Raw genomic sequence first — 138,154 nt, forward strand, 5'->3', positions numbered from 1 at the left:
GGTCTTCTTGTCACCGTTCCATCCTCTAACGTATGCCTGGCACACAGGTGCTGGGATTCTGCAAATTCAATAGTGAGGGATAGGGGAACAGGAGAAAGGAAACGAGTAGGAGACGGTTTGATCATTTCGAAAGAGAAAAGGTATTAGTACTGCACCGTTTTGGCAAGAGAGAAAAAAAAGAAAGTACTTCTCCAACTCTCAAGCCAGGTCAGTAGGGATGGGGCAGTGGGATGTTGGGCTGGAAGTTCAGAACAGTACCCCGAGGAAGGTCATTTGTTCCAGCCCCTTGACTGTAGGGGGTGCAGTCAGAACCATACAGACCCAAAAGGTCTTTGTCACCGAGGCCAGCCTGTGACAAGCACAGATGCCACAGCTGAGAGCACTCTGGAGCTGAACTAGGCATCCACCTGTAGCCTCGTAAACGTGCTCAACTGCTCTACATGGTGTCCCCTGTACAGTCATACTTGGGCCTCGTATCGTCAAGAACATATTGTCACTGGAGGACCACTGTTCTGTCCCCTTGACAGTTCTGCTTAAGCAGCTTCCATATCCAACAAAAACCAAGCAATGCAAGGTTCTTTTTAGTGGGGTCTGCAAGTCACCTGCATCAGAATTGGTGTGTTCAAAACACAGATTCCTACGTCTCACCAAGACATGCTTGCTGGATCCAAATCTCTGGGGAAATTGCCTCACACACATTAAAGTTCAAGAACCTTTGCCTGTCCAACGCAAAGCCCAGCATCCAAGAAGGGTTTGATTAGTGCGATCTTTTTTAGGAGAGTGGTCCAGCTGAGGACCACGGAAGTTTCAGTAGGGTGACGGTGAACAGTGACTTGTTCATAAACATGTTTGCACACACAAACTTTTCTCAGGGTGGGAGTCTAAAGTTTTCATTAGAGGCTCTAAAAAGGAACCACAATAGAGGAAGGGTGATCCCCTCCACTGTCACCCAGCTGCTTCTCTGCTGAAAGCATCTTTATCTTGGGGTCAACCAGAACCCTCAGGGATTTTTCCTCCATTCCTGTCCCTTGATTCAGCCTGATTTTTTTTTTTTTTTTTTTTTGCGGTACGCGGGCCTCTCACTGTTGTGGCCTCTCCCGTTGCGGAGCACAGGCTCCGGACGCGCAGGTTCAGTGGCCATGTCTCACGGGCCCAGCTGCTCCGCGGCATGTGGGATCTTCCTGGACCGGGGCACGAACCCGTGTCCCCTGCATCAGCAGGCGGACTCTCAACCACTGCGCCACCAGGGAAGCCCTCAGCCTGATTTTTATCTGGTTTTGCAAAGATAAATCCTCCAATTGTTCTAAGCATTTATTTGACTTTCTGGATGTTACAGCTCTTCCTGAAAGGAGGCAGTTTGAGAATGAATCTTTACCTGTGGATTAAGGGGCTCTGGCTTGCTGGGCTAAGATGGCTAGAGTCCTCTCTGCAGGGTATGAGGTTACTGAAAGATGGTGCCCACGATCAACACACTCTGGTCGAAAACAACTGCTTAACAGATTAAGTACTCCACTTCATTAGGAGCTGTCGAGATATCAAAAGGCTGAGCGCTTTGCCTTTTTAAAAGTGAAGAGAAGCATAAGCTCCAGTGCCCACAGACGGCTACAGGATTGCTGAAGGGAGTTGAGAATAATGGAGAGGCAGAGCGGGCAGCTCTCAGGCCTCCCTTTCCCCTCGTTTCAATGCAAACAGCTTCCCTTTACCTCTCATTTACTAGGGTTCCAATAAGAATTCTAAAAAGACTACAGTAACCCTGGGGGGTGGGTATTTTTCTTGGAGTGTGGCTCTTAAAGACTAGCACAGGAGCCGAGCATTTCCACCAGTCACACACTCACCATCTCCTCTCTCCACCGCCCTCCCCCAAGTATGGAGAAGGCAGAAGAGTGTAGAGGAATGTATATAGGTGCGTATAGGTGATTAAACCAAATCAAACTACACTGCCCTATCTGGTTTGAATGACCTTGGGCACCGCTTTTGACTTCAGATTCCTTTCCTACAAAACGTTCTCTTCACGGGATCAGCGTGAAGATCATTCCCAAAAATGTAGGAAAATACTTCAAACTGGGCATTCAAACATCAGTCAGCCACCCCAACCACCCCTCTCCCCACAACCAACATCCGTGGGCTGAGCCGGAGGCCAACTCCAAGTGGGTGTCAGAGCACCTCCCCTTGTGAGGCTTCCTACCCCCAGAGACTGTTACTCAGAATCTTCTCCAATCCCACAGCTGGATCTAGTCCCAGAAGCCACCTCCTCTACTGCCCCGGAGATCATGCCTTTCCGAGACCTGCGTTTGCCTTCAGGGATGCATAGTGAGAAAATCAGATGGCCTTGAAGGAGACGGCTCACATCAGGCCAGAGAGAAGGGGACAGGGGTGGAGAGAACAACCTGAAGATTTTCCTAAATGTTCCTGCCACCAGCAGAAACAGCTTCAGGCTTTTCTATGGGGCTGTGGGGACCTCTAGTGGCAAGAGAACCATGATGCCCCCATCTACTACCACAGTGAAGTCCCTGCTCCCTGAAAGCCATGCCCATGGACTTCAGGTCCTCCTCTTTAGTTTCCGTTTACTGAGCTCCACTACTTGCCAGGCCCTGTTCTAAGCACTGGGAATGCAGCCATGAAAAGTGAGACCCAAGAACCTGGGGCTCACAGCTCCCGAATTCCACCACCCCACACGGCCGGGCCAGACAAAAGCACATAAATGTCCAACTCAGTCTTTATTGACCATTTCACCTTGGGGACAACAGGTGTGTGTGGTGGGGGGGCACCTTTATGCACGTCAAGGACCCTAGAGCACCCCCCTCAGAAGAGAGAATAAATCCAGTTACAGAACTTACATGGCAGTTGAGAGGGGTGGAAAAGGGGCACAGTATGTACAGAGACTTAAGGGGATGGTAGAGAAAGTTCTTCAGCAAGAGGGCACGGTGGTGCTGAAGGAGGACATGAGGCAGGGTCAGCCACTGATCTGGACCCCCTCAGCCTCAGCCAGAGGGTAGATCTCAATGGCCTCCACCAGGGGCAGAGCCTCCACTGTAGTCTCCATCACAGCCAGGCCGACGGCAGCCTCTGCCTCTGCCAGCTGCTGCCGCACAGCTGCCTGATGCTGCTGCTGGTGGGTCTTGCGGTGCTTCCATAGGTTGGAGAAGGAGCGGTAGCTCTTGCCACAATCGGGGCAGGAGTAGGGCCGCTCGCCCGTGTGAATGCGGCGATGTTCTGCCAGGCGCATGGAGATGGCAAAGGCTTTACCACACACTTCACAGGCGAACGGCCGCTCACCTGTGTGCAGGCGGCGGTGGTCCTTCAGGTGGGTACTCTGACGGAAGGCCTTGCCACAGTCTGGACACGGGTACGGCCGCTCGCCTGTGTGGATGCGCCGGTGTACCTGCAGTGACGTTTCCGTGCTGAACAGCTTCTTGCACTCGCTGCACTCCAGGCCACGGCGTCGGGCAGGGGCTGCAGGGGCCGCAGGGGCCATGCCTCCAAGGGTCGTTGGGGAGGCCACTGGTGTGCGAGCAGCCCGTGGGGCCCGAGGGGCCGGAGGCTCCTTAGCCAGCACCTCCCCAGGCCCAGCAGCTGCGTGGGCTGCCTCGTGGGCCTGCAGCCGAGCAGCCGAGCCCACTTTCTTGCCGCAGGTGCCACACTCAAAGCGCCGTGGGGCCTGGGCAGCGGCAGCTGCACAGCGGTGCTCATGCAGCCGCAGCGAGGAAGGGAAGGCAGCACCACAGGACGAGCAGCGGTGGGGCTGGCGCCCGGCATGGGCCACGAGCTGGTGAACCTCCAGCAGCCGGCGCAGCAAGAAGGAGCGGGGGCACTCGCGACACTTGTAGGGGTACTCGCCCGTGTGGTGGTAGCGGTGCATGAGCAGGCGGTAGGGGCGGTGAAAACGCACTCCGCACTCCTGGCAGCGGTAGGGGAAGTGCTGGGCATGCACCAGGCGGTGCTGCCTCAGGGTGGAGCTCTGTGTGAAAGCCTTGCCGCAGTCCCCACACCGGTAGGGCCGCTCCCCTGTGTGCGTGAGCCGGTGGCGGGCCAGGTTGGCGGGCGAGTTGAAGGGCTTGGAGCAGTCCGGGCAGGGGAAGGGCCGTTCACCTGTGTGTGTGCGCAGGTGGTTACGCACATGAGACTTCTTCTTGAACATCTTGCCGCAGATGCTACACTTATGGCGCCGTTCCAGCCGGTGCACAAAACGCTGGTGCCGTGTCAGTTGTAATGCCTTGCCAAATTCGCGGCTGCACAGGAGGCAGCGGTAGGTGCCTGGAGCAGCGGGCCCTGCTGGGCTCTCCTCAGCAGCGGGTGGCTCCGGGGCCTCTGGCTCTCCAGTCTCTGCTGGGGCTGGCTCAGGGAAGCCAATGACAGGCTCCTCGGGTGGGACTGGTGTTGTGGGCAGAGGGACACCCCCAACCCCATGGGTACGCCGGTGATAAAGGAACTTGGTGAGGTTGACAAAGGTCTTTCCACACGGACACGAATGCAGAGGATTTGGGGTGTGCGCTCGACGGTGGGCCAGGAGGAGGGCCTCTGTGCCGAAGGCCAGGCCACAGTCCACACACAGGAAATGAGACTCGCTGCTATGGTCTCCGAGGTGCTGGTCCAGACTGGAAGGGCTGGGGAAGACACGACTGCACAGGGGGCACTTAAAGACACCCTCCCGGTGACTCCGCAGGTGCTGCTGCAGCTGGTGAGGTGAGAGAAAGAGCTGGTCACAGGCTGAGCAGAAGAGCTCCTGGGTGGCTGCCCCGCCTGGCTCTCCACTGTTGTTCCTCCGTGCCCTGCGCCCCCGGCGATCGCGTCCAATGGCTTCACCGTTGCGCAGCTCATAACTGTGGTCAGAGGATGGCAGGGGGTCAGGCTGAGACACAGGCACCTCTGCAGGTGATGGGGTCAGAGTCTCCTGCTGCAAGGCAGGCTCCTCAGACTCTGGGGTGGGAGCCGGGAAGTGGGTGGCCTGATGCTCCAGGAAGTCACCTGGCAGCTGGAAGAGCTGCGAGCACTCAGAACACTTGTAGAGGAGCAGCTCCACCTCAGTCACCACCTCGGTGGTGGCAGCGGCAGAGGGGACAGCTGCCCCTTCCCCACCTTCTTCCGCCTTGCGGTATGAGTGCTCCACAGCCACGCGGGCCTGGCCCACGGGAGACCCCAAGACAACTGGGGATCCCAGGACAACTGGAGCCGGAGGCTTGGTGGGAGTGGCCCTGAGGTGCGTCTGCCGGTGGTTCAGCCAGAGCTCCTGGCTGGCGAAGAGAGCCTTGCAATCCACACACTCGTAGTGGATGGTACTGGCGCTCAGGGGGGGTGCCTTGGGTGGTGGCTCAGCTGGTGCTGCCTCCTGGGGCGCCATCATCTTCAGGTGCAGCTCCTGGTGTTCCAGGAGCTGGCTGGGTGACATCAGCAGCTGCCCACACTCCAGGCACTGGTACTGGCTCTCCTGCACTAGGGTCTGATAGAGGCCCGTGCCAGAAGCTGCCTCTGTGGCCACAGTGACTCCAGGGTCGGCCACTCCCACCAGCTCAAAGTGCTGCTGGGGCACGTGGGAGTTCTGATGCATGAGCACCTCCTCCAGGGATCCATACAGCTGGTTGCACTCAGAGCAGACATAGCGGTGCTCAATGTATAGGACTGTTTCCTCTGACTCCTCAGTCATGACGGCGGCAAGACCCTGGGCTGGGAGAAGTGGGGACAAACTGTATCTAAGCCACGGCTTCCTCAGTCCTTCCCAGGGAAAGTTCTTTCCCTTTATCAGCCCCCTACCAAAATCCTAGATCAATTTCCCCATCTAACTTCTTGCTGCCGTATTTCCACTCCCTAACAATCCTTCCTCTCCTGAACACACAAGAGCACCAAGCACAAAACCTTCCCCGCAGTCCGCTCCCAGTGAATCTGCCCAAATCTCACCTCGGCATCAACTAGCATTAAACTCCACCTGCCAGATCCTTGCCACCTGTCCAATCTCTCATTCTCCGGCTTCACAGCTGGCCCAAAGCCCCAACCCATCACACAGGACCCTCTCCAGATTTCCTTCCACTGACTCTTCTTACCAACACACTACCCCATCCCTACCCCCAGCTGCCGGGGAGAGTCCTCACACGGGCCCAAACCACCCACTGTTCACAGCTTCACTCCTCCTCTGCTTCCACCCCCAGGTTCTCTCTCTCTTTTTACACCCCCGACCACTCAAACTGCCCCAGGGCCCTGCCACTTTCGGCACCCTCTCACGGTGCCACCCTCCTCCTTTGTACACAACCCGTCACCCGCTAACTTTCTCCCTTTGGTGCCCAGGTTCCTCACATCAATAAACTTTTCTCACATTGGCCGGACCCATCTCCACACGCAGACCTTTTCCAAACCTTAACCACTTCCCCGTGATCCCCAGATCCCCCTCTTCTAATTATTTAACTCCCGCTACACATCAAGGCACTCTCCCACAACCCTAAGGGCCTATCCAGGAGGCCCAGACCCACCTTCACAAAAGCCTAATCCTGTCTTCACATTTAGACCCTTCCCTCCACCCTAACTCATGTTTCCAGGGCACCCAGACACCCTTCACATTAATCACCTACCTCTTCTGTGCACTGAGACCTCATCTACAATTCTCTCTGGGGTGCCCAGACCCCCTCTTCACACTGATTTCAACCCTCCTTCTTTATAGACAACAACCCTAGACCATTCAGGGATTCCCAGAACCTCTCTTCACATATTCTTCTTTGCAAAAAAGACCCCTCCCACCCTAATCCATTCTTGGGATACCCAGACCCCTCTTCTTTACAAAAAGACCTAACCCCACCCTAATCCATTCCAGGGACAGACTCGCCCCACCTCACATGATTAGCCTAAACTTTTCTTCTTTGCAAAAAGACCCCCTTCCTCCCCACCCCAACCCATTCTAGGGATGCCCAGACACCATTCTTCGTATCAACCTAAGCCCCTCTTATTTGCAGAAAGACCCAACCCCACCCTAACCCATTCCAGGGATGCTCAGACCCCCTCTTCATATCAAAATTCCTCTTTTCCACAAAAAGATTCCACACATACTCTATTCCAAGGATATACAGACTACACTTTATAATGGCTTAAACTCCTTTCCCACATACCCGTCCCACTGTCCAAATCTCCTTAAGAATACCCTGAAATCCCCTCTTAGGCAAAACCCCTCCCACCACCACCCTAACCCTGATACATAGCCAGACCCCTCTTCCTCACACCCAGGGCCCTCTGACCAGCCTACTACCCTGCGGCTACCCAGACCTCCCCCGCTTAACACACAGATCTCTCTCACCACCCTAACCCCCTCCAGGGATCCCCAATTCCTACTCTTCACCTTGACCTAATTCCTAGTACTTTTCAGAAAGACCATTTCTCCTCAAGTTATTCTAGGGATACCCAGACGCCAGTTCCACATAACATAACCCTTCTTTGCACAGAGACCCCTCTCAAGCCATTCCAAGGGTACCCAACGCGCCCCGCCCCCACTGTGGTTTAACTCTTCACATTAATGTAACCCCATTCTTCACACCGGGACCTCTCCCTCCCCCTCAGCTCTAAATCTCCCCTCTAGGCCCATCCATTTCCTGATATCTTTTCAAACCAAGACCCCTCTCACTGGCCTAACTCTCCAGGAATAACTAGACTTTCCCTTTATGTTAACTTAACCACCTCTGTTCTCACGGCCTAAACCCCTCCCTGGGCACCCTACTGCCCTCTAACCGTCCACCCTCCTTCGGTCCTGGACTGTCCCAGAGCCCAGCCCTTTGCCGCGTACTACCAGGAGCCTTGGAGACCCTCCCGGGGGCAGCTCTAACGCCTCTCTTACCACCCAGGTCCCTGCCAGCCCCCAGCCCAAGCCCCCTCCCTCCTCACTCGCCCTTCCCAGGACTCTGGCCCCTTTCCCACCCGCCACCCAGACCCGGCCCCGGCCCGGCCCCCGCCCAGCTTCCCGCGCGCCCCGCGGGCCTTTGGTGCCGCTCCGCCCTCACCTCTCGGCGCGCGCCCCCCTCCGGCCCTCAGTGCGCAGGCGAGGTGACGAGTGGAGGCCGCGGGGGGAGGGTGGGGAGCCCGGCCGGCCCTTCACACGCCCGCCCGCACTTACCCGCCTCAGCCGTCTCGCACCCCCCGGGCCCCGGCCCGGGCCGCAGCTCCCCTCGCGCGGCCACCCTAGCTCTGCGCCCTCTCTAGCTCCCGTCGTCTCCTCTCGCCTGCTCCGCAGCCTCGTTCTTGCCCCCAATCACCCTCAAGAACGCCCCTCCCACCTTCCTCGTCGGCCGCCGCGCCGATGGCGAATGAACCCAATCATCGCCTGTCTGGCCCCTGCCGTTCTGCCAATCGACGCTCACGTCTCCGAGCCCTGGGCCAATAGTATGTGACGTTGGGATCCCCCGCAGCGCCCAACCAATCCTCCAGCGATGTTCTCTCACGGCTGGCCCCCGGGTTGATAGTGCCCGCCCCCTTACGCCCCCTGAAGGATGTTCCTCCTCCACCTCCTCAGCGATTCCGTTTGAAGGCTCTAGAGGGGAGGACAGCGCGGTGACGTCAGACGGTGCAGCGCTGCTTCGGGCGCCATGTTGGGGGTGCCGGTCGGGAGGCGCTTCGGGGTCGAGGGGTAAAGTGGGGGAAATTGAGGCACCCGACACTCGGAGGGCGAAGGCGGGGGACTCGAGGCGCAGGAATCCCAGAGGAAAGAAAGGAAAGAGTGAAGCACAGTCAGCGCGAAGGGGAGACGGGAAACTCTAGCAACAATTGCAGGGAGAGAAAAAGGGGAAATCAAGGCTCCAGACTCACTTCATTAGAAAGAAAGGAGTAGGGACTTCCCTGGTGGCGCAGTGGTTAAGAATCTGCCGGCCAATGCAGGGGACACAGGTTCGAGCCCTGGACGGGGAAGGTCCCACATTGTCGCCGAGCAACTAAACCCATGCGCCACAACTACCGAGCCTGCGCTCTAGAGCCCGTGAGCCACAACTGCTGAAGCCCGTGAGCCACAACTGCTGAAGCTCGGGCGCCTAGAGCCTGTGCTCTACCACAAGGGAAGCCACTGCAATGAGAAGCCCGCGCACCACAACGAAGAGTAGCCCCCGCTCTCCGCAACTAGAGAAAGCCCGGGGGCAGCAACAACAACAAAACCAACACAGCCAAAAATTAATTAATTAATTAATTAAAAGAGGAATAAAGGCAGCAAGAAGGAAGGGAAGAAAAACCGAGGGCCTCTTGAGGGAGGGGGAGAAGAAATGTCGGAGGAAAAGCAAGGAGAGAAGGAATCTGAGGGAACAAGGAAAACCTGAAGGATAAGGGAGGAAATGGGAAATGGAGGAGAAAACATAAAATCAGGGACGGGGCAGTTTCATTTGTTTTGTTTTGTTTTCTATTCGTGATTATTTAATAACCGGCTATGATATGCCAGGTCAAAGTTAATCTTCTTTGTAGGGATAGAGAAGGAACAAGAAAAGTCTGTGCCCTCGTGGAGTTTACATTTTAGTGAGGGTAGAAAATATCAGGTACAAAAATAAATGTAGGCAGCCAGTAATAGTGTTGTAAAGAAAATACAGCAGGTGGGCAGAGGGTGTGGAATGGACTTGGGTGGCAGGGAGGGCCTCTCTCTGAGGTCACTGAGGAATGACAGGAAGGAGCTAGCCAGTAAACGACTGGGTATTCAGATGGATCATCATTTTTCCCCAGGCTCCCCTCAACCTAGGCCCTGGTCCAAGAGAATCTCAAAGGAAACCAAGTCCAGGACAGTGTCTCTCCCGCCTTTATTATCAAGGCTTTCAGAGCCAGGACAGACAGGACAGAGGAAGTTGCAATGGGGATCTCGAGGGCCCCTTCTCTCCCTGCCGTGGTACCCACAGGCTTCCTCTAGCCAAGGGCAGAGGTCTGAATCCCTGCCTGTTGGGAAACCTAGTCCCTGCCCCACCCCCCTTACTCAGGTGTCACTAAGGTCTCAGGCCAATCCCGACCCCAGGGCTGAGCCAGTGGGTGTGACAGTGCCCAGTCCTCAGACAGCTCAGGCAGTTTCATTTGAAGAAACAGGAAATGTAGGGGGTAGATGACCTGAAGGACAACCAGGGTGAGAACCTGAAGAAAGTGACCCTGTAATGTCTGGACTATATTCTCCTTTCTTCTAGGGTGCCCTCCTTCCAGGCTGATGCCCCCAAAGCTCAGGGAAGCTGGAGTACCTATGTGTTCAAGGACCTCTGGCCATTCCTACTCAACGCCCCCTTCTGGCCCTCAGAGCCTTGGGAGCAAGTTGCCCCAGCACTGTTATGTTTCCAGTGCTACTTCCCAAGGACAGGAGCTGCAAGAGATTCACTTGTTCTACTTCCCCCCCCCCCATTTCTCAGATGAGTAAACTGAGTCTAGAGGAATTGGTCATTTACTTTCCTAAGGCCAAAAAGCTCCTAGGGGACCCCAAACACTGAGTCAGACCTATGTCTGACTCTTCAGCCACTCTTCTTGCTATGTCCTTCCATTGGATTCTAACTGGGTGTCCTAACTTTCTACTAGATTAAACTCTAACTTCAGACCCATGTAATTAAACCAGGCTGCCTGGATTGGAATCCTGGCCCTGCCACTTCTTAGCTGTAGCCTTGGGCGAGTCAACTCCTCTGTGCCTCAGTTTCCTCACTTGCAGAATAATAGCCCCTGTCTTGTGTGGTTGTGAAGCACAGAGTAAAAGCTATGTAAGAGTTAAATGCTGGAGGGGGTGTGGAGAAAAGGGAACCCTCCTACACTGTTGGTGGGAATGTAAATTGGTGTAGCCACTATGGAAAACAGTATGGAGGTTCCTCAAAAAACTAAAAATAGAGTTGCTTTATGATCCAGCAATCCCACTCCTGGGCATATATCCAGACAAAATTATAATTTAGAAATATACACGCACCCCTATGTTCATAGCAGCACTATGTACAGTAGCCAAGACATGGGAGCAACCTAAATGTCCATCGACAGATGAATGGATAAAGAAGATGTGGTATATATATATATAATGGAATAGTACTCAGCCATAAAGAATGAATGAATGCCATTTGCAGCAACACGGATGGACCTTGAGATTATCGTACTACGTGAAGTAAGTCAGAAAGAGAAAGGCAAATACCATATGATATCACTTATATGTGGAATCTAAAATATGACACAAATGAAGATACCTACGAAACAAACAGACTCACTGATATAGACAACAGACCTGTGGTTGCCAAGGAGGTAAGGTGGGGGAGGGAAGGATCGAGAGTTTGGGATTAGCAGATGAAAACTATTATATGTATGATGGATTAAACAACAAAGTGCTACTATATAGCACAGGGAACTATATTCAATATCCTGTGATAAACCATAATGAAAAAGAATATATATGTATAACTGAATCACTTTGCTGTACAGCAGAAATTAACACGTTGTAAATCAACTATACTTCAGTAAGATTTTTTTAATTCAAAAAATTGTTTTTAATCTATGTAAGAGTTATTTTTATTAGGCTCTCAAGGAGCCTAGTAATGATAGCTAATGTGTCTTGAGTGTGTTATGACTTGCTAAGTATTATGCTCAGTGCTTTCCATGCATCATCCAGTTTAATCCTCTCAATAACCCTGGGAGGGAGGAACAATTGCTCTCACTTTGCAAAGAAACTGAGGCTCAGAGAAATTAAATAACTTGTCCATCATTAGGAAGAGACAGAGCCAGGACTGTAACCCAGGAGTTGACTCCAAGGTTTATACTCTTGGCTCCCAGGCTCTACTGCCTGGCAGACGGGACGTCTAGAGTGGCATGCTAAATGGATGAATGCAAGAAGTAAAGAAGTTGGTGGTAACCAGTGAGCTCTAAAGCTAGTCATCTGGATTTGCCCTCAGGATGAAATCGCCAGGGGCAGGAACCAGAAAACCTGGAAGCTAGACTCAGCCTTTGACAGGCTCCATGCCCTGGGGCAGAGTCTCACTCCTGCCCACTTGAAAATGCAAGGGTCAGGGCTTCCCTGGTGGCGCAGTGGTTGAGAGTCCGCCTGCTGATGCTGGGGATGCGGGTTCATGCCCCGGTCAGGGAGGATCCCACATGCCGCGGAGCGGCTGGGCCCGTGAGCCATGGCCACTGAGCCTGCGCGTCCGGAGCCTGTGCTCCGCAACGGGAGAGGCCACAATAGTGAGAGGCCCGCGTACCGCAAAAGAAAAAAAAAAAAAAAGGAAAGAAAATGGAAGGGTCAGGCTTGATTTATCAGGCCCCTTTCTGTTGCGACCTTCTGCTTGTATTTCCCAATTTATCTGGATTGACTAGGTCCCTTCACTGCAGATGATACAGGAGTAAGCTGAGGCCTGCGTCAGTTTTTCTGGAGGTGGTGGCACAGGACTAGGACTTCTGGGACAGGTTCAATCTAGGATAGGCATTCTACGCTGGGGTCCCTGCATAAGCAAAGGCCTAGAGGCCAGGGCCAGTCTGCGCTTTCAGAGCGAGCTGGAGCTGAGGGTGGGTGTTGGGGGCCCCTTAAATAGGGCGAGGAGGTGTATGTAAAGTCGGTGGGCCTTCAGGGTCAGATGTATGTGTCAGAAGCATGTGGGGGATGCAGGGGGCCTCCCATGCCAGGCCGATGTGAGAGTTGCCACGTGCAGAGTGTATGCGCGCGAGGCATGTGGTCACGTGTGCTGGGGGCTGCACGTGAGTGTCTCAGTGTCTCCTCCCCATCACGAGCATTGGGGGTGGTGGTGAGTCATGGACTCAGCCTTCAGCGCCAACTGTCATGTTCCTTCCCCCCAAATTTCACCCCCCACCCAGCCGTGCACCACCCACCCCCACTCCAAGATCTGTATCTCTGCTTCTCTCTTCCATCCCCCTGCCCTGCTCAGCTCTCTCCAAGAGGGAGGGAGTCTTCCACTTCTGCTGGCTCTGCCCTCCAGCTCCCTGCCCTTTCCCACTGCCTCTGTGCTTGGGTGAATCTTCTCCCCACCCACTCAGGTCCCCAGGATTTCTTTCTGCATGATGGAGAATTCCCATACTCACCACCCATCCCTTCACCTCCATGGGGGCTATTTCTATTTCTGGGGGCTTCTCCCTTTTCTCCATGGGCCGGCTGCTCCTGCCTCAGTGGGCCTTTTGTGTCCACCTTCTGCCTCTGTGGGTTTTCTGGTGTCTGTGGGCCTCCCTCCATTTCCATGACCCTCTCCCGCTTTTCTTGGCCCTCCTCCTTGTCTCTGTGATATGCGTCCTTGTTCCAATTTCTGTGGTCCTCTCCTCCTGTCCACGGTCTTCTCCTGTCACCATGGACCACTCCCCATGCCTGAGGAGTGCTTTCTGTTCCTGTGGGCCTCTCTCCATCTTTCTGGGGGCTCTCTGAGTCCATGAGCGGCCCCCTGTCCCCATCTTCATGGGGGGCTCTCTGAGTCCACGAGCTGCCCTTGTCTCCGAGGTCCTTAGCTTGTCTCTGTGGTCTGCTCCCTGATCTAGATGGCCCTTTCTTTGCTCTGGGCTTTTCCCTGTCCTTGTCCTTGTGGGGTTTGCGGACATTGGTCCACCTCCGTGGCTCTTGATGGCTGTCTTGCTGTTTCTCTGCATTTTTCTTCATCTCTGTAGCCCTCTCCCCCAGCTCCATGGCCTTCTCCCCAGGTCTCCCTGCCTCTCAGCTGTGTCTCTGTAGACTCCTGTGCCCAAGGGCTGCCTGGGCAGGGCGGTGGCATGGTGTGGTGGAGGAGGTGGCCGGGGGTGGGCCCTCTGTCCAATGCAGCGCCTTCCCCTCATCAGCATTCTCCTCACCGGGGGCCCCCCAGTTCGGACCAATACGGGCTCCCCCTCTCCCGACTCCTGTCCCTCCATCTCTCTCTCTCTCTCTCTCTGCCTGCCTGCCTCCCTTCCTCCTGCCCGCCCTCCTCCCCATCTCTCCCTCCCTCCTTCCCTCCCTCCCTCATCTCTCTCCCCCCGCCGCCCCCCTGCGCTCCAGGACCCAGCGCGGGCGGCAGGCGGGCAGGCAGGCAGGCGGCGGCCTCGGAGGGGAGAAGGAGAAGTGGTGGTGGTGGTGGTGGTGGCGGCAGCGGCGTTGGTGGCAGCCAGCAGCAGGAAGGCAGGCCCAGCTGGGGACCCGGAGCCGGGGGCTGCTCCTCACAGGGAACCAGGGGTCCATGGCCAGGCCCTCCTGCTGAGGCCCTGCGCTGGGTGCCCCCGGGACACCCCCTCCTCCTTCTCCCTCTTCCACCTGCTTCTCTCCATCCTCCCCTCCCTCTTCCCTATCTCTCCACCTCTCCGGCCCTCTCATCACTCTTTGGGTCTCCCAGCACCCCGTCCTCCCCAGCCCCTCCACTCCTCCGCCTCTCCCTGCCCCCAGCATGCTTTCCCGCGGGGGCTGAGGGCTTGAGGTCCCCAGGCCCTAGCCTCTTCCAGGGCAGGGCCGGGGCTCCAGGGGGGAGGGGGGAAGGGGTGGCCCCCTCCCCCCCACCAAGTCCTCCCCTCCCCCACTTCTCCCGATGGCCGGCTTCCTTGTCTCCACCCAGTCCTCGCCCCCCGTGGCCCCCCCAGGCCGGCCTGGCTAGGGGAGGGGGCGGGGGCCCTTGCCTGGGCCGGCTTCCCCCTCCCCCGGCTCTGCCTGTGCCCCCTCCCTTGCGTTTTCACCTTCCTCCCTCCTTCCCCTCCATTTGCTCCTTCCCCCTCTCCTCTCTCCCCTTCCCTCCTCCATTTTCTCCTTTCCCCTTCTTCCCCTCCCCGGCGGCCCTCTCCTCTTCCACCTGTCCTTCCTCCCTGCGCCCCGGGAGCACCCCCATTTTGGGTTAGTTGGGGGCCACTGCCGGAGGTGGGGGAGGGGGCCCTGTGGACTGCCCTCTCCCCCCGCCCCAGCCACACACCGCCCAGCGTCAGAGCATCTCCTCCTTGTCGTTCCTCGGGCCTCGAGGGAGCCCAGCCCTCCGTCCCACCAGGATCCGTGAGTGTCTGCAGGATGGGGGTTGGGCTGGGGCCGGGCCTGGTCCTGGAAGGCTGGACTCACTGCGGCCTGGTGGGCCCCCCCCCCGCATTCCCCTGCTCCCCGGAACGGCAGATACCCTCCCCCACCAGGGGCCTGCCCTGCGCCCTCCATCTCCCAGCCTTCTTTCCCCTTGGCCTTTCCTCACCCCTTCTCCTGGGTACACAGCTCATCTTGCCTCCCAGCCCCCAGCGGCTGGGCTCCTGAGGGGCTGGCTGGCTCTTACTTGCGGTCTCACTCCCTCTCCGGGACTCCTGGCTGGTCTCCGCCCCTGCTTGCTCCAGCCTCGGCCCCGCGGTGACCGGCTCGCACTCTGTTTCGGTCTCTCTTCTTTCCTCTGAGGCTCATCCTCTCTGCCTGCCATGCGTCCCATCCCAGCCGGTCTCTACCTCCTGGAAATGTCCTTCCGTTTTGGAATCTCCATTTCATGTGTCTCTTGGGCCTCGCTCTGGCTCTGTCCAACTTGTTTCTCCTTACTGCTAGCCCAGCCCTTTCTTGGTGTGTCTCTGCTGATCTCTGTCTCCGTCTCCCTCTCCTCCCTCTGTCTCTCAAAACTCCCCCGTCTCTCCTCTCTCTCTTTTGGGAGGATCCCATGCCTGGTCTGGCCCTCTCTCCGCTGCCCTCTGTCCCCTGTTTGCTTTGCCTGTGCCTCTGCCCCCCTGTCTGTCTCTCTAACTCGGGGCTCGGAGGCTGTCTTCCTTCTCTTACTTTTCTGCTTTCTTCCCCCGGATCCACTCCTCATCCTGTCTCCTCCATCCCTCACTCCTTAGCAACTGCCCCCCTCCATGGTCCACTTTGTCTTTTCTATGGTGATCTCCCCCCAAGCCCCATTCTCTCTTCCCACTTCTCCATTCCCCTGCCAGGCCTTTGGTTCCCATTCCTTCCCTCCCTTTAGGGCTTGCAGGCTCTGGGAATGACCGCCCCTTCCAAGGTGCTCTGAGTGATGCACCTCTGTGTGGACTTGCCCCCCTTATGTGGGTGCTTGTCCTGTCTCCTCCAGGTCACTCACTCTTCCTCCCTCAGTTTCCCTCCCTGACTCTCACTTCTCGCCTCTCCTTGTTTGGGAGTCTGTCTCTCTATCTTGTGTCTGTCCCACTTGCCCCTTCCTCTTCTCTAGAGAAACTGTGTGGCTCACATACCTTTTCTCTCTGTCTCTTTCCGACTAGCCCCCCTTCTTTTCAGAGTTTTGCAATTTCTCTTCTCCCCACGGTTCCTGTACCTGTTAGTTGTTTTGCCTCACCTCATTTGTCCTCTCCCCTTTGCGATATCTCTCACTTGCCCACTTGTCTCTCTTCCTGCCCTGGCAGGGCCCTTTCCGCCCACTCAGCTGCTGTGTTTCCATCTTTATCTGGCTTTGCCTAAGTACCTGGGCCTGTGAGACTCGGGCCTGATTCCCTGCCCTTCCTCTCCCACGCTCTCTGTCTTTTCTCTGTCCCCTTTGGTATCTCACTTGTAGGTGATGTGTGTGTGTCCTTCTCTCTCATTTAGCCCCAGTTACTTACTTTTGGTCTGTCTGTTTTTCTGTCTGTGCCTTCCTGTGCCTCTGTGTCCATCTGCTGCCCCCAGCCCTGTCCCTGGACTGTCTCTTTCAGCTTCCACCCGTGTCTGCCACCTGTGGGTCCCTGCCCTTCTGGCCCCTGTCTCATTCTCGGTCTTTCTATCTATCCTCTAGTCTCTGCTCCCTGATTTGCCCCCAGAAGCCCCTGGTGTCTCAGGATGACCCCCTCACTCCCGCCTCTCTCCTAGCCCCGCCCTCCACATCCCTCCCCCTGTGAATTCTCCTTCCAGCTTCTCCCTGCTTCTCTTGCTCCTCCACCCTTGACAGGCCTTCACTTTAGATGCCGATTACAGTCCACAGGCCCCAGGCTGTCCAGCAGGCCCTCCCATCCCCAGCCTGTCTTTCCCAGAGGTCCCGAGAGAGAGGGATCTGCTCGAGGTCACCTGGGAGTCGGTGGCAGAGCAGGGACTGGGGGGGGGGTGGGTCTCTTGTGGCCCTGGCCTAGGTTTTCTGGCTTCAAGGGACGATCTGAATTTTGCATTGTGCCTCTGTCTCCATTAGCAATTTTCATTCTACCATCTCACCCGCTTGAGCCCTCCTTCTGTGGGCATGAGTGGGGTGCGGGGAGCACCCCAGGCTCACCTCACAGCACTCTAGACCTCTCAGTAACCCCCTCCCATGGAAACCCAAGTGTCCCTTCCCTTGGGGGCATGGCCCTTGGCCAGGGGGCACGATGCATCTGGCCAAATTCATCCCTGCCCAGTGGTCACCCTGCAGAAGCCCAGGGCACCTGGAGCCGTTGTGGGGAGCAGAGACTCATTGTCTGCCCCCTGGTGCAGGGTGCGGGGGCACAGTTTGGCACCCGCTTCTGCAGACAGTGCACCCCTTGCTCTACTCAGTCTTCCCATCCAGGTCTCCGGTGGCATCTCGAGTGGGTTTGTGTCCTCTCTCCATTCTGTCTTCCTGTTCTATTCTGTGTCCCTCCTGTGTCTTGATTTCCCTCTCTTCTGCCTGCCTGCTCTCCTCCTCTCCCTGCCCTGCCCTTTCTCTCTCCATCTCTGTGTCTCACTGTCTTCCTGTCTCTTCCCTCTTTCTCTTTCCTAGTCCTGTCCTCATCTTCCTGTAACTCTCCTGTTTCTCTCCATTGCTATCCCCGTTCTCTTGTCTTCATATCATCTTTCTGTTCCCTTATATTTTGGCCTATTTTTCCTTTCTCCTTTCCTGAGTCTCTTGGTATCCCTCCTACCTCCGGCCTCTCTTCCTCTTTCTGTCTCTCTGCTTCCCCCCTTCCCTCTCTTTACCCTTCTTTTTTCCTTTTTTGTTTTTTAGTCCCTTAGGTGCCTCGAGTCTGACCATCTGACTCCATCTGTGTGTCTCCATGTGTCTTTCTCTTCCCAAGTTTCCTAACTCCTGGATACTCTCCCCTCCAGACCCTGGATGTCCAGGCCTCTCTCCCTGTGGGATTGTGGGAACCAGGGACGTCAGGAAGGTGGCAAGTGGGGCCTGGGATGGGGTTGCCTAGCAACCACTGCATCCTCTCCAGCCGGTTTCTGTTGCCTAGTAACAGCTGCCTGCCCAGAGACAGGGGCGGAACTGGGTGGGGGGGTGGCACTTCCTGGTCTCCTCCTGGGGTGGGGATGGTTCCTAGAATTCACTCTTACCTGAGATCCTTTTCATGCCTGCCTCCCATTTTGGTGGCTCTAGCAGTGTTTCTCCCACTCAGTGCCTGCGTGCTGTGGGCTTCTCCCTGCTAGTGCTCCTCTGATTCTCAGCTCCCTCTACAGTGATGCCTTCAGTCTCGTCAGCTCTAATGAGTGCAGGGCCCTTCAGAGCTCAGCAACAGTGTCCCAGGCTCTGTGGTCCCCACCCCATCCAGCAGTCCCCAAAGGGACTCAGAGGCCCCCATATCAGCAATCTCCCCGTGGGCTGGGGGTCTCCCTGCAGGTGGCGAGTGGGGGCCGCGGCAGCTGCGTCCCCATGAGGAGGGGAGGAAGATGCCGGCTGAGCTGCTACTGCTGCTGATTGTTGCCTTCGCCAGCCCCAGCTGCCAGGTGCTCTCATCACTGCGCATGGGTGAGGCCCTACAGCGCCCCCGCTGGCCCCTGCCTCCTCACAGACCCTCCCAGAGCCCTCCCTGGGGCTCTTTTCTGGGCCTGCCAGCCCCTCAGGACCCAGGGATCTGGGCCTCGGCCCGGCAGCCCCCGGCTCCTTCCTCCCCCGGACCTAGGTGTCTGGATCCCGGCTCTCTCCAACCTCAGATCCGGGAGTCTGGAGCCCTGATCCCATCTCCAGCCTCCCTCAGAGCCAAGGAATCCAGGAGCCCAGCCCTTCCTCCCTCAGGACCCAGGAGTATGGTCCCCCAACTCCTGTGTCCCCTCAGCTGCCATCCTGGACGACCAGACAGTGTGTGGCCGCGGTGAACGTCTGGCCCTGGCCCTGGCCCGGGAGCAGATCAACGGGATCATCGAGGTCCCAGCCAAGGCCCGCGTGGAAGTAGACATCTTTGAGCTGCAGCGGGACAGCCAGTACGAGACCACGGACACCAGTGAGCAGGGCCACAGGGGCCGTGGGGTGAGGCCGGGCAGGCTGGTGGCCCTCCATCTGCTCCTCGGCCCTGGCCGCCTCAGCTTGCCATGTTCTCTTCTAGTTCCATCTGCCCTTTCCTTCCTGTCTGCACTGCCCTCTCCTTCCCAGAGATGGTGCTGCTGGGCCTGGGGCGGTGGGGAGAGCATCAGCCCCCGTGCTGCCCTGGAGGAGCTGAGGGCCTCGTTTGAAAGAGAAGCTTCACAGCTGGCTGGGGACACTTAGCCCCCAGAGCTAAGTAATGAGGGGCCCAGGCAGCGAGGCCAGGGTGCCTCAGGGGGCAGGGACAGCGAAGGTGTTCTGGAGAAGATGAAACTGAAGCTGAGCTCTGCAAGATGGGCAGGATATAGAGGGAGAGGTGTTGCTCAAGGTATGCCCCGTGGAACACAACCAGCCCTATAGTAGGGGTGCATGAGTCTGTTGAATACTCACAGACTGAGCAAACGTCCCTTGAACAGACGTGCTGGGGACATAGGCCTTTGGGAGATGCTGCCTTCAAAGGTATTTTAGACAGATTTCTTTCCTGCAGGCCTTTATCAGAGCCTTTGTTAGGTTCATGTGTGTTTCAGATCACTGAGAGGGAGAATGGGGTCCAATGTTTCCTGGACTTTTTTGACTGGTATAGCACAGAACACAATGAGAGACCGGGCTGGAGGGTATGGAGGGAGATGGTATTCCAGGCATGTGCCTGTAGTCTGGAGCTGGGGCGGAGGGGAGGGCTGAGTATTTGGAGCCCAGGAACTTGATGTGGGGTTGCACCTACCCTGAACACCTGGACTCAGGACGTGTTTGGGGGGATTGTGAGAGACTTCTGGACTGGAGTGTGACTCCTCAGTGGGCGGTGAGGCTGGGCAGATTGACAGGCCAGCTCGAGGAGGTCTCCAGGTCAGGTTGAAAGATGCTACCTTCACCTACAGGCAGTGGGGAGTCATTGATGGGTTTGGAACAGGGAGCTGGTGGAAGTGGAATCTGGAAGCTAGATTTGAGTAGCTGGCAAGGAGACTGGTGCGTGCCTGAGTTGACAGCCCTAAAGTAGGACGGGGAGGAGGGGTCGAAGAGAAGCGGACAGATAGGAGAAAATTTGGGGACAAAAAAGAGACAGGATTTGGTGACTAATTGGCCATTAGGAGGAAGATTGAAGGCAAGGAGCATTTCCAGGTATTTGGAGTGTGTAACTGGTGGGACCCTCACCAGCATGGAAGACACAGAAGGAATAAGTTTGGAGGAAGATGAGACGTTTAGTTACGGTGCTCTTAGTTGGATGGCTGCCTTAAGGAAAAAAGAGGACTTATCAGCTCATGTCACTAAAAGGCCTAAAGATTAATTTCAGGCTTGGTTGAATCCAGGTACCCAAATGATATCCCAGGATTGTTTCAGGCAAGGCTTAATACAGGCACTCAAATGATGTTCCGGGAACCTCTTGTGTCTTCATCTCTGGGTCCTACTTTCCTCTAAATTGGCTTCATTTTCAGGAATGCCCTCCGCAGCTGGTGGCAAGATGGCCTCAGCTGCTCAAAACTTCGCATCTCACCAGTTTAGCAAACCCAGTGATAATTTTAGCAGAAGACCTGGGGAAGGCGCTCAGTGGCCTAGTTTGAGCCTGTCCCCATCTCTGAACCGATCCCTGTGGCCAGCACAGTGTGGTTCTTTGATCCTGGGTCAGGTATCAATCAATTCTGGGAACCATGTGATTCCCTCAGGAAAAGTTAGGGTTCTGCCACGGGGAGGATGGGCACTGGACAGGTAAAAACCAAGGCTTCCGTCCACCTCCCAGTCTTAAGATGCACACATGTTTAAGGAGAAAGAAAATGAAAGAAAGAGGAGCAAGGAAATGCAACAGAGGAATGGTGTTTGGGGTGTAGAGTGTAGAGGGGACCTTGGCTCTGGGTTCAGGGTAGAGGGGGTGTTGGATGCACCTTAGGTTGTGCGTGGTTAAAAAGCTTAAGAGAGACAAAGGCTGAGAAACCAGGCACTGGATTTGCAGCCAGAAGGAGGTCCTTGGTGTATCCTCTTCATTTCTTCCTTTGTCTCCCTCTTGGTCTGAGCCAGCCCTCTGTTGCCATGTCTCCCTGTCTCCCTCTGTCTCGTGCCCCCTCCTTTTGTCTCCTGCGGTGGGCTGGGTCAGGGACTGGGCTTCTGGGTCCCCCGGTGGTGGAGGAGGATCAGGCAGCTCCATGTGGTGTCGGGTTGTCTCCTGGGCCAAAGCAGTTCCCTGAGGGCGGGGACAGAGAGGAGGAAGAGGGTGCCTGAATCTGCGGTCTCTTCTCACAGTGTGTCAGATTCTGCCCAAGGGGGTCGTGTCTGTCCTGGGGCCCTCGTCCAGCCCTGCGTCGGCCTCCACCGTGAGCCATATCTGTGGGGAGAAGGAGGTGAGGCGGGAGCGCGGGGTTGGGGGAGGGCGATCCCTGGAGGCGAGGGCTGGGGAGGGGGGAGCAAGGTGGAAGCAAAGGTCCTTCTCTGTTCAGATCCCCCACGTCAAGGTGGGTCCCGAGGAGATGCCCCGCCTTCAGTACCTTCGCTTCGCGTCTGTCAGCCTGTACCCCAGTAACGAGGACGTCAGCCTGGCGGTCTCCCGGATCCTCAAGTCCTTCAACTACCCCTCGGCCAGCCTCATCTGCGCCAAGGCCGAGTGTGAGGGAGGAGAACTGTTTTTTATTTTATTTTATTTTTCTGGACGCGCTGCCCGGCCTGTGGGATCCTAGTTTCCCCGACCGGGGATTGAACCCAGGCCCTTGGCGGTGAGAGTGCAGAGTCCTAACCACCGGACCGCCAGGGAAGTCCCACGAGGGAGGAGAACTGGATGCCTTGTTTTCTATTTCCCCAAACTCCCCTTCCCAAGACATCTAGTCTCTCACAGTCATGAATGCCCCCTGATTTTAAGGCTCAGGGGATCCAGACACAGACTCTCCTAGTCTCCACCATCCCTTCCCCTTCAGGAACCCAGACCTCTGGTTCCACAGACCACCCCCTCCCCACCCACTCCCGCCCCCAAAGAGACTCTTTAGTCCGCAGATAGTGACTGGGCACGTGCTCGGAGCAGGACCCCTGCTAGGTTCCGGTGGTTTAGCTGTGAACAACGCTAGGCGTGGTCCCCGGCTTCCCGGAGCTCCGGGGCCACTGGGGGACGCCGTGGTTGAGCAGTTGTGATGCGGAGTGTTGCGAGCTCTCAGGACATAAGCGGGGGTGATCCAGCCCTAGTCTGGGAGGTTCAGAGCCTGCCTCCCAGAGAAAGGGACCTCTAAGCTGGGCCTGAAGGGTAGGGAGGAGGTGAGGTGGGAGAGGAGAGGAGGAGCATGTACCAAGCAGAGGGCCGGGCAGGGCCGGGCAGGGCAGAGGCGAGGCCCCGGGAGGCTCAGAGATGCTCCCAGCGTGGGAGCAATGAAGCAGGACCCGGGAACGGGGCATGATCACTGAGGGCCTTATGTTTTTCCCTGAAGACGATGGGGGCAATGGAAAGTACCCACACCGGGCAGGGACGAGTGTGTTGCAGGAAGAGCTCCTTGGGCTCTTTGGCTGCAACACAGAGGGCAGACTTGGAGAGTCCATGACGTGAGAAGTGGCATGGAGAGCGGCTAGAGGCGGGGAGGGATGGTCCTGGTTAGGGCTCAGGTGGTGGCACGGGGACGGAGGGGCCAGGATGGATTTGAGGAGAGTTGTGAGGGAAGGGAGAGGGTGGGGTCATGGATGGTGACCAGGTCCTGCCCGAGGAGGAAGGGACAGTCAGTTCAGGGGCACACGCTGGGTTTGAGGTGTCTTTGAGACATTCAAGTGGAGACGTCTGGGAGGCTGACGGGCTTGTGGGTCCTGCTGGAGAGGGAGAGGGCCATGCTCAGTCACCTCCAGGAGGGATTCCTCTTTCAAAAGGTATTCACTGCACACCTGCCGTGGTCCAGACTTTTTTTTTTTTTAATTTTTACTTATTTATTTTATTTATTTATTTTTGGCTGTGTTGGGTCTTTGTTGCTGTGCACAGGCTTTCTCTAGTTGCGGTGAGCGGGGGCCACTCGTGGTGCGCAGGCTTCTCACTGCAGTGGCTTCTCTTGTTGCGGAGCACGGGCTCTAGGCGCGCGGGCTTCAGTAGTTGTGGCGCATGGGCTTAGTTGCTCTGAGACATGTGAGATCTTCCCGGACCAGGGCTTGAACCCCTGTCCCCTGCATTGGCAGGTGGATTCTTAACCACTGAGCCACCAGGGAAGTCCCCAGACATTGTTCTTGGTATTAGGGATGTGGCAGTGCATGAGCCAGGCCCTTGTCAAACCTAATGAGAAGAGCCAGGCAGTGGACATAGAGAAGACGTGGTCTGGTCAGGAGCAGTGAGTCCTGTGGACAAATAGAGGAGGATGACGGGAATTGGGAGAGCTGGAGTAAGGGGGTGCAATTTGAAATAGAATGATTGGCGTGGGCCTCACTGAGTAAAGATCTGGAGCCTGGGGATCTGGAGAGGAGCGTTCCAGGCAGAGGGAACAGCCAGTGCAGAGGCCGTGGGGCCTGTGTGTGTGTGTCTGTGTGACAACAAGGAGGCCGGCGTGGCCGGAGCCAAGCGAGTGGGAGAGGAGGAGATGAGGTCAGGGACACAATGAAGCGAGTCGGCAGATGGAGTTGGGCCTTGGAGGCTGTGAGGACTTTGGCCTTCACTCTGAACCAACGAGAAGCCATTGCAGGGTTTGGAACAGAGGTGGACACATCTGCTTTACAGCAGCAGCTCTGGCTGCTGTGTAGGGAACAGACTCTCCGGGGGCAGGCGTGGCCGATGTCACAGGTGGGAGATGACAGTGGCTCGGGCCAGGGCCGTGACTGGGACGCGGTGCCATGGGGTGTGTTTTGAAAGTAGAGCCTGGGTGGATTGGCCGTGGGTGTGAGAGACAGACAGGGGCCAGGCTGCCGTCAAGGGTTCTGACCTGAGCTCCTGGCCGGCTGGAGTCTGTTCACTGGCCCGGCGAGGTGTGGTGGTTTGGCGCGGAGCGCAGATTGCGGCTGTGCACACGTGAGGTGTGTGACGTTTGTCACGCAGCCCGGTGGGGGCAGAAAGGTGGCAGGAGACAGTGATCTGGAGGCAGGGGGAGGTCTCGGTTGGGACTTCAATTTGAGAGGACCCGAGCATCAGGCCCCTGGGCCCAGCACCCCAAGAGAGCCAGCTTCACTCCGAACAGCCACCCCACATCCTGGGCGAGCCCTGGTCCTCTCCCCAGCTACCCCGTGCCAGAGAGGAGGGAGCGGCCACCCTGTCTCCAGGCACACGGAGGGGCTCTAACCCTGGGCCCCACCCCTCCCTCAGGCCTGCTGCGATTGGAGGAACTGGTGCGCGGCTTCCTCATCTCCAAGGAGACGCTGTCGGTGAGGATGCTGGACGACAGCCGGGACCCCACGCCGCTGCTCAAGGAGATCCGAGATGACAAAGTGTCCACCATCATCATCGACGCCAACGCATCCATTTCCCACCTCATTCTCCGTAAGGTGGGTCCCCACCTGATTTCCCCTCTCTGGTGGGTCCCCTCTCTGATTTCCCTACAGGGTCAGGAGCAGAAACATGGGGTGACAGAACAAGTCAACCAAGGCCCACAGGCCTCAGTTGTCACGTGGTGGTCCGGAGCCCCACTTCCTACGTGCAAACACTAAATAGGAAGTTTTGCCTCGCAGCTCAGCCGCTTGCTGGCTGCACCCTTGGTTGGACCCTGGACAGTCGCCTTCCCTCTCTGTTTATGCTTGCTACCTCCGTGGGGTGCCATGAGGGTTAATGAGTGAAAGGTGGGGGAGCACTGGGACAGCCCCTGGCCCAGAATAAACGCGGGCGTAGTGGGAGCGCCCTGTCATCTTTACTGAATGCCTCTCCTACTCTGTGTCGAGGTGTTTGCGCGCCTTCTTTAATTTGGCTGTCGGGACTTCCCTGGCGGTCCAGTGGTTAGGGCTCCGCGCTTCCACTGCAGAGGGCCCTGGTTCTATCCCTGGTCGGAGAACTAGGAGTCCACAAGTCGTGCAGTGTGGCCAAAAAAAAAAAACCAACAAGGTAATTTGGCTCTCACCCCAACCTGCAGGGCAGGGCAGGTATGATACCATTTTTTGGATGAAGAAGCAGGGGTTCTGGGGGGGGGGTGCAGGGAATGGACTGTCTCAAGGGCACCACCCAGGAAGGGCCAGCGCAGGACCTTTCCCCATGGGCCCTCCGCAGGCCATCCAGTGGTGGCCCACATTCATTAATCATTCATTGTTCCCTGCTCTCAATTTTTCCTCATAATCTAATCTGTATTATTTATTTTTCTCCAGTTTTTAAAAAATTAAAACCATATATCATTGCCGATCGTAGCTAACAGGAAGAAGTGTGGACGGAATCCACAGGGCTCTTGAGGCTTAGAGAAAAGATTTCGGGTTCTGGAGGCAGACAGTGCAGGCCTGGGCTGGGGTCCCAGCCCCTCCTGTGTGAGCCAAGTGACTGGTGGTCACTTTCCTCTCGAGCCTGCATGTTTCTGTCCTGGAATGGGCTGTAACCCATGTGATAACAGCTCCTGCCACACAGGCAATGCAGTCTGGTGCCATTTCATGTTCTAATGGTGGTAGCAGGACAGAAGTGGACACTCCTAGCATGGAGACGACTGTGAGAAAGGGGGCTCACAACATGAATCTTGAGATTTATTTATTTTTATTTATTTTTTTGGCCGCGCTGCACGGCTTGCGGGATCTTAGTTCCCTGACCAGAGATTGAACCCGTGCCCCCTGCAGTGGAAGCGTGGAGTCCCAACCACTGGACCGCCAGGGAATTCCTGAATCTTGAGATTTAAATTGGCTGCCTTTCATTGCAAAGTGCTTTTAAAGTTTACAGGGGGTGGTTTTTCTGACCTGTGATCAGGCTGAGCCCTACACATTAGCAGCCCAAACTTGGCTTTGGGGCAACCTGGGGGTTAAGGTTAAGGTTGCCCTCCCCCACCCTGTTTCTGAGGTGTCCCTTTGCCTGTCTCTTCTAAGTGACCTAAAGAGGGAGGCAGGCACTTGAGGGTGTCATTCTCTCCTCCAACAAAATCTTCATCCCACCTGGGGCACTAGTCACCCTGCGGGACATGAGTGACCAACGTCTCCCTCTGCCCCCACTTGTCTCCTTTTCCCTGTCTCTCTCTGTCTCTGGGTGTCTCTTACTGTTCCTCATGGGGTGTCTCCTTGCAAGGCCTGTCTCTAAATCTCTCTTGCTCTCTCGGCTTCTCCCCATGTCTGCCCGCTGTGTTCTCCAGGCCTCGGAGCTGGGAATGACCTCAGCGTTTTACAAGTACATCCTCACCACCATGGTGCGTACCCCCTGCAGCCCCTGAAGCCCCCATCTCCCTCTGCAGCGTCTGCCCTGACATGGGCCCAGCCCCTCCCTCACCCCCTCTTCTCGGTCCCAGGACTTCCCCATCCTGCACCTGGACGGGATCGTGGAGGACTCCTCCAACATCCTGGGCTTCTCCATGTTCAACACCTCTCACCCCTTCTATCCTGAGTTTGTGCGCAGCCTCAACATGTCCTGGAGGGAGAACTGTGAAGCCAGCACCTACCCCGGCCCCGCGGTGAGCTCACACCCTCGCCCCCGGCACACAGGCACCCTGCACACAGACACTTCCGAGGCCCCTTCAGGCCTTGGCCGGTTGTGCTCAGAACCCTCCGGTGCCCCACTCGCTTTCTGAGAACATCCACGAGGCCTCACAGCGTGGCCCTGAGCTAAGTCTGACCTCTTTCTTCCTCTCCACCTCCCAAGCCGCTCCAGCCACATGGGTCTCCTCCAGGTGCCTCTGCTGCCCCAGCACATGCGCACCTCAGGGCCTGTGCACTTGCTCTTCCTGCTGCTTTGCGTGCACTTCCCCAGGGAACTAGCAATTCGCTCCCTCCTCTCCAAGTTACTGCTCAAATGTGCCCCTGTTTACAAAATTGCAAACTACCCACCTTTAGCCACCTTCCCTGCCAGATTTTTCTCCATAGCATCTACCTTTGCTTATCTAATCACCATGTGGCTTGCTCTATGTTTTGCTTAGAGGTATGTACAGATATTTAGCTTGTAAGTTCCGTGAGGGCGGGCGTTTCTATTTTGTTTACCATGGTATCCCCAGCATCTAAAACTACCTGCTCAGAGTAGGTATCCGATAATATATGTTGAATAAATGCAAACATACAAAAGATGCATATTTATGTGTATTTGTTCACAAACATCTAGCCATACACCAAGGTACTGAGACACTCCTACATGCACAAAAACTCACACAGACACTGAGCCTTGCAGTCAGACATGTGCGTGCAGGGCCATTGCACACATACACGGACAGGGGAGCATCCATCCGCACCCCACACCTACCCACCCAACACGGATATTCAGACCTTTGCCCCACCCAGCCAAGACGCACTCTCCTAGACACACTCCCATGTTGGCCGGCACCGCTCGGTGGCCAGTTTGTGTCGAGCCCTCCCTGTGTGCCAGGCGCTATTTTGAGCACTTTGCATGCATTGTCTCTCTTGAGCCCCACGTGAGCACTCGGAGGCAGAGATAACTGTCACCCTTCCTTTACAAGGGAGGAAACTGAGATTCTGAGAGACGTGTGGACTTGGCTCTCTACAGGAAATAGTAGGGCCGGGCCTTCAGCTCAGAGCCTCCCAAGCCCTGGACTCATAGCCGTTACACTCTCCTGCTTCCTGCACATCAGGCCCACCCTGTTTATAGATAAATAGGCATGTTTGTCCAGCCCCACCCACATAAATGTGTCCCCAGACACACTCAGACAGGGGCTGTGGCTGTCTCCCCCCACCCTCCATGACTCTACATCAGCCACAGAGACACACGGATTCCTGCGCCCACCGACATCCCCCTTGAGGGTGACAGCTGGCCGTCTAGGCAAACCCTCTCAGACGTGCCCTTCCCCGAACAGACACGGGCTGCACGCAGTCAGGAAGAGCTGCCCCCATGGCGGCGTGGGCAGCATGCACGTCTTTCCCACTGTCATCTCCGATCCCCTAGAAGACCCTCCTCGCTTCTGACCTGCGTGGTTTTATGTTCCTGGAGAGAGGAGAGTTGTCTCAGGGCTTGGGGGTGGCACCACGGGGCTTTGGGGCTCCCCTGGCTGAGCTGCATCTTTCCCATCCCTCCCCATCTCTGCCCTCCCCACACCCCACACCCCAGCTCTCAGCTGCCCTGATGTTCGACGCCGTGCACGTGGTGGTGAGTGCCGTCCGGGAGCTGAACCGCAGCCAGGAGATCGGTGTGAAGCCGCTGGCCTGTACGTCGGCCAACATTTGGCCCCATGGGACCAGCCTCATGAACTACCTGCGCATGGTGAGCTGGGAGCGGGGAGGGCCGAGGGGGCGTGGCAGCCTGCCTCCCGGGGGGGGGGGGGTGGTGCTCACTGTGTCCACCCCGCGGCCCCCCCCCGCCCTGTCCCCCAACCTCCAACCCCGGCCCCGCCTCCTGCTCTCCCTGGGCCTCACGTTCCCGTCTGTCTCTCCTCTCCCGGCCTTCCTCTGCCTGTCTGCGCTGCTCTTGCCCCGCTTCTTTGTTCCATCTCTTCTCGTTTGCTGGCATGTTGTCTTACTCGTTTAACTGTGGTCCTTCCTGGTCCCTCTCCCTCTCTCTCGTCTCCTCCATCTCTGTCTCTTCCCCTCTGGGCCCCTGCCACCCTTCCCTCTGCCCTCCTCCCGCCCTGCTAGGTAGAGTATGACGGGCTGACTGGGCGGGTCGAGTTCAACAGCAAAGGGCAGAGGACCAACTACACCCTGCGCATCCTGGAGAAGTCTCGGCAGGGCCACCGTGAGGTGAGCATCCCCAGGACGATGCCAGAGCCTGGATGGAGCTGGGGGCCGGGGCAGGGCGGGGCAGGGCCCAGAGGGCTGCGGCATCCTCAGGCGGGGCCTGTGCTGACAGTGCCCTCTCTGCCCCAGATCGGGGTGTGGTACTCCAACCGGACCCTGGCGATGAACGCCACCACCCTGGACATCAACCTGTCGCAGACGCTGGCCAATAAGACGCTGGTGGTTACGACCATCCTGGTGAGTGGCCCTTGTGGGGACAGGCGGTAGATGAAGGTGCCTTTCCTGAGCGGTGCCCCAGGCCAGTCCTAGTGAGGAGGAGGGATGCCTGGGCTGGCACGGCACACAGACCAGTGGGGACATGACCCAGGCACCCAACAACTCCTGACTGTGGCCGCAACATCACCAACCTAATTGCTGCTGGAGCAGCGGTGGGCACAGACTCTGCCATCAGAGCCAGGTCCAGCCCTGGGTACTGCCAGCCTGCCGATGCATGGCAGAGATGGGAACGACTGGCCTCATGAGGATCCCACGAGGCGGTACAGGTGGGGCGCCTCTCTCAGCGCCTGGCCCAGGGTAGGCCCCTGTAAATCACCATTGCTAGAGCAGTCGTTTTGTCACGTTTGCCCACCAAGTGTATTGACACATGCCAACTTATTTAATATCCATCTTGAAGAGGCTCAGAGAGGTGAAGTGACTTGCCCAGGTCACACAGCAAGTACAAGGCACAGCCAGGATGAATGCCATGTCTCTTATAAGGCATAGCCAGGATGGATGCTGCGTCTCTGAGTCTCCAGAGCCCAAGTCTTGACCACTGTGCTCTGAATGTCCAGTCCTCTCCTTCCTGAGCACCAGCCGTGGAGATGGTCCTCTAGCCCCTGGAGTGTCACTCCTGCATTTTACCAGACCAGAGACCGAGGTGCCTTCGTGTGTCAGCGAGGATATATGGAGCACCTGTTCTGCACCAGGCACTGTGCTAGGCCCTTGCAGGTGTCACTCATTAAACTTCTCAGCTAGTCGGTGAGGTTTGTCCTATCTTCCTCCTTTTGAAGGTAAGGAAACAGGTCACAGGGCTTGTCCCTGCTGGAGCTGAGTGACATGCTCAGAGCCCCTGCCCTCTCCGCTGCACCCTGCTGCTTCCTGCCAGGAGTCCAGGGAGGGGAGGCGCACAGGACCTGGGGAGCAGGAAGCTGCCTGAGCCGCTGGGCATCATAGCAGCTGGGTCCCTGGCCCGCTGGCATCCGTTGTCTGGGCGAAGCCCCTCGGTAACCGTGAGCTGGGCCGGCTGATAGCTGTGGATGCTGAGGTTGAGAGGATTACCCAGGTTCCGCAGGACGTCGGAGGCCCCTTAAAGCAGCATGTCACAGAGCTATTTCCTCTGTCCCTAGGGAGCTCCTGACCTAATGTGGACCTCCTCCGGGGGAGGGCCAGATGGCTTACAGATGGGAAACCAAACACTTCGTAACAGCCTCACTCAGGGGCCCTGAGGACCAGGCCAGGCTGGCTGGGAGACGGAGCACCTCTGCACGTGTGGGAGTGGAGCCAACCCCAGAGGCTTCCTGGGGTTCTCGGTGGGGAGCAGGGGCGGAGGTCAGGGAGGGGGTATCAGGAGAGCAGGGCTGTGACCCCCGGGGGGCTTCCAGTCTTTTCCCACACTTGTCTCCCGTTCTCCCCAGGGCCCCTGAGCCAGTGTTGCCCTCTTCCTGACCTTCATTCTTCTCTTGATGGAGTCATTCATTTGCTCATTCATTCCACAAATATTTACTGAAGCTGCCCTGCAGCCAGACCTCACACATATTCTGGAGGCGGAGGAATGAGTCCCAGGTGGTCCCGTGGCCTCCCTATCCTTGAGTGACCCTGCAGTGAGGATCCCAGTCTGATGGAGACAGACCTGGACACAATCATTCCCACACAGGGTAATAAGGGACCCCCACAGAAAGGAGGGGCTGCCTCAGCCTTCGAAGGCCTGAAGAAGGCTTCACAGAGGAGGTGGTGTTAGACAGGGCTTTAGAAGCCGTGTAGGAGTTGGGTGCACAGAGAAGGAGGGGCCTGGCCTTCCAGGCAGCAGGAACCACAGGAGCAGGGGGCCTCAGGAGGTGTTTGCCAGATCGGATGCGGAGGCAGCGGCCTCAGTGTGCACAGCCGGACCTGCCCATTCGTTCACTAACATTTTCAGACTTGTGTTTCTGGGCTGGGCCTGCTCCAGGCACTTGGGGATTCAGACATGAGTCAACCTGGCGCTGGGTGCCGGGGACAGGAAGCTTTCAGGGCTTGTCTTATTCCCTGCTCTGTCCCTTGGGCCTGGGGTGGTGCCTGGCACCTAACAAACATGGAGGGGTGGTGAGTGCTGTGACAGCGGTGGGGAAGGGGCTCTGGGGAACTTATCTATGCTTCTCCTGGTCGTTAGCGACCGTTAAGCAGGAAGGGGCAGGGCCAGATCTGGGTGTCAGAAAAGCGGGGCCCTGAGGGAGGCTGCAGGAGAGAGAGACGCCCCAGGTTGGGGAGGATGAGGCCTGAGCTGTCTGGGGCTGTGGGGACAGAGGGGATCTGATGTGGGATGTTGATGGGCTGGGCTGGGGGAGGGAGCAGGTGGGGTGGAGGCTGGGGCTGTCCCTGGGTGGTGCCCACACATCTGGAGCTGAGCGAGGGCGGGCTGGTGCCAAGACCGAGAGAGGTCCCTCAGGAAAGCTGGGGGTGCAGGAGAGGTGCCCCAGGGGATGAGGTTTTGCAGGGCCCTTCCCCAAGCCCCAGGCCCTTACCCCTCCCAGAGAGGTTCTCCCTTCATCAAGCTGTGACATCTCGTCCTGCTCTTTGGTGCCTCTGTGGTCAGACAGACCTCACTTGCATTCCTGGCTTTGCCTGAACCTCAGGTCATCCAACTCTCTAGGCTCCATACCTTCATCTGTAAAATGGGTCTAATAGTCCCACCTTGAAGGGCTGTGGGAGGATGGCATGAGATCAGCAGGTGCCCCTGGCAGTGTCCTGCTGAGAAGATGTGCTGAGCACATGTGAATCCCTTTTCTCTCCCCATCTGGCATCATCAGTAAGAATAGCAGTCGGGAATTCCCTGGCTGTCCAGTGGTTAGGACTCTGCGCTTTCACTGCTGAGGGCCAGGGTTCAATCCCCGGTTGGGGAACTAAGATCGCACAAGCCGCGTAGTTGGGCCAAAAAAAGTAAAGAATAGCCATCATCGTGGCCAGAGTCTTTGAGCTGTATGCTGAGCTCTTTGCTGGTGTTACTCGGCGTTCATGGCAGCCCTGAGGCAGGTACCGTTGTGAACTCCGATTTTCAGACAAAACTAAGGCACGGGAGGGTTAGGTGACGCGAATCGCGCAACTAGAGGATGGCAGAGCCCACGTGCTTCTACATTGCACCACACCACGTCGATTTCTGCTTCTTTCCAAGCCCTCGCTTCTGCGTTCTAGGCCTGGCCCTGCCGTCCGTACACTTTGTGACCTGGGTGGGTCTCTTCTCTCTGTCCTCAGCTTCCTCCTGTAAAATGAGGGAACTAAAATATTCATAATAAATTGAAGGGGGAAAACTAGATCGGGGTCCTTTAAACTGCCCTCCAGGAAGTCTTGGATATGGAATTGGGTCCTGGCTTCACAAAAGGGTCCAGGCAAGCAGCTTGTGAGGAATGTTCTAGAACCCACCCTACTTTAACATTTCTTAGTTTCAAGGGATTTTTATAGAAGTGTAACATGCATACAGAAACTTGCACAAAGCGTTAAGTGTACCACTCATTGAATTTGCAATAACTGAACACACCTGTGGGACCAGCTCTCCCACCCCCAGCTCTCCATATGCCCCTTCTGGTCTCTAACCGCCCCCCAGGTTAGCTTTGCCTGCTTTGAACTTCACATAAATGGCATCGTATTCTATGTTCTCTCTCTCATCTGCCTTCTTGTGCACAACACGTGTTTGTGAGATTCACCCATGTTGCTGCAAATAGTTTAGTCTCGTTATATGTCCTGTTATATGAACGAACCGCGATTTACTTACCCACCAAATTGACGTGCATTGAAGTTGTTTCTAGTTCTTTTGTTATTGTGAATTGTCCTGCTGTGAACACCCTACCACACGCCTTTCGGTGAACATGTATAGGCATTTCTGTCGAGTGTCTTTGCAGGAGTGGAACTGCTGGAGTTTTCCAGCCTTGGTAGATGCTGCCAAAGCATTTTCCAAAGTGGCGGTACCACTCCCCATTCCCACCAGCAGTGTGTGAAGGAGAATTCCAGTCGCTCCTCAGTTTTGCCAGTGCTGAGTATAGGAAGGTGCCAACCCTATTGTAGGTTTAACTTACATTTCCTTAACGACCGTGGAAGGTGACCACTTTTTCATTTATTGCCTATTTGGAACCTTCTTTTGGGAAGTCCCTGCTCAAATCTTTCTCTATTTTTAGAAAATTGGAATATCTGACCTTTTTATTGATTTGTAATCTATATGTTCTGGATATAAGTTCTTTGTTGGAATACGCATTGCAGAGAACTTCTCCCACTTTGTGGCTTGCCTTTTCACTCTTGGTGGTATTATTTTTGGCTGTGCCGTGCAGCTTGTGGGATCTTAGTTCCCTGACCAGGGAATGAACCTGGGCCCTCGGCAGTGTAAGTGAGGAGTCTTAACCAGTGGACGGCCAGAGAATTCCCCTCAATGGTATCTTTTTTTTTTTTTCCAATATGTATTTATTTATTTGGCCGCGCCAGGTCTTAGTTGTGGCATGCGGGATCTTTGTTGCTGAGTGCAGGCTCTTCGTTGCGGCGTGTGGGATCTTTAGTTGCAGCTTGTGAACTCTTATTTGCAGCATGCGGGGTCTAGTTCCCTGGCCAGGGATTGAATCCGGGCCCGCTGCATTGGGAGCACAGAGTCTTAGTCACTGGACCACCAGGGAAGTCCCCCCAGTGGTATCTTTTGATGAAAAGATTTTAAATTTTCCTAAAGTCCATTTTATACTTTTCTCCCCGCTTTACGGTTAATGCTTTTATTTATTTATTTATTTACATGCTTACTTATTTATTTATTTTTGGCTGTGTTGGGTCTTCGTTGCTGCGTGCGGGCTTTCTCTAATTGTGGCGAGCGGGGGCTACTCTTCATTGCTGTGCGCGGGCTTCTCATTGCAGTGGCTTCTCTTGTTGCAGAGCACGAGCCCTAGAGCGTGTGGGCTTCAGTAGTTGTGGTGAGTAGGCTCAGTAGTTGTGGCACACGGGCTTAGTTGCTCCACGACATGTGGGATCTTCCCAGACCAGGGCTGGAACCTGTGTCCCCTGCATTGGCAGGTGGATTCTTAACCACTGCACCACCAGGGAAGTCCAGTTAATGCTTTTAGAATTTAAGAATTCTTGGCATTTCCCTGGCGGTCCTGTGGTTAAGACCCTGCGTTTCCATGGCAGAGGGCATGGGTTCGATCCGTGGTCGGGGAACTAAGATCCAACATGCCACGCAGCACGGCCAAGAAAAAGAATTCTCTGCCTACCCCAAGTTCATAAAGCTAGTCTCCTATATGTTTCTTGAAAACGTAATAATTTTGCCTTTTACATTTAGATCTACAATCCACCTAGAATTGATTTTTATGTATTATGTGAGGTAGGGGGGATCAGAATACATTTTTTCCATATGGATGTTTTATTGAATGGTACCATTTATTAAAATGTTCATTCTTTCCCCCTTCAGCACAGTCTTACCATCAAGTATCCATTTATGTGTGGGTTTCCAAACTCTCCATTCTATTGTCTGTTTGTCTGTCTTTGCTCTAATACCACATTGTCTTAAACACCACAGTTTTATTTATTTTATTTATTTATTTATTTATTTTTAACATCTTTATTGGAGTATAATTGCTTTACAATGGTGTGTTAGTTTCTGCTTTATAACAAAGTGAATCAGTTATACATATACATATGTTCCCATATCTCTTCCCTCTTGCATCTCCCTCCCTCCCACCCTCCCTATCCCACCCCTCTAGGTGGTCACAAAGCACTTAGCTGATCTCCCTGTGCTATGTGGCTGCTTCCCACTAGCTATCTATTTTATGTTTGGTCGTGTATATATGTCCATGGCACTCTCTCACTTTGTCACAGCTAACCCTTCCCCCTCCCCATATCCTCAGGTCCATTCTCTAGTAGGTCTGTGTCTTTATTCCCGTCTTACCCCTAGGTTCTTCATGACCTTTTTTTTTTTCTTAGATTCCATATATATGTGTTAGCATACGGTATTTGTTTTTCTCCTTCTGACTTACTTCACTCTGTATGACAGACTCTAGGTCCATCCACCTCACTACAAATAACTCAATTTCGTTTCTTTTTATGGCTGAGTAATATTCCATTGTATATATGTGCCACATCTTCTTTATCCATTCATCTGTTGATGGACACTTAGGTTGCCTCCATGACCTGGCTATTGTAAATAGAGCTGCAATGAACATTTTGGTACATGACTCTTCTTGAATTATGGTTTTCTCAGGGTATATGCCCAGTAGTGGGATTGCTGGGTCGTATGGTAATTCTATTTTTAGTTTTTTAAGGAACCTCCATACTGTTCTCCATAGTGGCTGTATCAATTTGCATTCCCACCAACAGTGCAAGAGTGTTCCCTTTTCTCCATACCCTCTCCAGCATTTATTGTCTGTAGATTTTTTGATGATGGCCATTCTGACCGGTGTGAGGTGATATCTCATTGTAGTTTTGATTTGCATTTCTCTAATAGTTAATGATGTTGAGCATTCTTTCATAACACCACAGTTTTAAATTGTCTTAATACCCAGTAGGGTAAATCCTCCAGTTTTCATGTTCTTCTTTAGGATTGCTTTGGTTCTTTTGATCTTTTACATTTCCATATGCATTTAAATATCATCTCTAAAATTTTTTAAATATTTTAATATTAAAATTTTAAACTGGGGGCGGGACAGAAGTTAATTAAATAGGATTAAGTCGCATTCAGTTTAATTCTACACTAAATAGAATTCAAAGCGTGTGGGGAGGGGGGGAGTGAAAAAATCCTCCCCTACCCTCTCCAGTCCCCCATTTTTTTCCCCATCCTCCCAGATGTGTCTGAGCATGTACAAGCCCATACCCACTTTTTCCTTCACAAAGGATAGCATATTGTACACGTTGTTCTGTAGCTTGTTTTTTTCCTCTGAATAGATCTTATAGAGCTTGTTATTTTAGTAGTTGCCTGGGATTCTTTGATGACATCAATAATCTTTTTAACCTGTTCCAAATTAGGCTGTTTCAGTCTTTGTTCCTGAAACAAGAAATGTTGCCATGATTCTCCTGGACCTACATTTTTGTGTACAGGTGCATAGCCATTCGTAGGATGAGTTCTTAGAATCAGACTTAGCAACATCCCACTGTCCGTCTGCAATGCTGGGCTTCTGCAGAAGGTTCTTTTTGAAGAAATCTGAAAACCTTGGATTAGAGGCTTCTTAAAACCCTTGGATCTGATGGTCTGGGGCTGCGGGTTGAGTGCTAGATCATTGTTTTCTGACCTAGAGTTCTGTTCACAGGCCTCAGTGCCTGTTTTTGGCTCTATCAGCTGCCACCTGATCCTGAGGCCTCAAACCCAAATCCAGAACCCAGGTGCCTCAGTCTTGAATTTGAAGATCAGCTTGGCCTGGTGGGAGGAACGAGGGCTTTGGAGAGCACAGCAACTGGGTTTTGAATCCCAGCTCTGCCCAGTCTCCCCTTCCTACTGCCTGGCTTCAGCTGTGTGACCTTGGGCAAGACACCTGACCTCTCTGAACTTCGGTTTCCTCCTGTGTACGTCAAGAGGGCTGCATGAGCGCCTTCCAGCTCTAACACTGGGTGTTTGTCTAGAGAATTCCTGATTTCTGATTCTCTAGCTTTGATACCCGGCCAGGCCCCACCCCCCCTCTCTGTGTCTAGCTTCTCCCAGCTCTGCTCTTGTTTAGTCTGGCATAGGGCTTAAGAGCAGAGCTTTGGACTCAGCCTGACTTGTCCATCTCAGCCACTCACTACTTCACTTCTCAGGACCTGTGTCCCCATCTCTCAAATAGAGGTAATAATACTGACCTCCTACGCCGACAGAGTAGCTGTCACACAGCAAGCCCACAAGAAATGCTAGCTGCTGCTGCTATTATTAGTATTATCTCATTCCTATTCCTGGTTTCACAGTTTTGAATTTGAAAATGTGGCTTGGGAGAGAGAGAAAAGCTCTGACTTCCCTCCATCCCATCTCCCCTCAGCTCTGGGACTTTGTTGGGGTCCTGGAATCTAGTCTATAGGTACCTTATAGCACCTATCACTGTATAACAAACCGCCCAAAACCTGAAGGTTTCCAACAATAACGATTATTATTTCTCACAATTCTGTGGGCCAACTAAGCAGTTCTGCTGAGCTCACTGTGGTTGCATTCAGCTGGTGTCTAGGCTGGGCTGTTGGCCGGCACATCTCGGTTCACTCATTCTTCCTCATCCTTCAGCAGGCTGGCCTGGGCTTCCTTTTTTTAAAAAAATTATTTATTTATTTGGCTGCATCGGGTCTTAGTTGCAGCACGCGGGATCTTTTGTTGTGGCTCATGGGCTCCAGAGTGCGCAGGCTCAGTAGTTGCAGTGCGTGGGCTTAGTTGCCCCGCTGGCATGTGGGATCTTAGTTCCCTGACCAGGGATCAAACCCATGTCCCCTGCATTGGAAGGCGGATTCTTAACCACTGAACTACCGGGGAAATCCTTGGCCCGGGCTTCCTTACACTGGGGTCCCAAGAGATCTCTCTGAGAGCCCAGGCTCTGAAAGTCACACAGCACTACTTCCAACACATTCTGTTGTCCAAAGCAAGTCTCGAGGGCCGCTCAGACCCAAGGAGTGGAGAAATCCGCTCTATCTCTTGACCGGAGGAGCTGCAAAATACTGGGCATCTACCTCGGAGCTCAGTAATTTTGGGCTGAATGAATGAGAGGTGGCAGAGGTCACTTGACCTCTGTGAGCCTCAGTTTCCACATGTGTAAAGTGAGTCTAAGGATACCTCCTGTGGAAGGTCACTGTGAGGAATTTTTTTTTTTTTTTTTGCGGTACGTGGGCCTCTCACTGTTGTGGCCTCTCCCGTTGCGGAGTACAGGCTCCGGACGCGCAGGCTCAGTGGCCATGGCTCATGGGCCCAGCCGCTCCGCGGCATGTGGGATCCTCCCAGACCAGGGCACAAACCCGCGTCCCCTGCATCGACAGGTGGACTCTCAACCACTGCGCCACCAGGGAGGCCCTTTTTTTTTTTTTTTAAATGGTCACGCCACACAGCTTGCAGGATCTTAGTTCCCCCAGCAGGGATTGAACCTGCGTCCTCGGCAGTGAAAGCATGGAGTCCTAACCCCTGGGCCACCAGGGAATTCCCGCTGTGAGGAATTAAATTGATAAAATCCAGAGAACGCATACAGCACAGGGGCTGGTACTTCGCAGGTGTTCAATCCACATGGTAACCATATGGGTATTATTGCCAAAGCTCTTCGGGCTGATTCCTAAGTAACTCCTTTTATTCCTAAGTCCAAAGTGACACTGTACAAACAACGATTTAGACAATAACTATGTAAGATAAGTATCCCTTTTGTTACCATCATCTTCATATGCCTTGTCTTACTAGCACTTGGAATATTCTCTCTGCTTTTGTCCTTATTTGGCACAAAAAGGGTTGGTAAAGTTTGCTCAAACCCCTCAGAAATAAGCATCAACATAGCAAAACAGCTGTGGGCCAGAGATTGCAAACTGTCAGGTGTTTGTTTAGCCTGCAAAGCATTAAAAAAAAAAATGGTATTAGAATTTGAACTGTTGCTAACCTTTAGAATCAGGAGATTTTACAAAACAACCTGGGTTTCCAAATTCTCTTGACATTGGACCATCTGGCATCTCAGGCCTGCTTCCCTTGTGGCAGCATCGGGCTGGAGCTAAATCCTGGTGGGGCAGATCCTCTTTGATCTCTTGGTGGCTCATGAAGTCAGTTTAATGGGTCGTTATTGGTTGTGTAGAAAAATGAAGTACAGCAGGATGGAAAATAGGGTATATTCTGCCATAGTCTTAAGGGAAAGGACTGCTTTGTGGAACGAAGTCTAGTTACATGTGTGCAACTGTGAGCACACAGACATATGTGTATGACTTGGATTACAAGTAAAATATATATCTTACTGCGGGTTTTAGCCAAAAGTTTGAAAGTTTGGCACAATCTCCATCCAGTCTGATTCATTCAAGTTACCTGCCTCCCTTGTAGCCATTTGAGCTTGAGATGAGGTTGTCTGGTGGAGATCAAACCAGTTTCCTGCAATCTGCTAGGGCCTGGCAGGGTCCCCGTGCTTTTTCCCTGGTTCTGAGTATTTGTTTTTGTTTTGGTAGTTATTTTTAGTTTTAGTTTTTAAATTGAAGTGTAGTTGATTTACAGTGTTGTTAGTTTCAGGTTATACATATATAGGTATGTATATATACATATATTCTTTTTCAGATTCTTTTCCCTTATATCTTCTTACAAAATATGAGTAGAGTTCCCTGCGCCATAGAGTAGGCCCTTGTTGGTTATCTATTTTATATACAGCAGTGTGTATTTGTTAATCCCAGTCTCCTAATTTACATGCCCCCGCCACCGACTCTGAGCATTTGTAAGCAGGGGATGAAGGCAAGGACTCCGTCATCTCCACTCTGCGGCAGGTTCCTGATCTGGCTGCAGCCTGGGCCCTGGGACCCACGACCCAGCCCCCAGATGCCCCAGTCTCTGACCCCCCCACCCCTTCTCTCCTGCTTCCCCAGGAGAACCCGTACGTCATGCGCCGGCCCAACTTCCAGGCCCTGTCGGGGAACGAACGCTTTGAGGGCTTCTGCGTGGACATGCTGCGGGAGCTGGCCGAGCTGCTGCGCTTCCGCTACCGCCTGCGGTTGGTGGAAGACGGGCTGTACGGGGCGCCCGAGCCCAACGGCTCCTGGACGGGCATGGTCGGCGAGCTCATCAACCGGGTACGGCGGGGCCGGGGCTGAGGAAGGGGCCGTGGGTTGGGTGAGCAAGGGCGGGCGGGCGGGCAGCCAGTGGTGCCTCAGAACCAGCCTGGCGCATACAAGGGGCGGGAGCCGATGGTGCGCTGTGTCCCTGTGGCTGGTGAGCACCATGGGGCGGGCACAGTGGGGAAGAAGGGCGATGCATCCCTTCCCATGTTCCGCTTTCAAATGCTTCCCTCACGCCACCTTGGCTTAGTCGGTGCTCAAAGATGTGTTGAGTGAATGAAAGAGACGTGGAGTGGGAATTGGACAGACGTGGAGGAGATGGAGAAGGCTTCCTGTGAGAGGCAGGGATAGGGCTAGGCGGCCGGGACGTGCTCTGTGCCCAGCACCTGCCAGGAGGTGGACGTGGAGGCTGCCTGTTGCGCTCCCAAGGTCGCGCATTCAGTAGGTGTTTATTGAGCACCTAGTGTGTGCCTTGCACCACGCTGGCGCGGGATATAGTGGTGAGCACAGGGGACCTGGACCCTGCTCCCAGCAACTTAGGGCCCCACTGAGATGCAGAAAAGCAAATGACCACAAGACAGAGCCATTGGCTGATGGGGAAAACTCAGAGGAGGCACCCAGAGGCTCCTGACCCAGCCAGGCATCCAGGGAGGGCTTCCCAGAAGAGGTGACGCCCAAGCAGATTCCCAAAGAGTGTGAAGGAGTCAGCAGGGTTGGGGTGGGGTATGGGAGAAGGGCAATGTGTTTGATGGCATTTACAAACAGTGGGGGGTGGGTTGGGAACATGAGTAAGAACAAGTTGGGTGTGGGGCGTATTAGAAGAGCAGCTGGGCCCTGAGTGTGGGCAGGATTTGAATGTAGGTGAGGAGGGCAAGAGGCAGTGGGGTGGGGGGTGGTAGGCAGGGGTGCAGCGGAAAAAATATTTTGGAGTCAGACCAACCTGGGTTTGAGTGCTGGGGTGAGTCATTTCTTTCCTCGGAACCTCAGTTTCCTCTCCCTAGCATGGGGATAATGATACCTGACAGGTCTGTAGTAAGGTTACAGACACGCTGCACACGTTGCTTGTCATAGGTGGTTCATCTTTTTATTCCACTCATGAGAAGCCATGTGGGCGAATGCCCAAAAAAGACAAACAGGCCCCCAGCTTAGGGGCACGTCCAGGGCAGGTGTGTGGAGCCGGGACCTGTGGCCACAAACGGTCAGGGTGGCCTTGACATTGGACTTGGCTGACAGCGTCAGAGACTCTCACCCTCCTGAGCCCCTGAATGTCACCAGGAGAGACGCAAAAAGGCCACTTTGCTTGACAAGGATGTGTATCCCGTAAGGCACTGATTTTCGAAAGTTGTTTTGACTGCAGAGCCTTTGACTGCAGGGCCCTGGACAAAGCAGAGCTGCTCTGGGGGAGACAGAGGTTGGGGGTGTCCCCCGGGTTCTGGTGGCTCGGTCTCCCTCACCCCACCCAGCTGGCAGGCCCAAGGCACTGCCCTACAGGCAGCCAGTTGGTTGAAAGCTTCTGCCCTGGGTGGGTTCAAGAGGCTGAAGCCAGGGCCTGAGGAGACAGGAGGCAGGAGCTGGTGGCCGGACGCCCACCTCGCTGGCAGGCTTCCCTGTGACCTCATTGCCATAGCCTGGTCCCCAGTCTCATAAGCTCAGAACTTTTGTTCATCAGGGCCCCCAGAAATAAGACTCCAGGAGGGCAGCCCTCCCCAACCAAAGTCACCGTCAACTGGACATCTGTTTATTCAACTGGACATCTGTTTATTCATCAACAAAGAAGTCCTATTCACAGCTGTATGACCTTGGGCAAGAGTCTTAACTCCCTGTGCCTCGAGCCTTCCCTTAGGACTTGGTGTGAAGGTGCCTGGGGTGAGCATAGCAGGGCTGGGAGCTTTTCTCATTGGTTACTGCTCTTGTGGTCCTGAGTCCTGTTTGAGTCTCTGCTGAGCATTTGTTGTGTGACCTTGGGTGAGTTACATAACCTTCCTGTAAAACTGGGGAAATAACAAATGCTAGCACAGAGGACTGTTGTGAGCATGAAAGGAGTTAATCCATGTAGGGGCTTGGAACACGGCCGGGCAGGTAGTGGGTGCTGTGTGCCTGTGCTCTCTTTCTATCACTGTTAGTGTTATTCCTGCCAGCACATACATACATTCATGCGTTCATCCGTCCTCCAGCCAGCTAGTATTTATTGAGTGTCTACTGTATACCAGGCCCTGTGATACACCCTGGGGATTCAGTGGCCTGGCCTGGCCTTGCTCTTAGGGTTAAAGACTTTCGCCCCCGCAGCCAGAGGTCCATGGGATGTACCCCCTGCACACAAAGGGCTGAGCTGGCTCTCATGAGGAAACAGAATCATGGGGGCTGCTGGATGGCCTGCGGGGAGGTCAGGGGAGGCTGGAGAGGGCCAGGACTTGGTGACCGCCTGTGGCGGGGGCGGAGGAGAGAGGACGTGAGCGTTCCTTCTGTTTCTGGCTTGGGCAGCTGGGCGATGGCGATGACATTTAGGGAGAGAACACTGGAGGAGGAGCAGGCTGAGAGTGCAAAGGATGGGCGGAGTTTGGCCTCTCCAAGGCTCAGCTGCCTGCTGTGGGATGGCCAAGTACACTGAGCTTCGCACAGATACTCAGCACCGTCCTCGCGGCAGCGGCAGCTGCTGTTTGTGGACTTCACGCCACGTGCCAGGAACTTTTCGTTACTTAATTCTTCTGATAATCCTTCCTGGCCCAGAGGATCACTGCCCTCCTACCGATGTGAGATCAGGGGCTCAGTAGTGAAGGGACTTGCCCCCAGCACGCAGGGCTGCGGCCAGGTGTGACTGACCCAAGGCCTGTGTCCTTTCCAGACACCCAGCAGGTACTTGGGAAGCCTAGAGTGGTCAAGGTGGTGCTCACGCCGTGCCAGGCTCTTGTCCGAACTGTATGAACTTGTGTTAACTCCTTGACTCCTCACGGGCACCCCCTGAGGAAGGCCTGGTGTTTGCCCAGTTTTCTCTAATGGACAGAGTAAGGCACCAAGATACTGTCCAGCCCACACGGCTAGTGACAGGCAGAGCCAGGGCTGGCACCTCAGCAGGCTGGCCCAGAGCTGACAAGTGACTTCCAGATGGAAGACGGCCCAGGGCACCAGCATGCCCCCCAGCCACACCCCCACCCCCAACCCTGGGCCAGGCTCAGGGCTTGTAGGCCAGTCTGGAATTATGGTCCATTTATTCCACCTAGTGGCCACTGCTGGAATTACCTTTCTCCCCGCCATCACCACCGCGCTGTGAATTCAGGCCCCGCCCCTCTCACCAGCCTCCTCACGGGCCTCCTGGCCTCCCGTCTCTCTCCACTCCAGTTTGTCCTCCAGTAGGATCTTTGTACGAGGCAAGTCTGACCTATCACTCACAGTCTTTAGCTGTCACCCCCCGGGGCCCTCCGGTCTGGCCCGTAAGGACAGGGCAGATATCTTAGGTCGGGTTTCCAGGAAGCAGATTCCGAGGTGCAGATTAGCAGGCAGGTGTGTGCGGTGCCCTTGGAAAACAGCGAGTGGAGGAGGAGGCCTGGGCAGAGGGAGGAGTTGAGCTGTGTTGCAGTCATGACTGGGCCTCAGCCGTCCCACGGGCAGCTCTGGAGCTGGGATGGCCATCAAAGACATCCCCCTGGGCTTCCCTGGTGGCGCAGTGGTTGACAGTCCTCCTGCCGATGCAGGGGACACGGGTTCGTGCCCCGGTCCGGGAAGATCCCACATGCCGCGGAGCGGCTGGGCCCGTGAGCCATGGCTGCTGAGCCTGCGCGTCGGGAGAGGCCACAACGGTGAGAGGCCCGGGTACCCCCCCCACACACACAAAAAATCCCCCTGAGGTAAGGGGGAAGGCTTTTATGCCCCCCACCAACACGTCATTGGATGAGGGCTGTCCTCGGGGAGGGTCAGGACCTGGGGCAAAGGGATTCTTCCACCTACAGAGCAATCAGCCACCAACCCCTGGGGCCATGAGTGCCTGATCCGGAAGGAGGGTCTGGGCGGCCACCACGGTGTCCAGTACAGCTGTGGGCTGATTAGACGCCAGACAGAGCCAGCTTCAGGTTGCCCCCTTTCCCGTGTGGTCCCTGCTGAGCCACGTCATCTCTCTGAACTAGCGTCCCCTCTTGAAGTGGGAATGATGTTCCCTCCCTCACAGAGTTTCGTGGGGAGTGGGTGAGGGGGAAGCTGGAGGTCCCAGAACAGAGCCCGAGTTTCCGGGGCCTTGCAGGTAAGGAGTCTGGATGTTCTTGTTGTTGTTTTCTTTTCGGCCGAGCCAAGTGGCTTGCAGGATCGTAGTTCCCCGACCTGGGATTGAAGCCGGACCCCAGAATTGAAAGCACCGAGTCCCAACCACTGGACGGCCAGGGAATCAACCCCCCCTTTTTCTTTTATTTATTTATTTATTTATGGCTGCGTTGGGTCTTCATTGCTGTGTGCAGGCTTTCTCTAGTTGCAGAGAGTGGGGGCTACTCTTCGTTGCGGTGCCTGGGCTTCTTACTGTGATGGCTTCTCTTGTTGCGGAGCACGGGCTCTAGGCGCGCGGGCTTCAGTAGTTGTGGCTCACGGGCTCTAGAGCACAGGCTCAGTAGTTGTGGTGCACGGGCTTAGTTGCTCCACAGCATGTGGGATCTTCCCAGACCAGGGCTTGAACCTGTGTCCCCTGCATGGGCAGGCAGATTCTTAACCACTGTGCCACAAGGGAAGTCCCTTTTCTCCTTTTTGGATGTTATTTTTATTGTGTTATGAAGTCACTGGAAGGTTTTAAGCAGGGAACGTGCCATGATCTAATTTGTTTATTCTTTTTTTTTATTGAGGTGAAATTCATATAACATAAAATTAACCAAATTCAGTGGCATTTAGTATATTCACAGTATTGTGCAACCATCACCTCTATCTAGTTCCAAGACATTTTCATGACCCCCAAAGAAAACCCGAACCCATTAAGCAGTCACTCCCAATTCCCCCCTTCCCCAGCTCCTGGCAACCACCACTCTGCTCTCTGTCTCCATGGATTTACTTACTCTAGACATTTCATATAAATGGAACCAGCCAATATGTGGCCTTTTGTGTCTGGCTTCTCACACAGCATGATGTGCTTGAGGTTCATCCACGTTGTAAAATGATGAGTACTGCCTTTTCAGGGCTGACTAATATTCCATTGTATGGATATAGGACCTTGATTTAATTTCAAAATCATTTAAAAATGATTACTCTGGCTGCTGAGAAATAACTGTAGTGGACCAAGAGTAGAGACAAGGTGGTCCATTTCAGAGGCCTTTAGAAAGTGTGGAAGAGAGAAGATGCTGGCTTGTGCTCGAGTGGTAGCTGTGTCACGTGTACCACCAGGTGGGATGTGTGCCAGAGGGTGAGAGGAATCGAGTGACTCAGGGTTTGGCTAAGCAACTGGGCCAATGGCAAGGCCAGTTTCCACCATAGGGAGGATATAGGAGGAGAAGCTTGGTGGGGTCGGGGGTCGGGGGGATAGGGATTATCTCTGGGCGTGGGTCGTTTGCGATGCCTATTTGAAATTCAAGGGGGAGACAAAAGGATTTCCTTGTGTGACTGAGCATGAATTATTTACTTAACTTGTCCACTATTGATGGATATTTGGGTGGTCTCCAGTTTTTGCAGGCATAGACAACGCTACCATCAATTGGATTGGTGGGGGTATTCCTGAGGGATAAGTTCCAAGTGGTGGAAACACTGGTTCAAAGGGTATGAATGGTTTTTAAGTATATACTGCCAAATGGTCCTTCAAAAAGCTTCCACCAATTTATATTCCACCAAAAGTTCACGAGAATGTCAAATTTTCCACAGTCTTGCCAACAATGGGTATTATCAATCTTTTAAAAAAAAAACCTTTGCCAATCTGAGAGGCTAAAAATATCTCATTGTTTTAACCTAAACAGAATGTCACATGGCTGCATATTAACTCCCATGTGGATGTACTGTAATTTATTGAAGCATTTTTTATATTTAGTTGTTTCCAGGTATTTTTAGATGTTTGTTTGTGCTGTTATAAACAACCATAAGCAAACATCTTTATGCACGAAAGCTTGGCTTGCATTGTAGCTGATTAGGATTGAATCTCAACAGAATTACCAGGTGAAAGAGGAAAACCCTTCATATGGCTTTTGTTATATACTGTTGAACTGCTTTCCAGAAAGACTACATCAGTTTCTTTTTTTTTTTTTTTTCTTTTTTAACACCAGTTTCTATACAAGCTCCTTCTTGGCACTGAGGCTTTTGATGGATTTTTAGATATTCAGACAACCTCCTGTCATTTTCATAGATGGCAAGTCATTTTGATTTTTCCTGCTTTGTCTGGTGGACCACAGTAGGGCTTATGTGGCCAAGTGATAAATGGAGTCTGAGCCCAAGTTCCACTCAGAGTGGGCCTGATAGGCCCTTGGACTCACTCTGTGTTTTTCCAGGTCCTGGTTGTATAATTGGAATAAGCTTTCTGACCCGTGGAGTCAGGGTCATTACGGTAGAAAGAGCCAGTGGAAGTCCCTAGAACTCCCCGTTTCCCAGGATAGTAATCCAAAAGCAATTCTACATCCTTTGGAGGAATTGCAGAGATTAGTGCCGCCATTAACGGCTTGAAAGAAGCAGGGGTAGTGATCTCATCCCTGTTCAACTGGCCTGTTTGGCCCGTGCAGAAGGCAGATGGATCTTGGAGAATGACTGTGGATTCTTGTAAATGCAATCAGGTGGTGACTCCAATCGCAGATGCTGGCCCAAATGAAGTATCTTCTTTTTTTTTTTTTTTTTTTTTGCGGTACGCGGGCCTCTCACTGTTGTGGCCTCTCCCGTTGCGGGGCACAGGCTCCGGACACGCAGGCTCAGCGACCATGGCTCACGGGCCCAGCCGCTCCGTGGCATGTGGGATCTTCCCAGACCGGGGCACGAACCCGTGTCCCCTGCATCGGCAGGCGGACTCTCAACCACTGCGCCACCAGGGAAGCCCCAAATGAAGTATCTTTACTGGAGCAAGTCAACACAGCCGTGGGCAGGTGGTGTGAGCTACTGATCCAGGAAATGCTCTTTCTCCAAACCACTTTCCAAGGACCACCGGAAGCCAGGGGTATAAACCTTCAGTCTTGCCTTAGGCTGACATCGACTCTCTTGCTTTCTGCCATCATACAAACCAGCGGTCCCCAACCTTTTTGGCACCAGGGACTGGTTTCGTGGAAGACAATTTTTCCACAGACTGGCGGGGGGATGGTTCAGGCAATAATGCGAGCAATGGGGAGCCATGGGCAGCGACAGATGAAGCTTTGCTCGCCCGCCACTCACTTCCTGCTGGGGGGCCTGGTTCCTAACAGGCTGTGGACCGGTGCTGGTCCACGGCCGGGGGTTGGGGACCCCGATATAGAACACCGAGAACTTAGTCTCTTGATGCTGGTCCATCACATTGGCAACATTTTGCTAATCAGATCTTATGAGCCTGAAATAGCATTTAGTGAGGAGGTTGGCAATAAACCCACGGCTGATATCAGTCAGTCAGTGTCCAATCTGGAGACACAACAGCACCAGTTACTTGAACAGAATCATATCAGCTATTTTTGTTTGTTTCTTTGTTTTGTTTTGGTTTTTTGGGGTTTTTCTGACTGCACCTCGAGGCATGTGGGATCTTAGTTCCCTGACCAGAGATCGAACCCGTGCTCCCTGCAGTGGAAGTTCGGAGTCTTAACCACTGGACCACCAGGGATTTCCCCTCTTATCAGCTATTTGAACAGAGAGAATTTAATACAAAGAATCGTTAACTAGGGATTCCCTGGCGGTCCAGTGGTTAGGAGTCCATGCTTTCACTGTTGAGGTCCTGGGTTCAGCCCCTGATCAGGGAACTAAGATTCTGCAAGCCACGCAGTGCAGCCAAAAAAAAAAAAAAAAAAAAAAAAAATTGTTAACTAGATGTAAAGTTGTTAACCCACTAACTGAAAGAGTAAAAAGAAATCTAATGGATCCTGAAGGTAGCAGCTGGAGGAAGCAGCCACCACCCCGAGGGCTAAGGGGAAAGGGGAAGAAGTTGGAAAGATTAAACCTTAGAAACTCAGACGAGGGTCCCAATAGAGTTGAAACTCAGACCTTTGCTGTTTGTCTGGTATTGCGGATATTTGTTGGGTTTTTTGGATTTGAGCAACAACTTATACCTGGGTATAACTTGTGTGTGCTGCTTTAATCCCTTTACCAAGCAACCTGTAAGGCTTTTCATTTTGAGGGAGGCCCAGAGCATGCAAAAGCTCTGCAGCAGGTCCTGGCTTCACGCAAGCTGATCTGCCACCTGGGCCTGATGACCTGGCAGATCCCGGGAAGTGTAGAGTGCTGGTGGCAAATAGGGAAGCAGACACCAAGAGGTGACTCGCATGCAGACCTCTAGGGTTTTGAAGCAAATCATGCTGTTTTCTGCAGATACTATTCTCCTTTTGAGAAACTGCTCATTACCGGGCCCTGCTAGACACTGAACACCTACCCATGGACAGTGAGTGACCCTGTGACCTGAGCACCCATGTGACCTGGGTATTGTCATTTTTGCATCAGTCAGGGGTCTACCGGGAAACTAATCACTCCAGATATTTGTGGGTTTTTTAAAAATATTTATTAATTTATTTAATTTTTGGCTGCATTGGGTCTTAGTTGCAGCATGCAGGATCTTTGTTGCGGCATGCAGGATTCTCCGCTGCAGCGTGCAGGCTCCTCATTGTGGCCTGCGGCCTTCTCTCTAGTTGTGGCGCACAGCCTCAGTAGTTGTGGCACGTGGGCTTAGTTGCCCGGTGGCACGTGGGATCTTAGTTCCCTGACCAGGGATCAAACCCGCATCCCCTGCATTGGAAGGCAGATTCTTAACCACTGGGCCACCAGGGAAGTCCCCAGATATTCTTAACCACCGGGCCACCAGGGAAGTCCCCTAGGAATAAAGTTGCTAACTAGTTAACTGAGAGGGTAAAAGCTGAAGCCAGGGCAGGAATCAGCAGTTTTTCTGCAAGGGGCCACATGTAAATATTTCCGGCTTCCAGGTCGTCCTGTCACTACTCAACTCTTCCACTGTATGGAAAGCAGTTGTAGACAATACCTAAACAAGTGCGCCTGGCTGTGTTCCAATAAAACTTTATTTACAGAATCGGGCAGATGGTCTAGACTTGGCCTGAGGGCCGTAGCTTACACACCCTTGCTCTCTCTCAGGCATCAAGGAGGTAGCAAGGCAGGAAGTGGCTCTGTCTCAAGTTCTGAAGGAGCAGAGAAGAGCTGAAACTCGGAAACTTAGAGGAAGGGCTCTGTGGGGCGGAAACTCAGACCCCGAGGAGGGGGCACGCGCCAGCTGGTGCTGGTGCCCCAAGAAGGGCTGGGCGAGGCTGGTTCTGCAAGTGCTGGGAAGCTGCAGACTGAACTTGTCTGCTGCCCTGTGGAAGAAATGCTGCTGCCTTTGGTGCAGAAAGGCTGGGGACCCAAGAGTAGACCAGAAGGAGCAGGTAACTCTCCTTCCTCCAGCCTTGCAGCCTTCCTCTAGTGCCCCCTGTTGGCAGAGCCTGTCAGGGAGCTGATGGCACAGCACAGATGGTTTGCACAGAGCTGGTGTACAGGGTGGGCTGGGGCAGGGGGACAGTCACAAGTGCTTTGGTTGGTTTTTAGGCGTTTAGACAATCCCCCTGTCATTTCTACAGGTGGCTTATCATTTGGATTCTTCCTGATTTCATCCCAGAGATTAAACTGTCAGGGTTCCCTTGGGGAGGGAAGTCTTCTCTAAGGAACAGGTGTCCCTTTTGGGAAATGAAGGGGGAAGAGGAGGAGGTGGAAAGGGGGCAGGGGTTTCAAAGACTCTGAGAGGAGTCTAGAACTTGCAGCATTTAAGGATCTGTCTGTTCTCCATTCGGAATTCATCTCAAATCGGACCACCTCCTCTCCACCGCCACTGGCCCCGCCCCCAGCATCTCTGTGGGCATCTTTAGTCAGTTTCCACTCTTGCCCCTGTGGTCTGTTCTCAGGGTGGCCAGATCACGTTACCCTCCGCTGCTCACACCTTCTGATGTGATGTCCTCTGTTGCCCTTGGGGTAGAATCCGGCCCCCTTCCCCTGGCCTGCAAGGCCCTGCAGGGCTCTGGTCCCCACTCTGCTGCATTTCCCACCCCACCCCCGTTTCTGCTCCAGCCACCCTGGACACTGTCTTAGGTGCAGTGGGAAAGCCACCCAAGGGTTTTTAAACACGTGACTCTCATTTTGGATGGGGGGGTGTTATGAGCAGAGGCAGGGGCCCAGTGAGGAGGCTGTCCTTTGCCAGGACAGACCTGCTGTGGGTGCATAAAAATAAAGATTCCTGTATTAGCTGACATTGTTCCCAGCGATTCACATAGTAGTCACGAGAGTGGCAAGTGCACAAGAAAGGAGAAAACCAGGACTTCCCTGGTGGTCCAGTGTTTGGGACTCTGCTCTTTCACTGCCGAGGGCGCGGGTTCGATCCCTGGTTGGGGAACTAAGATTCCACAAGCGTGGGGTGTGGCCAAAAAAAAGGGGGGGGAACCCACTCCTTACTCTCAACACCCAGGAATTCCCAGGGGTAGGCTCTGAATCCGGTGTGTTCTGGGCCCTTGCCACACATGGCCGCCTCTGGATTCTGCCTTGGGGACGTGCCATCTCTCTCTCACCCTGCCGTAGTTGTTTCACCTGTGCTGTCTCTCTCTACTCTTGGCTAATCTTCTGGGTCTGTCCTCTTTCCCTGACATCGAATTGTCTTTCAGATCTCTTCTCTCCTAGACCCTGGATGTCATTTTGGGTCCACGGGATCTCTCCCCGACCTTGGTTTTGTTTTCAGCCTGTGCCACCTCTCTTTGCAGTATCTTTGGGGCCTGTGCCCTCTCTCCCCACCCCAGTTCTGTCCCAGTCTGTACCACCGCATGTGGTCTCAGTCTCAGCCCCTTGGGGGGTGAGTGTGTCCCTCCTCCCAGGTCAGTGATCCAGGACCTTGACTCTTATTTCAGCCCCAGGGGGAGGGCTCTACTTGAATTTGGAGTCAGTGCTGGGGCCCGGTTGAGCCCTGGGCGATGGAATCATTATGCCTGGAAGAGGCATCCTGGGAGCTGGGTTCCAAACCCAGGAGACAGCTCACTCCCCTCCCCCGCAATTTTACAGAGGACCAAACTGAGGCCCAGAGACATGGAAGCCCCTGCCCCTGGTCACCCAGTGAGCTTGGGGCAAAGCCAGGGCTCTCTACTCCCACCCCCAGCCCTTCCCAGCACCCTGCCCCCTCTGTCATGTATGTGCACACATGAGGCCACATGTTCGGGTGTGTGCACTGTGCCTCTAGGGAATGCCCCCCACGATGTCATCGCTCCTGTACAGGGCACGTGTTTGTCTGCCTGAGTCCATGTGGACAGTATGTCACTGGGTCAGCCTGTGTCTGGGCACGCATGTGTGGACATGGTATGGTGTGCATATGTTGGCGGTGTAGACCTGACCGTGTACAGTGCTCACGTGTGCAGTGTGTGTGTGTGTGTGTGTGTTTGTGTGTGTGAAGTGCCAGGTTTTTTCCCAGCCTGTGTCCTGCCCACAGCTAACGACTGGCTGACGTCCACTTGGGCAAGAGCGAGATGGCCCCTTTGGGTCAGGCATTCCATTGTGTCAGCCAGACCCCAGCACATACCCTTTTCTCTGCCATACCCCACCCACTACCCACCCTTCACCACTTCAGACCTGGACCCCAGCCACCCCTCCCCGACTCAAGACCACATGCAGCTTCTCCTGAGTTCATTATCTCAACTGAGCCAGGCATGGTCCTGTGTGTCAGGGGTGGCTTCATGCACACATCTAGGTCCCTGGTGTCTGCCAGGGGCAGGAGAGTGGAGGTCGTGTCTCTGCTTTATGGTCCCCAGCCCCTGCCTTTACTCCCTAGTGCCTTTTCCTCTCTGAGCCTCAGTTTCCACTTCTATAAAATGGGCCTAGTAGTGGCCCTCAGGGAGCTGTTAAGAGGATTATACAAGATAATCTATATAAAGTGGCATCTAGCATGGAGCCTGACACATAGTAAGCACTTGATAAATGTTACCTGTTCATTGTTCATACAGAAGAGAAAACCAAGGCTCCAAGAGGGTCCTGAGTGGGTCAGCGTCCAGGCATCTCAACTCCAATCTCAGGCTCTCTCTTCAGGACACCGACATGGTGGGAGTGGTGGGGGTCGGCGGTAGGTTTTATAAAGCAGGGTCTTAATGATGAACTTGACTGGGGAGCAGGAGAGATTGGATGAGACAGGGCAGCCGGGCAGGAGGGAGGCCACAGGAGCCGCTTACAGCAGACGTGAAATGACAAGGGTCCAATTGGAGGCCCGAGGTGCACTCTTTTCTTTTTTTTTTTTTGCGGTACGCGGCCCTCTCACTGTTGTGGCCTCTCCGGTTGTGGAGCACAGGCTCCGGACGCACAGGCTCAGAGGCCATGGCTCACGGGCCCAGCCGCTCCGCGGCCTGTGGGATCTTCCCGGACCGGGGCACGAACCCGTGTCCCCTGCATCGGCAGGCGGACTCTCAACCACTGCGCCACCAGGGAAGCCCCCGAGGTGCACTCTTGGAGCCAGTCCCCTGGCTCCTTCTGCTGTCCTCTCTCTTTGCCTCTCTCTCAGCTTCTGATATTCTAAGTCGCTTCCTCAGCGCGTTCTCTCTAACTGCCCATCTGTCTCCCTGGCCCGCCCATCTGCCCCCGCCCCGCTTTCCCTCCAGCAGAAGGCAGACCTGGCTGTGGCTGCGTTCACCATCACAGCTGAGCGGGAGAAGGTCATCGACTTTTCTAAACCCTTCATGACCCTGGGAATCAGCATCCTCTACCGCGTGCACATGGTACGGTTCCCCTGGAGACGTGGGGGTGGGGGTGGGGGCTGGTGCTGGGGCCGGACACCCAAGGGAGGCAGAAGCTGTGGGCTGGACCTCGGATCGGCTGGTGGGGCTCATGGGCCCTGGGGCTGGGGGAGGGGCTCAGGTCTGTGTGGCTCCGGCTGTCTCTCACTCCGTCTCCCACCAGGGCCGCAAGCCTGGCTACTTCTCCTTCCTGGACCCCTTCTCCCCTGCTGTATGGCTCTTCATGCTTCTGGCCTACCTGGCTGTCAGCTGCGTCCTGTTCCTGGCCGCCAGGTGAGTCCACTACCTGCTGCCTGGGAAGGAGAGGGCGGGGAGGAAGCACGAGCTGGGGTCTCCATGCCTGACCTTTCTGTCGTCTGTCTGGACCATCCTCGGCCTCCACTTGGGGCCTTGGATCCCCTGCACCCTCCCTTCTCCCTTTCTGGCCCTGTCTCTGTATTTCCTTCTTGTGGTTCTGACTTTTGCTCCGTGGTTCTCTCTGGGCCTCTCCCCTTCCCGTTCTTTCTGTCTCCCTCCCCTTTTGCCTGCACTGTCTCTGTTTCTCTCTGTGTGTGTGTGTCTCTCTCTGTCCATCTCTGTCTCTCTTCCCCTCCGTTTTTGTCCCCCCATCTCTTCTGATCACGGTGGCTCTCTCTTTCCTCTGTTCCTCTCCTTTTTCTCCCCATTCCCCGTGTCTCTCCACAGGCTGAGCCCCTATGAGTGGTATAACCCGCACCCGTGCCTGCGGGCACGTCCCCACATCCTGGAGAATCAGTACACGCTGGGCAACAGCCTCTGGTTCCCCGTGGGGGGCTTCATGCAGCAGGGCTCGGAGATCATGCCCCGGGCGCTGTCCACACGCTGCGTCAGCGGAGTCTGGTGAGAGGCTGCCTGTCTGCCCCAACCGGGGTTGGCGGAGGTGGGGAGGAGGGCGGGGGGGTTCTGAGGCCTGGGCCCATTCCCGTGTCCCACGCCAGCTGTGTGACAGGAAATGGGGTGGGGGCAGCTGAGCCCCAGCTCTGCCACTCACTGGCTGTGTGACCTTGGGTCTCCATGCCTCAGTCTCCTCATCTGAAAAACGGGGATAAAAATGCCCATGTCTCAGGTTGTAAGGATTCGGTGTGGCTAAGGGATGAGAAACTGCTTCTGCTGACCTGAGGGGTTATAATCAGGACAGTATTGGCCTTGTTACTGCTGTCTCAGACATTGCCTGGGCAGTCACAGAGACACTGGAATCCTTGAACCAGGACAGCCTTCACTGTCCAGACGCTGAGGCTGAGGCCCCAGACGGGGATACCTCCCTCAAAGTCCCACATGGATCCCGTAACTTTTTTTTTTGGCCCCACCTCGCATGGCTTGTGGGATCTTAGTTCCTTGACCAGGGATTGAACTCGGACCCTCAGCAGTGAACGCACCAAGTCCCAACCACTGGACTGCCAGGGAATTACCCAGACCCAGTAACTTATTTTGAACGGAACTTATTTTGCCCCCAAGACAAGCTCCAAGAACCTAGGTGTCAGAGAGCAGACACTGACAACTGGTGGTGTCTGGCCCATAGTTTAAAAGTTTTTGAATTAGTTGGCATTTAAAAATTGGGTAAATTCACTTACAAATTCAGATTTCTCTTTTTGTTTTGTTTGATTTTGGCCAATCTGCGTGGCTTGCGGGATCTTTGTTCCGGGGCACAGCAGTGAAAGCCCGAAATCCTAACCACTAGGCCACCAGGGAACTCCCCAAATTCAGATTTCTCACTTTTCTCAAAGATTTGGGAGATCTGGTAGTGCTCGGGTGACATTCCCACCTGGCGTTGATGCCTGTTCCACTGGCCTCAGTCCTCTCTCCCTCCTTCAGTCACTTTTTTTTTTTAATTTTTTTTTTGGGGGGGCTGCATTGGCTCTTTGTGGCTGCACGCAGGCTTTCTCTAGTTGCAGCGAGCAGGGGCTACTCTTCACTGCGGTGTGCGGGCTTCTCATCGTGGTGGCTTCTCTTGTTGCGGAGCACGGGCTCTAGGCACGCGGGCTTCAGTAGTTGTGGTGCACAGGCTCAGTAGTTGTGGCTCGAGAGCTCTAGAGAGCAGGCTCAGTAGTTGTGATGCACGGGCTTAGTTGCTCCGCGGCCTGTGGGATCTTCCCCGACCAGGGCTCGAACCCGTGTCGCCCGCATTGACAGGCGGATTCTTAACCACTGCGCCGCCAGGAAGTCCCCCTTCAGTCACTTTCTGGCCTGGCTTCCATAAGCACTCACATTTGCCACCCTATCTTTGAAATAGCAGCTGGGCTTGGTTGCAGTTCATATAACTCTTCTCAGCTCCTTTTCCTCATTAGAACCACAGAAAGCCAAGGAGCATGCTTAGGACAAGGAATATTCTCTGGTTTTATGGATTAGAAGATCGAGACCCAGAGAGAGGAAGTGGTTTGCTAAAGAGCATGCATTTTCTTTTCTTTTTTAAGATTTTATTATTTATTTATTTATTTATTTATTTATTTATTTATTTTATTGGCTGCGTTGGGTCTTCCGTTGCTGTGTTCTGGCTTTCTCTAGTTGCAGCGAGCAGGGGCTACTCTTCGTTGTGGTGCGAGGGCTTTTCATTGCAATGGCTTCTCTTGTTGTGGAGCACAGGCTCTAGGCACGCAGGCTTCAGTAGTTGTGGCACACGGGCTTCAGTAGTTGTGGCTCACAGGCTCAAGAGCGCAGGGAGATCATGCATTTGGCTAGACGCAGGGTTGGGCTGAGCCAGCCTCCCGCCCCAGTGCCACCCACCCCGTAGGCCCTGGGTGCCTCTCCAGGGCAAACTGAGGCATTGGGCCTTCTCCCCCTCAGTCAGGATCCATGCTCAGTAGTCATTCAGCAAGAGGTGCTTCTCAGGCCCTTCCATGTGCCAGGCACTCTGGTGGAAAATCAGTCCTCAAGAGGCAAAGGAACTGAGAATAAACAGATAAATAAACACAAGGACATCGTATTTTATGCCAAGAATATGTCCCGAAGATATTGTTTGATTCAAAACTTGTTTGTTCAAGACTAACCATAATGGTGGCAGGTTTTTCTCTTCCCCAGCTAAGCGAGGCTGACTACCATCTGGCAGTTGTTTGCAATTTGCTTGGTCCATTGGCTTTGAAACTTTTTGTTTGTTTGTTTTGGTTGCACCAGGTTTTAGTTGTACCAGGCGGGCTCCTTAGTTGCGGCTCCAGAGCTCCTTAGTTGCAGCATGTGGGCTCCTTAGTTGCAACATGTGGGCTCCTTAGTTGCAGCAGGGCTTTCAAACATTTTTTTTCTTTAATTTTTAAAAATTTCTGGATGTGCCGCGTGGCATGTGGGATCTTAGTTCCCCGACCAGGGATCGAAACCGTGTCCCCTGCAGTAGAAGCTCGGAGTCCTAACCACTGGACCGCCAGGGAGATCCCTAAACTTTTGAATCTTGATGATTTTTTTTTTTTAACATTTTGGAATTGGCATCATGTCAGGAGTTATACGCTGTATTCATTTCCTGTTGCTGCTGCAACAAATTACCAAAAACTGCGTGGCTTAAAAACAACAGAAATTTATTCTCTTATAGTTCTGGAGGTCAGAAGTGCAAAATAGATATGACTGTGCTAAAATCAGGGTGTTGGCAGGGCCAGTTCTTCTGGAGGCTTTGGGGGAGAATCCATTTCCTTGCCTTTTCCAGCTTTTAGGAGCTGCCTGCGTTCCTGGGCTTGTGACCCCTTCCTCCATCTTCAAAGCCAACAGCATAACATCTTCAAATCTCTGTCTCTGACTCTGACCTCCTTCTTCCACATAAGGACCCCTGTGATTCCATGGGCCCAACAGGATAATCCAGGCTAATGTCCCCATCTCAAGACTCTTAACTTAATCATATCTGCAGAGACCCTTTTACCCTGTGAGGGAACGTACTCACAGTTCCAGGGATGAGCATGTAGACATCTTTGGGGGGCAAGCCTTTCTTCTGCCTACCACACCCCCCAACTAAACTTCATTAACATTTCCCCCCCCCTTTTTTTTTTTTTGCTGTACGCGGGCCTCTCACTGTTGTGGCCTCTCCCGTTGCGGAGCACAGGCTCCGGACGCGCAGGCTCAGCGGCCATGGCTCACGGGCCCAGCCGCTCTGTGGCATGTGGGATCCTCCCGGACCGGGGCACGAACCCACGTCCCCTGCACCGGCAGGCAGACTCTCAACCACTGCGCCACCAGGGAAGCCCGTATTAACATTTTTAATATAATGATGTATCAGATGTATGTAAACTGTGCTATTAAAGAACCAAACTGTGCAGTGAAAGAGAACAGTAGAGAATGAGGGTGCTCAGGAAGGGCCCCTCTGAGGAGGTGCCATCTAGGCTGTTTCATCTGAAGGTTCAAACAGGCATGCCTGCCAAAGAGAGGGAGGCGCATTCCAGCCAGGCACGAGAGGGACGCATGTGTGAGGAGGTGGCTGAGAGGGCATGAAGGGACCCGCTGTGACAAATCTGGCCGAGTCCCCCAGTCAGGTGGGGGACCAGTGGCCAGCTCTCTACAGCCCATCCCTTCTGCTCCTCAGTCAGGGACCCTCTTCCCCAGCTGGGCGTTCTCTGCCCCTTCCCATCGCCGTCACCCAGGAAGCCCCCAGTCATGCCCCCTCTCTCACTGGTGCCTTTGACCCCAGGCTAACTCTTGTCTCCACCCCGAGTCTTCCCCCACATTCAGTCATTCAACGGATGTTTCTTAATCTCCAGGTGTGACCTTGGCCTGGTGATTCAGCAAGCCAGGGCTGGTGGTAGGGCTATGGGGGTGGGTGCCAGTGCTCTAGGGACTTGGCCGCCACCTGAATAGCAGCAGCTTGGCCAGAACTCCCCTCCTGGGCCCCTCATCTCATGTCCACACGGGCCATAGCCTCCTGCTGCCACACCCAGGGGCTCGTCATGGTTCAGGAAAGCTCTGCCTTGGAAATCAACGTTTCTTTTCTTTTCTTTTAATTAATTAATTTATTTTTGGCTGCGTTGGGTCTTCGTTGCTGTGCGTGGGCTCTCCCTAGTTGCGGCGAGTGGGGGCTACTCTTCGTTGCGGTGCACGGGCTTCTCATTGCGGTGGCTTCTCTTGTTGCGGAGCACAGGCTCTAGGCGCGTGGGCTTCAGTAGTTGTGGCACGCGGGCTCAGTAGTTGTGGCTCTCGGGGTCTAGAGCACAGGCTCAGTAGTTGTGGCGCACGAGGCTTAGTTGCTCCGCGGCATGTGGAATCTTCCCGGACCAGGGTTCGAACCCGTGTTCCCTGCATTGGCAGGCGGATTCTTAACCACTGAGCCACCAGGGAAGCCCTCTGGAAGCAATTTTTTTTTTTTTTTTTTTTTTTTTTTTTTTGCGGTACGCGGGCCTCTCACTGTTGTGGCCTCTCCCACTGCGGAGCACAGGCTCCAGACGCACAGGCTCAGCGACCATGGCTCACGGGCCCAGCCGCTCTGTGGCATGTGGGATCCTCCCGGACCAGGGCACGAACCCACGTCCCCTGCATCGGCAGGTGGACTCTCAACCACTGCGCCACCAGGGAAGCCCTGGAAGCAATTTTAAACCCAAGGAATCTGGCTCCAGATTCCATGCTCCCAGCCCCTCCACTAGCCAGCAGTCAGCCTTCTAGATGCTGGGGTCACTGAGGGGGGCACCACCAGTGGGGCGCATGGCCACAGGGGCAGGGTGGCGGTGGTGGCTCCAACCTGCAGCTCACCCCTCCCACCCCTCAGGTGGGCCTTCACCTTGATCATCATCTCCTCCTACACGGCCAACCTGGCTGCCTTCCTCACCGTGCAGCGCATGGAGGTGCCCGTGGAGTCAGCCGACGACCTGGCGGACCAGACCAACATTGAGTACGGCACGATCCACGCTGGCTCCACCATGACCTTCTTTCAGGTGGGGCCCCCGGAGCCACCCAGGCTTGGTTTCGGGATCCCCGCTGTGCACAGCAGCTCAGGGTAGGGCAGTGCATTCCTCAGAAGGTTCCCGCGGGGCCCCGTAGGAAGTAAGCTGTTCCGTTTGGCTTGGACGCAGGTCTCCCTGAAGCAGGCTGGGCCCTGGGTATATATGGTTGAGCATCTGCTCCCAGCTTCTCTGAATAAGGCCTGGGAACACTGGGAAGACAGGGCTGGGTGTCAAGCTGAGCCGAGGCCCAGGGGTGGAAGAGAGAAAAAGGGTTGAAAAACAGGCTGTGGCCCCTTCTTCTCAAGCCTTCGGTGCTCAGGATCCTCGCTGGGCTGGTGGGTGTGGGGTTGGCTTGGATCTGGCCTTGAGCAGTCTGTCTGTCTTGTGTGTCTCCTCTGTCTTCGGCCCTTCCTGTCTTCCTCTGGTCTCCCCGCTCTCTCGGGTTGAGAGAGACTTTCTAGAGGGCAGGGGACAGGACTCAGGGGAAAGGCAGGAGTGGAAAGACCCTCACCCATCTTCCCCTCATGCGCCCTCTGCCCAGAATTCACGGTACCAGACGTACCAGCGTATGTGGAACTACATGCAGTCGAAGCAGCCCAGCGTGTTTGTCAAGAGCACAGAGGAGGGCATCGCCCGCGTCCTCAACTCCCGCTACGCCTTCCTGCTCGAGTCCACCATGAATGAGTACCACCGGCGCCTCAACTGCAACCTCACCCAGATTGGGGGCCTCCTCGACACCAAGGGCTACGGCATCGGCATGCCGCTGGGTATGGCGGCAGTGGGGCGGGGTGGGAGGCCGTGGGTCCCCAGGCAGCTGAAACCAAGCTGTGTGAGCAGCCCAGGGAGTAGGCCAGGCCCTTCCCGAGCAGGCTGGGTGTGCTGCGTGTGGCCTCCTAGCTGTGTGGCCTTGGGAAGGTGATGCCGCCTCCCTGGGCCTCTGCGCCCTCCACCTGCCTATAAACAGGCCTAGGAGCAATCAGCTCCAGCCCTGGAGGGCTGTTGGGAGAACCCGGTGGTACTGTGCACAAGTCAGTGCGTGTGAGCCGTGAGGCTTGCTGCCTTCCCCCGTGGGTCCGAGGGCCCCTCGAGGGTGAGGACCTGGTTTTATTTACTTCATATTCTCTGCACCAAACCCACAGCCTGGCTCAGAGCAGGTGCTCCAGCAACATAATGGATGTTGCTGGATGGGTGGAAGGGAGGGAGAGAGGGAAGGAGGGAGGGAGGAAGAATGATGGATGGATCTGCTAGGGAGGCTTGGACATGCTTTTCCAGGGCTTGGTGCTGGAAACTCACCACCAATTTTGCCACCAAATTTTGGCATTTTGGCTTTTAAACCCACCTGTATTCTGATGACCACTGCATTTCTTAGCTATGACTACATAACAAATTACCCCAAATCTTAGCAGCTTTGTGGTAGGGTCAGTGCTGTATCAGGGAAGCAGTATAGCCTGGTGCTTTGAGGGACAGGCTCTGGAGTCACAACAACCTGGATTCAAATCCCAGCTTCCTCCCTGACTCAGGCAAGAGTGTCACCTGTTTCATGCAGATAATGAGGGTGGTAACACGTGCCTCACAGGATTATTGTGAGACTTAAATACAGTTCTGTAGGCCAAGGGTCTGGCACATAGTAGGTGCCTGATAAATACCAACCACCCCACTTGCCTGTATCCCTAGTTCCTGGCACCTGGTAGATGCTCAAGAATTATAGTAGTGAATGAAGAAATGAGTAGAGGGTAGAATATGGGTGGGGTGTTTGGGGCCCAAGGATGGTTTAAGGGGAGGATCTGAGGGTAGAGAGGAGAGAGGTGGTCCAGGGTTGGGGCCACGCAGAGGAGAGGTGTGGCTGGGGATTCGTTCACTTGGCAGATCTGATGCCCTACTGTGTGCCAGGACTGCTCTGGGTGCTCTGGGATGCCACAGCAGGGAGCTAGCTGCTCAGCCCCCACCTCCAGCCGTCTACTAGGGGTGCAGACAGACAGTAAACACGTAGCTTTATAATGTGATGTCAAGCAGTGCCAACTGCTCTGAAGTAAGTAAGGGGAAGAATGGACAGGGAGTGGGGTGCTTGCCGTCATTTTAAATAGAGTTAGATGGGCTTCCCTGGTGGCTCAGTGGTTGAGAGTCCGCCTGCCGATGCAGGGGACATGGGTTTGTGCCCCGGTCCGGGAGGATCCCACGTGCCGTGGAGCGGCTGGGCCCGCGAGCCATGGCTGCTGAGCCTGCGCGTCCGGAGCCTGTGCTCCGCAATGGGAGAGGCCACAGCAGTGAGAGGCCCAAGTACCGCAAAAAAAATAAAAATAAAAAATAGAGTTAGAAAAGAGCCCCTGAGGCACCCTGTGAGCAGAGTCCTGAGTGAAGTGAGGGAAGGAACATTCCAGGCAGAGGCAAAGGTCCTAAGGGAGCCCCAGGTGGTGGGACCAGTGAATGCAGAATCTTGTTGAATATTTGAAGATTTTTTTTTTCTAGCTGCAAACAGAGCCATTGGAGAGTTTTAAGCACCAGAGAGGTGTGATCTATGGCTATGTTTCTGAAATTGTCCCTCTGGCTGCTGTGTTGAGAAGAGCCTGGCAGGGAGAGAGTGAGGGGGGGCCACAGGGAGAGGGACCAGTGACAAATGTGACAAGTGGGGGCTTGGCCCAGGGCTGGTTGCAGGGGAGGTGGCGAGCAGTAGTCAGATTTGAAGGTGGGCAGGGAAGGTGCTGGGGATGCGGCAGAGCGGGGAGGAGAGCAGCTGCAGAGGAGAGGGAACATCTGGGGTTTGGGCAGGCAGGGCTCCAGGGTCCCGATGACCGTCCACCCCACCGTGTGCCCGGTCCAGGCTCCCCGTTCCGGGATGAGATCACACTGGCCATTCTGCAGCTTCAGGAGAACAACCGGCTGGAGATCCTAAAGCGCAAGTGGTGGGAGGGGAGCCGGTGCCCCAAGGAAGAGGACCATCGAGCTAAAGGTCAGCCACCCCTGCACGCCGTGCCCTTCCCAAAGGCCCCTTGCCGCCCCTGGCCCACACAGCCCGACCCCTGGCTCTCCCCCTCCACCCCCAGGCTTGGGCATGGAGAACATCGGCGGCATTTTTGTCGTGCTCATCTGTGGCCTCATCATTGCTGTCTTCGTGGCAGTCATGGAATTCATATGGTCCACGCGGAGGTCGGCAGAGTCAGAAGAGGTGAGGGGGCTGGCGAAGGGTGTGTGGGAAGAAGTGGGACCCCAGGGGCAGGGGGTGTGAAGACTATGGCATTGGGAGCCATTACTGGAGGATTGAGAGGGTTGGGGGGCTGGGAGCTGGGGACGTGAGAGGATCAGAGCGACTCCAGGGGTCCAGGAGGTCCATGAAGAGGTGACAGCAGGGAACTCCCTGACGGTCCAGTGGTTAGGACTCTGCACTGTCACTGCAGAGGGCCCAGGTTCGATCGCTGATGGGGGAAAAAACTAAGATCCCACAAGCCGCGGTGCGGCCAGAAAAAAAAAAAAAAAAAGAGGTGAGAGCAGACGGAAGACCGGAGAGAGGGTCCACGGACATGAGGAAGGACGGGGGGGAAAAGGGCGCAGGCAGAGATGAGGCTGCAGGGGAAGGAGTGCGGAGGGGCAGAGAGAGAAGGATACGGGGAAAGAATGAGGTGGTAAAGCACGAAGAAACGGGAGGAGAGACGGGGCAAGGAGAATGCAGCGGAATGCGACAGCAGGAAGGCAGACTTGCTGGCTGGTCTCAGCCCATACGCGGGCATGGTGGTCCCCAGCCATACTCCTGCAGTGCTAACCCCGCGGGCCCCCGTGCTCCTCCGCGATTCCAACCTTTCCCTCTCTCTGCCAGCCTCCAGCCCCTCCTCCCCCTCCTTGCTTTGAGCCCATGACCTTGCTTCTACTGGCCTGAGAAAAGCAGAGGAGTCGGAAAGCATGCCAAGCCCCACCTCTACATCCAGCGACCCTCCTGCTTTCTCCACTCGCCCCGTTAGTGACTCTAGATGAACATCCACACTTCTCGCTAAGGCTTCTCCACATGCGCCCCGTCTCCTCCTCTCTCGCCTTCCCAAGGACATTCCTCAGCTGTTCTCTCCTTCCCTCCAGCATCATCCGCTTTTCTCCCTCTACTGGATCAAGCCCGGCAGCATACAGATGTGCTGTCATTTCTCCCATCTTCAAGGAACCCTCTCTGGACCCCATTTCGCCTCCTAGTCACCACCCCATTTCTCCCCTTCTGTTGTAGCCTTGACAGGGTGTGTCCCTCTGCTGTTTCCAGTTTCTGTCCTCCCATTCCTTCTTGGACACACTCCCATCCAGCTTCTGTCCCCACCTCTCTTCTGAAGCCAGTCTTGCCACCAGTGACCTCCGCATCTGAAATCCAGCGCCTGAGTCTCCGGCCTCATCATCGTGAGGCAGCCATGGGCTTCAGCACAGCCGATCACTCCCTCCTCACAACCCTCTCTTCCCTGCTCCTGCCTCATTTTCCTCCTACCTCTCTGGCACTGTTTTGTTGGGGCGCCCTAGGGCTCGATCCTTGGACTTCTTCTCTTCTCTTTCTCCATTCTCTTGGCGATCCCATCCAGCCAAATGGTTTGTAAGACCATCTGTGTGCTGATGACTCCTGTATTATTTATCTTTTGCCATGTAACAAATTATCCCCCAATTTAGCAACTTAAACCAGCAAACTTCTATCAGTTCACAGTGTCCATAGGTTAGGAATCTGGGAGCAGCTTAGCTGGGTGGTTCTGGCTGCCCAGTGTCTCTGGTAAGGTCATGGTCATGATGTTGGCTGGGGCTGCTGTTGTCTGGAGGCTCGACTGGGGCTGGAGGATCCACTTCCAGGATGGCTCACTGTCTCAAAATGTACCTGTGGGGTTTTAATTTATGGAAGTGACTGAGCAGAAGAGGCCAATGCCAGTGAAAGAAGAATTTATTACTTATATTACCTGACAGGAGGGGGCCTACCACGATAGGGCCACAAGGAAAGCACCAGATTTGGTCAGGAGGCAGAAGAAGGGAGAGAGAAACCTAGGGCAGAGCCTTTATTGGGGTTTCCATGAGAAAGGCAAGGCAGCTAAGGAAACGGCTTAGGACTGGGCAGTGTGAATACTGTCAGCAGGCTCTGGACTAGTGGGGTGGTCTCTAATTGTCTGGTACCGGCCCTGGGTTGATTTAGGGCAGGGGAAATATTGGCTTGGTGTGTGAGAGTCAGATAAAGGGGGCGTATAGACTCAGGATTGGTTGGTTTTCATGTGAAAAGCAGGTTCCCAGCCCTTTGCTATCCCTAACAATTGGCTAGCTCTGGGAGGGCAGTCTCTCCCTGGCTAGCAAGATGTTTCAGATGTCAAAACATCCTAAGATAGAGAGAATAAAAATACACTCATTCACATAGCCGTTGGCAGGAAGCCTCAGTTCCTCACACAGGGACTTCTCCGTAGGGCCGCTTGAGTGTCCTCATGCCGTGGCAGCTGAGTTTCCCCAGAGCGAGTGATGCAAGAGAGAGTCAGGAAGAAGCCAAAATGTCAGCTGACCTAGCCTTATTCTGTTGGTCACACAGTGAACCCCATACAAAGGCAAAGGGGAGTACACAAGGGTGTGAGCACCCCAGGGGCAGGATACGGAGGCTGCCTACCATAACCCTCAAATGTGTATCCCTTACAGGGACCTCTCCCTGAACCCACGTTTGTAAATTCAGCTCCATACTTGACATCTCCACGTGGATGTCCACCAGGTAGTACGTGACATCACGTGGCCAACACAGAGCTCCTGCCCACCCATCAGGCGGTGCCATCATTCCAGTTGCTCAGGCCAAAATACGTGGAGTCACCCTTCACTCCTCCCTCTTTCTCACACCCTCTATCTGATCTCTTAGCAAAAACTGTTGGCTCCACCTTTGAAATATACCCAGAAATCAACCCCTTCTCACCTCCTTGGCCACCACCACCACTGTGGTCCAGCCACCGCCATATCCCGTCTGGTGATCGTAGCAGCTTCCTAGTGGGTCCCCTGCTCTTGCCCTTGACCTCCCTACAGTCTGTTCTCAACACAGCTCCAGAGTGATCCTGTGAAAGCACAGCAGTCCTATGCTTAAAACTCTCTAGTGGCTCCCGTCTGGCTCAGAGTAAAAGCCAAATCCTTACAGTGGCCTCTGGGCCTTACACAAGCCGGCCCCCATTGCTCCCCTGACGTCATCTCCTCCCTCTCCCCTTTGCCCACCGCACCTTGGCCACCCTGACCTGCTCCACATTCCTGCAGCACCTCACACCTGTATCCAGCTGAATTGTCTGCCTTCCCTCCTGCCAGGCCCCACGCAGCTCATCCTGCACTGCCTTTGTCTACTTGCAGGTCCTCTTCTCAATGAGTCTCCCCTAAAGACCCGCCTCAAAATTCAGCATCACTCCCCACCCACACCCCCACCTATTTTCCCAATTTAATTTTTCTCCAAAGCCCTCATCACCGTCTAACGTACAACTTATATTTACATATTTATGTTTTGTCTCTGCACACTGGAATATAACCTCCATGAGGGCAGGGACTTCTGTCTGTTTTGTTCTCTGCTGTATCTCCAGTGCCTGAAACAGTGCCTGGAACACAGTAGGCGGTCAGCAAATACATCTGGCAATAGTGCGTGCGTGAATCAGTGGCCGAGGATGGAGAACGAGTACGAGGGAAGGACTAGAAGCAGTTAGAAACTTCCGAGTGAAAAGGCAAGAGGAAAGAGTAGGAAGAGGGGAGCGTGGACCGGAGGTGAAGGGCAGATTTAAGAACAAATCCAAAGAAGAAGGGAGACGGGAGCGAGAGGTGGAGGAGAGGCAGGAGTTGAGAGGTGGAGAGACGAGACAGGAAGAGCACGGGGTAATAAGGGGACTGTGAGGGAAGAGAATGGGAAATGAGGAAAGGGTGGAAGGAAGAGAGGAGGTGAAAGGGCGTGCAGGAAACAGAATGCGAGGTGGACACAGGGGTGGGGCAGGGAGAGCAGGAGGGTGTGGAGAAGGTTGCTGAGAGGCAGAGGGGAAAGGAGGGGGGAGGGGCGGCGGCAAGGAGGTCGCAGACAGTGACCACCGCGCCCCGCGCCGCCCCCAGGTGTCGGTGTGCCAGGAGATGCTGCAGGAGCTGCGGCACGCGGTGTCCTGCCGCAAGACGTCGCGTTCTCGCCGGCGCCGGCGCCCGGGAGGCCCAAGCCGGGCCCTGCTGTCGCTACGCGCCGTCCGCGAGATGCGCCTCAGCAACGGCAAGCTCTACTCCGCCGGCGCGGGCGGGGATGCGGGCAGCGCGCACGGGGGCCCCCAGCGCCTCCTGGACGATCCGGGGCCGCCCGGCGGGGCCCGGCCCCCCGCCCCCACCCCTTGCACCCACGTGCGTGTCTGTCAGGAGTGCCGGCGCATCCAGGCGCTGCGGGCCTCCGGAGCCGGCGCGCCCCCGCGTGGCCTGGGCGCCCCCGCTGAAGCCACCAGCCCGCCCCGGTCCCGGCCCGGCCCCGTCGGCCCCCGCGAGCTGGCCGAACACGAGTGATCACGGGCGGGGCCGGGCGGGCGACCGGACTGACCGCAGGGACTGGGCTCGCCCCAGGCCCCGGCCGCCCTCGCTTCCCTGGTGGGCGAGGGACGGGACTTGTGCCCCCGCGCGCCGGACGCCGCGATTTTGCCTTCGGTTCCCGATGAAGTCTGAGGCTCGGCTCCGGAACCTGCCTGCGCCCCCTAATGGACTCGCCAGAGGGTGCCGCGGACACCCGCACTCCGTCCCCCACTGCGAACAAGAGGAGCGCAGGAACCGAGGACTCCAGGGGCCGAGGACTGCAGGGGCTGTTCCCGGAAGCGGAAAGCAGTTCGCGGGGAGAACCCCATCCTGGGACTGCTCGGGCTCCCCAAGACTTAACGCAGCCCTCCCCACTTCTGGAGAAGTGGGAGGCCTCTGGACAGATGGGTGTCCCCTGGTGCCCCTCGACTCTTCTCTTTCTCTCTTTTTTTTGGGGAGAAACCTCGGAATTTCTATGAGACCCCCACAGGGAGGGGGTCAGTTGGGCCCCCATCCCTCCCCCTGCCACACCCCAGTCCCCGTTGGAATAAAAAAAGAACAAAACCCCAAAACTGGGGATACCCGGGTCTCATTTCCTAGGGGTGCGAGGGCACTGAAGGCTTGGGCTCCCCGCTCCAGGGAGTCTGCTGAGAACCACAGACTGGATGGTCACTCCTGCACTCTCCCGATTCTCCGCCCTGCCCACAGACAGTAGGTCAGCCCAGGTCCGGGCAGCTGGCCCTTCTCCACTGACCTTCTCTCAGGGCAGAAGGAGGCTGCGACAGAGACCCTGAGACAGATGGAGAGAGATACAGGGATCTGGAGAGGCGGAGACACCAGGAAAAGGAGACATAGAAAGACAGAAACCAGATGGGGCTGGGGGAGGGGAGGGTGAGCGAAGAGTTCAGTGTGGTGGTGCCTGGGTGGCCCGTATGGTGGCAAGTGTGTGCCTGGGCCAGGGTAATTTGTCATGACTTTGCAGTCATGTGCGTGTGTGTATGTGTGTACATCCGTGAGCCCATCTTCAGCTGTGTGACTGTGACCCTGTGTTTCTGCTGAAAACGTACCTCCCCCGCCCCCAAGAGAGGAGGTGAGAAATCCCAGTCGTGGGGAGGGAGGAGGTGGGGCGGGGTAGGCCGAGGGCTGGTTGAGCGGGGAGAAGGGTGGGTCTGCTTTCTGGCCACGCCCTCCCCCGCCCCGCTGGAGGTTTCTGTGGAAACTGCAGCTGAGAAAAGACAAGTGAAGGTCACACAGCCAGAGCCAAGACGAGGCCGAGTTCCAGGGGGAGAGATGGAGAGGTGGAGAGAAAGAAAGAGATGGGGAGAGGATGGCGGAGAGACAGAAAGGGAAGAGACAGAGATGGGGTAGAGGTGGGGAGAGACTATGGGGGGGCAGAGAAAGATGGGGAAATAGGGCAAAGGGGGAGACACAGGGAGACATACCATGACGAGGTGGGAGAAGGGTGAGACGGAATGGAGAAGGGGACGAGGTGGAGACAGAGAAAACAGGGAAATTAATAAGAGACCCGGGGAGTTGGGGCTGAGAGAAGCAGAGACTGAGGTGGAACAGAGGTGAGACAAGAAGCTGTAGAAAACTAGATGAGGACGGTAGGGGGCCCGAGCAGTGAGGAACGCTAGACAGAGAGAGGGACCAAGCGAGGGAAAGGAGCGAGGCTGGGCCCCGCCCCTCGGGCAGGGGGCCCAGAGCTCGGGAGCTGTCCGTTCAGCACCGGCCTGCTGGGCTTGGCGGTCCTGGCGCGCAGCATTGCCCTGTCTCCCTTGCAGGACCCGCCTGCCTTCTCAGTGTTTGGGCAGGCCACACTCCGGGGGACCCCGCCTGGCACACGGCGCCCCCAGTCTCCATCTGGCCTCTTCAGACCCTTGCCGTGTGTGTGCCCCTCAGAGACAGGTGTGGGGATGAGCTTGTGTCTCAGGGTCTCTCTTGTTTCCACATCTCTCACAGACTGATCAATGTCTCTGCCCTTGGGCGGGACTATCAGTCTGTCAGGGTGACTAGAATATGATTGCAGACATTTCTGGCCTGTCTCCCTCTCTGTTCCAATACCAAGCAGATCTCCTCTGGGGTCTTTCCCCATTTCTGAGTCTCCCCCACCCCCATTTCTGCTCTGTCTCCCCAGCCTTTATCTCTAAGTCTTCCCAGTGTGCCAAACGTGTCTGCCTGGCTTTCTATGTCCCTGTGTCTCTCTGTCATCTTCACTAAGTAATTCTGTTGATCTGCCTCTTATGTCTGTTTTCTCATTTCTGTCTTTGCCCATCTATCTATCTGTCTTTGTTGGTGTTTCTGTTTTTCTGTTCCTATTTGCCTCTCTCTGGTTCTGAACTCTGTGTGTCCATTTCTTCTCTTAGTCTCTCCCTTCATCTCTCTTGCCGAGTCCTCTTGTCCCCATCCATCCCTGTGACCTTCATAAATCTTCCCTCCCCCCCCACCCAACTTCCGCAAAGCCTCGCGCTGGGAACACGGTGCACAGTCATCAGTCTCACCAGGCTGAGGAGTGCATGAGGGGGGGACATGAGCCTGTGTCTGGGATGTGGTGTGGGGGACCTGGGTCTCCCCCAGTCCAGCTGGAAAGCAGGAGGAGAGAAAGCCGAGAATCTCCTGGGATCCTGACATCCCCAGGCTTCTCTGTCACCCCAATCTCCCTCCCATGGTCCAAGCCCATCCCTGTAGGACAAGGTGGAGGGGGAAAAGATAATATGTTGACAGGTTCTCCCTCCTTCCCTCCCTCCCCCTGGAAGGGGGCAGAGTTGTAGGGGGGCAACTACCAGGGCTAGAAGATGTGGCTCCCCTCCTTCCCCAGTCTCCATGGAGACAGGCCAGGTCTGCAAGCCCAGCCTCCTTTGCTGCATATGCGGCCTCCTTGTTACCATGGCAACAAGGGACAGCGGGGAGGGAGGGGATGGGTCAGAGCACAGGATTGGGCTGAGGCTCTGGGTGCTGGGGGAAGCCAAGGAACCCACCTCCCTGCCCCCTTTTACTCTCTGGCCCAGTTTCCCTGTCCATGCCCATCTTTCTGTGGCTTTGAATCTCTGACTCTTGTCTTTCTCAGTTTGTGTGTCTCACTCTGGCCTTCACTCTTTCACACATTTCGGTGACCAGGTCCTTAACCTTCCCCTCTCACCTGCTATACACCAGGCTTACTCTGTGCCCCTTGCCTGTCCCCCACATCTCCACTCCCATAGGTAGGGAGGATACCCACATTCTGAGAAAGCTACAGGGACAGGCTCTTGCCTGCTCTCTGCCCCTTCTGCCATTCCCAGGAAGAGTCTGGGAGTGTTCCTCGTAGAGCAGAGAGGTGGGGGTAGGAGGCTGTAACACCTCAGGCTCCAGTGGGTGGCTGACGGGGTGTTGTGTGTATGTGACAGGCTTGGGGTGTGGGTGCTGGCTGTGCATCTGTGTGTGTATATACATACCGAGGTGGGATGTGCGTGGTGTGTGGGTGTGGGCATTGGGGGTGTGTTTGGAGCTACAGCAGAGGTGTATGAGATAGCACTGCAATACATGATGTGTGTAGTGTGTGAGGTGTGTGGGATGGTGCTGTGTGATCTGTGTCGGTGAATTATTGTGCTGTGTGTGAGTCTGTGTGCACCTTTTGTCTGTCATTCACAATTAGCAACACTTGGGCAATTTTGCACTGTGGGCCTTTGCTTATGCCCGGATATATTGGGGAGGAGTGTGTGTGATGTTGTGTGACTATGAAACAGTGTTCACAAAACCTCAAGTGGTGTCTGGGGCAGTGTGAGGCCTGTGGGTGTGCTATGGTGCTGAGTGTAGATGTGTACTGGTTTGTGGGTCCATGGATTTTATGGTTATGGCTCTTTATGTGAGGTGGTTTAAGGCCAGCTCTGATGGAGTATGTGATGTGCATATCTGTGAGGTTGTGTTTTGAGGGTGTGTGTTAATCTACATGGCATTTTATGACTCTGATTCTATGGTGTGATGGGGTGTGCAAGGTGTGTGTGCTATGTGTGTTTCGTTTCTACATGTTTGTGAGTCCCTGGGGTTGTTTGATGGGGTAGTGTATGGTGTGTGGGAGGGTATTAGCTGGTGTGTGATGGAATGTGATTGTGAAACTGGTGGTGAGTGGTATGTGTGTCCACAGCATCTGTGCTGTCTGGGTGATGGTCATGTGTGAGTATGATGCTTGGTGGAATCCTCTGCCTGTGATGTGTCTCTTGTGTACCTGTGCAGTTGTGTCTCGTTGGATCAGGGCTCCTACCCCCACTGCAGCTTCCCTGCTCACTGTGGGGTCTTCCTTGCCCCTTGTGCCCCCTCCATCTCCCCCTCCTGAACAGCACCCCACAGTCCCCAGGGTTCCCCCCTGCCTCACTGCAGAAGAAGGTGCTCTGGCCCTCCTGCCTTATTGCGGTGATTTACGGGGCTTTCCCCCCACCCGGTGGTGTCCACCTTCCACAGCGCACTCCTCCCTCTGGTGGCACACAATGAGGGGGATTCTGGGGCTCTCCCACCCTCGGCGCCCTTTCCTCGGAGCCGACACCCCACACTGCGGGGGTTTCCAGGTCCCTCATTTCGGGGGTCTCCAGGTTCTCCGCCTCCTGCAGCGTTCCCCCTACGCCGCCTCGCCGCCGCTTTGCGGAGGGTGGGGGGCGGGGAGGACAGCTGCAGTACCGGGGGCGGGGCCGAGGGCCGTCCATCAGAGCGGCGGCGCCCCTGATTGGCCAGCGCCGGCCCCCCTGCGGGCGCGGGCATATGAGGAGGAGGAGACGGCGGCCGCTGCAGACTGTGTGCAGTGGGGCTGACCGCCGGACGGACGCGCGGACCGAGGCGCGGGCGCTGCAGAGCCCCCCAGCGCGAGCCCGCGCCTGAGCCCACCCTGAGGCCGTTGCCCCGGCCCCTGCCCCGCCCGCCTGCCCCTGTCCCCCGGAGCCGCCAAGATGGGGGTAGGTGCTCGGGCCGGCCGGGCGATGCGTGTGTGTGTGTGTGTGTGTGTGTGTGTGACATTGTGGGTCCTGTGAGATTGGGGGTCTGCGGGGGCCGGGGACTCTGGGACCCCTGCTCTCCGGGACCCGGGTTCAGGAACCTGTGAGCCGGCTGACCCAGCCCGTCCGTGTGGTTGTGTCTCTGGTTGAGTGGGTGCGCGGGGCCGCCTGGCTGGGCGGGGGTCTGTGGCGCATGTTGGCGTGTCCTTTGTGTGCGGGGCCCGCGGGGCACGGACCCGCCCTCAGCATCTCTGCCTGACCTGGTGCGGTTGCCTGCTCAGCCGTATGTGTGCGTGTGCATGTGTGCGTGTGCATGTGTGCGTGTGTGTGCTCCTGGCTCTGTCAGGCCCTGCAGCACCGTCCGCCTGCGATTGTGTGGCCCGGGTTTGTGTCTGAATGTCTGCAACCGTGTCTGGGTGTGTCTGAAAGCTGGTGTTTGTGTCTGGGGGCGTTGAAGCCCGTCTGCTTCCCTGGCCAGGCGGGGACAGGTCCAGACTATGGGATGAACACCAGATGACCTCTCTTTCTCCTTCCAGGCCTGGATGGGGGTGCTCCGCAATGCGGAGTGGCCTGGGGCTGCAGTGTGTGTCTAGCTCCTAATCTGGGGGAGCAGACACAGGGGCTGGGGGGAGCAGGAGAATCATGGCGGGGAGGCTGAGAGCCTGGCTGAGGGCGTATGTATGCAAATGCGTACGTGTGTGTATGGGGGGAGGGGTTGTGCATGCCTGGCTATGCCCTTTCCTCCGTGTCCGTGTGTCCTTGTCTGTCTGTGAGTCTCTCCAGCAGATGCTGCCTCCTCCCCTGGCTGACCACCTGACCCCCGCTGCAGCCCTGGATTCCTCCCTGCGTGTCGAGCGGGGCCGTGGGGGGCTAGAAGGCGGGTGGGCTGGGATGGGTGGGATGAAGAGAGAGAGAGGGTCAGGATGGGAGAGGCTAATGGAGAGGGAGTATGAAGGATGAGGAGAAAGATGGTGGATGAAGGCTGATGGGCCCAGGGATGGAGCTGGGGAATGGGGCTGCAGATCTGTGGCTTGGGGTGGGTGAGGAGAGAAGGAGAGAAGAACTGGGTGGGGAGGGGACTGGGAGAGAGAAGGGGGAGGTGGGAGTCAGTGATGGCTTCCAGGTAAGTGGAAATGGAGGGGAAGCTGAGGTCAGATTGGAGGAGAGGACTGGGGCTAAGTGCCTTAGAGAAAAAAGGAGCGGGAGGGTCTTAGGAAAAGACCAGGAGGAGAAGTGAGGCTCTTTAGACATGGGAGGCAGAGACATGGAAAGCAGAGAGCAATGGGCAGAGACTGAAAGAGATGCTCTGAAAGAGACAGAGAAAAAGAGACATAGAGACAAAGAGACAGACACAGGCAGAGAGACATGGAAAGATGAAGAGAGACATGAGTGGGACATAGACAAGGAGAGACAAAGAGAGAAACTGAGACTGAGATGAGGAGACCCAAGGACAGACATTTCCTATCCAGAGACAACCAGAGGCAGCCTGAATGACAGGAAGAGGGGACAGAGAGCAAAAGGGGAGGTCGAGGCAGAGACGCTGAGATGAGGCCTCAGACACCTTGAAAGGGGGAGGGAGAGGCAGGCTGAGGGGCAGAGGCTGCGTGAGCTGGGCAGGTGTCAGGGGAGGCGGACAGCATGGAAAATGGCGAGGAGCCGCAGAGGCCGGCTGCAGCGAGGCACGTGTGTCCCCCACCCTCAGAGGTGCTCCCTCCTGCCCTGCAGTGCGCCCATCTGGGCCTCCTGCCTTGACTGGGAAAGCCTCGGCTCCCCCTCTAACAGATGGAAGCCCGCCCCCAAGGGAGTCTGGTCATGGCAAGGGCAAGGAGGAGCCAAGGCTTGTCTGCCAGGGACTGGGGTATCCCAGCCTCTCCCCCATCAGCCCCAGCATCCAGGCCCCCGGCCCCTCCTCCCCCACGACCCAGGATCCGGGCCCCCGGCCCCTCCCCCCTCAGCCCCAGCATCCAGGCCCCCGGCCCCTCCTCCCTCAGACCCAGGAGTCCAAGGCCCCCAGACCCAGGATCCAGGCCCCCAGACCCTCCTCCCTAAGACCCAGGATCCAGGCCCCCGGCCCCTCCCCCCTAAGACCCAGGATCCAGGCCCCCGGCCCCTCAGACCCAGGATCCAGGGCCCCCAGACCCTCCCCCCTAAGACCCAGGAGTCCAGGAACCCACCCCTAGGCCTCATAGGGACCCAAGCATCAGCTCCCCAGCCTTCCCTGAGGTTTCGGGGTGGGCAGCTGGTTTTCTTCCCAACTTCTCCTCTCCTGCCTTCTAGGCCTCCATCTCTTTCCTCTCCTGCCTTCCTCTTATTTCTCTAACTTGTGCCCATGACCTTATATCTGCCTTCTCTCCATCCTTGGGTCTACCCCTCTGTGGAGTCTGAGACCCCTCCTGAAGCTGGGGGTGGAGGAGTGTCCTCCCTGTCCCCCAAGCCTCCATGTTCCATGTCAGACGCAGTGCTGCTGCAGGGCTGGCCCAGAGCCAAGCCTCCCTCCCACCCCCTGAAACCCAGGCTCCCAGGCCTCCAGGCTGCAGTAGCCTCCCAGGCTCAGCCTCCCAGTCTGGGAGCAGACAGCAGGCAGCTCAACCCTCTACAAGGTCACGAGGGGATTAGCACTGAGCTGGACTGAGCCTGGGATCCCAGCTTGGCCCTGGCCCCGTAGGATCTGTCAGCGCTCCTCTACCAGCACCCAGCCTCACCCCACCCCTCCTGCCAGCCTCCAAGGACACTGCCTTCCCCATCAGCCCAGGTCCCCAAACTGGAACTTCAGTCACTCCCCCTCACGCTACATCCAGTTCTAGCCAAGCCCGGGGGCCTTTGCCTCTTGCTGTTCTGCACCCCAAATCCCAGCCAGCTCCTAGTCTGTCCTCCAGAGGCCTAACCATGCCAACCCCTTGTCCAAACCTATCCATGGCTCCCACCAGCCCCCAGGAAAGACTCTAGGCCCACAGCTTGTCAGTCAAGGCCCTCAGGACTGGCTGCATGTCCAGCCAGGCCACCACCCCTGTGCACAGTTGGCTGCCTCCCAGGCGTTGGTCCCAGCTGTGACTTACACCTGGAGTGCCCTTTCCTTCCCCTTCCTGCCAGGCCTGTGGGGTCTCCCAAGATTTGCTGGGTCCTTTGAGAGACAGAGACATCCATGGGATTGGGGAGAGAGGCCCAGAAAAAGAGCCAGGCAGAAAAGACAGGGAGAGTGATATATGGGGAGACCTTCAACTGGAAGGACAGAGATGCCGAGATGGACTCGGAGAGGGAGAGATGCAGGGATAGAGGGGAAGATGGCTGAGCGAGATCGTGAGAGATAGACCAACAAGATGGTTGAAACAGTAGAGACAGTTAGGGAGAGACACACCAAGCATTACAGAAAAGGAGGTACCTCGAGAGATGAAATCAGAGAGAAGCAGAGAGAAGCCTGGAGAAAGATACAGACAGAAAATACGGACCCTCGGAGACAGTCTGAGATCCCTGCACACCAACTGGGAAAGAGATAGGAACCCAGAGAGACAGACTCAGCCAGACTCAGGGAGAGAGAGTTCAAGAGATAGAAACAGATATTGTATGAGATGGAAAACATAAAGAGGCAGAGATCAGAGAGAGACCAAAATCAAAGAGAGACACACACACAGACTCAGAGAGAGAGAGAGAGAGAGAGAGAGAGAGAGAGAGAGAGAGAGAGAGGTGGACAATATGAAGTGATGAGGGAGAGAGAGATCAGAGAAACAGCCACAGAGAGACAGAGATACACACACATGAAGAGAAGGGAAGATAAAGAGGTACAAGGAGACAGAGACAAAACAGAATAAGACAGAGAGGCACAAACAGAGACCTGGAGAGACAGATCAAGAGAGAGAGACAGACGTAGCGAGAGACAGACAGACCTAGCAAGAGACAGACTAAGTGCCCAGGGAGAGGGAGAAAAAGACACAAAGAGATAAAAAGACACATGGAGACTGAAGGGGAGAGACCTACAGAGAGAGAGAGAGACGCACAGGCAGACCCAGATGAAGACTCTCAGGGACAGAGACCCAGAGATACATGGAGCCAGAGACGGAGAGGCCAGTAGGAAGAGGTGAGACTCAGGGGTTCTGAGAGATACCCAGAGCCGCAGGGCAGAGACAGACTGAGCCCCCAGAGCCAGCCCCTGCCCAGAGACGCAGCTGCACAGACGCAGGGCTGGTGTCCCCTTGTAACCCCTTCTCGCCCGCAGTCTGGTGGCTCTGACAGCTATCGTGTCGCCACCTCGCAGGACAAGAAAGATGACAAGGGCTCGCCCAAGAAGAGCAAGGGCACCAAAGACCGCCGGGACCTGGATGACCTCAAAAAGGAGGTGGCTATGGTAAGTCCCACTCTCTGCACCCACCCAGAGCAGGCCCCACCCGCCCCTGCCCGGCCTCCTCGCTCACCCGATCCCCCCAAACTCCTGTTCCTCAGACAGAGCACAAGATGTCAGTGGAAGAGGTCTGCCGGAAATACAACACCGACTGCGTGCAGGTGGGGCCAGGCCGGAGGGAGAAGGGTCCGAGGGGGGAGGGGATGGAAGCCGTGACCCTTGGGTGCCTGGGGGCACTCGGGAAGTGTTGGGGGTGCCAGGGCTGCTCCGGGAGGCTTCTGTGTGAGTCTTGTGTCCCCTAGGGTCTGACCCACAGCAAAGCCCAGGAGATCCTGGCCCGCGATGGGCCTAACGCGCTCACGCCGCCGCCCACCACCCCAGAGTGGGTCAAGTTCTGCCGCCAGCTCTTCGGGGGCTTCTCAATCCTGCTGTGGATCGGGGCCATCCTCTGCTTCCTGGCCTATGGCATCCAGGCAGGCACCGAGGACGATCCTTCTGGCGACAACGTGAGTGCCCTCCACCCTGCCGTGCCCAAGGGCTCATACATGTAGGGACACATGTGCACACCCAGCTTCTCCCTTTAGACTTTTCAAAGCCCAGCCTCCAACTTTCTCTCATCTAACTTTCACAATCACCCAGTGAGAGAACCAGAGAAGCTATGAGGAAAACTGGGACTCAGAAAGGCGAAGTATGGGACTTCCCTGGTGGTCCAGTGGTTAGGACTCCATGCTTCCACTGCAGTGGGCACAGGTTTGATCCCTGGCCAGGGAACTAAGATTCCACAAGCTTCATGGCTTGACCCCCCCCAAAAAAAGGCCAAGTAACTTGCCCAAGGTCACACAGTAAGAAGTGTGAGTTGGGGGTCCATCCCAAAGCTGTGTGACCTCAGCGGCCTTGAGGATAGACACCAGCAGGTGGTCATGGCCTGAAAGATGCTCAAACGGTGAGTGGGCTCACATAGAGACCCAGGCACAAGCACCTGCTGATTTGTCCCATCCTCTCAACACGTGGGACACACACGGTCTCAGCAGACACGATGCCCATAAACACAGACCCACATTCTGACTACATGGAGATCCTTGCACACACACATGTGCACACGTGCACATATATACAGCAGTGCAGAGAGTCAGTGCGGACAGTCACACTTGTACACAGATTCAAACACGGCCACACAGTTCAGACACATAGGCACAGACAGACACCGACATTTACTGATAGACAGACATAGGGAATCAAACACACACAGAGTTTCAGGCATAACCTGGTGACAGACAGAGGGATGTGAGAATCAAGTACAGACAGTATTCTCAGAAATTAAACCTAAACAGGCAAACAGACAGACTCAGAGTCTCAGACCCACGCAGACCAACAGAGAGAGACAGAGACAGAGATCCACATACAGAGACTCAAACACAAACAGTCCCGTACATTTAAAGCCAGGCATGCAGGCAGATAGACACATTGACTTTAACAGAGACAGACAAATGGACAGAGAATAGCGTACACTCAGGTTCTCTGACACAGGCAGAAAGACAGACAAACCCACAAAATAGAGAGATGGACAGACTCAGAGGCTCAATCACACCTGTGTTCAGAAAGAGGGACACAGGGGAATTCCCTGACGGTCCAGTGGTTAGGACTCTGTGCTTTCACTGCCGAGGGCCTGGGTTCGATCCCTGGTCAGGGAACGGCCAATAAATAAACAAATAAATAGATAGAGATAAATAAATAAATAAAAACAACAAACATTTTTAAAAAAGAAAGAAAGAAAGAGGGACTCAAACATGGACAGGCAGACAGAGACACAGACCCTCAAGTGGATACAACCTGTGGTCAGACATACAAATACAGACCCCCAGTGACTCAAAGCTCTCTTCCCAGGTTCCACAAACCTTGGGATGGGGGTGGTGGGGAGTTGCTCCAGGGCGGGCTGTGACCCTGCATCTCCCCACAGCTGTACCTGGGCATCGTGCTGGCGGCCGTGGTCATCATCACCGGCTGCTTCTCCTACTACCAGGAAGCCAAGAGCTCCAAGATCATGGAATCCTTCAAGAACATGGTCCCCCAGGTGAGGGGTACCCAGGAAGGGGCCAGATGGAGGTGAACAGGCGGGCAAGGCTATGCTGAGTGACCCCAGGTAGAGGGAGTCAGGGAGGTGACTCTTCTCCATTCTACCCCCAGCAAGCCCTGGTGATCCGGGAAGGTGAGAAGATGCAGGTAAATGCCGAGGAGGTGGTGGTCGGGGACCTGGTGGAGATCAAGGGCGGAGACCGAGTCCCAGCCGACCTGCGCATCATCTCAGCCCACGGCTGCAAGGTGGGCCAGGGGCCTGGGGCCCAGCTCTGCCCTTCCTGGAGTGGCCCAGGAGTCCAGGCCCCCGGACCCCTCCTCCCTCAGACCCAGGAGTCCAGGCCCCCGGACCCCTCCTCCCTCAGACCCAGGAGTCCAGGCCCCCGGACCCCTCCTCCCCCAGGACCCTGCAGTCCAGGCCCCCTCCTCCCTCAGATCCAGTACCTCTGACCTCCAGGTCCTCCTCCCTCAGACCTACAGGTACCTTAGGCCTTGGCAAGAAGCCATGTACCCTCCCCAGCTTCAAGAGCCCAACCTCTGTCCTCCCAGACACAGGCACCCAGACTTCTAGCTGTGACTTCCAGGGACACAGCCTTCAGCCTCATTAACAAAACAAATGAACAAACAAAAATCTTGAAATCTCCTCTGGACAAATGCCCCTTGACCCCAGGCCCGCGGTTGACACCTGTCTCCTGTGTCCCCAGGTGGACAACTCTTCCCTGACCGGTGAATCAGAGCCCCAGACCCGGTCCCCCGACTGCACTCACGACAACCCCTTGGAGACTCGGAACATCACCTTCTTTTCCACCAACTGTGTGGAAGGTGAGGCGGGGGGAGGGGTGGTTCGGGCACCCAGGTGGGGCCGGGCTCGTCCAGATAGATGGACGTGCCTCAGGGGCTCGGGGTCCCTCTGAAGCTCGCTGAGGCTCAGCCCAGTCCCCTCTGACCCCACAGGCACAGCTCGGGGCGTGGTGGTGGCCACGGGTGACCGCACTGTCATGGGCCGCATCGCCACTCTGGCTTCCGGGCTGGAGGTGGGCAAGACGCCCATCGCCATTGAGATCGAGCACTTTATCCAGCTCATCACTGGCGTGGCTGTCTTCCTGGGCGTCTCCTTCTTCATCCTCTCCCTCATCCTCGGATACACCTGGCTTGAGGCTGTCATCTTCCTCATCGGCATCATCGTGGCCAATGTCCCAGAGGGCCTGCTGGCCACTGTCACTGTAAGGCCCGGACCCTCGGGTCTGAGGGAGGAGGGGGCTGGGGCCCGATGGCAACAATCTTGATTGCAACTTGGACATCAAGGGCCAAGCCTGCCACATGTTGAATGAGGAGGGTCCTGGGGCTCAGAGGGCCTCATTGACAAAACAAACCAACAGGGAATCCCCTGACGGTCCAGTGGTTAGGACTCCGCGCTTTCACTGCTGAGGGCCCCCGGGTTCAATACCTGGTGGAGAACTAAGATCCCACAAGCTGAGAGGCATGGCCCCCCCCAAAAAAACAAAAAAAACCCAACAGAATCTTGAGAAATACTGCCAGTCAGAAAGGGCTAACAGCCCTATCATTTTTTTTTTTTTTTTTGTGGTACGCGGGCCTCTCACTGTTGTGGCCTCTCCCGTTGCGGAGCACAGGCTCCGGATGCACAGGCTCAGCGGCCATGGCTCACGGGCCCAGCCGCTCCGCGGCATGTGGGATCTTCCCGGACCGGGGCACGAACCCGTGTCCCCTGCATTGGCAGGCGGACTCTCAACCACTGCGCCACCAGGGAAGCCCCAGCCCTATCATTTTTGAAGTTAACTTACAAAATTAAGAAGCACAACCTCATGGTAAAAAGTCTAAAGAATACATTAAAATAGTTAAAAAAATAAAATAACAGTCCCGACCCACTGCCCAGCCGTCAGCCCCCCTCCAGAAGCAGGCTGTCTGCCCTGTTCCTGGCAACGGTGGGCATATTGCCACGTGTGTAGTAATTGTTTTCAGGGTACACAGAAGGGACCATCCTAGAAATACTATTCTGCTCCTTGATGCTTTTACTTAATAGATCCTGCAAAGTTTTCCATATTAGCATATTCAAAGCTACTCTAAGTCAAAGGCCTTTTATTGACCTACACTATACAAACAAGAGTTGCACATATGAAGGTACTGCCTGATGAGCTGGAGGCAATTGAACACACCCCAGGTCAGCTGCCCCCAGATGTAGTTCCCTAGAAGCCCCCTCAAGACCTGTTCAGCCCCTTCCCTCCAACGCCAGGGTTACCCCTAGGATAGACTGGCTTCAAACAGTGTAGCTTTTGTACTTCCCATCAGTGGAATCATTCAGCAGGAACTCTTGTTTCTGGCTCATCTTTCGCTGAACACTATGTTTTTGAATTTCACCCATGCAGTTGTAGGCAGTGGTTGCTTGTTCTTTTTCACTGCTGTATAGTATTCCCATCTTTTATTTCCCCAATTTATTTGTCCCTACTGCTGTTAGTGGACATTTGGGTTGTTTGCAGTTTGGGACTATTATGTTGCTGCTATGAACATTCTAGTATATTTCTTTGGGGTGCACCTGAGCCCATTTTTCTGGGTCTATACCTTGGGTGGAGTGGCGGGGCGACACCCCATTCTTTGCCCTGGATTCTCTCTGGGCTGGGCAGTTGGGTTATTAGCAGTTGTGTTGCTGGCCCAACTGCACCCCCTGACTCTACCTGTAACTCCCCTGCCTTTCCATACACTCCAGGTGTGTCTGACCCTGACCGCCAAGCGCATGGCTCGGAAGAACTGCCTTGTGAAAAACCTAGAGGCTGTAGAGACCCTGGGCTCCACATCCACCATCTGCTCGGACAAGACAGGGACCCTCACCCAGAACCGCATGACGGTCGCCCACATGTGGTTCGACAACCAGATCCACGAGGCCGACACCACTGAGGACCAGTCAGGTGAGGGTGGGGCCCAGGCAGGACCGAGGGGGCCTGGCTCCCGGACACCCCCCAGCCCTGACTCGTACCTTTTTCAGGGACTTCATTTGACAAGAGCTCACACACCTGGGTGGCCCTGTCTCACATTGCTGGACTCTGCAACCGTGCCGTCTTCAAGGGGGGTCAGGACAACATCCCTGTGCTCAAGGTGGGTCTGGCCTCCCGCTCGCCTCAGCTTGGCCCCTGCCCACCCCGCGCTACTCTGCTCTGACAGCCCTCTCTCTCCACAGAGGGATGTGGCTGGGGACGCCTCCGAGTCTGCCCTGCTCAAGTGCATCGAGTTGTCCTCCGGCTCCGTGAAGCTGATGCGCGAACGTAATAAGAAAGTGGCTGAGATCCCCTTCAACTCCACCAACAAATACCAGGTACCCTAGGCTCTCCAGGAGAGTGGGCCTGGATCTCACTTCCTCTACGATGCCCGAAAAACAGTCAGCTCTGCCCTGCTGCCCTCCTGCTTTGGGCAAGTTATTAACTTTCCCAGAGCCTTGGTTTCCCCATCTATAAAATAAGCCCAAGAGTATCCACCCAGTGGAGAGAGGAACACAGACCCGGGAGTGAGCGCAATGTCTCTGTTGGAGTGGGCAGCAGGGGAGTGAAGATCTTCCTGCAGCAGAGTGGGAACCGGCCAGAGATCTCATTCATCCATTCAACAAATATTTTTTTGAGCAGCAACTACGTGTCAGAGGCACTTGTGTTAGGTGCTGGGGCTACAGACGGCAGTGAAGTCCCTCCTCTCACGGAACTTATGCTCTAGTGCCAGGAGACAGACAATGACAAAGGCATGAGGACATTAGGAAATTTGGAATATGTCAGCCAGTCACCATGCTGAGGGAGGGAGCCCTGCAGGCATCTGGGGGCAGCGGGCACAGCGTGTGCAAAGGTCTTGATGAAGGAGTGTGTTGATGTACTGAATAGCCAGGGAATGTTGAGCCAGGAAATGTGGTGGGAGGGGAGGGCAGTGGGTGCTGGGTCAGGTCCCGTAGGGCCTTGTGGACATGACTTGGGTGTGACCCTCAGGGTGACATGAGCCACCGAGCAGAGGCACGATGGGACCTGACTCACATTTTTAAAAACTGCTTTATTGAGAGATACAGTTCACACACCATAGCTCACCCACTTAATGTGCATAATTCAATAGTTTTAGTATATTCACCGATACGTGCTATCATCTGCCCAGTCAAGGTTTTTAAAAAATATTTATTTATTTATTCATTTATTTTGGCTGCGCCGCGTCTTAGTTGCGGCATGCGGGATCTTTAGTTGCGGCATGCATGTGGGATCTAGTTTCCTGATCAGGGATCGAACCCAGGCCCCCTGCATTGGGAGCTCAGAGTCTTACCCACTGGACCACCAGGGAAGTCCCTACCCAGTCAGTTTTAGAGCATTTCCATCACCTCAAAAAGCAACCTCACACTCCTCGGCTTTATCCCCCTACCTCCCCCACCGTCTCCCCGAGCCCTAAGCAACCACTAGTCTACGTTCTGTCTCTATGCACTTGCCTATTCTGAACACTTCATATAAACAGAATCATACAATATGTGTTTTTTGATGTCCAACTTCTTTCACTTAGCACAATGTTTTCAAGGTTCCTCCATGTTGTAGCATATATCAGTGCTTCATTCCTTTTTATGGCTCAATAATTTTGCATTGTATGGATAGACCACATTTTGTTTATCCATTCATCTGTCAATGGACATTTGGGTTATTTGCATGCTTTGGCTACTATGAATGATGCTGCTATGAACATTCGCCCCCAAGTTTTTGTGTGGACATCATTTGCATGTCTCTTGGGTATATATCTGGGAATTGCTGGCTTATGTGGTAACTCTGTTTAACCTTTTGGGGGACTGCCAGAGACTGTTTTCCAAAGTGGCTGCACCATTTTTCACTGACTCTCATTTTTTAAAAAAATATTTATTTATTTGGCTGTGCCGGGTCTTAGCTGCGGCACACAGTATCTTCGTTGCCTCGTGAGGGATCTTTAGTTGCGGCATGCGAACTCTTAGTTGCAGCATGTGGGATCTAGTTCCCTGATCAGGGATCGAACCCAGGCCCCCTGCATTGGGAGCGCGGAGTCTTAGCTGCCGGGCCACCAGTGAAGTCCCGTGACTCTCATAGTTTAAAGGCTCCTTCTGGATGCCATGGGGAGGAAATGTTATGGGGAGGGGAGGGCAGAAACAGGAACTCAGTGTGGAGGCTGCTGTGATATTTCGTGAGAGATGGTGGTGGCTGGATGGGAGGGCAGGGGGGGTGAGAAGAGGTCAGAATCCGGGTACTTCGGAGGTGAGCTGACCAGATTCGGTGATGGGTCAGATGTGGGATGAGAGGTTGTCGGGCAAGGCAGAGAGAGAAGCACGTATCCTAAGGACCCCTGAGATTTCTGTGAGAGAGACACAGAGGGGAAGAAATATCTGCAGGACGGAGAGACAGAAACGGGCAGGGATGAGCAGAGGTCTCTGCGAGAGAGCCCGAGAAACAGCTGAAGATCTCTCAGGTAGAGAGGTTTGGGCAGTGCCCTCTGGGGGAGCCTGGCGGTGGTCCTGGCACCCATGGCTCTGGACGGGGCGGCGGGGGGGTCCTCTTCCCCAGCTGGGTGCAGGGCAGCCTCCGGGTCCCGCCCTGTGAGGCTCAGGCGCGGCCGCCTTCTGCTCTGTCCACAGCTCTCCATCCACGAGACCGAGGACCCCAATGACAACCGGTACCTGCTGGTGATGAAGGGCGCCCCCGAACGCATCCTGGACCGGTGCTCCACCATCCTGCTGCAGGGCAAGGAGCAGCCACTGGACGAGGAGATGAAGGAGGCTTTCCAGAACGCCTACCTCGAGCTCGGGGGCCTGGGCGAGCGCGTGCTTGGTGCGCACCAAGGGTGGAGCCAAGTTGGGGCAGGGGCTGGGCCAGCTCTGGGGGCCCCTTGAGGGTAAGGAGGGATGTGAGGCTGCCCAGAGCCTGGCTCAGAATAGGGCCTCCCAGAATGCACCATGAATGAATGAATGAGTGAATGAGACAGGAAGGCGTCTGTCAGAAATGGGTGTTGACTGACTGTCTGGCCAACTAGGGAGCCTGACTGCTGGGACCGGGAGCTGTGGGCAGGAGGCAGGGAGGACCGAGGCTGGAGCCCCTGTGCCCCTCTCCCTGCACCAGGTTTCTGCCATTACTACCTGCCTGAGGAGCAGTTCCCTAAGGGCTTTGCCTTCGACTGTGACGATGTGAACTTCACCACCGACAACCTCTGCTTCGTGGGCCTCATGTCCATGATCGACCCTCCCCGGGCAGCCGTCCCTGACGCGGTGGGCAAGTGCCGCAGCGCGGGCATCAAGGTGTGGCCCGGGGCAGCAGGGAAGGCAGGGCCAGGGCCCCAGCAGCCAGCGGTGAGGCTGGACCGTTTGCATATGATACCTGCAGGTCATCATGGTCACTGGCGATCACCCCATCACAGCAAAGGCCATTGCCAAGGGTGTGGGCATCATCTCCGAGGGCAACGAGACTGTGGAGGACATCGCCGCCCGGCTCAACATCCCCGTCAGCCAGGTCAACCCCCGGTAAGCCCTGCCCTGCCCAGCTCAGGTCCCTCTGGGACTGCGGGTCCCCCCCTCCTGGGCCTCCTCTGCTGACTCAGCATCTGGGTCCTGTTCCTCTTCCATCGTGAGGATGGGCAGCCTGGTGTTACAGCTGTGTGGGGTTAGCAAGGGGTAGGTTCGCATCCCAGCTTTGCCACACATGAGCTGTGTGACCTTGGGCAAGTCACTTAGCCTCTCTGCACCTCAGTTTCCTCCTCTCTAAAATGGGCTGCTACTAATTCACATCTGAGAGGATTCTATGAGACCCCTTATTTCTGTATCCGTCATTCTCTCTTCCCATCTCTCTCTTTTTTTTTAAAAGATTTTATTATTTATTTATTTTTTAATATGTGGTCTTAATTAATTAATTTTATTTTTGGCTGTGTTGGGTCTTCGTTTCTGTGCGAGGGCTTTCTCTAGTTGCGGCGAGCGGGGGCCACTCTTCATCGCGGTGCGTGGGCTTCTCACTATCGCGGCCTCTCTTGTTGCGGAGCACAGGCTCCAGATGCGCAGGCTCAGTAGTTGTGGCTCACGGGCCTAGTTGCTCCGCGGCATGTGGGATCTTCCCAGACCAGGGCTCGAACCCGTGTCCCCTGCATTGGCAGGCAGATTCTCAACCACTGCGCCACCAGGGAAGCCCCCCATCTCTCTTTTATGTCTTTGTCTCTGTCTCTCATCTCTGTTCTGACTTCCTTAGCTTTCCCACCCTCATGTCTCTCTGTGTCTGTCTCTATTTCCTAGTTGCCTGCATATCTCTGTTCCTCTAAGTCCAGTGTCCCAAGGTTCTTCCTGAGGTCTGCCCTCCATCCCTCCTACTGCAGCCCCCTACTCCTGTTTCCCTTCATCTCTGACCCCCAGAGCCCTTGTCCCTCTCTCAGAGCCTGGTCCTCTGTCTCTCCTGTCTGTGAGTCTGTCCAACAGGTGTCACTGCCCCACATGTCCTGAACGCTCTCTGCCCTTCCCAGGGATGCCAAGGCCTGTGTGATCCACGGCACCGACCTCAAGGACTTCACCTCTGAGCAGATCGACGAGATCCTGCAGAACCACACTGAGATCGTCTTTGCCCGCACTTCCCCCCAGCAGAAGCTCATCATTGTGGAGGGCTGTCAGAGACAGGTGGGCTCAGGCTGGGGTCCCTCGGAGGAGGGGGCCGGGGGTCTGGACTCCGGGGTCCTTGATGAGAAGAGGGTTTGGGGCCAGGCCTCTGGGCATCATCCTCACCCTCTCTCCCTCCAGGGAGCCATCGTGGCTGTGACTGGGGATGGCGTGAACGACTCCCCCGCCCTGAAGAAGGCTGACATCGGGGTGGCCATGGGCATTGCCGGCTCTGACGTCTCCAAGCAGGCAGCAGACATGATTCTGCTGGATGACAACTTTGCCTCCATTGTCACGGGTGTGGAGGAGGGTGAGTGAGTTGGCCCAGGTGGCCCTGGAGACTGGGGTCCCTGCATGAAGCCCGAGAAGGGGGAGGGGAACAGGCCAGGGCTGCAGCAGATGCACGGCGGGAGACCACAGAATCCCACCAGGCCCCCGGCAGAGCCTGAGCTTGTCCTTTTCAGTTTTCTTCCCCTGCGGAGTTGGGGGCTCCCTGGGGGCAGGACTCAGCCAATGCACTTCTGGGTCCCAGTGTCGCCCAGCACAGGCCCAGTCTGGTGTGCAAGGCACATTCGGAAGCATTAAAAAACAATACTCATAGGGACTTCCCTGGAAGTCCAGTGGTTAAGACTTCGCCTTCCAATGCAGGGGGTGTGGGTTCGATCCCTGGTTGGGGGGCTGGGACCCCACATGCCTCAGGGCCAAAAAACCAAAACAGAAAACAGAAGCAATACTGTAACAAATTCAATAAAGACTTTAAAAATGGTCCACATCAAAAAAGTCTTAAAAAAAAATACTCATAAGTACAACCTCAGGGAAGCAGAGGGTCCTGAGGGAGCCCTGAAGAGGCCCCTCACCCAGCCTGGTGTCAAGGGCCAAGGGAGCCTCCCCAAGTGGACAGGGATCGCCTGTGCCAAGTCTCTAGGGCCATGTGGGAATTTTCACGTAGAGAAGTGCCAGCGAAGGGAGTTGCAGACAGAGGCAAGGCCTCAAGGTCTCAGGCGGGGCTGCCGGGCATCACTTCCTGACGGGCCTGGATGCGGCCACAGATGAGGCTTGTTCACATTCAGTTTTATTCTGATTATCAAAGTAATTCATGATAATTATAGAAAATGTAGAAAAGCATTAAGAAGCAAGTTGGAATCACCCATAATCTTACCATCCAGAAATAATCACTGTTCATGCTGTGCTGCATTATCTTCCAGTCTCTCTCTCCTATTTGAAATGTCCCCAGTGTAAAAAATAACTCATGATAAGAGAGAATTCTGGTGAGTAAAAGCTGAGCCTACAGTGTCAGGTTCAATGCCCTTATCCCTTGTCTCCTATGGCCCAGAGGACACATGGTTAACCCTTTCTCATCCCCAAGACCTCCTCCATGCACCTGCAGAGCACACACTCATGGAGGCGTTCACGCCGCCCAGACATTTATTGGGCTCCTTACCTTGTGTATGGTGCTAGGGGCTGGAGATACAGCTGTGAGCAGAGCAGACATGGGTCCTTGCCCTCAAGGAGCTGGGAGAGACAGCCTTCTGCAAGTTAACAAACAAATTGTAACATAACAAACATAATTACATATTGTGACAAGTGCTAAGAAGAAAACCAACAGGGTGCTATGATAGATGGGGTCCTACCTGTTTGTTTATTTATTTTTTGACCGCGCCGCGCAGTTTGCGGGATCTGAGTTCCCTGACCAGGGATTGAACCCGCGCCCCCTGCAGTGGAAGTGTGGAGTCTTAACCACTGGACCACGAGGGAAGTCCTCTGTGCCTTTTTTTTTAATATATAAATTTATTTATTTATTTATTTTTATCTGCGTTGGGTCTTCATTGCTGCACACAGGCTTTCTCTAGTTGTGGCGAGTGGGGGCTACTCTTTGTTGCAGTGTGCGGGCTTCTCAGTGCGGTGGCTTCTCTTGTTGCAGAGCATGGGCTCTAGGCACGCGGGTTTCAGTAGTTGCGGCTCATGGGCTCTAAAGCACAGGCTCAGTAGTTGTGGTGCACGAGCTTAGTTGCTCCGTGGCATGTGGGATCTTCCCGGATCAGGGCTTGAACCCGTGTCCCCTGCATTGGCAGGCAGATTCTTAACCACTGCGCCACCAGGGGAGCCCCCTCTGTGCCTTCTTAATGACACACCTTGTTGCTCATCAGCACATGGGGGAAGGTGGAGGGAGGGGCTGGCTGGGTTCATCTTTAGTTTCTTTTTACTTTATACACACTGTACTGATTGAATCTTTATTGGGATATGGCATTCACACAAAGTCAGGCAGCTCCGTGACTTTTTATGCACGCATGCACCCACACAACCACCGGACCCCCATCAAGATAGAGAACATTTCCAGCCTCCCGTTAGGGTTCTATCAGGTCCCCTCCAGTCTATATCCCCCCTCCCAGAAATAACCACTATCCTGACTTTCAGCACCATGGATTCGTTTCCAACCTCTTCCAAGTGGAATCATGTGATATGAATGCTTCTGTGTCTGGCTTTTTTTCACTCAACATAACATCAGTGAGATTCATCCATGGAGTTGGGGGTGTCAGTAGCTCGTTCCTTTTTCTCGCCGGGTGGTATTCCTTTGTGTGGACAGACCACAGTTTACTTATTCACTCACCTACTGATGGCCAGCGGGTCAGTTCTGGTTTTGGGCTATTATAACTAATGCCATGGTGAGCATTCTTGTACTTGCTTTTTGGTGGACATTAACACTCATTTCTCTTGCGTATAAACCTAAGGTGAGGATTGCTGGGTCAATAAGGCAGGGATGTTTAACTTTGAACAGAAACTGCTGGGAATTCCCTGGTGGTCCAGTGGTTAGGACTCCATGCTTTCGCTGCCAAGGGCACTGGTTTGATCCCCGGTTGGGGAACTAAGATCCCGCTAGCCACACTGTGCGGCCAAAAAAAGAAAAAAAAGAAAAGAAACTACCAAGCAGTCTTCCGAAGTGGTTGTATTTTGAGAATGTTTGAACAGGGGCAACATGGTTGGGCATCTGTATGGAAAGGCAGGCGGTGGGGGGATGGATTAGAAAGGAGGCAGGGACTGGGCAGGGAAAGGGCAGAGGGACCAGGGTTCCCTGGTGTGGCTGCCGAGGTCTGAGCCTGCCCCTGCCAACAGGCCGCCTGATCTTCGACAACCTGAAGAAGTCCATCGCCTACACCCTGACCAGCAACATCCCCGAGATCACGCCCTTCCTGCTGTTCATCATGGCCAACATCCCGCTGCCTCTGGGCACCATCACCATCCTCTGCATCGACCTGGGCACTGACATGGTGAGGCCCTGGCCACCCCCAGGCTCCGGGAGGGTAGGGTCCCCCCCCAATCCCCGACTTACCGGCCTCTCCTGCCCAGGTCCCTGCCATCTCGCTGGCGTACGAGGCTGCTGAGAGTGACATCATGAAGAGACAGCCCAGGAACCCACGCACGGACAAGCTGGTCAATGAGAGACTCATCAGCATGGCCTACGGACAGATCGGTGAGGACCTGGGGACCCTGCCTCGCTTATGGCTGGATGCCCAGTGCCTGGCCCACCGTGGGTGCTCAGAAACCTTGTGCTGAATGAGTGGCGTGAAAAGTAGGACCTGGTGCTGGAGGTTTGGAAGGAGTGGCTTACAGACGGGTGGTGGTCACCAAGGTGGGGCTGGCACAGGCGCAGGAAAGGGCCGGGGCTGCACCTGGGGAGCACATGGGATACTGAGTGGCAGATCGGGGCTGGCCCCAGGACGGCCACTCCCCCTGCTCCACCCACCACCAGGATGGGAAGGACCAGTCAGCCTGTGAGCTCTCTGAGGGCAGGAGTGAGCCCCACGCCCCCCTGCCTTCTCCTCCATCTTTGCTGGAGGTGAGGTGTGCAGTCTTACAGGTGCTGAGCGCCCTGTTGCTGGGAGTGTCCCAGGAGGCAGAGGCTTGGTGGCGGTGGTCAGAGGCCTAGAGGGGTCATTCCTGCCTAGGGGGTCCTCAGGGGTTTCCTGATGTCCAGGTGGCCTGGCGCAGGTGGGAGGGAGCCTCCAGGTTCTCCCCTCAGGAGAGCCCCGTCTCCAAGGTTCCTGCTCCAGGGAGCCAATCTCAGGGGCTCACCACCAGGTGGCACCCTCAGATGGCCCTCTAGGAGCTCAGCCCCGGATGATGTCAGGCAAGAGGACCGGGTAGCTCACCATCCTCGCGGTGTGGGTGTCAAGGGGCCTCAGGGGTGCCCTGGGCTGGCTGCCTGCCCCACCTGAGCCTCTCCTCCTCTCCCTTCTCTCCTCCCCCAGGAATGATCCAGGCTCTTGGTGGCTTCTTCTCCTACTTTGTGATCCTGGCAGAAAATGGCTTCTTGCCTGGCAACCTGGTGGGCATCCGGCTGAACTGGGATGACCGCACCGTCAACGACCTGGAGGACAGTTACGGGCAGCAGTGGGTGCGTAGGGCTGGGTCCCACAGCATGGCCTGGGACCTCCCAGGCGGGGTCCCTGCCCACAGCATCCTGGGCTGGGGCAAGCCGTCCCAATCATGCAGGGGCAGCTTCCTATGATGGTCCCTCTGCCCCAGGGGCGGCATCAAGATCCTCGTCAGACACAAGGGGCCTCCTGGCGCTTTTGCCCCAGCCCATCGCGGTCCTGGCCACCGGCCATGCTCTCTGCCCCACCAGGCGAGACGCCTTTGCTGTCCTCTTCCCCATCTCTGTGCCTTCAAAGCCCAGCTGGAGTCCCCTCAGGAGGCCCCCAGGATCTCTGGTCCACAACTGAGGTCACCATTACCCTCTGTCATTCCTTGTACATTTCCTGACTCTTCCCACGGGGCTCTGAACTACAGAGGGAAGACACGCCCCTTAGGGCATCCCATCTGGACAGAGTCCCCGCTTTGCCCTGGGGCCCCACGCAGGGGCGCAGACAAGGAGCACGTGGGCCCGGGGTGGGGCCTGGGGCTGCGGCCACACTGATCGCCGACCGGTACCCGCGTCATCGCCCTTGCAGACCTACGAGCAGAGGAAAGTGGTGGAGTTCACGTGCCACACAGCCTTCTTCGTGAGCATAGTGGTCGTGCAGTGGGCTGACCTGATCATCTGCAAGACCAGGAGGAACTCCGTCTTCCAGCAGGGCATGAAGTGAGGGCCGCGGGCGCCGGGCCTGCTCTCTGTCCCGCCCCGTGTCTGTCTGTCTGTCTGTTTCAGTTGTGCCTCTGAGTTGATTTTCTCTCCAGTGGTCACATCTGTCTCTGTCTCTGTCTCTCTCCATATGTGCGTGTGCACACTGCTGGGGTGTCCCTGGTCCCTCTCCAGATCTGCTTTATCTTTTTCTTTGGCCGCACGGCATGTGGGATCTTAGTTCCCCCACCAGAGATGGAACCCTGCAGTGGAAGCGCAGAGTCCTAACCACTGGACCGCCAGGGAATTCCCTGCTGTATCTTTTCATACCCCTGCCTGTGTGTCACTGTCTCTGTCATTATACTTCAGTGTCACCATCTCCCTGGACCCATCTGTGCCTCTCTGTCTCTTTCGGTCTCCATCTCTGTGTGTCTCCATGTCTGTCTCTGTGCGTCTGCCCTTGGCAGAGCCTCTGTCTTGGTGGGATGGGGGTGCCTGCTCGAGTACTCTGGGTCCAGCCCTGCCTGTGCCTCCAGGAACAAGATCCTGATCTTCGGGTTGTTTGAGGAGACAGCCCTGGCTGCCTTCCTGTCCTACTGCCCCGGCATGGACGTGGCCCTTCGCATGTACCCTCTCAAGTGAGTGCCCCCTCCCCTGCCATGTACCACCTGCTCCAGGATCCTCCTGGGAGCCTTCCCCGCGGGACGCCCTCACAGGGGGGCGCTGTGCAGACCCCAGCCCACAGCCATGGCCCGGGCACCCCTCTCCTTGGGCACGAAGGACCAGGGGAACATCCTCCCAGTGCGGCCCCGCCTGTCCTCTGGGACCCTGCCTGTGTGTCCCCCCCGCCCCGTCTCCGCCCCACACTGACGCCCTCCTCCTGCTCTTCTGTCTCCGCAGGCCCAGCTGGTGGTTCTGTGCCTTCCCCTACAGTTTTCTCATCTTCGTCTATGACGAAATCCGCAAACTCATCCTGCGCAGGAACCCCGGGGGTGAGGGGCTAACTGGGTACAGGGGGGAGGCTGGGGGGACGGGACGGGGCAGCTGGAAGGGGGCCGAGAGAGCGCTGTGTGACTGATACTAACCTCACTCTCTGTTTCCCCCCAACCCCTCCCTCCTGCGTCGTCTCTCCACCCTCTTTGCAACTCTTCTCTCTTCCTGGCTCTCTGGGCCTCCTCCTTTCTGTGTCTTTCCCTGTGTCTCTGCCCCTTTTGGTTTCTTTCTGTGCCGCTGTCTGTCTGTCGTCTCTGCTTGTGCTTCTCTCCGTGCCCGTCTCCCTCTCGTCTCTGTTTCTTTCCTCCTTTGTCTCTCCAGGTTGGGTGGAGAAGGAAACCTACTACTGACCTCAACCCCACCACATCGCCCGTCTCTTCCCTGCCCCCCAAGCCCAGGACAGCCCACTCCGGTCCCCCTCATTTTGTATTCTGGGGGGAGGGGCCCTCTCTCCCCTTGGCCCCGCCCCCTCAAGTTATCTCCCGCCTCCCTCCCCCTCTTCCCCCTCTGGTTGGCTTCTCTCCCCGCCCCCGCCCCGCCCCGCCCCCTGCCCCTCTCCTCTCTCTCTTTGGTGTCTGTTCCTCTCCCTCTCCTCATCCCTGCCACCCAGCCCCCTCCCTGGGCTCTTTTTTACTCCCCCTCACCCCCTGGCTGACGCCGTCTCTGGTTCTGGACAATTATCAAATATATCAGTGGGGACAGAGAAGCCGCGTGTGTTTCTTGCTTGCTTTATGGACCCGGGGTGTGGGCAGGACGGTGTTCCCTGTGCTGGCACCCGTGGCTGGGTGATTCACAGAACCCCAGGAACTTAGCCTGGCATGAGCTTGGGAGTCATGGAATCTCAAAGTCATCAAATCACAGAGTTGTAGCCCCACAAGGGTTAGAGTGAGAGCAACCTGAATTCGCCAGGAGATGGGATCATGGGATCAGAACAGGGGAGAGGAAGGGAATCAGACTCCGGATCCTCTCATATTGGAGAGGTACCCGGGGAAGCGATAATGCTAATGGTTCATTGAACTCCCACCCTGTGCTCTGCCCTCTTCTAAGCACTCTACGTGTATTAGCTCACTCAATCCTCACAAGGCACAGAGAGGGAAAGTGACCTGCCCAAGGTCACACAGCTGAGAGGTGACAAATCTGGGATTTGAACCTAGGCTGTCCAAGCTCTAAGTCACTATGCTCTTCTCTCTTTTTGTTGAGATAAACTTTCATACAGTGACGTGCACAAGTCTCAAGGGCACAGCTCAACGATTTAAAAAATTACTTCCATGTAGCTACTAGCCATAAAGTTCTCTCATGCCCCTTTCCAGTCAGCCCCCCTCCAGAGGTAACTGCTGATCTGCTTTCTGTCACCATCGTTTAGTTGTACCAGTTCTTGGACTTTGTAACAATGCAGTCTTACAGCATGCTGTCTCATGTGTCTGGCTTCCTGTCCTCCACACCACGTCTATGAGAGTCATCCACAGTGTTCCATGTATCAGTAGCCTGCTCTTTTTCATTGCTGTGGAGTTTTCCACTGTGTGACTATTACATGATTTGTTGATCCATTTTCTTTTGATGGACATTTGCTGTTTCCACTTTGGAAGCCTCTAGGAAGAGGAACATTCTAGTAATATCCTCTGATGACACATGTGTGCATCTCTGTTGGGTACATGCCTAGGAATGGAATTGCTGATTGGGGGATAGACAGTGTTTATCTTTAATAGAAATAGCCACACCCTTTCCAAAGCTCTTGTGTCATCTGCATTCCAACAGTGTATCAAAGTTCCAGTTGCTCCACATCCACGTCAACACTTGCTATTGTCAGTCTTTTGAATTTTAGCCCTTCTGGTTGGGCAGCTCTACCACTTCCCTCAAGGCAGCCTTTCTAACACAGCCCAGAGATTGGAATGAGAGGAAGGCCTGGGGCTGGTCCCGGGCCTGCCTGCCTCCCAGCACAGGTGTCTGGGTGGTCGGGATGCTGAGAGTCCACATGAGTGTGAGTGTGTGCGCATGCCCACTGCACAAGACAATGCTGAGGAGGAGTGCCTGAATCTGAGGGGCAAGGCAGTCAGAAGGCAGCGGCCATGTGTGCCAGAAACGCCTGTGATGCCCAGGGCAGAGCCCAGTCCAGTAAGGGTTACGTGAGCCTGGACCTCTCCTGGGGAGGCCAGAGAAACTACTTTATTCATCAGGTACAGGGTAAGAAATACTCCCATAGACAGGTGGGCAGTCTGAGGCCCAGAGAGGGCAGGGACCTTCTTGAGGTCACACAGTGGAAAAATAACCCAGGTTTCTGATTGTCTGTGCTAATGTCCTCCTACCCTCCCAGCTCCACTTCCTCCAGGGGTCCAAGAGGCTGGAAGGAGGCCTCAGGTGGAGGGACCACAGGGCCAGGGCCCATCTCTCATAATCTTTTCAGGCACCCCCTTATCTCCCACCATCCCCCTAATTCAGGGCCCACTTGCCATAGGTCCCTTCTCCCCCAGTCTCCCCTCATCTCCCTGTCTCACGGATCTTCCCATCTCTCACAGTATCTCCGTCTTAGGGCCCCTTCTCCCACAATCTCTGTTTCAAGGGGCTCCTCCCCCACATTGCCCCTACGCCAAGTCCCCTCAGAATCCCCTGATTCAAAGTTCCCGTCCTGCCCCACTCAGAGGGTTCCTCTCCAACAGTGTCCTTGCCTCTGGACTCCACCATCCATGGCCCATGCCTTTTGACACCTCCAGGACTTTGCCTGTTATGTCTTCTGCTCAGAGCACGTACTGGCGGGTTATGAGTGAAATCACTTTTATTCGTGTTCCTATGAGGAAAGCCCAAAGCCCTCATAACAAAAGTCAAACCACAATTTCCCCAGGTCGGCCCTGGAAGAAGGCAGCTGGACCTCTGCTTCCAACTCTCTGCTCCCCAAGACTCATCTTCCTCTTGGGGGCTCTTCTGGTTACCCCTGCTGCTCCCATCACTTTGAACTCAGGTGCTGCTCCCCCATTAATGCTCTGGGCTAACTGTGGACTCACAGCCCCCGCCTTGATTTCCTGAAGCCCAGCTCGACCCAAGTGGGAAACCTGAACAAGCTTCTACTAAAAGCCTGGGGCTGACAAAGAGGAAGTGAACGGTAACTAGCCAACCTGATCTTCAAAGTATGGCTCATTTGGTTTCAGCTTGGGACCCCCCTGCCACGTGCACACAGGTGGCCTCCCTCCTATTGCTACACCAGCCCCTTCGACAGAGTCATCTTCCCCACCTTGTGGGCATGCCCTCCAGCAGGCCTCAAAGCCCAAACCCAAAAGGAATGTGATCCTTGGAAGACAAGAGTTGGGAGTTAAGAGTCACCTGGATCTCCCAGGTGAGTATTCTCCTTCAGCTCCACCCAACCTTGGAAAATGAGGTCCTCAGTCTGTGTAAGGGAGCCCAGGCTTCCCAATACTTCCACACACATTTCTTTTTTGTTTTGTTTTGGGTTTGTTTTTGTTTTTGTTTTTTGGTGGTACGCGGGCCTCTCACTGCTGTGGCCTCTCCCGTTGCAGAGCACAGGCTCTGGATGCGCAGGCTCAGCGGCCATGGTTCAATGCCCAGCTGCTCCGCGGCATGTGGGATCTTCCCGGACCGGGGCACGAACCCGTGTCCCCTGCACCGGCAGGTGGACTCTCAACCACTGCGCCACCAGGGAAGCCCCACACACATTTCTTGAGGCATGCTGGTGCACCCTTCTTTCCCACAACTCACTCAGGGGCAGGGACAAAGACTGAGAGAACTATGGCTGTGAGAGCTAGGGGAAAGAAAGGTCCATGTCTCAGATGCCAGCCACTCTTTGGGACATCCAAGGGGCCAGCAGCCCCTAGTAAGTTACTGCTAAGTTTGAGAAGACTGAACTCTAGAAATAATCATAACAGTCATGATAATGTAGTGGCAATAATATGGACTACCATTTATTGAGCAGTTATAAAATATCAAAGACTCTTTCAAGCACTTTACATGGACCATTCAACCCCATCTCAACCCCATGAGTGTGGTACAATTACAGGGATGAACAAAATCGCACTACAGGTTGGATCTGTTTCTTTTACTTTAACCTTTGCTTCTCATTTGCTTTTGTTCACTAAAAGGATACTGTCTATACATAACGGCCTGCCTCGGGAACCCTGCCCCTCTGCCTGAATGTTAAACCAAAGTGCCTTTGTTCAGGGAAACATCCTGACCCTGTCCACCTGTGAATGGCTGCAAGAAAGAAGAAATGAACACATCCCCTTCCTGAGGCTGGCCATTCCAGGAGATATTTGCAAGACTTATGGCCTTCCTACTTCACTTCCTCACCTCCTCCCCTTCTCTGTTCTATAAAAGAAACTGGCATCCAGACCCCAGTCAGATGGTCTTTTTGAGATACTAGTCCGCCATCTTCTCAGTCTGCCGGCTTTCCCAATAAAGTCGCTATTCCCTGCCTCAACATCTCGTCTCCTGATTTACTGGCCTGTCCTGCGGCGAGCAGAGCGAGCTTGGACTTGGTAACAGTACCACCAGGATCTTCACTGTCCAGTTGAGGACACCGAGGTTCAGGGAGGTGATGAGGTCAACACAGCCTGAATTTTGACCTCTGACCCCAGAATCCCAGCTCTTTTCATTATAACAACTCCGTCTTTTAAAAATTCTCACCCCTTCAATAAAACTAGAAGAAAAGAAAATGATAAAATGAAAAAAAATCTCAACCCTTTCCTTTGCCCCACTTCCCTCCGTCCTATCCGAAGCAGGGGCATCCCTAGGTCCCTAACCCTAACCCATTCATCCTTGGGAGCCCAAGGGTTGTAGGGGGAGCTTTGCCCCCTACCTTAGATGCCCCCCCTCCAGCAACCATGGCCCCATCACTAGCCTCTTGAAGAAGGAAGAAATAGATTCCCACAAATTCTCTACAGTCTCGCTATTCAAAATGTGGGCCATGGACCAGAAGCATCAACGTCACCTAGAAACTTGTTAGAAATTCAAATGAATGGTCTCACTCTAGATGTGCTGAGTCAGAACATCTGCGTGTTTTAGCAAGTGTTTTCTTTTATACCTTCTAGAGTCAGAATGACAGCTCTACACGGTCTCCATCGTACCCTGCACGGGGGAGTACACAACGTTTTCTGCCTTTAGAGCTCCGGCTTCTGACATTAGAGCTCGCATAACGCCCCGACTCCTGACAACCCACCTTTCCAACTCCACGCGTCCTGCTTCTGAAACTACAACTCCCACAATGCCCAGAGGGGTCACTTTACGCGACTACATCTCCCAAGGTGTTTCGCGAGCCATACCACCATCATCGCGCCCACTCTCTCCGACATCATCGGGACTACAACTCCCACAATGCTCGGCGGCAAAACTACCGCCCCCAGAGGCTCCAGACCCGCGACACGTCCGCTGCCGCTCCGCTGGGTGAGGCCAGGCTCGGGCGGGTCCCGCGGGGTGTGCAGGGCCTCAGGCTCGTTACAGCGGTTCTTCCCCTCATAGCACAGACATGGCGGCCGAGAAGGACCAGCAGAAGGATGCCGAGGTGGAAGGGCTGAGCGCCACGTGAGCAAGCTTGGTCTAGCCCCCCTGACCGAGACCCGGGAGTCCTGGTCCCCCGCCCCTTCCTCCCTGGGGTCCTAGGAATCCCGGCCTCCAGACACATGAGTCTGGGCCCCTGGTGTCCTCTTCGAGGACTCTGGAGTCTGGGCCCTCAGCCCCTTTCTCCCCGGGAATCCAGGAGTCTGGGACCATATCTTCCCCAGAACCCCGGAGTCCGGCCCCCCTCGGTCCTCTTCTTGCTCGAGGGTCCGGGTTCCATCCCGGTCTATCGCTGACCTGGCCCCGCACCCACCAGGACCCTGCTGCCGAAACTGATTCCGTCCGGCGCAGGCCGTGAGTGGCTGGAGCGGCGCCGTGCGACCATCCGGCCCTGGGGCTCCTTCGTGGACCAGCGGCGCTTCTCGCGGCCCCGCAACCTGGGCGAGCTGTGCCAGCGCCTCGTACGCAACGTGGAGTACTACCAGAGCAACTATGTGTTCGTGTTCCTGGGCCTCATCCTGTACTGTGTGTGAGTGCCTCTCCGGCCCGGCCCCGCGCCCACCAGGCTGCCCGGCCCGCACTGGCCGGCCCCGCCCTCAGCATTCGGCCCCTCCTCTCACTGGCCAGGCCCCGTCCCCATGGGGTAGCTCTGTCGGACCTTTTGACCGAAGGGCCAGGTCCCTACTCCCGCATCAGCCTGGCCAGGATTCAGTGTGACCAAATGTGACCTAGACTCCCCCGGCCCCAAGGACGTAGCCTGTCATCCGCCAGTGTAGAAGGTCAGGGCCTCCGTGTCGGGCCCAGTCCCAGCTGCCTGACGCATGCCTCCCTGCCCTCTTCCAGGGCGACATCCCCCATGCTGCTGGTGGCTCTGGCTGTCTTCTTTGGCGCCTGTTACATCCTCTATCTGCGCACGTTGCAGTCCAAGTTTGTGCTGATGGGTGAGAAGTCCCCTGCCCTCCTCAAATCCTGGTCTCTTGGAATGCAAGCCTTTGACTCCAAACCTAAGTCCTCGTGAACCCAAGTCTGCCCAAGCCTAGATCTACACTAGATCCCCCAAACTCAATCCCTTAAAGTCTCAGACACACCGGATGCTTCCACCCACTTTCAGCCCCCCAAATTGCTATTCCCCAAGCCCAGAAGATATCCCAGAACCCACCTCCACCTGCTCCTGTCCCTTAAACCTCCTTGCCTCTCCCTCCTCCCTTACCTCCTGCCAAAGGCATCAGCTGCAGGTACCCACATTGGACACCAGGTGGCGACCTTACACTGGCCTATAGCTCTGCTACCCTTTCCTGCTTCCTGGGGTAGAAGTGGAAAAATCTTGGGACTTCTCAGAGAGGGAAGCTGAGGCCTGTGGCTCATGTGGTCCCAGACTGGCACCAAGCACCACTGAGAAGAAAGAGGGGCCTGAGTTCCCAAGTAGGGGAAGCTCAAGGTTTGGAGCGGGGATAAGGGGGAATTGGGATCAGACAAACAGGTAGAGCTAAGACAAAATCCTTCAGAAGCCTGCCAGTTTTGTACATGACACAGGTGGGCTGGGTGGAGGGGCATGTCGGGCAAGCCCAGGGCACGGAGGGAGTGCCTGGGGCATAGATGTGACGTGGCTTCAGCCACTGCTGCCACCAGGGCCTGCAGACCCGACCTTACAGTCTGCCTTGAGAAGGCAGACATCTGTACAGCCCTCCCTCAGTGTGCACAGGGGATTGTTCCAGGAGCCCCCGTGGAGGCCAGAATCCACAGATGCTCATGTCCCTTGTAAAAAATGACGAAGAACAATGATCCACGGGTTTCCATCCAAGGATACAGAGGACTGACTGTATTGTTTTGTGAAATCATCCAGGGACTTCCCTGGTGGTCCAGTAGTTAAGACTCCAAGCTCCCAATGCAGGGGGCCCAGGTTCCATCCCTCGTTAGGGAACTAAGATCCCGCGTGCCACACATCACGGCCCCCCCCCCGGAAAAAAACGAAAGAAAGAAAAATCGTCCAGTTTCTCGGTCAGCCACAAATCAAATCAAATTCTTGTGGAATAATATGCAGACTCAAAAGATACATCCACGGGTCAGACTTGGCCCTTGGGCCACCAGTTGGAGACTCTAGGTCTACGGGAGTGCAGGTTGGAGCAGGAGAGGTGTAGTCTGGGGAAAGGGAGGCTGCGAGCTTCCTAGTAGAAGTGGGGTTGGAGGGTGGCGAGGGGGCTGAGGAAGGCCCCTTGTATTCCCACGGACAGTGGGTGGGGACGTTGGAGACACGGGTGGGGCCCATGGACTTGGAGGGCCTTGGCACGAGGAGTTTAGATCCTGAGGCTCCTGGACAATCCGGTGTCTTGTGACACCAGATGGTGGCGGGGCGGTGGGGGGCGGGTATCGGGTTACTCGGGGAGAGGGCATGAGTATCAGAACAGCTGCCCCAATGCCGTCTGCCCCCAGGCCGAGAGGTGAGCCCAGCCCATCAGTATGCTCTGGCTGGGACGGTCTCCTTCCCCTTCTTCTGGCTGGCTGGCGCGGGCTCCGCCGTCTTCTGGGTCCTGGGTGAGTACAGGGTCTGGGTAGCGCTGTGGGCAGTGGGGGCCGGGTGAGGCAGCCAGGCCCTGAACTGCCCGTTTTCCTGCAGGAGCCACCCTCGTGGTCATCGGCTCCCACGCCGCCTTCCATCAGGTGGAGGCCGTGGACGGGGTGGAGCTGCAAATGGAACCTGTGTGAGGCGGCTTCAAGGACCTGCCAGCCTCCCGGGCCAGCTGCCCTGTCCCCGTTCACCCCCGTCCTGCTCGGCTCTGCAGGTCTGGCCAAAGGCCCCCTTCCCATTACAAGCCCAGGGAGGGACTCCAACTTTGGAAATAAAACTGCTAACGGTCGTTCAGCTAATATTCTCCCAGGGTCTTCTGGGGGTCTATGCCGGGTGATGCTGGGATCCTGCAGAGGCCAAGAAGGTGGGGAGCGAGTGCGCCACGGGCATGGTGGGAGGAGGGTGATGGAAAATAGGCAAGATGGATAACAGATAACGATAGGACGGCCGGTGATGACAAGTTCTAAGGAGGAGAAAAGAGTATGCCAGGGGCCCCGAGACCACCCCCATATTCGGTGATTTGCTAGGAGGACTCAGGACTCAGTATCTAGTTGTACTCACAGATGTGATTTTTTTTTTTAAGCTAATGAATTGCCACTTACTGGGGCTTTATTTTATTTTATTTTATTTTTAATTTATTTATTTTTGGCCACGTTGAGTCTTCGTTGCTGTGCGCGGGCCTTCTCTAGTTGCAGCAAGCGGGGGCTACTCTTCGTTGCGGTGCACGGGCTTCTCATTGCGGTGGCTTCTCTTGTTGTGGAGCACGGGCTCTAGGCACGCGGGCTTCAGTAGTTGTGGCACGTGGGCTCAGTAGTTGTGGCTCATGGGCTCTAGAGCGCAGGCTCAGTAGTTGTGGCACATGGGCTTAGCTGCTTGGCAGCATGTGGGATCTTCTCGGACCAGGGATCGAACCCCTGTCCCCTGTATTGGCAGGCAGATTCTCAACCACTGCACCACCAGGGAAGCCCCCAGATGTGATTTGTTATCATGAAAGCCTATGAAGCAAAATCAGCAAAGGAGAAAGGCACATGGGGCGAAATCCAGAGGAAACCAGGCATGAGCTGCCCAGGGTCCTCTCCCAGTGGAGTCACCTGGATTGAGTGTAATACCCCCAGCAGTGAAATGTAGTCTTCGGGGAAGCTCATCAGAGACTTAGTACCCAGAAGGAAAGCAGTTGTTCAGCATAAGCAACATCGTTTGCACAAACAGTTTAGACACGAGAGCCACTCTTTCAGGGAGTGGTGAGAACCTGGCTGAAACCCAGGTTCCCAGATACCAGCCAAGGGCCACTACGCAAGCAGGCCTCTCTAAGGACAGCAGTCTTGGGCCTACTCTGTTAACTCTTCCTCATAGAGAAAGTTCTAGAGATGAGTTATAGTTTAAAGAAGACCTCCCTGAGATGTTGAATGGAGACTTAAATTGAGTGAGGGAGCCGCTGCAGATCTTTTGGAGGAAGAATGTTCTGGACAGAGGAAGCAGCAGGTGCAAAGGCCCAGAGACAGCACTGTGCCCGGAGGTTTGAGGAACAGCAAGGAGGCCGGTATGGCTGAAGCAGATGGTGGTGGTGGTGGGGGCTTTGGTTTTCCTGAGTGAGGTGAGAGTGACGCAATTTGCTTTTCATTGTAACGTGAAGGCTGCTGTGTGGGACCGCTGACAAAAGAGAAATGCACATGGTAGGGAAAGCACTTGGCAGGTGTGACAGCAAAGTGAGGTGACAGATAGGGTCTGAAAAGCTACTTCAGATGGGGCTGGTCTGGGAGCGCTCTCCAAGGAGGTGGCATTTCAGTGAGCTCTGAGGGAGGCGGAGCCAGCCACAGGAAGAACTGTGGGCTGAGTGGCCTAAACAGAGGTACAGCCAGTGCCCAGGCCTGGCAGTGCCATCCCCTGGCCTCCCCAACTTCGTGTCTCATCACCAAAACTCACCGGTTTATCGTTCATTCAGCAAGTGTTTATCGAGGGCCCGCTGAGCACTCAACATTGTTCTGGAATCCTGTCACATATGGTGGCCGCCAGCCACATGTGGCTACTGAGTACTTGAAACATGGCTGGTCCAGATTGAGATGTGCTGTGAGTGTAAAATACCCACCAGATTTCAAAGACTTAGTAGGAAAAGGGTGTAAAATACCTCGTTAATAATTTTGTGTATTGGTTATGTGTTGGAAGGCTAATCTGCTGGATATGCCAGGGTAAGTTATTATGTTCACCTTTTTCTTTTACTTTTTAAAATGTAATTAGGTAGAAAACACAGGGGACTTTCCTGGCAGTCCAATGGTTAGGACTCCACGCTTCCACGGCAGGGGGCACAGGTTTGATCCCTGGTCAGGGAACTAAGATCCCGCATGCCATGTGGTGTGGCCAGAAAAAAAAAAAGAAAGAAAATACAACATTACGTCTGTAGCTCATATCCTGTTTCTACTGGACACACTGGCTTAGATGCTGGGGAACCAGCAGCGCCACAAACAGACGAGGCCCGCATTCATGAGCCAAGCAACAACCAGCAGGAAGCTCTCAGCGAAGCCAATGAAACAGGTGAGGCTGGAGGGTAGCTGGGGAAGGAGGGACTCGCTTAGAGTGGAGGGGCAGGGCCTTGCTGGGCAGTGAGGAGGAGATTGCCCCTCAGAGGTCTGGGGGAAGAGTATTCCAGCCCGAGGGAACTGCAAGTGCAAAGGCCCTGAGGTAGGACCTGCCCAGTGACAAGGCAACACTGTGGCTGGGGTGAAGGGAGTGACATAGGAGATGATGGTGGGGAGGATGTTGGAGACCAGATGAGGCAGGACCTGCAAGCCACAGGAGGTCTTTGGATTTTAGCTTAAGGTGATGTGGAACTGTGGAAGGCTGGCTTTTGAGCAGGGGAGGGACAGGGTCAGGTGTGAACCTTAGAAATCTCTCTCTGAGGGACTTCCCCGGCGGTCCAGTGATTGGGACTCCACGCTTCCACGGCAGGGGGCACGGGTTCAATCCCTCATCGGGGAACTAAGGTCCTGCAAGCCGTGCAGCACGGGCAAAAAAAAAAAGAAGAAGAAGAAGAAAAAGAAATATCCCTTCGGTGTCGTGTGGGGGATGGGCTGGAAGGAGTGAGACCAGGGAGGATGAGCCAGGTTGGGGAAGATGAGGCAGGGCGTGGAACGGAAAGGACGGACAGGAAGGCAGATTCAGGAAGATGAGGGTGGGCGCTTGGCCACTGACCTGCGTCGGAGCTGAGTGGGAGAGGGCAGGCAAGGGTGACCCCCGCACTTCTGGCAAAATGGGAAGATTAGGGGGCTTGGGTGTCTGGGATCACTCTGTTCCCAGTCACCAGGGGCGCACTTCCAGGGGCTGCCACCAGAGGGCAGAAAAGTGCTTCCTCCAGACCTTCTCCAGGGAGGGAGCCAGGGATGGACTTGTCCTAGCCGAGGAGACCTGGGGTACCTGAGGAGGAGAGTCTACTCAGAGGCCAGGGTCCCAATCCCAACTTGGGGGTGGCAGAGGGCATTTAGTTTGTTAATCCAGCTACCAGTATTTCCAGGGGAGACTGCCCTTCGGGGTGGGTGGTCACGCTGTCCAGTTTCCATTGCAGGGCTTGGAGTCAATGTGGTCAGGCTGACTTGTTTGGAGGTGACAGAGGCCGGGGGCCCAAGGACCTGGGACTGAGATCCCTGGGGCAAAGGGTCAGCAGCCTGGGTCTGGGGGTTGGTGGTGGGAGGCTGAGACTCAGGCCAGAGGCCTAATCGGGAGGTGACTAACTCCAGGTCCTAACTGATGTTGAGACCAGAAGCTTCCATGGGGGTGGGCAGACCTGGGGGGCCACTTCCCTCTCTGTCCCTTCCTGAATAATCTGGGGGTTGAGAGTTTTGGTTTTGGGAAAGAGAAACTGGGGGCTTGGTGTCTCGTCAAGGGACCAAAAGTCTGGTTGTCTATTTTGGTGATAGAGGCTGGGGGTCCAGTTAGCTGGTTGGAGTGACAGATGGGGGCTCTGGCTGTCAACTTCATGATTAAAGAGCCCGTGGGCCCAGGTTTGGGGTGACAGGGACAAGGGATCTACTTGTCCAGTGTAGAGTGACAGAGTCAGGGAGGGCCTGCATCTCATGCAGGGTGTCAGACTGGCCATCTGATTGTCTTGTTTGGGGTGACAGCTTGGAGTCCAGTCTCTGGTTTGCGGAGAAATTGGGGATCTTTTATCAACTTTGAGGTCATTTATCTAGCTTGGGGTGACAGACTGGGATTCCTGAGGACACCGGGAGTCCAGGGCCCTAGTTTGCGATAACAAGGTAGGGTGTCCCCTGGGTTCGAAACACCCTGATCAGGGTCTGATTGTTTCTTGAGGTGGCAGAAACAGGCAACACTGTCTGGTTGGTGGTGACAGAGCCTGGGGATCCTGTTGTGTAATTTGGGACACCAGAGATTGGGGGATTCTCTGCCCAGTGTGAAGTGACAGCAACTAGGAGATTTTTTTTTTTTTTTTTTGATAACACTTGCTTTTCTTTTTTGGCTGTGCCACGCGGCTTGTGGGATCTCAGTTCCCCAACCAGGGATTGAACCCCTGGGCCAAGGCAGTGAAAGCGCCAAATCCTAACCACTAGACCACCAGGGAACTCCCTAGGAGATCATTTTTTTTAGTTTGGAGAATGTCTGCTTGTCCTGTTTGAGGCTGAAAACACTGGGTCTAGTTCTCAGATTTTAAGTGACAGATTTAGGACTTTTGTCTGGCTGGGAGTGACAGAGACCGGAGTTGGAGGTGTCAGATACTGGGGTTCTTGTCAAGGTTGGGGTGATGGGGACTAGTCTGGGGTGACAGACCGGGGGTCTTATTGTCTAGTTTTCGGTGACCAAGACTGGGCCCTGGAGTTTCCTTAGGGGTAGGGTATCAGATTTGGCATCTAATCTTTTTTTGGGTGACAGAATGATAGTCTGGTTGTTAGGTTGAGATATCAAAATCCCGAGGTTTGGGATATCAGATTGAAGTTTCAGTTTCTAGTTTGGAGCAACAGAAATCGGGGGTCTGGTGAACTCCACTGGGGTGTCTGAGACTTGTGGTCTGGTTATTCCTTTTGGGGTGCCAGAAACACAAGGCCGATTGTCTAGCTTGGGGTTATAGAGACCAAGGGACTGGTTATCTAGTTTAGGGTGATGACACTGGGGTTGGGGTGCTGGTCTGGGGTGAAAGACATTGGGGTGACCATTTGGCTAGTTTGAAGAAGCAGACAGTACAGGTCTGGTTGCCTAGTTTGGGTGACAGACTGACTGGGCTCCTGTTTGGCTTGGGAAGCAGAGACCAGGGATGCCGCTGTCATGAGGTTTCAGAGGACCGTGGGGTATCTTTGTTTAGTGTGAAGTGCCAGAGCCTGGGGGTCCAGATGTCTAGTTTGGGACATCAGAAGTGAGGGCTCATGTGTCTAGATTGAAGTGGCAGAGACCAGAGGTTCTGGGATTCAGGACCCGGCTTGGGACGACAGAGACTAGGAGGTTAGTTGTCTAGTTTGTGATGACAGAGATTAGGGCTCAGTTGTCCAGTGTGGGATGAAATGACTGAGCTCTGGGGTCTCATTTAGGGTGACGTAGAATGGGAGTTTGCTCGTCTGGTCTGGCATGAGTGGGACCAGGGGTCTGGTGGTCCAGTTTAGGATGACAGACCGGAGTTTGATTGACAAGGTGAAGGCTACACAGGCTGTGGGGTCAGGTCTCTAGTTTGAGGTGACATTTATGTACCCAGGTGCCCAAAGTGGAGTGACAGAGCCTAGAGGTACCGTTGTCTTGTTTTGGTGGGGGAGGGGCAAAGACTGGGTCCCAGGGCATACTTGGGGTGTCAGAGACCGAGGGTTTGGTTGTATCCTTTTGTGGGAAAAAACTGGGTCCCAGGGACATTCAGTTGACACACTCTGGAGGTCTGGTTGCCTAGTTTTGTGGGACAGAGATTAGGGTTCTGGGTGTATTTGGAGTGACAGACTGGGATCTGGCTGTTGAGTGGCAACTTGGGGGTACTAAGGAGTATTTGGGGGTTTGGCTGTGGGCCTGTTATCTAGTTTTGTGGGTCACAAACTGGGGTCCCAGGGTGTGTTTGGGGTGACAGACTAGGGACATGGTTGTCTGGTTTTCAGAGGACAGATGCCTTGGTCCCAGGGTGTATTGTGGGCAACAGAATGGGAGTCTGGTGGTCTAGTTTTGGAGGTCAGAGACTGGGGTCCCAGAGTATATTTGGGGAGACAGAGACCGGGGTCTGGTTGTCAAGTTTGCTTGGATGTTGACTAGGATCTCAGAGAGTATTTGGGGTGGCAGAGATTGAAGTCTGTCTCGTTCTGTGGAACAAGGACTCAGGTCCCAGAGCATGCCTGGGGTGACAGAGCTTGGGGACTGGTTCTAATTTCGTGCGACAGAGGCTGAGGTCCCGGGGAGCATTTGGGATGACAAAGCCGGCTACGTGGTCGTCTATTTTGTAGGACTGAGAGACTGGCATCCCAGGATGTTTTGGGGGTGACAGACTGGTTAAGACCAGAGGTTGGTGGTATGGTCTGGGTGGGGGGTTGGGTGCTCAGCTTGTCAACTGGTGGAGAGAGTTTGAGTGCTGGTTGTCTAGTTTGACGTTGCAGACTTTTTAAAAAAATTAATTTATTTATTTAATTATTTTGGCTGCACTGGGTCTTTGTTGCGGCATGAGGGCTCTTCGTTGCGGTGCGTGGGCTCTAGAGCGTGTGGGCTCAGTAGTTGCAGTGCACGGGCTTAACTGTGGCATGTGGGATCTTAGCCCCCCGACCGGGGATCGAACCCGTGCCCCCTGCACTGGGAGCGCAGTCTTAACCACTGGACCACCAGGGAAGTCCCTGGTGTTGCAGACTTTATTCATCCATTGTCATGTTTGGGGTGACAGAAACTATAGGTCTAGTTGCCCAGATGGGGTGACAGAAACTGTTGGTCTTGATTTCTAATTTGGGGTAAGGACTGGAGTCTTTTGTCCAGTTTGGGTGGACATTAATTGGGGTTCAGTTGTCCATTTGGGGGAGACAGGTACTGGGATCAGTTGTCTAGTTTGAGGTGATAAGACCAGGTGTCCAAGGGGACATGGGTGGGGGGAATACCATCTCTCAGTTCCAGGGGACAGAGACTACCTGTCCCTGGGTCTGGAGCCAATTCATGTGAACAGTGGTTCAGTTTAGGGTGACAGAAACTGTGTGAGGCCAGTCATCTACTTTGGGCTGATAGAGTTGGGGTTTCACAATCTGTTTGGTGGTGATGGGATGGGGTAACCAAGATTGGGGGTGTTGGTGAACAGTTGGAAAGAATTTTTTTAAAGTCTTTACTGAGTTTGTTACGATATTGCTTCTGAGGCATATGGGATCTTAGCTCCCTGACCAGGGATCGAACCCACACCCCCTGCATTGGAAGGCGAAGTCTTAACCACTGGACCACCAGGGAAGTCCCCCTATTGGAAAGAATTGAGATGGGGGACTGGCTTGCCTCCTTTGGATGACAGAGACCAAGGGTACCTTGTTGGGGTGTCAGAGACTAGAATTCTGCTAGTCTACTTTGGGATGACAGATGGGGACTCAGTTGTCTAGTCTGGGGAGACACAAACTGGGGATCCAGTGGCCCAACTTGAGATGACACACGGCATCGTGGAGATTGGTTATATTTTCATACTAAGGGTCTGGTGCTCTGTTTGGGGTGGTGTGACCAGGGGTGTGGGGACCTAGTTTCCCATGTCAGAGATTAGGGTCCAGGGCCTAGTCTGGGCTGTTAGGCCAGGAATCTGACTGTGTAGAGGGTGGCAACATGGGGGCCAGCTGTGTAGCTTGGGGCACAGGGACTGGGGTTGTGGTTGTGCCCTTTGGTAAGACAGAAGATCACCAGTTTTAGTCTGAGGAGGCAGGAACTGTCATTCCAGTCCTCTAGTTTGGGGTGCAGAGCCTGGGGACGTGGTGCGTTCCAAATGCGGAGTCTGAGTGTGCTGGCACCTGAGTGTTCCTGGGGTGACTGAGTCAGGGGTCTCCTGTGCCCAGGCGTGGGGTCCCTGGACAAGTGTGGATTTCTGAGTAAGCGTGGCCTGGGTGTGGAGCCCCGTTTGGGGGTTACAGAAGCTGGGAGTCTGGGCATTTGGAACCTGAGAGGTCAGGACCTCAGGGCCCAGGATCCACTTGAGGGGTGCTTGATTGGGTTTGGGGATGTCTGTGACACAAAGGGCCAAGGGCTTTCAAGGCTGGGATATCTCAACACGTGGGCGTGGAGGTGATGGACACTGGGGCAGAGACACCCAGCGTGGGGAGGATTGAGGACAGGGCCCGAATGCAGGTCTGAGGCGGGGGGTGGGGTCTCTGAGGCTGGCGCACAGTGGGCTATGGGGCTTTCTGGCTCGGGGGGTTCGGCTGCCTTAGTCTTTTTTTTTTTTGCTGTACGCGGGCCTCTCACTGTTGTGGCCTCTCCCGTTGCGGAGCACAGGCTCCAGACGCGCAGGCCCAGCGGCCATGGCTCACTGGCCCAGCAGCTCCGCGGCATGTGGAATCTTCCCGGACCGGGGCACGAACTCGCGTCCCCTGCATCGTCAGGCGGACTCCCAACCACTGCGCCACCAGGGAAGCCCCAGCTGCCTTAGTCTTAGTCAAACACAACAGGGTCCTGAGGGTCAAAGTCTAGATTGGGGCACATGGTTATGGTGGTCAAGTGCATTGTTGCAGGTGATGAAAACTGGGGACGCAGGTCCCTACTTGGGGGGGATACTGAATTTGGGGTGACCGGAGTCCCTCCTGCCGAGTTCTGGTGCTCGTGAGCCCACATTCCTGATTTGGGTGCCTAAAGCCAGGCTCTAGATCTGTGACAGTGCAGACCTACATGGGAGCTGGAGGGGGCCACAGAGGCCTGCATTAGTGCTGACAGCGGGGGCCTAGCTGGTGACACAGGAGGGGCCTCCTGGGGTGCTTCCCCTGTCAAGCCTGGCTGAGTCTGGAGACTCAGCTGTCCAGTTGAGAGTGACTGGTCTGGGGTTTAGTGGTGACCACACTTGGCAGCCCATATGCTCATTTTGGGGTCCTGTTGATTACTTTAGAGCTGACTGCAGTTTGGGGCTCGCTGAGCCTGGGTGTCCCACACCCTGGTTTGGGGGTATCTGACACTGAGAGGCCAGATGGAGAGCTTGTGGGTGACTAGCCGTGGGGTTCAGATGCTCTTCTGAGAGAGACTCACTGTGGCTTTACCGACTGCGGGGCCCTGAAGGTAAACTTAGGGGTGAGACTGGTCTGCATTCTAATTTGAGGATTAAGGCTGGGGCCCTAAATGCTAAATTAGAGGTGACTTACCCTGGTGTCCAGATGGGAGGTTCTGGGGCTGGGGGACCCAGAGCCCTAGTCTGGGGATAGCTGAGGCAAGCTACTCAGATGTCTAGTTTAGGGGGAGCCTCATACGGGCTGCCCAGATGCTGAGGTTGAGATGACCAATGGGGAGTCCTAATGCCAGTTTGGGATGACGGCTGGAGCCCAGGTGTCAAGTTTGGCAGTGACCCCCTCAGTCAACTGCAATTGACTGTGTCTTCAGATGCCTCCTGGCGGGGGTGGGGGCGGTGGCTGTCATTCTTGTGTATCAGAAGCCTTGGACTTCCCTGGCGGTCCAGTGGTTAAGACTCTGCATTTCCACCACAGCGGGTGTGGATTTGATTTCTGGTGGGAACTAGGGTCCTGCATGCCACTCGGCGCGGTCCAAAAAAAAAAAGAAGCCTAGTTTTGGGGGGCTTTAAGAGGGGGGACTAGCTGCCTAGTTGGGGATTATTAAGAGTTCCTAATACTTACATACAATTTGGGGTTCGCTGAGCCTCAAGGCCTAGCTGCCAAGGTTTGAGGTGACTGTCACTGGGCTTCCTTGTACCTGGTTTAGGGGTGATGGAGTTTGGAGTTGCCTAGTATGGGGGTGTCTGAGGCTAATCACCCAGGTACCTAGTTAAGGGTTGACTGACACGGCGGCTTAGACCTTGGAGGGCCTAGATGCCTGGTTTAGGGGTGGCGTAATGGGGGCGGGTCTCAATACCTAGTTCGGGGTGAACTAACCTCTGGGCCCAGATGCTGAGTTTAGGGTTTACCAACTAGAGGGGCTCTAATGCTTATTTCATTTGGGAGGTACTGAGACCAGGGGCCCAGCTGCCTATTTTTGAGGTGTCTCAAAGTCAGGTGTCTGTGAGACTGTGGCGATGAAGAGGTTGGAGGTTACTGCCCATGGCGGTTCCTGCTACTTATTTTAATGGTGACAGTGGCTGTGAATCCATGTACACGTTTTGGGGCTGAATGAGCCTCGGGGCCTAGTTAACAAATTTGGGGGTGACTGTGGGTCCCTGGTGTCGCGATTGTGGGTAATTGGGCTGAGATCCAGAAGTTTGATCTGGGGAATAGAGGCTAGTTTGGGGCACCTGACTGTGGGGTTCACATCCCTAGTTTGGGGGGTCACTGAGTTGAGGGATACAGAGGCTTGGCTTTCGGGGGGTTGAATTAGTCTCCTGTGGCTGGTAACAAACCAAGTGGCTTAAAACAGGAGTAATTTACTCCCTCGCAGTTCTGGAGGCCAGAAGTCCAAAATGAAGGTGTCAGCAGGGCTGCCATCCCTGCAAAGGCTCTAGGGGAGGATCCTTCCTTGCCTCTTCCTGGCTCCATCTTCACATGGCCTTCTCCTCTGAGGCTTCTCTTCAGTCTCGGTCTCATAAGGACATCACCGTCGTCATTGGATTTAGGGCCACCCCAGGTAATGCAGGGTGGTCTCATCTGGAGATCTGTCACTTAATGACATCTTCAAAGACTCTTTACCAAATAATGTCACATTAGCAGGTTAGGACATGGACATCTTTTGGGGGGCCATCGCAACCCACTACAGGGGTGTTTGAGGCAGGCACCCTAAATTCTGAGTTTGAATCTTTCTGATTATGGGGTTCCCAGAGTTTATTTTAGGATGACTGACCTTGAGGGTCAGTTCCAAATGCCTGACTAGGGGGTGCTTGGCTTGATTTGCCTACTATTAGGGTAACAGCCTATGAGATACTAATGGTTAGTGTAGGGGTAAGTGAAGGTTGGGGCCAGAGGTACAGTCTGGGGATCACTAAGCTTCAGTGTCAGAGTCCTGTCTTTGGAGATGTCTGAGGTTGGGAGGCTAGCTGCCTAGTTTGTGGGTTAACTTATTAAGTTCCTAACTCTTAGGGGAGGTGAGGCGGAGGGAGCTCAGATGTGCATTTTAAGGGCAACTGATGATGGGGTTCCAGATGGCAAGTTGGAGAGCTAGTAAAGCTGCTTGTTCAAATGCCTGGGTTAAGGTTACCAATGCAAGGTCCAGATGCACGGTTTGGGGGTGATGGTAGAGACCTAGATGACTAGTGTCAAGGTGATTTGCTGGGGGGTTCCTGACCTTGTCTTAGTGGAAACTGAGTCTGGAGCCAACTGTCTAGTTTGGGGGAGTCTTAAGCTGGGTGGGGCCCAGATCCCAAGTTTGGATTGAGTCTGGGGCTCCAGTTGTCAGGATTGGAGTTACTCAGTTTACGGGCGACTGAATTTCAGTCCCATTTCCCAGTTTGTGTTGAGAACAGCATTCATGCCCTGAGTGGGGTGACAGCAGCTGGGGGCCCATTTGTCTAGCTCATGGGTGATTTATCTCAAAGTCCTGATGTTTGTTTAGGGTTCAGTGAGGGAAGTCTAGGTGTGCCAACTTAGGGCCTCTGATGCTTAACTCTGGGGTGACTGAGTCTGAGGGAATAAATGTCTACTTTAGGGGTAACTTGTGGAGTTACTTATTTTGGGGTGACTGATCTAAGGCCCATCTCCCTTATCCTATCAGTGTCTTGGGCTGGAGGTTTGGGGTGAATGGGGCTGGGGCCCAGAACCCTCATTTGGGGGTGTCTGGGGCTGGGCCGTGCGTAGAATACGTTTCTGAGTTTGGGTAACTTTATATGGCCTGGGGTGGCTCAGCTCAAGGTATGGATCTGATCCTAGGGGTCTCCAGTCTGCTTGGGGGTTTCTGAGAGCCGGTGGGGACTCACGTGCCTGGTTCTTGGGTTTCTAGCCCCCTCCTTTGGGGGAATCTGAGACTGGGGCCCAGAAGTGCTAAAGACCCCATCCCCAGGTCTGGGGACCCCAGCTCCACTGCTGCCCCCAAGGTCAGGCCCCTCCTATGGATCTTTTGGGAGGGGTGATCCATTTCGGGGGTGACCGATTTGGGGGTCACACGCCTGGCCTACGTAGTTCTGGAGGGGACTGAGGGGGCCCGGGCGGGGCGGGAGTGGGAGTCCTGAGGCGCAGAGCCGGGCTGCGGTCCCCGGGGCTGGCTGCGGCGGGGGTTCCCGCGGGAAGCAGAGCGCGGCGGGGCAGCCGGCGGCGGGAGGGCGAGAGCCGGAGTGACAGGAGAGGAAGAAAAATGGGCCGAGAAATCAGAGTGGACGCGCGGGGGGCGCGAGTCCGGGAGCGGGCGGCGGCGGCAGCGGGCGGGGGCCGCGCCTCTGCCTCGAGGGACGCCGCCCGCGCGCCTTCCCGGGGCCCCCGCCCTGGAGGCCGGGGCCGGTGATCCTACCCCTCCCCTAATTCCAACCCCGCGCCCCTCCCGCTCCCCGCCTAGTTCCCGTCCCACCCCTCCCGCGGTCCAGGTCCCCTCTCTCGTTTTACGTGCCCCTCCCGAGCTCTTCCTTCCTCCAGGGAGTTCTATTTACTATGTCCACGTTCTCGCCCCCCCGCGCAGTTATCTTCCCCTCCCCCCGCCTGCTTTCTATCTGAGTCGCCCACGTTCTAAACTCTGCCTCTGCTGCCTAACTGCCTTCCCCTCCTTAGACTTCTTTTCTAAGTCTGTTCCCGCAATCCAACTCCCTCCTTCTTCAATCCCATCCCCCAGATTCTCTGCGCCCCCATCTCTTCCAAAGGTTCGAAGCGGAAATGGGGCGCGCGGCGGCGGCGGCGGCGGCGGCGGCGGGAGGGGCGGGGCGGGGGCGGCGGCCAATGGAGCGGGAAGCAGGACAAATGAGGCCCGGCCCGCGCGGCCGACAGGCCCCTCCATCTTCCCATTAGCGCCTAATGGCCCCCCCGCCGCCGCCTGATGAAGATTTATCGGCCCCGGAACCCCCGCCCCCTCCGCCCCGGGCCTCCCCCTTCGCCCGGCCTGGCGTCCCCCGCCCCCGCCGCCCGGACACCTGATGAAGCCGTCCGCGGGGCGGGAGGGGCTGCGGGAGCCCGACCGAGACGGCCCTCGCAGAGACCAAACGAGACAGCCAGACAGAGCCGCCCAGACGACGAAGAGAAAGTTCCGGGGACGCGGGAGTCAGCGACAGTGGGAGGGAGTTGAGGGAAGGGTCTGATCGGCAGCCCAGGAAGCCCCGCAACAGCGAATCGGTCCTTAATTCTCTGCCCAAGAGCCCGGGAAGGGAGTGGGCGTGGGGGTGGGGAGGGTCCCACCGAGGCTGGAGGAGTCAAGGTCTTCAGGGGCCCGAGAGGGAAGATAAAGCCAGGGTTCCGGAAACCTGGATCTGGGAGAGAGGTGGACTCGGGACCCGAACTCGGGGAACCTGAGATGCCGGGGGTGCCGGGAGCCCGGACTCCTGGGCCCTGGGCTGGGAGCTTGGCAGTGGGGGGGCTGGGTTGGGAGGCCCCTGATTGATTTCTGTTTACCGGCTGTCCCCGGCGGGCGGAAGAGCGAATCGCGCGCCATCCATCAACAGTCTCGCAGCCTCCCTAATAAAAACATTTTACTCCTAAATGATCTCGAACTAATTAACTCAAAGTGTTAATTAAAGTTTGCGCAGACAGCATTGTCATCAGGGAGGGCGGTGGATCCATCTTCCTGAGAGAGAGACAGGGTTGGGGGGGCCGCATCCAGAGAGGAAGGGAGAGTTCCCCATCCCCCTCCCGCCCTGATCCCACATCCCTGTCCGATGCTCCCCTAGCTCTTCTCACAGCCTCCCCTGGTTTTCTCTGTCACTTCTTTTACCTGCCTGTGTCTTCCATCTCTGTCACCGTGTCAGTCTCTGTGTCTGAGTTTCTGCGTCTCTCTGTCTATGATCTCTTGTTGGAAGGCTGTCTCCCCACATTGCTCCCACTTCCCATTAATGGGGAGCCTTTATCCGTGTGTCTGTGTGAGTCTTGGGGTTATGTGTGCAGACACATACGTGTGTCAGGATGTGTATGTGGACATGTGTGTATGTCAGAGGATACATGTGTGTCAGAGTTAGCGTGTGCGAATGTGTGTTTGAGTCCAGGAGCAAGTGTATGGACACCTGACTGTCGGGGTTTGTGTGCGGACACGTGTGTCAGGGCTTGTATGCACACAGGTATGCGTGAGCGCAGCAGCATGTGTGTGTGCATGTGTGTGTCTAGATGTGTGTGACCAGTGGTAACAGGAGGGCTGTGGGACTCTGGCACGGTGTCCCTGAGACCTCTGGGAGTCTCTAGGGACACAGCCAGGGTCCCCTTCCTGCACAGGCAGGCCGGAGCATGTCTGCAGGTCCACTGGGTAAGTGAGTGACCAGGCATGAACTCAGGTGAACTTGTGCACACATGGGTGTGCAGCCCCTCCCTCTGCCCCTGGACGGGGCCTCCTCCTCCCCAGCCCCACTCTCCCCTTCCCCGTCGTCCACAGCAGGCAGCCAGCCAGCCGGGCAAGGGAGCTGGGGCCAGGACAGGCCACCAGGCCATGGGCATCCGTCGGGTGGCTGGCTGGGCGGCCCTGGTGTGAGCTCATACATCAGGGCTGACAGGCTCCGAAAGCCCCGGAATTAAAACCTAAATCGAATATTGATCACCCGCTCCAGCCGTGGCGCCCACTACGGCCCCCCCAGCTCCCTCGCGCTCGCTCCCTGCTCCCTGCTCTCAGACGTCACCGTCACCGCTGTCCTGTCTTTTTCTTTCCTCCTCTCTCCCCTGCTTCTCCCCACCCTGGCCCCACTTGTTCTGGTGACTTGTCTCCGGCCCCAGCAGGTGCTCTCTCAGCCAGAGACAGAGAAAGGAACACCCAGAGACTGAGAGAGATTGAGAGACACACGGTCACAGAGACACGGGGATGCACAAAACAGACCCAGACACGAAATAGTTAAATGCAGACCCTCAGACAGACCCAGAGCAAGCAGCGCATAGACACAAACCCAGGAAGACAGACAGACACACAGGCACCCATAGAGGAACACACAGGAAGTCACATATAGTCACACCCTGAAAGTCACATAGATACAGACACACAAAGATACTACACACAAGATGCAGTTGGAGAAAGTTACACTCAGATGCCCACAGGCCGACAGACATGCACAGGCCCACAAAGTTACAACTACACACACAGGATTACATAGGCATGGGGGTAGTGACACACAAAGACAGGCACAGTCACACAGCAAGTTACAACAACATAGAGTGAGACAGGGAGACAAAGTATTGTCATCCCTGCAAGGCAGACGGACAGACAGACTGAACTCCAGAATGACAGGAAACACACACACATTCCCTGTCCTCCCATCTCCACTCATTCTGACATAACCCCCCACCCGACTCACCCCCAGGTGCCACCCACCACTGCTGCATCCAGAAGCCAGAAAGTCCCCTTCACAGAGAGGAGGCTCTCAGACCTCATCCCCCTGCTCCAGACCAACTGAGCAGCACCTTCCACACCCCCAGGGTCCTGGGCTGGGCCAGGAAGGGAGCTAGAGAAGTAGACTCCAGAGGGGCAAAAGGGCTTCTCCTCCCACAGGGGCAGGGCCAAGGTCATGTTGCCCCTGCTGATCCAGGGATCCGGGGTCTCGGTCTCTAAGACCACCTGTGGGATGGAGGCCAGACAGTGAGAAGAACTTCCCTGGGCCATGACGGCTGCGGGGGGGCGGCCCCACAGAGTGGGCAGGGGCGCCGCCCAGGGCCCCCCCCAACCAGCCCCTGGCTTCCCGGCTGGGGCGGGCGGCGGTGGAGGCGGGCGGTGGCGGCTGCCGGCGAGAAGATGAATCTTTCATGAGTGATTTGCGGCCGCCTCTTCTCGTCCCGTGTTGTTTAATGTTTCAATTTGGGCGAAAGCAAAACATTCAATCAGGCGGATTAAGTGCGTAATGTGCCTCATCGCTCAATCTGTCGCCTCCGCCGGGCAGCCCGCCGGGTCCGGGGGGGGGGCGGTTGGGGATTAGGAGGGGGTGGCGGGCAGAGACCCTGACCAGGGGAGCCCCGTCTCCAGCTCCACTCCAAAGCTGTGCCTCGAGAAGCCCCTCAGCCTGGATCCCCTGCGAGGCCAAAGTCTCCCCCAGTCCTGGATCCAGCCTCAACCACTTTCTGCTCCATCCTGGGGTGTCCACTTGGCTTTGGGGGCCCTGGCTTCTCCCTACCCCTCTGTCCACCTGTCTTTCTCTGTCCACCTCTTTCTTGTCTTTCTGGGTGTGCCTGCCAGTTTCTGTCCATTTGTCTGTCTGTGAGTGTCTGCCCATCTCTTTCCTTTTCTCTATGTCAGCCTGTACTTCCTTCATCTCTCTCTGTCCATCTGATTTCTCTCTGCCTCCTTACTGGGTTTTCTCTTCGTCTTTACATCTCCCTTCTTCTCCCCTCTTTAGACCGACCCGCCGTCCCTCTGTCACGCTGTCCTTCTGTCCACATGGCTTCTGTCTCTGTCTCTCGTGCTATCTGTACCAGAGCCTTCCCACTAGCCCAGCGTCTCTCTGTCCAACAGCAGTCTCTCTGTCTCCCTTACTCGGTGCCCACTGTCTATGGACAGACCCCCCTGTCCCCCATCTTCCCCCATCCCTCTCTAATTTGGCCCCTGTGCCATGTCCTCTCTCTCCTTCTCTCTCTCGACCAGGATCTCAGTCCTATCTGCCTGACCTTTGCCCCTTTATCTGCCTACTCCTCTGTCCTCTCTTCACCTCTGTTCCCGTGTCCACCTGTTTCTTTGTCCCCATCTCTCAGTCGCTGTCTCTCTGTCTCTGCTCCCATTTGGGTCTGTCCCTCTGCCTTCCCTTCCTGGGGTTCCTTGACCTGTCGGCTCCCTGTCCCTCGGCTGGCCCAATCTCCATGTCCACTAGGGGGCAGCAGGTACAGGCTTTTCTGGTGGGGAGGCTGACCCGATGGCTGAGGAGCTTCCCAGCTGTCCCACTGCCTGTCTGCAGACCATCCCAGTTCAGGAGTGTCCAGGCCAACCGGCCCCCCTCCTCCCTCAGACTCAGAAGTCTGGGTCTCCACGCCCTCCTCCCTCAGACCTAGGACCCCAGCCCCCCAGCCTCCTCCTCCCTCAGACCCAAGCATTAGGGTCCCCAGTCACCTTCTGTCTCAGAACCCAGGGGTCCTTCCTCCCACCCCCTCTTTCCTCCCTTCCAGGCAGGCTGTGACCTGCTCAGGGCTAAGTGGAGATTTCAGCTGGGGGACTGACAGGCACTAACCAGAAATGTTGTCACCACTGCCTGCTGCTGAGACCCATGGGGCTGCAAGGCCAGGGCCCCACAGCATGTGCAGGCACGGGAACAGGGACACACACAGATGATTCCAGGAAACACACAAGTAATAGGATTCCGTCATAGCATGCAAGGGCACACACAGACCCCCTACCCCAGTCACACCCGGGAGCCCTGGATCAGACCCCTCGCCCCCCAGAGAAGCTGACAAACAACACCCACACTCACACTCTGCCTCAACCAGCCCTGCAGTTTGGACTGTGCCATCCGAACACACACACACACACACACACACACACACACACACACACTCTCTCTCTCTCTCTCCCCTCCATTCAGAGTGACTTTGGCAGACAACACAGGCAGGGCAGGAGGCTCCCCCCAGACTCCCATCTCTGTGTGCACCCTCTGCTCTCTCCTGGGTGACCTTGCCCGCCCCTCCCCCTCCCTCTCCGCGGCCTCTCTCCCCTCTCCTCCCCTCCGCCCCCCACCCCTTTTCTCTCCTTTCCGTTTTCTCTCCTCTCTGTGCTCAACGCTCCCTCAGTCTCTCTCCCAAGGTCCTTACGTTTCTCCTCATCTCTCACTTTTAGTGTCTCTTCCATCTCTCTGTCTGCTTCCCCTGCCTCTTTCTCCATCTTTGTCTCTGAATTTGTCTTTGTCCATTTCTTTGCACCTCTGTGGCAAGTCCCTAACACCTGGGTTTCTCTCTGAGACTCTCTGTTTGTCTCTCAAACTGTCTCGATTTCTGAGTGCCCCCCCACCCCGTGTCTCTATCTCTGAGTCTCTCTCAGAACGTCTCTCTCGGCTTCTGTCTCCCTCTCTATAACTTCAGGCTTTGCCATCTCTGCGTTTCTCTCTCTGTGTCTCCGTGTCTCTGCATATCTCTGTCTCCCCCGCCCATCTCCCTGGGCTTCTCTCTCACTGTCTGTCCCCCTCTCTGTCTCTCTGTCCATCCATCTCTCTCTTCTCCCAGCCCCTCCCTCCCTCCCCCCTCTCCCTCTCTGTCTCACTCTTCGCCTCTCTTTTCTCTCTCAAGTGTTTTCAATTTTATTCTGAGTGGAATTAACTACCCCTGATGTCAAATTGCCGCCGAAATCGATAATAATATCTTTACAAAAGAGGATATTCTTCTCTCGGAGAACGGCCTCTGAAAAATGGAAAATTTAGTCGAAATTGATTCATTACTTGACACTTTATAGAACGGCTGCGTATTGATCGCACCTGTCATGTCCCATCTCCCCTAATCGAAGCTGAAGGCCGGCTCCGATGCCTGCTATTTTTCATAATTCCACCGCAGCCGACAGCTCCACAAACACAGCCGCTCACCCGGCCTCCGCCTCCCCGCTCTGGCCGCCACCGCGCGCGCCCTCGGCCTGGCCCCGGCCTCGCGGGCCGCGCCTGCACCGCCATCCCTCCGGCGTCCATCTGTCCGCCGATTCCCTGCATGTCCTCTGTCTGTCCTCCCCTCGCACGGGGCCGCTCTCCGCTGCTGTCTGTCTGTCCTCTCCGCCCCAACCCCAAGCCCTAAGCCTGTCCGTCCCTTTCCTGGGACCCCTCCCGCCATCTGTCCACCAGTCTTCTCAGCACCCCTCCTTTGTCCGTCTGTCTGACTCTCACCCCACCCCCACACACGCATTTGCCCTGGCTGGCTGCCTCTCCCCGGCTTCCCGACGGCCCGTGTGGCTGTCTGTCTGTCCTCCGTGTCATCCCCTGCCTGCTCCTTCGCCACCTTCCAGGCGGTGGGGGTGGGGTGGGGGAGGGGGGATGCTGTCTGCTCCCCCTCCCCCAGCAGACTGGATTCCCCCGGCTCTGGATTTCCTCAGCGCTCCCCACACCCTCGGCCGGGCCTGGCCTCGCTGCAGCCCCGCTCCCCCAGCCCCCCTTCAGCCACCTCCCTAGGAACCCAGGGCTGCCGCCCTCCTCCCCGAACCCCCCTTTACCGCCTCCCCCCTCCTCCCCTCCCTGCTCTCTTTAACATCCTCCCCCTCCCTCCTCTCACTCCCTTCCTGACCCTCCCTGTGCCAGACTCTGCCTTCAGTGGGGACCCAGAGATGAATCCGACACAGGCCCTGCCCTCGGGGAGCCTTGAGCCAGGCTGGGTAGGGGGTGAGGTCAGAGTGGGGGGCGTGTCAGACTGCCAGAGGGAGTGCAGAGAGCCGGGGGGGTGTGGTGGACTCTGCTTGCGGGGGTGTCAGAGCTGAAGATCAGCGTCTAACGTGGGAGTGTATACAGCAGGGTAGTGTAGCCTACTGCTTGGGAGCATAGACTGCCACCCCCAACCCACCCCCAATCAACCCACCCCCACCTGGCCAGCTGCCTTGGCTCAGGACCCACTTCCAACACTAACTAGCTGTGTAACAGGGGGCAAGTGACTTCTGTGCCTCAGTTTCCTCATCTGTAAAATGGGGATGACGCTAATAACAGCACCTATCTCGTAGGGTTGTTGTTGAGAGAATTAGTTCATCTATGTATAGAGTTTGGGCCAGTGCCTGCTCAGAGCAAATACCATTGAAGTGACAATTGTCATGGCTATTGTAACTGTGTACAGACCCTATTCAGCCCAACTCCACCCTCCGTGCACCCCCCACCAACGGCCATCCTTGCCTCTTGTGCTCCTGCGGTTCAGGGAGTAACTTGCCCACCTGGAAGTGGGTTAGGGGGATGGATTCTTGTGGCAGGAGGGGGGCGGGTCAGCATATACCCTTCCTGGTTTCACCCTCAGTCACCTTTAGTAGTGTTCAGGCACCTGGAGACCCTTTCAGGGGTGTTACCCGCATTAGCCCTCACGGAAGGGTGTGTGTGTGTGTGTGTGTGTGTGTGTGTGTGTGTGTGTGTGTGCGCGCCCTCGTACTCCCTAGGGGTTTGAAAAGAGTCTAATGGATGTTACAGACCCCAGAGGTGTTCTCTCCCCTTCATGGGTAATAAATTCAGTCCACTGGGTGCTTCAGGCTGGTGAGGGTGACCTCTCTCTCTCTCTCTCTCTCTCTCTCTCTCTCTCTCTCTCTCTCTCTCATTTCCAGGGGGCATTAAACACCCTGAGGGCGTTCTCTCTCAGCAGGGTGTTAACTATAGTCTTCTGCTATTGCAGCCTCCCTGGGGATGTTAACTACAGCTTAATGGTCCCCCTCCTGTGAGATGCTTCCTTCAAGTCAAGTAGGTGTTGGTGATACTGCTAACGAGTGAATACACAGCCCTGGTGGGTGTTACACCCCTCCTCGGAAATGTCTTACAACAAAAACTCTGGCTTTTATTGAGCAGCTACTGTTTGCTCACAAGGCAGGGCACACTGATGTCCATCTCAGGAATCCTCCCAACCACCTGGGGCTCAGAGAGGGAACATAGATCATCCAAAGATGCACAGCCCAGAAATCAGGAAGCCGTCTTCTCTGGAAGGGGGTTCTGAGCAGTCAGATGGGTGTTGTACAGCCTATCTGGTCCTGGCCCCTGAGGGCATCAGAGCTCTCCTTGGGGTCCTCCATACCCTCTGATTGGGCATTGTAAGCCGCTCACAGGTATTACCTACACTCTAGGGGTGTTTCTGACACCCTGAGATGCCTTCATCTCTCCTGGAGGCGGGGCTTAAAGATAGGGTGTGAAAGCTATCTTGGCTGATGCTTTCTGCTGTCTTATGGGTGCCACTAACATTCCGAGGATGGGTGCTGGGTACACCGTAATAAATGGCATCTTCCCAGAGGGTGTGCTGTACTGAAGGGGGGAACATACAGTCAGTTGCGTTCTTTCTGCCTAGAAGGTGTTCTTTCTCTTTTCTCAGGTGTCCTTTCACGCATTTAATGGTCATAAAATACATTCCAGTTGGTGTTTTTGATGCCCTGACAGTGTTCTAGCTTTCCTGAGGGGTGTTGTCTCTCTCCCAAAGGGCGCCACGTGCAGATGAGGCATCCTACCCCAGAGAGGGTGTTCCAGAACATTCAGAGCCACCCACTCTGAAGGTGCCAGGAAGATGTTCTCCACAGTCTGGTGGGTGTCACAGACACCCCAGGGTGTACTGTCCAGCTGGTGAGCTATCTTCAAGGATGCTGTGTGCAGTCTGGGTTGTTCTAGATACCCAGAGGATGCTGGCTTTCCTGAGGGGGTCTCAAGTTCCGCTTAATGACGGGATAGAGACACCCGGGGCAGGGGCTTCCTGCTGCCTACTTGAAAGAGTGTTGTTCCATGTAGAGACAAGTGAAGGAGTTCTCATTTTCCAGCCAAATGTTTAATATTTTCAATATGATTATTTTGAAGTAGTGATGATCAGATCAGGGGTGTTTATTTGGAGCTTGGCATGGTGCCAAGTGCTCTCCCATGGTCCTGTTTAACCCTAGCATGTAATTGACATTATCGCCCCATTTTGCAGATGAGAAAACTGAGACTGGGGGATGTTTAGTGACTTGCCCAGGTGAGGAGTGGTGAATAGGGCTGGAGCTGGGGCCTGAAGCCTTCTTCATCCCTTCAGCACCTTGGTATTGGCACCCGGGGGTCAGTGGGGCTGGGGAGATCTCACAGAGCTGTCCTGGCCACTATTGTCTTGCCCCAGACACTTTCTCCTCTGGAGGCAGGTGACTCCAGGGGCGATCCCCTGAGGAGGTGGCACTGAGGCTTGGGGGTGGAGCCTGACCTTGGGATGGGAGAGAAAAGTGGGGGAGGGAAGCAGCAAGGGGGAGAAGGAGAAGGGGTGAGGTAGGTGCGAGAGAGGGAAAAGAAGAGTGGTTAGTGAGGACCAGGGTCAGGCTGGGCTAGGGCATCTGAGTGGGAGCTGAATTCTGGGCTGGGGGCTGCTCTCAGGGCCCTGAGGCCAGTGGCTATTTCCTTGTTATTTCAATGGGAGCGGATCCTGGGATGGGGCCCTTCCCTGTCACTGCAGTTGTGGGTATGTGCTCCTGTGACCGCGTGGGCATGTGAAGGGGAGTGTCAGTGTGCCTGCCCTCGGTTCTGTCTGTGATTGTCTGTGTGTCTGTCCACATGCCCTGGGCTCGTGTGTCAAGAGGGTTTGTGTGTCAGGGGTGGGGTGTAGCTGTATGTCACCATGGATCTGTGTATGTCCATGTGTCCAGTCTGTGGGTCCGTGGATCAGGGAATGGCTGTGAGTCAGGGTAGGTCTGTGTGTGCAGGCTCTGTGTCCATCTGTTGGTGTATATGCTTGTGTGTGTGTGTGTGTGTGTGTGTGTCTGCTACGGCTGTGTATCCATGTGCCCATAGGCTGTGTCCTGTGTGTGTGTTTGCACTGTCTGTGTTAGTGTATTCGTGTGTCCCTATGTCCGTGTCTGTGTGTCTGCTACCCAGACTGTGTATGTGCGCGCGAGTCGTGTCCAGGTCCAGTTCTGCGTGTCCAGCAGGGGTCCTGGTCACGTAGTTGCCACCTCCACCTCATGCCCGTCGGTTTGTCCGCGCGTCCTCTTCGGGAGGGGCGGGACGCGGAGGGGAGGGAAAGGGAGAGGAGGGGGGGTCTCCACCTCTCCACCCACCCCCGCCCGCAGCCCCCACTCCCTCAGTCCCGGGATCGAACCTTATTTAGAGTCGCGATTCGACATCTGTTTTCAAATTTGATCAGCTCTGAACTTTATTTTCCGAGTTTGAGGAAAATTATATTCCATCGATCGCGCTCCCGCCCCCTCCCCCGCACCGCCCGCCGCCGCCGCCGCCGCCTCCATATATCTGCGCGCGGAGCCGGGCCGGGCGTCCGCGAGGGCGGGAGGCGCGCGGCGCGCGCCGCGGAGCAGCGGGAGGAGGAGGCGGAAGAGCGGGAGGAGGCGCAGGACGCCGGTCGCCCCCGCGCCCCCCGCCCCGGCCCTGCTGCCCCGCGCCTCGCTCGTGGCGCCGCCGCCCGCCCGGAGCTCCGTCCCCAGCTTCCCGCGTCTCTATCTCTCTTTGCGCGTCTCTGTTTCCGGGTCTCTCCACTCCCTGTCTCTGCTCCGCCCCCGTCTCTGTGTCTCTGGCCGTCTCTCGGTGTCCCGGTCTTTCAGTGACTCTCGCTCCCTGCTCGCGCCCCCTCTGGCTCCGTCCCTCCCGGGGCTCCGGGCATCTCCCCACACCCCGTCCCCCGCCCCGGTGCCCACTCCCCAGGACGCCGCGGGGGCCATGGCTGCGGGATCCGAACTTTAAACACTTCTCCCCGGACCGGTGCGGATGCGCAAGCCCAGGCAAGTGAGTGAGCGCCGCGGCCGGCGCAGGGGCGGGGATGGGGGGCGGGGATTCCTTCCCGGGGCGGGGGCCGGGCCGCGGGCCGCGCTCCCGAGAGACCTCCGGAGCTGGGCTCCCCGAGCCGGAGGCGGGGAGGCTGGTGGGGCTGCTTCCGACTCCCGGGAGGAGGGAGGGAGAGAGGGCTGGAGGTGCGCCCTCGGGGCAGGGGTCCAGGACCAGGGCGCTGGAGAGTGTGTTGAGAGCGCGGGAGATGCGGCGGTGAGAGCGCGGGCTGGCGGGCCGGCCTGGGGGGGGGTCTGGATTTTTGGGGCGAGAGTCTTGGGTTTAGAGAGCAGGGCTGAGGGCTTGAAATTTGGGACCTGGGGGCTCAGAGCCAAGAGACTGGATATTTGGGATTGAGGGCTGACTGATTGGGGCTGGGGGTCAGGACTAGGGGTGTGGATATTTGGGGCTGGTCTCAGCATGGGGGTTAGATTCGGGGTGGGGTGGGGCTGGGAGCTCTGGATTTGGAGCTGGAGTTCAGAGCTGAGGATCTGCAAATTTGGCTCTGGATATTTGGGGTCGGGATATTTGGTGTGAGGGGTCCCAGGGGCTGTGGGAAGGACATTTGGGCCAATTCTGGGGTCTGCACACTTCTGGGCTGGGAGTGCAGGCCTGGCCGTGACCTTTGGGGGGGGGGTGTCCTTCTGGGGACAGGTGGCCTAGTGCCACACACCTCTTCTGTCCCAGTCATTTCACAACTGTCCCAGGACCACGCTGGGCCACCTCTGACATCTCTTTCCCGGCTGGGTCTCTCCTCACTGACTCTCTGTCCCTGTCTCTTCCAGGATCTCTGTGTCCACCTCCAGTTCTCCCAGAATCTGTCCGTCTGTCTCTGTGACTGTCTCTCGCAGCAACTGTCTCTACCTCTTTGGGTCCAGCTCCTTAGACTGTCTCTCAGAATCTCTGTGCCTATCTCTGCCTTCCTCTATCTTTCTCAGCATCCCTCTGTCTCTCTGTCTCCACCTCTCTGTGTCTCTCAATATCTCTCTGTCTCTGTCTCTCCCAGTGTCTCTATCTCTGTCTCCCCCTCGCTGGTTTCCGCTCAGATTAAGCCGGGGACCTAATTCCAGGCCCAGGATCGAATTTTCTGGCAACAAAGGGAAATAGCGAATCGATCGGTCGCTCCGGAGATTAAGAGACAAGCGGCGCGCGGATCTATCACGGCTAAACGGCCCCCCCTCCCGCTCCCCCCGCCCGGCCAGCCCGCCGAGGCCCAGACGCGCTCCGCATCGCCAAGCAGCCTCAGGAGCCTCGGCTGCCCGGCAGGCCAAGCCCAGAGCTAACTGCGTGCCCTGCCGCGGGCCAGAGCCCTGGGAGGGGTGGGAGAGCACAGCTGGCCCCTGGAGAGGGGTGGAGGGGGTAATGAGTGAAACGGAGGCAGCACACCACCCCAAAGAGTCATGCTGCACACACCTGTGGCCTCGGGTAACACCCTTCACCCACACCTGTCTATCAACGCACCTGCCACATCGATGTTCCCCCTTTGGACCTCTAGGTAACATTCGTCTCCTTATACCTGTGCCCTGTAGGTAACCCCTCTCCTCCACACCTGTTCCCTTCATCTGCCCCTATAGGTATCACCTGTTTCCTTTCACCTGCCTCCCCACCCCGCCCAGGTAATACTTGTCCCTTGAAACCTGCCTCAAAGATGCCCATGATGTAGCTTACCTGCACCTCCAGGTAACACCTGTTCTCCAAAATTTGCCCTTTCCACCTGAATGCCTGCATCTGTCTCATTTCATACCCCATCCCCTTCCTACCTGCACGTGCACCACCCCACCTGCCCCCTAAAGCTCTAAACACACTTGTTTCTCACACATCTATATTTCTCCATCTCTGCCTCCCCTCAGGCAGTACCTGTTCACTCTCTCTCACACACACACCCTTTCCCTTGCATGTAGGCACTCACACGCGCACCCTCCCTCTCTGCCCTCAGGTAACGCTCCCTCCCACCCTCCCGGCTCTCACCCATACCTCTCCCTTGAGATGCTGGCCTTGCTACCATCACACCGGTCCTTCCAGAAGAGCGTCCCACGCACTGTCACTTGAGAACATACCTGCTTCGTGGCACTCTCTCTGCCTGCACCTAACTTCCTCACACTCCATCTCCCATCATTTAACATAACTACACATACTTCCAAAGGCTTCCCCCATACCTGTCATTTCAGGTAACTCATCCCAGACAGCAACACATGCGCCCACCCCACGTGTCTCCTAACCACCCCCGCCCCACCCCCGCCCCCGCACCTGATGGCTCACACATGCAATAGCCCCCAGGTATCATGTGTATCCTTCTTCCTCCAGTCCCTCCCCTGCCATGATGTCTCCTACAAGCCCCTGTGCTCTGAAAGCCCCACCAGCCCCACCTGCACACTTGCTGCTGGCCTTGCGTCCGACTCCTCCCTGTCTCTCTGTCTCTCTGTCTCTCTGTCTCTGCCTCTCTGTGTCTCCCAGTGCACAACTTCACACTTAGACATGTTTGGGCAGGGAATCTGTCCTTGGCCACAGGTACCTGCTTCACCTGTATACCTGTCCTTCAGGTACTACCTATCCACCTCTCTTCTCTTCCCACATACCTAATTTCCCATGTTTCTCACTTCCTTCTTCCTTGCCTCACAAGGTCACACCAACATCTCCACACATCTGCCCGTTGCTCACCTGTCTACCTCAGGCATCACCTGCTCCGGTACCACGTTCAGTCATTTCTTCAGCAAACAAGTACTGAGCCCTCCACATGCCACCTCCTTAATCTCTCTCTGCGTTCTCTCTTCATCCGGGTCTCTGCCATACCCCTGGCCTCCCCACTCCTGCCCCACAGACGTGCACCTGACACCCAACACTGGGTCCCCCTCTAGCCTCCTCCTCCCCCCACATCCACGTAGCCCTCATTCCTTCACAGCCTTCTCAGATGCTGTGCACCCACCCCACCCCTCTCAACCACCTGCCCACACAACCTGTCACCCCCACCCCTTTAGAGCCTAACCTTCAGACCCCTACCCCCGTTTCCAGCCCGCTCCCCTCTAGTGAGACCTGTCCCTTTTCATAGAACCTGTCACCAGCCATCTACCTCCTCAGGGAACACCTTTCTCAGTGAGCATAAATAACACCTGTAGCATTTGTTAAACACATATAACACCTGTTCCCAGCCGAGCACACACCTGCCCGCTGCAGCGTGCAGAAGCCCTTAAGTCAGAGGTTCTCAGACTGCAGCAGGCATCGGGAAGGTCTGGAGCGCTTGTGGACCACAGAGGCCTGGGTCTCACCACAGAGATCCTGGTGCAGCAGGTCTGATGAGGATCCTGAAACTCTGCATTTCTAACAAGCTCCAGGTGCTGCTGCTACGGCTGCTGCTGTGGCTGGGTCACGGACCACTCACGAGTAGCACCTGCTGCTAACATGTCCCCGCTACTGCTTATTAAACCCGTCTCTGTGACAGGCGGTGTCCTCAGTTCTTCAGATCCATTGTCTCATTTCATCCTCACAAGACCCTTATGAGGCAGGCACTTAACCCTTATTCCCATTTTGCAGAGAAGGAAACTGAACCCAGAGAAATGGAGTCATTTCTGGGCTCAGAAGCTGGTAGATGTTGGAGATTTGCATCCATCTGAGGCCATCTGACTTCAGGCATCCAGTGTCTTCTTCCATAGACACTGTCCACCTTGTCACTTTGGCATCATTTGCTTCCCAATCACCTGCCAGCTTTCCTACACCCCAGCCTCACATTCTCCCTCCACTCCTGCCCTCGGACATGCCCCACCTCCCTGCTGGCACACCTGTCTCTCTCTGACACTGACTCCCCTGGGCCGAGCTTGTCATCCTCATCCTGGCTCCCACCTGCCCCCCAAGCTGCATGGAACCAGCAGCCTCCTGCCAACACACACCTGTCTCCCCAGATACACCTTGGTCTCCGGAACTACTTGTCTCGCACCTCTTTCCCAGCTCCTGTTTCCTATCTGCCCACCTGTCTTTTATCCCCTCTCTCCACTCCATCCCTGCTCCGTCTGCCCATCTCCCCCCACCTGCCTATCCCTGAATCTGAATCTCTCTGTCTCTCTCTGTCCTGTCTCTTTTTCCCCCTCCCTGTCTTTGTTCTCTGTATTTCTCCATTTCTGTCTCTTTCAGTGTCTCTGTATCTCTCCCTATCTCTTTATAGTACCCTGACTCTCTGTTTCTCTGTGTCCTGCACTCTCTGTCTCTGTCTCATTCTCTCTCTGTCCCCTCCCTCCTCTTCTGTCTCTGTCCCTTGCCCTCCCCTCTGACAGTGGAAATCTTGGGGGGCTTGAAGTTATACTGACCCACATTTGAGTCCAGGCATCACCACTCACCCCTGTGGGACTTTGGCCAAGTTACTTTCCCTGTCGGAGCCTCAGTTTCCACATCTGTGAAATGGGCATCGTGGCAGTTGCTACCTCCCAGGTTGTGGTAAGGATGGAATGCGGAGGGAAGCAAGAGGGCTGCGGGCAGATAGGGGCCAACCTTCCCTCCATGGGTCCCTCTCTGTTCTTGTCTCTTTCCCAGGGCTGCAGCCCCACCCGGCTGTCAGTGGAAGCGTGTGTGGTGGGGGGAATGGAGAGAGACGTGGGCAGAGGCGTCCTGGCCGGCTGAGGCCTGGGCATGGGACCCGGTGTGGGGCTGGGGACAGAGATCGATCCACCTCGGCGGCAGTGCGCGGGCCAGGATTGCATCTTGTCACAATAATTTATTGCTCTCATCCCATCTGATCGATGGCGCTGAATTAGCACCGCGCGATGCCCCTGGAGCCCCGAGCCTCCCCCAGCCCAGCCGGACCCTGGCCCTTCTCTGGCCCTTGTGGGATCCCTGAAGCCCAGGCACCCAGCTCCAGCCAGCCCAGGCCCCACACCTGGCTCCAGGCACGGGGGTCCCGCCCTCCGTCCTGCCCTCCGTCCCCTGCCTCTCTGCCCCGTCGCCCCAGGTCTTGCCTCCCCACCTCCAGCTCAGCCCCTGGGTCTCTGCCTTTCTGTCCTTGACTCACCATCTCTCTGTCTCTGTTTCCCTGCCTTGCTCCCTTTAGCCTGAGTTCCATTTTAACAGTATTTCCTGAGCACATACTTGGTGCCCAGCCCCGTGACCAGGACACACAGCATCCCTGCCCCTTGGCCAGTACCGTCCAGAGGGGGTCTCGTGGTCTCCTGACTCCTGGGACTGGCTGACCACACTTGCCTTCGGTTTCCTGTCGCTCCACCCGCCTCCCCAGCACCACCAAATCGAGGTCATTGCCCCTACACATCTGTCACTGTCGCTGGTAGAGGGCATGGGGCCAAAAGGTCCAGCCCAGGCAGTGGGGCAGGGCCTGGGGTGTGAGGATGGGACAGGGAGACAGTTGCAGTTGAGGATCAACTTGGTGTTGGGAAGAGGGTGGGATTCAGGATGAGGCAGGGGTTGGAGCTGGGGTTGGGATGGGGCAGGTGGAGGTGAGGGGGGGTTTGGAGTTGGAGTGGCAGCCAGGAGCTAGGTCAGGCCCCGCGGTGACACTGACCGCCCCCCCAGGACCGCAGAAGGGCCAGGGTGGGTGTCAAGGTGGCCGTGAACCCGCACTTGGGCTCTGCCCGGGCCAGCTGACGGCTTCCCTTCCCTGCGGCTCCCCGCAGCGCTCCCTCAGCCTCTCCTCTGCCTCTGCCCTAATCCCTCAATTTTCCGCATCTCTGCCCCCTCCTCTCCTTCCTCCCTGACCCGGGGTCTCTCCTCCCAGCAGCTCTCTCCCCGTGACCTCCAGCTCTAATTCACTTTGTGAAGCCTCTCTGACTCACTCCCCTTTCCTGGGTTTCCCGAACTCCATCTCCCGCCCTGTCCCGGTCTCTCTGTCTCTCTCTTTGCTTCTCACGCCCTCTCTGTCTTTGTGGGACTCTCTCTGGCCTCCCATCTTTTCTCTGGGTCTCTCCCATCTCTGTTCCAATCTATTTCCTGCTCTGTGCTGCTTCCCTCTGCTCTGTCTCCCTCTCCCCATCACGCTGTCTCTCTGTCTCTGTCTCTCTCCCTCTGTGGGTGTCTCTCCGTCTCCCTGTCTCCCCCCACTCCTGCGCTTGCTTCCTCCATCTCTCTGGGTCTCCCAGGGGAGGGGGAGGGGTGGGGGAGCAGCCTGGGCTCCGGGTCCATCTGTGGTTCCTGCGCCTCCCTCCCTCTCCCTTCCCCCAGCGCTGTTTGGTAGGCGGGGTGCGTGGCACTGCGGCTCCCACCTCCCCGGGGACGCTCCCTCGCCAGCCCCCCCCAATGACACCGTTCCGCGCGCTGGCCACAGCCCCAGGGACATCCTTGCAGAGGCTGGGTGGGGCTCAGGGAGAGAGACAGAGACCCACAGAGACACACACCACCCCAGACAGAGATGCCAGCTAGAGGGAGAGACAGGGCGAGGGTGGGTGTGAGGTCTCTGTCCCTCCCTGGCTTCGTGCCTCCCAAGCACCCCGTACCCAGTGCCACAGACACACCTTCTCCAGGCTGGAAGCCGGTGCCCCATCTGTCTGAGAAACTACCCCTCTGTCTGTCTTGCACAGTCAGCCTGGGCAGAGGTTCCCCTGTGTGTGTGTGTGTGTGTGTGTGTGCGCGCGCGCACGTTGTGCATGTGTGCAAGCTATCTGGACTGTGTGTGTCTGTGGTGTGTGACAGTGTGGTGGTGGGGGCTTGGCTGTCTTTTTGTGGGACTGTGTTGCAGCACGTGTAAATGTGACGTGGAGATGTGTGTGTTCCTGGGCACAGTGACTGTGCGTGCGTGAGAACTTGGGATTGAATTAAGCCACACGTGTCGTGTTTGTGAGCATGTGTGTGACTTGGGTGTGATGCTCAGCTGTCTGGTGTGTGACCGCCCCCAAACTTTGGGGCTGTTGCCATGTCTGGAGTTTCCGAGTCAGGTGGCCACACGGTATGTCTGAGTGACCAGGACAGGACAGCCCACATCTCTGAGGGCCAGGAGATGAGAAGGCTTAATAGCCCAAGGGAGACGGGCTGGAAGGACCGGACCGAGAGTGCCACCCAGGTGGGACCCCAGGAGCCAGGCTGGTGAGTGTGCATGTGAGGAACACGGCAAAGGACTAGCTGTGGACATGGTCACAAAAATCCCCGCAAATCTCTGTATCAAAGATTGGCTGTGTGAGTGTGTGTGGCAATGCCTTTTTGTTAAGAGGGTGCTGTTGTGTGTCTGAGCCTGTGGGCTTGTGTCTGAGTCTGGGATCAGACATGTACGGGTGTGTGTGTGTGTGTGTGCGTGCGTGTGTGTGTGTGTGTGCATGCAGTCATTTTGGGAGGCTGGATGTAACGAGCTGGATAAGGAGTATCAGTTCGTGACAATTAAGTGACATACTATGTGTGACCAGCTGTGAAGGGTGTTGAAGGCTGTGTGTGTGTGGTTGTGTAGTCACATGTGACTGTTGGATGGTATACGTGTGTGCTACTGTGTGAACCGATGCCCAGCGATGTGTGGGGCTGAGCCTCTGATGTCGTGTGAGCATCGGCCTGTGTATGGTACACACTGTGTGTGTGTCATGGGTGCCTGTGTGTTTCCCGCCCTGTGTTTTGTGTGGGGATGACACTGCGCGCCCTTGAGAGAAGTAGTGAGAGGTGTGTGTGTGTGTGTGTGTGTGTGTGTGTGTGTGTACACACAGAGACACCCCTGCCCAGGGTCAGGCCGGAGCATTTGGTGGCTGTGGGCAGGGGTAGGAGAGGGTGACCTGGGGAGCGTGGGGCAAGTCCGTGCAGGAGAGCCCCTGTCACCCTCCTGACCCCGTCCTCCCCGGGACAGCCACGGGGGTCTCATTGGTGCCAGTGATGGGAGGTCCTTGAGCCTAGGTTTGGACGTGGCATGGATGTGGCATAATCTGTACGGACAGGTGTGCAGTGAGCACGTGCTAACATAGTGTGTGACGGCAGGCATCCGGCTGTGTGCACCCAGATGGGACACCGTGTGTGTGGTGTGTGAAGCGCGCCTAGTGGTGTGTGTCCAGAGAGAGTGTGTGCATGCACCGGGGTCTGCTGTGTGTCTCTACTGTGTGCACAGGTGTGTCCTACACGGGTGTGTGGTGTAGGGAGGTGTGTGTCCCCAGGGTGGGTGCAGATGGAGTGCTGGTGTGTGTGTGTGTGTGCGTGTGTCCGGGTGTGATGTGTGTGCCTGTCGGGGTGTGTGCGCGTGTGCGTGCAGGGGGCCAAGGGAGAAGGGTCTTGGGCCGCGTCTCTCTCCTCTTTAGACAGAGCCCCAGAGAAGATATGAAATTTAAAAAAAAAATCAATTTTCATTCCACTTGTGCAGATCGTGTTAAGGGGAGGCGGCGGCGGGGGCTGGGTGAGGGATGAAGGGGCTGGGGTGAGGGTGTGAGGCCCGAGGCGGCTCCCGAGGCAGCCGGAGCAGCTTAGAGAAATCAAAACAACTGGTTAAACCCCAGCCCAGGGGGCCGGGGTGATGGGAGCGTGAGGAGACAGAGGCAAAGAGAGATGGGAAGAGACAGAGAGGGACAGAGACAGGGAGAGACAGAGACACCCAGAGATGGAGATATTTGGAGATAGAGGCAGACAGAGAGATGGGGCCACAAAGACCCCGAGAGAGAGAGAGACACTGACACCCCGCAGGCCTGAGAGAGGCTGGGATCTGTCTCTAGTGAGACAGCAGCAGAGGCAGGCCTGGGCCAGTGCGCGCCTCACACACGTGCACACGCAGGGGCAGGGGCTGGCTTGGGACATCCACAGATGGATGGGTGGATGGACAGACAGCTGGACAGATGATGGCAGGAGCAGCAGGACCCCAGGGTGGGGTTATCTCTGAGTGCCCACGCCACCCAGTTGGGCTGTGGGCCTCAGTGTGGCTGTGTGTGTGTGTGTGTGTGTGTGTGTGTGTGAGGCCACGTGTGTTTGTGGCCTTGCGGTGGCTGGCTGTGTTGGTGTGGTGTGTGCACCTCTGTCTCCTTGCCTGATGGAGCATGTGTGCACGCAGGGTCTCTGGCGCTTGTCTGTGGGACTGTGTGCTCTCGTGTCACTTGTGTGTGACTGGCTTGGCTGTGCTGCCGTGTGTGCCTGGGTGTGTCTCTGTTTCTGTGTGGCACTGTGTCAGTGTGTGATTGTAGGTCTCTGTATCTGTATTTGATTGTGAGCCTTGGTGTATGGTAGTGTACCTATGTTAGTGTGTGTCTGTCTGTGATTTACGATTGTATGTCTTTGTTTCTGTATGGGACTGAATTGCTGTGTGTCTTGTGCATATCTGTGTATAACTGTGTGTCTGTCTCTGGGTTGATGTCTATGACCATGATGATGTGTGTGTGACTATTTTGACACTCATGTCTGTCTCTTGTGTGAAACATGGTGGTGTCTGTGCCCGGGTTGCTGTGTGGGTCTATGTGATGTGTGTCAGTTGTGACAGTCTTGATGTGTATGAGTTTGTGGACATGTGCATCACACATCTTTGTGCTGCGTGTTGTGTGTGCCAGTGTGGCGTGTGTCACTTTGCTGAGCTGTGGCAGTGTGGTGCGTGTGCCTGGGTTGGCGTGTGGGTCTGTGTAGCTGCTTGGCAGGGAGAGGAGGAAGGCAGCTCTCGCCCACCCAGCCCCTCCACACTGCTGCGCGCACACGCACACGCACACACACACACACATATTCGGTGCCATGGCTGCGGGCGGTGGAGATGGGGGGCGGGGGGTATGGAGGAAGCAAAATAAAATTAAAAATTAAAGCTTGCCCGGAGTCCCCATCCGCCCCGCGCGGACTGACTGGGAGGGTCGGGGTTGCGGCAGCTCCCCCTCCGCAGCCACTGGGGCTGTGTGTCTGTCTGTCTGTCCGGCGTCCTGCCAGGGCCGCAGCCCAGGCCCCGCAGGCCGTGCTCCCCCCATCGGTCGATCTGCGATCAATGGGGCCAGGGGGGCGCCAGGGGCAGGGCGAGATCAAAGGGGCCCCAAGAGACAGAAACAGAGATCCGGAGACGGGGAGACAGAGACAGAGAGACATGGAGACAGGGATGTTGGGAGGAGAGAGGTGGAGACCCAGAGACAAAAAAACAGGGTGGTGTGGAGACGCAGAGACGTGAGGACCCAGGGACGGAGAGACATGGGGACCCAGAGATGCGGCGCTGCACCCCGGACAGTCAGGGCAAGGGGACAGAACCAGAGGGGGTGGGGGCCGGTCCCCGTGGGCCTGACAGGACACGGGCGGGGGACAGAGACGGGAGAAGAGGCAGGCAGAGACCTCGAGATGGCAGAGATGCGAGCGAGAGAGAGATGAGGGGGAGCGTGGGAGCAGGGCCCGGAGCGCCGATCCCACGGCTCCTCGTTATAACGTGTCCGGAGGAGGCGGCGGGGAGTTGAAAGCGTCGGGAAGAGAAATCAAAACCAACACGGAAATGAGAGGGGCCAACAGGGGGTGGGGGTGGGGGGTGCGGAGGCAGGAGGGAGGGGGGCCCGGAGAGGCAGGGAGAGCTGGGGAGGTGGGAGAGAGGTGGACCGGGCGAGGTGCGGGGAGTCGGGGGATAGAGGGAGATGGGGAGGGAGGTGGGGGCAGAGAGACGGAGAGAGTTAGAGAGGGGAGAGGAGGGGGGAGGAGAGACAGATGGTGCAGAGACAGCGAGAGATGCAGGACCTGGGGAGACGGGGAAAGAGACGAGAGGAGGGATGGGGGACAGGGAGGGACAGACCTGGAAAGAGATGGGGGAGCAGACGTGGAAGACAGAGAAGTAGGAAAAGGCTGAATGATGGAGGGAGAGAGACAGAGAGAGACAGACGGGGGGAGAGAGCTGGGTGGAGAAAGATGGGGAGAGACACCCCAGGTTGAGGGAGACAAGGAAGGAGGGAGGAGAGAGATAGAAAAATGGAAAAGAGATAGTGGGAGGAGACGGAAGGGAAAAGAGAGACAGAGGGAGAGACAGGGAGGGAGATAAACAGAGGAAGTTGGGGAGCTGGGGTGAGATGGGGGTGTGGGAGCGAGGGCGGGGGGGCTGCCCCCAGGGGGGGTGTGAGTGCTGGAGGGAGCGAGGGGGAGAAGCCTCAGTAGACACGGGGCTGGGGGCTGGGGTGAGGATGGCTGTGGGAGACTGGACAGGTCTGAGGGCAAGTGGGCTGACAAGTCTCCTCTGGTGTCCAAGGGGTGGGGTGGGGCTTATGGGGGACAGTGTGTGGGGGTTTCTGAGGTGTGTGGGATCTTCTGAGCAGCCGGGCGTGTGACAGGGATGGTGTGTTTAAGAGTGTGTGACGGGGAGGGGCGCGTGGGTATCCGAGGGCCTTGTGTCTAAAGGAGGGAGGCTGAGGACAGCGTGCCCTCTGAGAGGTGGGGTCTGGCGGGGTGGAGTGGTGAGAGGCAGAAGGGTCTGGGGGTTGGGGTGTCTGGGATGGGCCTCTGGCAGGAGCAGAGGTCTGAGGGTGTGGGTGACCCAGGGTGAGGTCTGGGTGCTGGGGTATCTGAGGCAGAGGGCTGACAGAAAGGGGAAAGGGTCTGAGAGACAGGGATGGGCAGGGGTGGAGTGTCTCAGGAGAATTAAGTGACTGAGGAGAGGGGTGTCCGAGGGAGTGGGGATCTGAAAGGGGGGACCTGTTGCGGTGGGGGGGGCCAGATCCAAGAGGTGTCTGAGGGGGGCTGTCTGGTGGGGAGGCAGGTCTAAGGGGAAGGGGTGTCTGGGGGTGGAGGCAGGTCTAAGGGGAAGGGGTGTCTGGGGGTGGAGGGAGGTCTAAGGGGAAGGGGTGTCTGGTGGGGAGGCAGGTCTAAGGGGAAGGGGTGTCTGGGGGTGGAGGGAGGTCTAAGGGGAAGGGGTGTCTGGGGGTGGAGGCAGGTCTAAGGGGAAGGGGTGTCTGGTGGGGAGGCAGGTCTAAGGGGAAGGGGTGTCTGGGGGTGGAGGGAGGTCTAAGGGGAAGGGGTGTCTGGGGGTGGAGGCAGGTCTAAGGGGAAGGGGCTGTCTGGTGGGGAGGCAGGTCTAAGGGGAAGGGGTGTCTGGGGGTGGAGGGAGGTCTAAGGGGAAGGGGTGTCTGGGGGTGGAGGCAGGTCTAAGGGGAAGGGGTGTCTGGGGGTGGAGGCAGGTCTAAGGGGAAGGGGTGTCTGGGGGTGGAGGCAGGTCTAAGGGGAAGGGGTGTCTGGGGGTGGAGGGAGGTCTAAGGGGAAGGGGTGTCTGGGGGTGGAGGGAGGTCTAAGGGGAAGGGGTGTCTGGGGGTGGAGGGAGGTCTAAGGGGAAGGGGTGTCTGCGGGGAGGCAGGTCTAAGGGGAAGGGGTGTCTGGGGGTGGAGGGAGGTCTAAGGGGAAGGGGTGTCTGGGGGTGGAGGGAGGTCTAAGGGGAAGGGGTGTCTGGGGGTGGAGGGAGGTCTAAGGGGAAGGGGTGTCTGCGGGGAGGGAGGTCTAAGGGGAAGGGGTGTCTGGGGGTGGAGGGAGGTCTAAGGGGAAGGGGTGTCTGGGGGTGGAGGCAGGTCTAAGGGGAAGGGGTGTCTGCGGGGTGGAGGGAGGTCTAAGGGGAAGGGGTGTCTGCGGGGAGGAAGGTCTAAGGGGAAGGGGTGTGGGGGGGTGGAGGGAGGTCTAAGGGGAAGGGGTGTCTGGGGGTGGAGGGAGGTCTAAGGGGAAGGGGTGTCTAGGGGGGAGGCAGGTCTAAGGGGAAGGGGTGTCTCGGGGGGAGGCAGGTCTAAGGGGAAGGGGTGTCTCGGGGGGAGGCAGGTCTAAGGGGAAGGGGTGTCTGGGGGGAAGGCAGGTCTAAGGGGAAGGGGTGTCTGGGGGTGGAGGGAGGTCTAAGAGGAAGGGGTGTCTAGGGGGGAGGCAGGTCTAAGGGGAAGGGGTGTCTCGGGGGGAGGCAGGTCTAAGGGGAAGGGGTGTCTGGGGGTGGAGGCAGGTCTAAGGGGAAAGGGTGTCTGGGGGGAAGGCAGGTCTAAGGGGAAGGGGTGTCTGGGGGGAGGCAGGTCTAAGGGGAAGGGGTGTCTGGCGGGGGCCGCCTGCCTGCTGGGGAAGCAGGCCCAAGTGGTGGGGGTCTGAGGGGAGCAGCAGGTTGAAGGAGGGGCCTCTGCAGGAGCACTTATGCGGGCGCTGGGGGCCCACTCTGCGGGGTGGTGAGGCGGAGGGCAGGGCGGGCAGGGGCTGGGCCTGCCCCCTCCCAGCCTGTCGTCGTCGGGACGGCCGCCCGCCCGGTGCTGGCCAGCTCTGGGCCGACAGATGAGAGCTCCGGGCAGCTCGGGAGGTGGATGCGGCAGCCCGGGGGTCAGCCGGGAGGGCCGGGGTGGGGCGAGGAGGTTGGCAGTGGGAGAGACTCGGGGCAGCCACAGAGAGAGACAGAGGGAGACCCAGAGACGCAGAGACGGACCCTGAGAGGTCTGGCGAGAGGCGAGGGATGGAGAGACCGCGGCAGAGACGGTGCGGGGCGGGCGGGCGGCGAGAGCCGGCGAGTGTGAGTGAGTGAGTGAGTGGTGAGGACGCGGAGGGAGGCTGGGAGCCCCGGGTTAGTGATGGGGCGCAGAGGCGGGGAGGCTGCCGGGAGGACTGGCTGGGAGGGAAGGACGGCGCACAGGGCCGGGAGAGGGACCGGGAACCCGGGGGACCAGCAGGCAGAGGGGTGCCCGCTGGAGGAGGCAGGCGGGGCGGGATGTAGGGGGCGAGGGCAGCGGGCACCAGGCTGGCTGGGACCTGGGTGGAGGGGCAGTGCCAGCCCCCATGACCCCTGTCTGTCTCTCCCGCCTGCTCCATCCCGTCCTCATCGGTCTGTCTGTCTGGCCTCTCTGCAGGGCCAGCTCCAACATGGACTGTAGCTGCGTCTCCGACCTTCTCTTCGCCCCGCCTGCCCTGCCAGCTCTCTGGACCCCTGGTAACTGGCCTGGACCTCCCCCACCCCTTCCCTAGCCCTCGGGCCTTCCCAGCAAGCCGGCCCGGCCTTTCTGCATCTCTCACTGTCTTCCTTCCACCTCCCCGGGTCTTAGTCAGAGTCACCTGAATCCAACCCCTTCATGAAAAACTTGGCTAAAAACTTCACAGCTAGATGTCCCTGCCACCTGCCTGCTGGGACACGAGCGTCTTTTGGAGGGCAGGTGAGGTGTGGAGGTTGGAGAGGGACAAGGAACCTGGGACCTGAGGACCTGGGGTCTCGTCCGGCTGCAGTCTGCTCCCACCCGGGACCTGTGGTCAAAGAGAAGCAGGGAGACTGGAGAGACGGGCACGGATGGGGCAGGGTTGGGGATGAGAGGGGGCACTAGGCTAGGCGCTGGTGGACAAGTGGACAGACTGGATGACCCAGGCAGGGGGACGTGGAGACGTGGCCAAACCAGCCGGAGACTGGAGACTGGGAAAGAGGACGGATTGCTTGGAAGTGGATCACCAGAGCGGGGATGTGGGCGCGCCCCACAATGAGAGAGAGATAGAGAGAGAGGAAGAGACGAGACTTGGTGCCTGGTTATTTGGGGTCTTGGAATGTGTCTCTGTGTCACCCTTCAGTGTTTCCAGAAGAAGGGGTCACACTGGAAAAGTGTGCATTCGTCTCTGTGTTGAGCTGGTGTGCCTGCTTGTCTGTGTACCTCCGAGGCTACCCGAGTGTCTCCGGGCTGGGCGTGTTGTGTGTCTTTGGGACTTTGAGTGGCTACATTTCAGTGTTGGGGGTGTCTGCCAGCTCGCCGCCATGTGTGTTCCTGCTTTGGTGGCTGAAAAGCCTTTGACTGCTCCTTTCCCGGTGTGTGGCATTCCGAACCGAATGGACGGCTAATCTTGTTGCATTTTGGGCTGCGGGGCTGGGTGATCCCCAGGCCTCTGTGTTGGGGTGTGTGGAGGTGGTTCTTGCATCTGTGTGTCACTGAGTGTAGCTGGATATTGGGGGCTGTGTGTCTTGATGTGTGTGTGTCTTGATGTGTATGTGTCTGTGTGCCGAGGTTGCAGGTCCTCCCTCTCGTGTGTGTGCATGTCAGCATGTACAGCACATCCCAGGACGTGGGTTGGACAGGTAGTGTTTCCGGGCTGTGCTGTGTCTATGTGTGTGGCCAGTTGTGCGTTGTCATCTTTGGGGTCGTGTGGGTGTGTCTGTGATACAGCCGCTTCCCCCCGGGAGGTGTTCTGGGTGTGGAATGGGCCAGAGGTCGTGTGTTGATTGAGCCCTGTCTTCTTAGGTGAGAAAGACCCCAGATGGAGTTGAGAGAAACATTCTCCCTTCAGGGAGGAAACTGCCTGGCCTTCTCCAGCCTCAGGCAGGGAGGCAGGATTTCCCATTTCTAGATACCAGGCAGCCTTGATGCGACCCTGCCCCTCCTTGCCTCCCGTCCCTGAAATTCTGATAAGCCAGAGAGGGCAAGGAACTGCCCAGGACCACACAGCAAGTGGATACCGATGGTCTGCCGGCTCAGAGTCCCCTCCCTCACCAGCCTCCTTCCCTTTCTTGCGTGGTTCTCAGCTTCTTATAGGCTAATTCTGCCTCCTGTTTTCATGCCTGGTTCTGGGGTCTCTGAGGAGGGGGAAGGGGACAGAGGACGCGGCGTAGGAGAAGCAGGACCCAGGGCCTGGGGCCTTGTGGATGGGAGGTGAGATTTAGGGGTAGGCAAGCCCCTTCTGTCTCCACCCAGCATCTGGGTGTCTGGACATGGGGCGCAGGACGCCCACCTGAGCGTGAGACATACAGCACCGAGCTGTGGGTGTTAAGAGTTGGGTGCCTGTGGGGCTGGGGGTTGGGAGGCTGTTCCACTGTCATAGTGTCACCCAGGGTGTGCCTGTCAGGTTGACACATGCGTCTTGATGCTGCACTCACTGTCTCCACCACAGTGTTTCATTTGGGCCTTTGGGGTCCTGCGTGTCTCT

General features: G+C 56.0%; 5 protein-coding genes across 7 annotated transcripts in view; 4 read left to right on the plus strand and 1 right to left on the minus strand.

Moving 5' to 3' along the window:
• Positions 1 to 2,953: 2,953 nt before the first annotated feature.
• ZNF574 (zinc finger protein 574) lies at positions 2,954 to 5,641 on the minus strand (the record flags this gene model as incomplete). The annotated part of the gene is made up of 1 exon (XM_079724092.1): positions 2,954 to 5,641. One exon carries the CDS (start codon positions 5,639 to 5,641, stop codon positions 2,954 to 2,956), a length of 2,688 nt encoding a protein of 895 aa, XP_079580218.1.
• Positions 5,642 to 18,391: 12,750 nt separating this feature from the next.
• GRIK5 (glutamate ionotropic receptor kainate type subunit 5) lies at positions 18,392 to 65,841 on the plus strand (the record flags this gene model as incomplete). 2 transcript variants are annotated; one of them, XM_079723995.1, is made up of 19 exons in its annotated part: positions 18,392 to 18,485; positions 18,793 to 18,957; positions 21,267 to 21,364; positions 21,461 to 21,626; positions 24,271 to 24,449; positions 26,213 to 26,266; positions 26,366 to 26,527; positions 28,126 to 28,278; positions 28,650 to 28,754; positions 28,881 to 28,988; positions 39,483 to 39,686; positions 52,379 to 52,495; positions 52,677 to 52,786; positions 53,198 to 53,371; positions 58,197 to 58,362; positions 58,913 to 59,138; positions 61,190 to 61,318; positions 61,413 to 61,534; positions 65,413 to 65,841. In XM_079723995.1, the coding sequence occupies 19 exons, from the start codon at positions 18,407 to 18,409 to the stop codon at positions 65,839 to 65,841; spliced, it is 2,946 nt and encodes a 981-aa protein (XP_079580121.1). The 2 variants fall into 2 exon arrangements, with proteins under 2 accessions (XP_079580121.1, XP_079580122.1); XM_079723996.1 differs by having other exon boundaries at positions 18,407 to 18,485; positions 52,382 to 52,495.
• Positions 65,842 to 75,018: 9,177 nt separating this feature from the next.
• ATP1A3 (ATPase Na+/K+ transporting subunit alpha 3) lies at positions 75,019 to 91,222 on the plus strand (the record flags this gene model as incomplete). Of its 2 annotated transcripts, none has more annotated exons than XM_079724216.1 (22): positions 75,019 to 75,141; positions 75,237 to 75,296; positions 75,438 to 75,641; positions 77,093 to 77,206; positions 77,320 to 77,454; positions 77,913 to 78,030; positions 78,163 to 78,431; positions 79,931 to 80,129; positions 80,207 to 80,316; positions 80,399 to 80,533; positions 82,829 to 83,021; positions 83,310 to 83,485; positions 83,571 to 83,707; positions 84,691 to 84,841; positions 84,962 to 85,130; positions 87,932 to 88,086; positions 88,166 to 88,289; positions 89,068 to 89,213; positions 89,770 to 89,900; positions 90,416 to 90,517; positions 90,780 to 90,871; positions 91,194 to 91,222. In XM_079724216.1, the coding sequence occupies exons 1-22, from the start codon at positions 75,139 to 75,141 to the stop codon at positions 91,220 to 91,222; spliced, it is 2,952 nt and encodes a 983-aa protein (XP_079580342.1). In that variant the 5' UTR covers positions 75,019 to 75,138. The 2 variants fall into 2 exon arrangements, with proteins under 2 accessions (XP_079580342.1, XP_079580343.1); XM_079724217.1 differs by having other exon boundaries at positions 75,058 to 75,141; positions 90,786 to 90,871.
• A 5,028-nt stretch (positions 91,223 to 96,250) lies between these two features.
• On the plus strand, positions 96,251 to 99,230 carry RABAC1 (Rab acceptor 1). The gene is made up of 5 exons (XM_079724318.1): positions 96,251 to 96,395; positions 96,688 to 96,900; positions 97,215 to 97,312; positions 98,802 to 98,903; positions 98,986 to 99,230. The coding sequence occupies exons 1-5, from the start codon at positions 96,340 to 96,342 to the stop codon at positions 99,072 to 99,074; spliced, it is 558 nt and encodes a 185-aa protein (XP_079580444.1). The 5' UTR covers positions 96,251 to 96,339; the 3' UTR covers positions 99,075 to 99,230.
• Positions 99,231 to 136,120: 36,890 nt separating this feature from the next.
• ERFL (ETS repressor factor like) overlaps positions 136,121 to 138,154 on the plus strand; it is a gene marked incomplete at both ends in the record, with an annotated part of 4,888 nt that continues 2,854 nt past the window's right edge. Inside the window, one exon of the mRNA XM_079723010.1 lies at positions 136,121 to 136,187. Coding sequence (XP_079579136.1) covers positions 136,121 to 136,187 — 67 coding nt within the window. The remainder of the gene's footprint in view (positions 136,188 to 138,154) is intronic.

Source organism: Hyperoodon ampullatus, assembly GCF_949752795.1.
Source record: "Hyperoodon ampullatus genome assembly, chromosome: 18".
Classification (NCBI taxonomy): Eukaryota; Metazoa; Chordata; class Mammalia; order Artiodactyla; family Ziphiidae; genus Hyperoodon; species Hyperoodon ampullatus.

What these genes read in the sequence shown, in the direction of transcription:
- RABAC1 (XM_079724318.1), top strand. Translation starts at nt 96,340, where the DNA reads ATGGCGGCCGAGAAGGACCAGCAGAAGGATGCCGAGGTGGAAGGGCTG. An exon ending in GGCCTCATCCTGTACTGTGT is followed by an intron (nt 96,901 to 97,214) that starts GTGAGTGCCTCT and finishes GCCCTCTTCCAG; the next exon opens with GGCGACATCCCCCATGCTGC. An exon ending in CGCCGTCTTCTGGGTCCTGG is followed by an intron (nt 98,904 to 98,985) that starts GTGAGTACAGGG and finishes GTTTTCCTGCAG; the next exon opens with GAGCCACCCTCGTGGTCATC.